The sequence below is a fragment of the Schistocerca americana genome, chromosome X (genome assembly GCF_021461395.2).
Source record: "Schistocerca americana isolate TAMUIC-IGC-003095 chromosome X, iqSchAmer2.1, whole genome shotgun sequence".
Lineage (NCBI taxonomy): Eukaryota > Metazoa > Arthropoda > Insecta > Orthoptera > Acrididae > Schistocerca > Schistocerca americana.
The window spans coordinates 978,705,489-978,849,667 of NC_060130.1; positions in this window are offsets into that span (position 1 = coordinate 978,705,489).

Below are 144,179 nucleotides of genomic sequence, written 5' to 3' on the forward strand. Positions count from 1 at the left end.
TTAGCTGTTGAGCAGTATCCAGACAAAGACAGCGAAGCTGAATCCTTTTATACTAGTTACGTAGATCAGACCGTGTGTTTCCATTTTTGTGGAGATTTGAAACATTGGAGACATTTCGGACGAACCATGGATTGAACATGCTCTGTGGTTTGCCAAGTGCTTGCATATGATCCTTGTCAATGTGATGTAATCGTTTTGATAAATAATTCAAGCCATTCCCATTCTTTTGAGCACTGCCTCGGATGAGGGTGCTTTGTAATTCGTTCTTTCATTTATATACTAGACTCTGACTGGAGTAGAGGAGAAAGAGTTGGAATTTCTGTGCGCCATTCTACATATATGATGCATATCTTTCACTTTCTAACTGAGGTTACGTCATTTTCTACAGCGTATCTGATGCCGTTTTCTAGTACTACGCTGTGATTGTCTGGAAGGAGGAGGAAGTGAGGTATAGAGCATACGATTGGTTAGTTTCCATCATCTTGCAATTTATAATACTGTGCTATGATTGATTAGAGATAAGATTGTAGCAAGTGGGAAAAGGCCTAACTTAACATGTACGTCAGAAACAATGTATTTTGACACCATTTTTACGCATCGTTGTAATATTATGCTCTGATTGGATGTGTTTTAAATTTTCCACTAGCACAATTGGGCTATTTCTCTAATCCTGGATTTTTAATTCTGCACTATGAATGGGCTAGAGGTAGGAGGAGGTGAAGAGGGTTTTAAATATCCCATGAACACAACTAGGCTATTTTCTATCAATACTCTTTGAATTGTCGAAAAGAAAAGAGGTAGAGGGTATGAAGCACACAACTGGTTTCTTTCCATTATTTTGCATTTTTAATAACGCGCCATGATTGGATGGAGATAAGGAGCAGAAGGACACTACTTGTTAATTATCCACTAACACAACTGTCTATTTCCACCGTCTTGGATTTTTATTAATACGTTATAATCAGCTGGAGATAAGCAGTATGGCACTGTGACTGGTTCGAGATAAGAGAAATGAGGGTTTTTTTTAAATTTTACACTAACTCAATTGAGCTATTTGTACTGTATTTGATTTTCGATTTTGAATACTGCAGTTTGATTAGCTGGAGACACGGCGGGGAAAGGATTGTTAATTTACAATTACTGGTTGATTGAGCGATTGACTGATTGATATTATTGATCGATGGCGTCATCAGTCCAAGGCCACCGATGACATCATGTATGACGTTGTAAGATAGCTGATATGGTGGCGAGAATTCAGCGCCGTTAAGGATTTGGCTCGGTTGAGGGTGGAAGATGTGGAAAGCGACGAAGTTCGGGCGTTGAAGGACGGCCTCACGATCACCAACATACCGATGACCAGTGACTGATGGTTTTTCCGAAGGAGGGCATGGTGAGCTCCTGGTTTGCTGCAGGCACCGTCAGATATGTGAGATATATGCAAAGGCGTATTTTCATACAGTGTGAAAAATGGCTACATTGAAATACTTCACTGAGCAATAATTCATTGGTTCATTATATCATAAATACAAACATACCAGAGTACTCACGGCACCTTGATACAGCTATTGCAATGTTAATATTGTATATATCTCAAAAACCAGCGACGATAGATGTCAACAGCAAATTAATACTATCACATCAAGCAACAAAAATTAATAACTGCCTAAAACCGCATAATACCTCATTAAACAAGGTAAAGCATGACAGACTAGGACCACAGCTATCATTCCTGATCCGAACACATTTATAACTATTTATTTATTGAGGTATTATGCAAAGTTTCAGATCATCAAATCCACCAGTAAATGAATGTAATATGGCGAGTCTCATAGTGCATTACACGTAACCACACTGTACTTGTCAAGACTGATAATTACTATTCAATTTGTTTAATGAGTAATCTCTTTGGCCTGTATTAAGATCAACTGTAATTTAAACGTCTGTACTTGTCAACACTGATAATTAATATCTAATTTATTTAATGAGTGGTCTGTTTGGCCTGTATTAATTGAACTGCAATTTAAAACGACTGAATATCCATATCACGAGATGATATCCATAAACTGGATGTGAGGCAGCACTTCATTACAACCAGCTAAGATCATTTACTTCATTTATTTCATTGATTAGAAAAGTTTTCTCATGCGAATGACCTACTTATTTGATAAATTATTTATGTGTAGACCTTTGTAAATAGTATTTAGTGTTTCGTATCACTGGATTCGTAAGATGGTGAGTCGTCACTTAAAACGTAAGTCTAATCTGTGTATTTGTCCATAATGAAGAGGTGCTCCAATTATTAGATTTTAAGTAAAACTACGCAGTTTCGGTGAGGGAACGCATATTTTCATTGAGGTGAGCAGTTTGGCACTCAGGCATTCTGACTGATTTTGGGGAGCTGGGAAGGTTTCACGATGAAGTTACGTAGAGTGATGAGACACTGTGACGATCGGCCAGACGATTTGGATGTAGGTAAAGCGCATTTCTGGACGACAAGTGGCCACAGTTACTTGAAGTTTGCTTATACTAATAAACTTTCAGAGAGGTGTTGATCTTAATGTCAGTGACTATTTTATGGACCAGTGATATTTTCTTAGCCTCTGGGGATTCTGTTACCACTCAGTTTACACAATTAGCAACGTTTGCTGCACACGAGAATTATTATTAATTTTGTAGCATGTTTAAACTATATAGGTATACCATTACTAAAGAGAGCTGGTGTTTCATCTGATTGAATAAATCAGATGATACAGCTTAAATGTTTCGTTGTCACATGCATGTCAGCGGTCACTGCATAGTACTATACAGATACCGTAAAACAGAGACATTGTTGTCTTGTATTACTTGACAAGACCGGCCAAAAAGTTAATAATAACTTTATCTCTCTCTGTGCAGGAATCACAGCCTATGTGCGAACACTAAGGGACGTAGACACTGCGACATATGGAGGTTCGATCCAGGAGACGGGCGTCGGTAGCCGACATTGTTAAGATGACAGCTCGTGTAAAGTGGGAAGTCCATCTTTGAGTCCCAGTCTGGCACGAATTTACATGTGTCAGTAAAGAATTGTACAGCTGATGTTAAATCGTAATTACAATTCGTGAATACATGTCCCCTAACTATGCAAAACACAGTTTCATAGCTTTCTTCTCACCCAGACATGTTTCAGCAGTTTTGTACTATCGTCAGTGGGCTTAATTGCTCATTTTCTCTCTGCAGAATTGTTGGTACACGTCAACATCTTGTTTGGGTTATATGAACCTTTGTACAAAATATTTGCATTTGTAAAAGGGGCAATTAGTAACTGTCTAAATTTTACACTAATTTTAATATAGTACAGAATTGAGACATATCATTGAATGGTGGAGTTATATGTTGCTCATTTAAGATATGTTTAAAGGTTTTGGTTTTATTGTAAATTTTGAAATAAACGAGATACACGCATTTGCTTACATACCTTTCATGAAGCTATTAGCTGTTTATGCTTGTAGCTTGAAATCTACTACACAATCTGCAATTTGTTGTCTGCAAAGAACAAAATGCATTTTTTCTGTTTGTTGTTAGTTTCTGCTTGCTTGACCGACGTAAACAGACTGACAACAACTGCAAGTTAGTTGATATATACAAGACTGGCTGTGTTTCAGTGTATGTTGTATCTCTTCAAAGTCTGATCTGAATTCTGTTCTTGGTTTAGTATGCTATGTTGAGTCATTGTCTCTTTAGCATATTGGCAACCCTGTTTGCATCTTTGTTGTACGTGATTTTGTGCCATTTGTTGCTTATTGTCTTCTGATTCTTTGCATGTTGCGTTGTTTCCCGATTATGCGTTGCCTGTTTTTATATACTTTCTTTTGTTTATTTTATCCACTTTCCTTGCATTGCACTCATTTTCCTCTGCTATTTGTTTTATTGTGTTCAGTTGCTCTGTGTAGTCATGGTTGTTCAGGGTGTCCTGTTCCGCCAGTTTAGAAAATACCTGAAACTGGCTGCTTCACGGGTTATGGAGCGATTGGACTGGTTATGAGTAATTGTACTTATGAATGTGGGTTTTCTGTAAATAGTGAAATCATGCTTGCTGTTTTTCTTGTGTGTGATGAGGCTTAAGAACTTGAGTTTTTCATCTACTTATGTTTGAACAGTGAGCTGTATTTATGAGAGGATTGTGTTTATGTCACCTGTGGTGTCACCGCCAGACACCACACTTGCTAGGTGGTAGTTTTAAATCGGCCGCGGTCCATTAGTACACGTCGGACCCGCGTGTCGCCACTGTGTGATCACAGACAGAGCGCCACCACAAGGCAGGTCTCGAGATACGGACTAGCACTCGCCCCAGTTGTACGGACGACGTAGCTAGCGACTACATGGACGAAGCATTGCTCATTAGCCGAGCCAATAGTTAGAATAGCCTTCAGCTAAGTCAATGGCTATGACCTAGCAAGGCGTCATTAGTAACATTGCATGTATCTATGGAGTCTCACTTATATCGTCAATAGCGATGTACCAAGGATGGATTAAAGTTAAGTATTCCAGAAGCTACGTACTTTTCTTTATAGCATTCATTACGTATCCTGTTACAGACCTATCTCTTGCCTGCGTAAACTAAATGCGTGCCTTTCGGCTACTTCCGTGGCGTGGCTGTCTTGCTACGCCACAACAGTTGGCGACGACGATTAAAACGATTTTCTTCTTTATCCTTACTTGATTTACTTGTGTCATGGCTTCGCCACACTCTCCAGATGTACTGTCCTAATTTTATCGCTTGCAGAATCAGCAGACGCAGGCATTATTGGATGCCCTTGGACACCTCGTCCAGGGTCAACGTGCACTGCAAAACGATGTGGCAGCCGCCGCTTCACCGCTACCGCAGCCACAACATGCTGTTGCACCCACGTTCCGGCAATTTGACCCAGCTAAGGAAACATGGACGGAGTGATCACGCCAGTTTGGATTTCATCTCGCCGCCTACAGAATTCAAGGTAACGAGCGGCAGCCTCATTTATTGGCGTGTGTAGGGGTGCAAACGTACCGTGTGATAGTGAAATTATTTCCCCGAATCGACGTAGCAACTCTGTCCTACGAAGAAATTTTGTCTGCTTTAGATGCCTATTTCAAGGAAACAGTTAATGTAGTTGCAAAAAGGTATACTTTCTTTCGTACAAAACGTACGGCCGGTCAAACTAATAGGGAGTGGGTTGCAACATTGCATGGCCTTACACGGGATTGTGCTTTTGAGTGTGAATGTGGACTCCCTTATTCAGATACTATGGTACGTGATGCAATAGCACAGAACGTTTCTGATGTTCGTATAAGGGAACAGATTTTGAAACTAGTTAATCCTTCCCTTCCGCAAGTGATAGACATATTAGATAGACAAGACACACTTGACTTTGCACAGGAATCATTTGAGACTTCGCCGGACGTGTGTCACATTCACCAGCCCGCCGGGCACACTGCACGTACCGGTAAACTGCCCTCACGCACGTCCACGCAGCTGCCGCCACGCTCTAAACCAGGTGTGCCGCGACAGCATACAAATGCAGTGAAATCATGCCCGTGGTGTGCTACTAGACATTCGCGTGAAAATTGCCCGTCACGCCAAGCTATTTGCTTTTTCTGTAATAAGAAAGGACATATTCAAAGTGTTTGCCAGAAAAAGCTCAGATCAGACAATCACAACCATTCCAGACCCTTTGCTTCGCGCCGGAATCGAACCAAGAATACTCAGGCTCGTGAACCTTCGCCCATGGACATTCATGTAGTTAATTCCACTTCGTCCAGTGCCACTTTCTCTAACAGTGACTGTGTTCGTCCCACAAAAAGTGTGCGTCGACGTCGCCGGAAATCACGTCAATTAGCAAGTGATGCTGTACCTGTATCAGTTCAAATTGCACGAGACAGTCGCTCTTGTCGTCAGCAGGACAATAAACTTTTTGTAGATTTGGACTTTAATGGCAAGGTCATACCATTCCAGCTCGATACCGGAGCTGCAGTTTCATTGCTCAATCAGGACACGTACAAACAACTGGGCAAACCTCCGTTGCATGCCGCAAATGTTAAGTTAAATAGTTACTCAGGTCAGAATATCCCTGTGTTAGGACAGTGCAGCCTTCTTGCAACATATAAGGGACAAACAAAACTTGTGTCATTTTACATTCTTCGTTCTTCTTCTGCAGTGAACTTGTTTGGTTTAGATTTATTTCAATTGTTTAACTTGTCTATTGTAAATCAGGTCCTATCAGTGAATCAGACTGTGCCTTCCGCCAGTGTTTCTCGTCTGTGTGAAGAATTTTCAGGCATTTTTGCACCGGGCTTAGGTTGCGCTCCGAACTATGAAGCACATTTGGAACTGAAAGTCAACGTGCAACCGAAATTTTTCAGAGCGCGCATTGTTCCTCACGCATTGCGTGATGAGGTCGCAAGAACATTGCACGATTTAGAATCACAAGGTGTGGGTGAATGTGCGCAATGCCTCTTCCATTTCAGCTCCGCTTCATTGCTTACGCCGTACAGGTGTTCCGTTCGTCTGGACGACGGACTGCGAACGCGCCTTTCGCCAGTTAAAATCGGCGTTGCTTTCAAATACTTGCCTTACGCCATTCGATCCCCTGAAACCCATTTTGTTGATGGTAGATGCATCGGATTTCGGGATCGGTGCTGTGCTTGCGCACAGAGATGGGTCGCATGATCGCCCTATTGCCTTTGCGTCCAAATTGCTTTCGTCTGCGCAAAGAAATTATTCACAGATAGAGAAAGAAGCTTTGGCTCTCGTGCTTGGTGTTACTAAGTTCCATGATTTCTTGTATGGTCGTCCTCATCGAACCTTGATGTCTTTGCTGCACCTGCCGCATCAGGTTCCTGTGCAGCGGCAGACTCCTGCTTTTGCTCCAGGCGACGTTGTATTCTATCGCAACTTTCGCCGTTCACGGCGTTGGCTCGCAGGGCGCATTCTTCGCTGCCTCGGCCGCGCGATGTATTTGGTTTTGGGGGCCTCTGGTGAGGTGTGTCGGCATCTCAATCAGCTGCGCCTCTGTCGTCGCACGGGTTCTGCCGCTCGCCGTCTGCTTTCAGCGACGGTGCCGTCCGGTCAGCGCCCTGGGGACCCATCTACTGGCTCGCCTCATCCCCAGGTGTTACCGACGATGCCTTCCATTTTGCCCCATGGCGACGCGCCGCCGCCGCCTCCGCCGCCGCCGCCTGTCCTCCGGCCGGCGCCGCTCGCAGTGGACGCTTCGCTGCAGCCGCCAAGCGCCTCCCTGGGTCACGCGCCGCAGATCGCTTCCCGTGACCAGCCGTCCTCCGCCATGGCACTCTTGCCCGCTCCGGACCACATGGCGTCTTCGCGCGTCGGGTACCCCGACGCAATTGAGGTCGATCCTTCGGCCTCTCCTGTCTCTTTACGGGCGCATACACCGCATGTTGACGTGCACCCTGGACTAGGTTTTCAGGCGTTTCCTAGATCCCCTCGGACCGAATGGCCGGGTGCGGGTGGCACAGCCTCGCCTGTTGTTAGGCTCCCCACCTCATCGCATACGTCAACATGGGGTCCTCCCCACGGCGGGCGGAAGCCTTATAACACGACCGTTCGCCGATTTGCGGGGGAGGAATGTGGTGTCACCGCCAGACACCACACTTGCTAGGTGGTAGTTTTAAATCGGCCGCGGTCCATTAGTTCATGTCGGACCCGCGTGTCGCCACTGTGTGATCGCAGACCGAGCGCCACCACAAGGCAGGTCTCGAGATACGGACTAGCATCCGCCCCAGTTGTACGGACGACGTAGCTAGCGACTACATGGACGAAGCATTGCTCATTAGCCGAGCCAATAGTTAGAACAGCCTTCAGTTAAGTCAATGGCTACGACCTAGCAAGGTGCCATTAGTAACGTTGCATGTATCTATGGAGTCTCACTTATATCGTCAATAGCGATGTACCAAGGATGGATTAAAGTTAAGTATTCCAGAAGCTACGTACTTTTCTTTATAGCATTCATTACGTATCCTGTTACAGACCTATCTCTTGCCTGCGTAAACTAAACGCGTGCCTTTCGGCTACTTCCGTGGCGTGGCTGTCTTGCTACGCCACAACATCACCATGGAGTTCTTTTATGTGAGAGTATGATTCGTCTATTAGGTACATTATATCACCTACATACCTCTATCAATATTTTATTATTTACTGCTTTGCTTTAACTGTTGGTAGAAGTTTTGATGTTCTATGTAATCGATGAATACGTCTGCTAGCAGGCGACCGACTGGGGTCACCATGTGCAGAGCTCAAACTAAAGTCACTTTATGTTTGACCTCTGGTGAAGACAGTATTACTACTCAGGGCACATTTTGGTTGAAAGCACCGATGATGGCTGTTAATCAGTTGAAATCGATTTGTAAAAGTGAATAAATAAAACATGATTTTGCAAGTGGTTGCTGCATATTTGCTAATTTTATGGTTTACGGTCCCTGCACGACTTGGGAACCACTTAGAGCCCACCATTCATAAATTTTTTCTATGTTTTTCAGAGTTTTCTGTAAGTTTCTTTGGTATACGCTTGTTGACTCACTTGTTAGTTGTGACATATTGTTGCTTGGGACGAATACTAAAGTTTTCTCAATGAGGTGGTTCTCTTTTATGAGTACAATTGAATTGTTCTTGTCATACTTTGTGATAATGGCATTTTCTTGCATTAATGTTTTGTTTAGGTTTTTTCAGTTGTATCTGTGTTTTCTTTTACGTTGGATTTGTTCACTTTGATTATATCATATATTTCTCCGTGGCTAGCTCTCTTGCTAAATAGGAATTAAATTCAGGTGCGTTCAGTCTGTCTTGTTGTGTTATGATATGTTCAGTTTCTGTTACGATTTTCTCTATAGTTTTAAGTGAAAACATCGTGTTTATGTTATGTTTGGGACCCTTTTCGAGCTGGCTACTTTTTTGTACAGATAAATTTATGTTTGTTTGATTACTCACCCTTTTGTGAAAGGTGTTTTTATTATACTGATGTTGGGATTGGTGGGCCTATGTATGATTTATCATTTTGATAAGTTTCGTTTTTTGAATTATATTTTTCTTTTCATTATGGTATTTGTGTATTTTCTAACTCGGTGCATTAATTCATCAAAACATTGTGGATACTTTATAGGATTTGCGCGTTTTATATGTGATCTGTATAATTCGATATTCATTGCTTCTTTCTTGAAAGAGATATCAGATTTCTTGTCTTACCCACATGTTGCCAACTTTACGTTTTGTCTGATGTACTACAGATGATATGTAGTTTTCAGTTATGATTATTTCGCTGGAAATTGTTTTATGGACCAAATGAACTTTGTTGGATTTGATATTAAATATTGTTTTTGAATTTCGATTCAGCTAAAATCTGTATGCAAAGTACGTACACAAATGTATGCATCCACTTTATTTCCCAATTTACTGTAAAAGCAAAATCGTTGGACATATCGTAAACGAACAACATGTAATGAATCGAAAGAGTGATATATGTCTCAACTCTGTATTGTATGCAAGCAAATGGAGAATATTTGACAGTTAAAAATGCCTCTTTTGACAAATGACAAAACCTCACATAACCCTCACAAGAGGTTAATATGTGACAACAATTTTTCAGGAAGAAAGTAAATAAATAAAACTAACGAAAATAGCCTAAAAGTGATTGAAAACGTGTGTCTTGCATCAGACGGAATCCTGTCCACTTTTGCTTGGAAAGCACAGAAATAAGAAGAATTTCCATGTCCACAAGACGATAAAGATTTCGTATATTTAATACGGCTGTAGATCGTCAGCAGTGTCTGTTGTTTCAGATGTGGATGCATGATTGAAAGACATTAAATACTGCTACACAAGCACCGTGAAACAAAGGCACTGCACTCTTGTGTTACATGCCAAGACAGACCATAACGACGAGAATCAGTCTATGTGTGAGCACTAAGGGACGGGGACCGATGGCCCTTGTAGTCTGGTCCCTTCAGTTCCACAAACCAACCAACTGAGGGACGTAGACACTGTAATACATGATGGTTGGAGGCGTGAGCGGATACCTGGAGTGTATAAGGCGACCACCAATGTTAAGTGGGCAGTCCGGATTCGTGTCCTAGTACAGAACAAATTTTCGTGTGTCATCACTAAATCGCACAGCTTATGTCCAATCGTATCTGCAATTTGCAATTACACTTCGTCTAGGACCATCATTCTAAACAGTTTCGGCATTTTGCCTGATTGAAAAAATCAGTTGATGCAGCTTAAATCTTTTATTGTCACCTGCATGTTATCAACTGGATTTCAAGCCTTTTCTTATTTTTGATTATTATTGTTACCTGATATTTCGCCTTGCAAGTCAATGCTTGGGTAGTTCGACTACAGGATCACAGGTTAACCACGATATTTTAGTAAAATCTACTACAGTGCATGAAATTAGACGGGTACTGTTCGACAGCACGACAGTAAGTGAGCCACATTTACTAAAAGGGCCATACATAGCCCAAGAGCCATACAGTAAGTATGTCGCAAATGGGGTTTTTTCGTGTCTGCGTTATTAATTCAATCCCTTTATAAATTGCAAATGAGGTTTAATAAGCATCGCTGATGTCAGTGATCCAGGTTCTGAATGCAGTGCTCTGTAGGTAGTTTCGCATGCGGGCTCCGAGCTATAGATTTTGCAGCGGAAGTGTTCATAATAGTGTGTAGCAGAAATTAGGTAGAAAACATTAGGAGCGGAGAGGAACTTCAAGACAGAAGAAGAAGAGAGAATAAAGGAGTGCTGAGCTTCAGACTTCGGCAGCCAGCAGGGGAAACACGACGTGAGTTTTCGTGGCAGCCACAACATCGAGATCTATGGTAGCAACTCAAGAGATCTTCATCGAGGGCATCGACAGTGGCTCCAGCGACGGCTGTATCTTCACCTTCGACGAGAGCAGCAAAACAGAAGAAGCCTCTATGACCTATAAGTTAAGTACTAACACCAAAAGATTAAATACGAGTGGTTTCGGATTTTTACCGTCGGAAATGGAGATTAGTGTGAATAAACAATCACTGAGTATATGTGGACGAGAATATGCTAGTGTGCCAGATTGTCCAAGAATAAAAACTGGTAGTATGTTAAGCTATAATGAGGAGGAAGAACGCTCCCAAAATTTGTGTGTGGAGATACGGAGCAAATTGGCATAACTGATTTATGGAGACCGACAGATCGTGATACGTGTTGGTTTGATACGTAAATTCGAATATATGTATAGGGTATAAGTAATTTTAAGTGCAAATTGATTGGAATAGCTTTATTTTATCCTGTATATTTTGGAAGGATTTGTATATATGTAAATGAATGTTAGTTCATACTGGTTTAACTGTAAATGTTATTTTCAGAAGTGAAAATTATTTGGGGTTACAAATTCTTGGCTGGATATCAATATCTGCATACAGCAAACTGTAAGCTGGTAAAAAGAAATCCATTGGGGAAAAACGCTGCTCAAGATCTTTATTTAAAAGTTACAAAGTTACGTGTACAATCATAATTCTTAACGGTTGTTGCTTGGTAGTCTGATGGATTCATGTAACACGAAAACCATATTTTTCTAGTTGGAGTATTGAAGGAATGTTGGAAGGATTTACATTATAAATCGAGGGTATTTCACCAATGGCTTAACTCATTAACTCAGTTTGTAATGGTACATAGTTTTGTGCGTAGCGATTCCACTGGGAAGGGCGTTCAGAGCCTGATTTTCGTTGTAGCGTATCGTTATGAGAAACTATGCCAGAGTCGTATTTCGGCAGCTTTTGATCTTCAGTCCTAACAGTAGCTGGAAACTGACACATTTGTGGAAATATTACTTCGATATGGGAGCATGGGGGATTGACGGCAACTTCTGTCATACGAACATCGACAGCAGAACATCGTTATCCTGAAGTGTAAAAGTATGAAGGTACAGTGCGACGACATGATAAAATGTTAAATTATACAAAAAACTTAAGTAGACTGAGAGAAAGTATCTTACAGCAGAAGCAAAATCTTACAGTTAAAGAGCTCAAAACGAAAATGCTAATCATTTCTAGGTTCCTTGTTTATACTGATGTTTAATAAATATTTCAGGCTTGTGTGGTTTACTTTATGCTTATTACGTGTTTATGTATTTTAGTTTGAGTTCATGTCATTTTCTGTGACGCTCATAATGCTTCATACACACCAAAAAGTTATTTCACACTTTTGGTGTGACACAAATTAGGATATGTTTAGTAAGTCAAAATTGGTGTATGCTAAATATGTCTGTTTAGCTAGACAAGTGCCACATTAAGAGATGGTATGGAAGATAACTGATACGCTCGCGAGGGTTCGGCCACGTTAAAATTTAAAATGTGAAAGATTCAGAGGTCTGCGAGTGTATACAGGGACGGAAGGGTCGTCCTTCAAGGAGAGCCTCGTGCACTCCACATTGGGACGGGCAGCGGCAAGTAAACGACCGCTCTTGTCAAAGAAGTGGGAGGCCAAGATGAGCTACTGGCTGGTAGCAAGAAAGGTCGGATTTATGAGACGTGTGCTTGGGTGACTTTTTCTACAGTATAAAAGACGGTTATATTCAAATACTTAATTTAGTAATAATTTGATGGTTCGTCTAATCACAATTACAAACATGCCAGCCTACTCGTGGCACGGATATACATCTATTAAAATATTGATACTGTATGTATCGCCAAAACTGTAGGAATCTGATATCGACAACAAATGAATATTATCACACTAAGCAACGAAAATTAATGACCGCCTGACGCCGCACTACATCTTAGTAAACAAGGTAGGAGAAGACAGTCTAGCACTACAGCCATCTTTCCTGAACGGCTTACTTTTGTATCTATTTTTTTATTGAGCCATTACCATTTTATATCTTTACACGCAAATGAGTCATATCATTAAGTCTGGCAGTCACATAGTACATCAATGCAGCAAGGCGAGTCTCGTATTTCAGTATACACTACCGTACTGTATTTGTCAAGACTGATACTAATTAAAAATAAAGGTAATTTAAAAACGGATAAGTATCCATGTGATAATATCAGTACATTGAAAGTTCGACGACGTTTCAACAGAGCAGGCCAAGACCATTTATTTCATTGATTCGAAAAGTTTTGTCACGGCCACTTGCTATAAGGGCGAATGCGCTAGCAATTTGATAAATTATTAATATGTAAAGTTTTATAAATGGTATATATTTCTTGGTATCAACAAAATCGTCAGATCGAAAGTAGTCACTTAAAACATGTGTCTAATTTGTGTATTTGTTAATAACGAAATGGACCACAATTTATTAGATTTTAAGTTAATCTCTGCCGTTACAATGGGCGAATGTGCTTTTTATTAGCGTGAGCAGTTTGGCGCTCAAACTATCTGACTGATTCTAGGGAGCTGGGAAGGATTCGTGAAGCGGAAAGTCTCTATAGCGGGTCTCTGCGGTGACCTGATGGACGATTCGGATGCAGATAAAGTGGAGTTCTGGGCAGAAACTGCCGCATATACTTTAGCTTTTGCTCATACTTATAAACTTCGGTTGTGGTATGGATCTTAGCTTCTGAGACTCTGTTTTGCGGACCAGTGATGTTTAGTTAGCATATGGGAATTCTGTTACCATTTATCTTATACATCTACATAAGGTTTACTACACTCCATACTGATTAGTAATTTTGATGCATATTTAAATGAAACTCTGTGGGACCACCATTCATAACTATTCCTGTCTTTTATCTGTTTGAATACATCTGTTGATACAGCTTAAACCTTTTGTTGTTATCTACATCAATTATATGCTCTAATTTAACCCTTTTTCATTTTTATTACTATTCTTTATATGTTACAAATTGTGCTACTTGATAATTCTCACTACGTGCCAATGCTTGGGTAATTCGACTGCACGATCACAGGGAAACTACGATATTTAAGTGAAATGTACAGCTGAGAATGACAGCAGACGTTTATGGCTAGATTCTATGAAAATAAGTGAAGCACATTTATTAATAGAACCGTCCGTACCTCGCCCGAGTGCCGCACAGCAAGTTTGTCGAAAACTTCAGGATCACGCGACAATCACGTGATCATCTTATCACCTTGAAGGACATCTCATGGCCCAAGTGCATCAATAGCTGGTAGACGTCGGGCCACGGACATAACAGAACGTCCGACAAATTTCGATATTACGCGATCCGCTCAGCCGTCCAGCTGGACACTCACAATGAGTCCGCATTGAAACTCTGTTAGATGCTGATATCACTGTCTCATATGTGGATACTGCATTTCCGAGTCCTTCACAGTGATCACTCAACATCTGACGCTGTTTGCACCCCTAACATATTCTAAAATGCCTAGTAATAGCACTAAACACAGACATCACTAATGCTCTCTTATGGCTGTTCTACCTTTCACTGAGAATTGAAACTCGTATCATTTACATGCCACCGACGGTGTGTACACATACGAAGCTATGTTGACACCCGATCGAGTCTTCTGTGTGCTCCACTCTTTTTGTCAGTTAGTGTATGTACAGTGACTCCGAAATAAAAATATATACTTTCGCAAAGCTCCTATTATCGCATCCATGCAAACAGAAGCGTGATTTTCTTGGATATATTTTGTGTCACGATGGGAGCAGCTGGAGACGATAGCGACCTTCCTGAAGTATTGGTGTCTATTAGAGCAATAGACATGCATTAGAACAAGCATCTTTGTTTTTGCAGAAGAACATTAATTTGCAGTATACGTCGGATTTACATAACATATTTCAAGTAATTATCAATGTCTCTTAACAGGGCTTTTAACAGAAATAGGTGAGGTGTTACAAATAAAGAGGCGACCCTGGCCCAGGACTTACGTTGATCAGATTTTCTTGCCAGCAGGGGATATATAAATAGACTGTACCCTTGTAGGGATTGATGTATGTGTAGTTGGCATTGTGACACCATGTAAGCACAGATAGTAAGTACTGTAAATGTTCTCTCCAAATAACTTGAACAGAACCTAAGGAAGGTGATTTCGAGTGCCGCCAATGGCAGCAGTAACGTGGCACAAGAAAAAATTTTAAACAACAGTGTACATCTAAGATGCACTACATATCTTGCTAAATGAGACAGTATCATCGATACTTTTTTTTCTTATATCTGGTAACTGGTGTACTGGATTTTGTACATTATGTAGTTCTTAGAGTTTAGGTTTGGTTAATAGCAATTTGTATGTTTAGGGCAGGTTACCATAAAGCCAAAAGCTGTACCTTGTAGTAGTATCTTGAAGTGATCAGAAGAGAATGTACTGTATTTTTTGTATTAAAGTGACGAATAGGTGTGTTTAAACATTGCTTCAAGAGTAGAGGAAACGTTGCACAAGCTGATAACTGCTCTGTGGGACATTAGAAGTAAAATAAATCCTGGTAAGGGTGAAGGAAAAAAATAACAAATAATATTATGGAGAGTAAGCCTTTAGCAATGAATGACAAATTTGTAGCAACGTTTACCTAGATAGAAGGGAGATCAAGAATTGTTTTTCATCAATTAGCCAGAGTATAATCTAATACTGTTCATGATGCAGTAAATATTCAAGCTGGTGGTGAAGCGATAGCTAATTTGGGAACTACGAAAAGGTAAATGCGGCATCAAACGGAAGTAGGTGGGATAATTCATACTCTCAGTCTCCTTCTTTCATTAATTTAAATTTTTTCTTCCATCTTTAATATTCTTTATTATTTAAGGTGTAAGACCTCAGCGGACATGCAGTCTTCGCAGGGTCAGATGACTGACTGTCACCTGATGCCAGAACTATTAGTGACATTACCTCATTTCCCTTTTTTATTGTCAATCATCGTCTTTTGCCAGTCTGAACTTTGTCTTTCGTCTTCAGTATTCTTCCTCTCCTGAAGTGTAGTGTTTAAATGATGCTACTGGGTACATATTGCGTTCAAAAGGTATGGATGTGTTGTGGGATTTTTTTAACATGAGGAATAAAATGATATGTATTGAAAAGTGACGGCAGAGTTATAGATTTTGGAATAGATCGTTTGTGCTGACATTTACCTTGGATTGTGATGATGTATGTAGTGTTCTTGCAGTATGTAACTAGAGCCTGGTGAAATTGACATACTACATAAGCAGAGTAGATGTAGCAAAGAGGTTTTAATGACGGCATTTTGGGACGTAATACTTGAGCTTATAAAAAAATGTCTCTGAGCACTATGGGACTTCACTTCTGAGGTCATCAGTCCCCTAGAACTTAGAACTACTTAAACATAACTAACCTAAGGACATCACACACATCCATGCCCGAGGCAGGATTCGAATATGCGACCGTAGCGGTCGCGCGGTTCCAGACTGTAGCGCCTAGAACCGCTCGGCCACTCCGGCCGGCCGGAGCTTATATGTGTCATATTATAATACAGATTATGTAGTGTGCTACAGCGGGTAACCACCATTTTTTCATAAATTATGCAGTTTTTGACGAAGAGAGTAATTTGTTGATGATGAAGACGTTAGGATTTCAGGAGGTAGTAGGTGGACAGCAAACATTTCTATGGGATCAACACATGTGAGAATCATAAGAATAAGATTCTCAAAGAAATCAGTGTGTATTTTGAAAATTTGTTTGTGTGTATAATATACATTTACCACAGGTGATGATTGCAGAGATGAAAATGTTTGGCATGCTATATGTTACGGTGTACATAATTTGTGGAAGAAGAGGTAACAGTTGAAGTTATATCCTAATACTATTATCTATATGAGCGATTTTGAAAATAGTTTATTTAATTTTATACAGAATATCATGTTAAGTGTAAACCAAATTATATAGACATACTAAACAAGAATTGGAATGCTCGTACTAGTAACCCACTTTTGATACAGTTCTTTGCACTTTCATGTTGGAATAATTGTTAGATCCATTTGAATTTTGGTTGCAATGAAAGAGCACTATTTAAGGAGATTCATGTCAATACCCCTTTTTCTGAGAGAAGGAAGCTGTGATTGTATATTGGTATTTACAAGAGTTAGAAAAATAAGGTACTGTAAATATTGTATAGTAATCAGTTGTAGTCTTAGATTATGTTACATTTTTATTTGTGTGTTCCAGCCACGATTAGTCTTAGGACGAACTTCCTATCAGCAAAATAATTTGGTGTTAATTTTCAGACACAAGTATCTAATACTTGGAAGATATTTTAGTGCGTGAACAGCGCCCATTTCTATCGGACACTATGTTCGTGTTGGAAAGCGCGTAAGAAGTGGAAGCGCGCCGAGGAGAGGGTGATCGAAGGAAAGCAGGGGTGGTGGGTGGTGGGTGGTGGGAGACGAATGCGTGCCCTTTGTTGGCCCGCGTCCCGACAGCCGGCACGTACTGCTATAAAGACTGCTGGATAGCCACCAAGGCGGATCATCAAGCTAATGGGCTAAACTTGTTATCTAGCTTTCCGCTAGAGCACTGTCTTCATCGACCGGCTTCAGGCCACTAACTTACGGCGACTACCCCTTTAGCCGAGTTAACCAGCCGTCTCCCCTGCTTGCTTTCATCAATTTGTGCATTAGTTTACAAGAAACAAACTGAGATGCCTATATAGTTACATTATTTCGTCCGTTTCTCTAGTCATTATTCCTCTTTCTTCGTGACTTTTCAATACGAAACGTGAAACTTAATGTAATCAGTACATTTTGTCTTCTGCATTGCATGCGTACTTGCAATTGTTACGTATCTTTTCTTAAATTATGCTCTTATGCAATATTTAGAACTCGGATCATTTAGCAGCAATGTGCGCCTCACTGAATATTGTTCTGTACCTCGAAAACAACCAACTTCAAGTGCATCCCACATTTTGTAAGTCATTCACTAACAACAATCATTAACTCCTAATTTGATTTACTTTCTTCAGTTTTTTAAACTTTAAAAAAATATCCCTTTGTATTGCCACTGACGTAATTAACTATTATGACAATCAGAATTGTAAGAGGGTTGATGAGGATGAAAACTGAAAAACACAGCATAAAAATAAGAAAAATAGAGAATGCAAACTTCAGACACGTCAGGTGATACATTTGAAAGTAAGTATTTTTTTTTCATGTTTATACTGAACTGATACGATCTGCTGCCTATTTTCAGAGAATCAACTGAAGTACACAGTAGTTAAGACGCTGGATTCGTTCTCGGGAAACATGAAACTTAGAAAATTATTCTGTCCTGCATGTTACGTTACTTCCATAAATACAGACGACTTCCTTCACTCGCTATTCCGAGAGGGCGGATATTTGCCAGTCACTTTATAGTCAAGGAGTCATCAAACCTTACTTCGACTATAGCACCACACATGAATTAATCTGCTGTTTACTATATTCCTCAGTTTCGTAAGAAGTTTTTCACATCAAACAAAATAATGCTACAAAATGTTGTGAAATCTGATCATCGGTATGTGTATTACGAATTATGGCTTTTACCCTTGCCAGTGTAGAAAAGAATATGTCTTACAAATCTACGACCTAATTACTATATAAACGTGAGTAGCGTTCCATTTATATTCAAATCAAAGGAATAGTACGTCGTTACTGTTAACAACGTATATGGCAGTTGCGCACAATTCGTCTTAACTCTGTAGCGCCTTTCCACACACTACACATATGTAGACGGCTTTCATTAGTGAATCTTTCCGTAATCTTCAATTACGAAGAAGAGAAAAGAGAAGGTTCACTACATAAAAATGTCTCCTTGCTGGACTTACGTGAGAAATCAACGCTTTCTCATTTCATATCACAACTCCCATATTCTAGAAAAAATCGATTTGGTGAGCGGATAGATACGGCATCATTTGACAATTCACTCTTTCTCCTCCACCCTCTCCTCCCAATTGCCCAGAGCTGCTTCAGGACTAATAAGCCTTCGCCAAAATAAGGCAAATGCCGTGTGGCAAAAAGACATGCCTTGGTTAGTTCGGCACATTTATCTTTGAGACTCAGGCATGCAGACAATACATAGCTTTACCTTGAAATTTAAATTGTACAACGCATGGATAGCTATGATCACATGGGGTTATTGTAAACGTAAACGTCTGTACTGTAGATACAACTGTGCGTGGTTAATTGAACAGGTACGATGTCTGGTGACATAACTTGTTCAGTTTAAAAACCTATAAGAAATTATGAATACGTTTATGCTTGCCTTTGCTGAAAACAGTGGGTTATAAAGCTACCAGAGAATATACCTAGACCTAAAGATGTCAAAAAGTATTACATGCCAGTAAGTTATTAAAAGGTATTAGAAGGAAATATTATGTAGAGTTACGTGTTCAAAATAATGTATGTAGTTAAACTCCATTCAAAGTTTCTTGATCGTTACTTTTGGAAATGAACTTGCTATTTATTTGACAAGGAAAAGAATGTGTCGAACAATAATCACACGTACTGTTGACTACTACATGCAATAATACATTTTCTTCTATTTATATTAATTGATTTTTTTTTAGTGTAGCTAAGAGCAAAACTTACATTTACTAATTCCTTCCCTGCAACAGTGTGAATTACCGTTGGTTCATCGGTATTATTAAAGTATACACGCCAGTGAAGAGCAGGGTATGGAGGTGTAACTTGCAATCCGAGACACAGCTAAGCTAAACCTCGCAAAATATATCCCAAATGAGGAAATGTATCGACGTGAGGTCTCCAGTAAGTTACAGCAGACAATATGGCAAATTTCTTGCCGTACACAAATAACTTTGAAACGTCCCCTTAGAAAAATTATACATGACAGTGCTTAAACTGACACACAATGTTTTTTAGCGCAACGCAATCTGACTTTCAAAAATCCCTACAAAAGAATGGCCCTGACTAACATTAACCTATACGTTTCACAAATCACTTACCTCACAAAAATCTTCGCTGCTCGAACTACTGCAATACAGCGAGCGCCACTACTGCCAGCTAAATAAAAGATTCAAACTACTAAAGGCACTAACTACTGATAGGCATAGTTAACAAATGAAAGATTTTGATAGAGAACAAACAACGTATTTACCTCAATAGTGTTCAAAAGTCATTATATATATATATATATATATATATATATATATATATATATATATATATATATATATATATATCAGTTCATGGCATCCAGTCTTACTAATTTACTGTCTCTGTCCAAAGCTCCGCCATCTCACTTCCCCACATCCACCACTGCTGGCGGCTCACCTCCAACTGCGTAACGCTACGCGCTGTTAACAGCCAACTGCCCAACACTACAATAGCAAATTCCGACAATGCCACCCAGTCACAGACTGCACACAGCACAGCCAGTGATTTTCATACAGAGCGCTACGTGGCGGTGGCGTTACCAATATAAGAACCTAAACAGCCTACTTACAACTTTAATGTTTATAGCTACCAACTGTGACACTACTTAAAGTGTTTAAAATATACACACGTTTCGTGAGGCGTTGAAAAGAGCCTTCGAAAATGACTTCAACAACATAACAATTGTTGAACTTGATCAAATAGGAACAATGTGGCAGTCGCGTAAATCACTGTCTCACAGGAGGAGACCAGATACTACAAAAGTAAGCATACACCTAACTCGGTAGTTTCGCATGTTTACCAGTGTGCTTGAAGTCCGTCATTCAGTGCCTAGCCATCAGACAATTTTCAGGACGCACAGACGTTATATATGAAAGCAACCGGCGACTATTATTGCAGTATCGTATTTCTCACCGAAAAATATTGTTTGCCTTGTGTCGGCTACGGTTACCTCAGAGGTTTACTGTTGCATCCTAGGAGGACATATATGTTGTTTGGCATATAATGAGCATATTTAGAAACTTCGTATGGTTGCAGAACAGTGCTTAAACAAAAATAAGGCAGCTTCTTAAAACGCTTGCGTGTATTTTGACATTTTCAGTATGACAGGAAGTTATGCGATCGATCACGTGAAAGTATACGGTTCCGGAGACGCTTTCAATTCTCAAACATCTATGATGTGTATATGTCGACTGAAGCGATGAATGAAAATTTGTACGAAAGCCGGGATTTGAATCCCGTAATTGGTACAAATTTTCATTCGTCGCTTCAGCCTGCACATATGCACTATATGATCGATTAACGGCTAAATTCCGTAAACATAAATGAACAGGACATCTAAATGTAAGAATGAGATTTTTCTTAGATAATCACGTATTAATAGTACGAGCTGGTTTTTCGGAGAAGACTCACCAGCTGTCAGGAACGCTAAGATTGTAAATCGTTTGCTTAGGCACGACGTTATACGGTAAGATCATAAACAGGGTGAAAAATCTCAGTTAAATTGAAGCTATCCAGAAACAATACGTACTGGATTGTGACACACATGATTTTTAATAACAGAAAGTAGCATGAAATATTCCCAATAAATTAATTTTATTCAGACGACTTATTCCTTGACTGCCTAATATGTCATTTAAGCATGGCATATGAGAACAGCACCTAACATGATAGCTGTTCATTGGTCATGTTGTCACACAATGTTCGTGTGTAACTGTCCTTCAATTTTTGTACCGAACTTCAGTTATCAGTTACGATCTCCCAGAATTTTGTGCCTGCCCAAGTAACAGCTGACACACTCTTTTGAGTGACTTCATATTAGAGGAATAACATTATTTATACTTCTAAATGCAGCTGTTAAAACATGGGTATTTATAGTGACGTCGGTCTTAAGATCACCATTTGGCTAACACCTTTTGCGACAGTATAAGCTTACATTGGCATAAAGCTAAAGTATTCCGACGTACAGCGTGTTCAATAGATAAGTATGTTTTAACGGTCGCTTACTATGGTCTACACTAAGTCATTTCTTAATAGATCTGAGGACCACAATCGGAAGGAAATATTTTAATCATGCTGTAAACAATTTTAACAATCATGTTATTATACCGTTTATCCTAACAGGTACATTCCCGTACACATGTTAACATTTTTATAGCTTCTTCCAACTATATTTCGTCGAATGTAAGTGTAGGCATCCGCTGTCGTTGTTACTGTCAACAAGATTTGCCAGGAGATGTGACCCCACTGTCACCGTACACAATTCACCGACGTTTCGGCCACATTCGCAAATTGTCTTTTCAGGGCGTTTTGCTTTCTGCCCAATAACGTAAACATCCTAAGGAAGGCCATTTGAAACGGTGGCCGAAACATCGGAGAAATTTATACACAGAAGAACCAAAGAATCTGGTACACCTGCCTAATATCGCGTAGGGCCCCCGCGAGCACACGAAAGTGCCGCTACACGACGTAGCATGGACTCTACTAATGTCTGAGATAGTGCTGGAAGGAATTGACACCATGAGTCCTGCAGGTCTGTCCATAAACCCTTAAGCGTACGAGGAGGTGGAGATGTCTTCTGAACAGCACGTTGCAAAGCACCCTAGATGCCTCAATAATGTTAATGTCTGGGGAGTTTGCTGAACAGTGGAAGTGTACGTGTAGGTTGTCGCATTGTCCTGCTGGAATTGTCCAAGTTAGTCGGAATGCACAATGGACATGAATGGATGTAGACAATCAGACAGTATGCTTACGTACGAGTCACCTGTAAGAGTCGTATCTAGACGTATCAGGGGCTCCATATCACTCCAGCTGCACACGTCCCACATCATTACACAGCCTCCACCAGCTTAAACAGTCCCCTGCTGACATGCTAGGTCCATGAATTCATGAGGTTGTCTCCATACCCGTGCACGTCCATCAGCTCGATACAATTTGATACGAGAGTCGTCCCACCAGCCAAAATGTTTCCAGTCATCAACAGTCCAATGTCGGTGTTCAGGGGCCCTGATGAGGCGCAAACCTTTCTGTCGTGCAGTCGTCAATGGTTCACGAGTGGACCTGCGGCTCCGAAAGCCCATATCGATGATGTTTCGTTGAATGGTTCGCACGCTGATATTTGATGATGGCCCAGCAATGAAATCTGCAGCAATTTGCGCAAGGGTTGCACTTTTGTCACGTTCAACGATTCTCTTCGCTTGTCGTTGGTCCCGTTCTTGCGGGACCCTTTTTCCGACCGCAGCGACGTCGCAGATTTGATGCTTTGTCGGTTTCCTTTGATTCACAGTACACTCGTAAATGGTCGTACGGGAACATCTCAAATTCATCGCTACCTCGGAGATACTGTGTCCCTTGGCTCGTGCGCCGACTACAACACCATGTTATAACTCACATCTTGATAACCTGTCATTGTAGCAACAGTAATTGATCTAATAACTGCGTCAGACACTTAATGTCTCATACAGGCGCTGCCGGCAGCAGCGCCGTATTCTGCCTTTTTACATACATCTGTATTTGATTACGCATGTCTATATTAATTTCTTTGGCGCTTCAGTGTATATATTTCGATGGTTAAAACAATTTTTCTCATTCCTCATGTATTACCAGAGTCTCACTAGTTTGGTTCCTTATTACAGACATCTATACTATACAGGGTGAGTCACTAACTATTGCCCCCAAAAATAACTCAGAAGCAATGAGAGGGGCTGAAAAGTTTGTGGGACAGAAGTTGCACGGGGCAGTGGGGGCCATAATATGATGTTGGTTATTTTTTGCTAGGTGGGATCGCTTCAGAGATATGAAGATCAACTTTTTTTTAATGATTTGCTATAGTTTGGTACTTATTTTCTGATAGCGGCTATCGAGACGAATCCAATGATGTGTAACAGTAAGGTCTTTGAAGGTCAACGAAGGTCACAAAGGTGGCATGAACTTCCATTTACCGAAGGTGTTCGAGGTGATGACCATTGGTATCAGTGCAGTGCTGCAATCTTCTTGTCATCGACACTTATCGAAGCACATGCTCTCACAATTCTCTCTCGCATGTCTTCAAGTGTAGTTGGAACGTCTTCATAAACAATGGCCTTTACGAATCCCCACAAGAAAAAATCTGGAGGCGTCAAGTCTGGCGAACGAACGGGCCACGACATATCTCCTACGCGTCCAATCAAACGATTTGGGAATTGTCTCTGCAGCTCATTTCTAGCCATCAGCGAAAAATGTGCCGGACACCCATCATGTTGATACCACATTCTGTTCCTTGATCCTAAAGTTATTACTTCCAATAGCAGACCTAGTGTTTCTTGCAGGAATGTGGTGTAGTTCCTACCATTAAGATTTCCTTCGATGAAATAGGGGCCTACAGTTCTGTCCTCCAGAATCCCACACCATACATTCACCGACCGCGCTTTTTGGTGTGCAACTTGCAGCAACCAACGTGGATTTTCAGTGCCCAATAATACATGTTATGCAAATTAGCATTTCCGTGGTTTGTGAATGTAGCCTCGTCAGTAAGTAAAGTCAGATCAGTAAATGTGTCATCCCTCTGAATCTGAAGTTGTCCCATCGGCAGAATTCAATGCGACACATACAATCCGTACCAGCTAATTCTTGGTGGAGACTGATATGGTAAGGATGATATTTATGGCAATGCAAAACACGAACGACACTACTCTGGCTCATGCCAGATTCCCTTGCGATTTGACGCGAACAAGCACAAGGATCTCGAACCGCAGTGGCAAGAGGACATTTTTCCGTTTCCTCGTTAGTAGCTTTCCTTTGCTGGATATGTTCCCGATATGGTAAAGATCTAGTTGTTCTCAATTTATCATACACATACTTAAATGTCTGACCCATAGGGTGAGTACCTTGAGGATATCTTTCAGCGTAGAAGTCTGTAGCTCTCACTGGATTTGGCATTCTTCGTAAATGAGGAGCATATCGACTTGTTCTTCGAAAAAATACGTCATTCACATTCGCTTGATTCGACGCTACTAGTCTTACCATTCCTATTAGTGTTGTATTGCGAAATCGTCGAAGGTGATTACATGTCAATGGCACATTAGATGCATACGCCATATTCGGCGACTATTTACTATTTGCACGATATACGAGAGAGAACTGTCAGAGCATTGTTTCGATAAGTGCTGAAGTGATAAGGAATACCGCTCAGTCCATGATAAGAAGATTGCAGCTCTGCATTGATATTAGTGGTCATCACTTTGAACACATTCTGTAAATGGGCGTTCATGCCACTTTTGTGAGCTTCGTTGACCTTCAAAGACTTTACTGTTACACATCATTGGATTAGTCTCGATAACCGCTATCAGAAAATAAGTAACAAACTTTAGCATTCCTTTTAAAAAAACGAAGTTGACCTTCATATTTCTGACGCGGCCCCACCGAGCAACAAAAAACCAACGTTATATTATGGCCCCCATTGTCCCATGTAACATCTGACTCACAAACGTTTCAACTACTATCATACTTTCGGAGTTATTGTAGGTGGCAATAGTTAGTGACTCACCCTGTATACTGTAGACGAGCTGAGCAGCGTGCAGTGACGTCTAACGGTCGGCAACGTCGGCTGGCATGTTGCGGGTTGCAAGTTCAAGTCTGACCATCAACAGTTATTTGTTATTTAGTTTTTACCATTTACGAGAGGTTCTGAAAATTTCTTTTCTCTGTGAAATGTTTGTTATTCTAGAATATTCGATGACGATATAGATAACAGCACGCTCCATCCAGGAGTTCAGTTCTATTCTGGCTGTGCATTAGTGTTTGTAATGAACGTCCTTCTAGCGTGAATTGTTGTACGTTGATGACCGTGATTTCAGATTTGATCATGAGTGTAGTAACGAGGTCATGTTGTATGGTGGAGACGCTGGGTACTTCAGAAGATCTACATCACCGTGGTTCCAGTTACGCAACGTAAAAACTATCGCCTACGTGGGCAGGAACCGGAATACAAGCACTAGATCGTCCAGAAAGTCATATATACTGACTACTAGTGAATTCAAAAACACCTACAACTCAGCTCCACATCACTCAGCGATCACTGTTTGCCGGAGACGCTGATCAAGACGCGACGAAATGACTAAAGGATCTCGACCGTGTCGCCTAACACAATAGGCGGGATGACATGGTGTATTTGGAAAATATGTACTTTTACTTGGACGGCACAGCCCAACACCAGTTCGAGGAAAACGAAGACAAGTTCGATAACTGGGCCAAATTCCAGGTCGGTTTGAAGAAAACATTTGGCAACAACCAGCAGAAAGTCCGCTTAGAGGAAGATATATTGTAGAATATGGCTGTAAGTCAAGAGGAAGCGACGCAGTCCTACATAGAGAATGTTTTGGCCCTATGCCACATTGTGAGTCTTAATAGGACAGAAGCCGGCAAAATATCACACTTGATGAAAGTGGTCGAAGAAGATATGTACTAGGCTCTTCTGGTAAACGATGTCACAATAACAGAGTAATCCATCAATTACTGCCAGAGCATCTAGGAAATGCTACAGTGAGGAGTCGACCAAAAGAAGTATGACCGATTCCCAAATGTGGTTCTATGATGGGGGGGGGGGGGGGGGGGGAGGGTGTGTAGGACCCGCACTACCTCACCTCTCTCATACGACAGGTCAAGTAGTGAGAGAAGATAAACAGCAGTTTATGCCAATCAGATCTGTCGGATCGGGCAAGCATGACAAAAACGTCGACCCCGTAAGTCAGGAGATAGTAAAAGAGTGTCGAAGACGAAGTGTGTCGATCTGTAGCACAAATCTCCACCACCAGTGGAAAGTGCCAGGAAGAATAGACTCGAGCACTCGTGCCCGCATCTCGTGGTCGTGCGGTAGCGTTCTCGCTTCCCACGCCCGGGTTCCCGGGTTCGATTCCCGGCGGGGTCAGGGATTTTCTCTGCCTCGTGATGGCTGGGTGTTGTGTGCTGTCCTTAGGTTAGTTAGGTTTAAGTAGTTCTAAGTTCTAGGGGACTGATGACCATAGATGTTAAGTCCCATAGTGCTCAGAGCCATCTCGAGCACTCGTAGTTATGTTGCACCCAGTCAAAAAAAGTACAGTGAATTCATACGTTAAGAAAAACGCCCCGAAACAGACATTCAACATACATGGATACTTTGCAAATCACGCTTCAGTGCCTGGCGGCAGGTTCATCGGACCATCTTCACAAAATTCTGTGTTATTCCAGTCTGGATCAGCGCACGGAAGAACGGAACACCTATATCTTCCTCGTCGAACTCTGATTTCCCTCACTTTATTATGATGATCGTTTCTCCCTATGTAGGTCGGCATTAACAAAATATTTTCGCATTCGGAGGAGAAAGCTGAAGATTGAAATTTCGTGAGGAGACCCCACCGCAACGAGAAACGACTTTGTTTTAATGATGTTCACCTCAAATCTTGTATAATGTTTGTGACACTCTCTCCCCTACTTCTAGATAATACAAAACGCTTTGCTCTTCTTTGAAGTCTCTCAGTGTATTCTGATAATCCTATCTGGTAAGGATCCATAACCGCGCTGCATACTCCAAAAGAGGACGGACAAGAGTAGTGTAGGCAGTCTCCATTTGGAGGACAGATGATAAAGATTCTGATGCATTTCCACGGCGAAGCTCTTTCGACGACTACTGCACCGCCAGAGGTCAGCCACTGCAACCGTTTCATTCACGCCAATCATATACAGAAGATTACAGTTTGTGGTGTCGTAATCATAGCACACACCACCAGGCAGCACCACAGGCGTCAATAGGTCGACAATGCACTCCAGAGACGGCGTATAATCCAGCGACTACTGCACCAAGAAGTCGCGTCGGCGGCGCCGTCAGAGAAGTGATATGCACCGGCGCACAGCAGAGCGGGCAGTTTCTAAGTCGGCTCGACTACCGAGAAGACCACCTATTACTTGCGTACTTCGCGCCGCATAGCCTGCTTCTAGCGAGTCCACAGCAGCCCGCCTTCAGTGAACATTCTAGTTGGACACGCACTTAGCTTCAGGGATGGTAGTTGAACTTCAGCGTCTGCTGCCGATCCGATGTGTACAAAGCTGAATAATCATTAATATATGTATGTGTTTTGTGACAAACATTATCAGTGTTTCATTCTCCTCCTCGTCCTCCTCTCATAGTGTTTCCGCCAGCGCTCTGTAGATAGTTGAGGATAGCGACGTGTACAATCACTTTTTTTGACTTTGTCAAAAGTACAATACAACACCGTCCACATATAATCTGATTTGATCCATTATAAATGGTTCTGAGAGCTTGCGACTGTGAAATCAGTACGTTTGTTTATAAATAGCTCATCTGCTACCAGTCACGATTGTCTTTACTTTATTTCTCGCACGACGCGTTTCGGGAAATGATTCCGATTTTCAAGTGCGTTTTTTGTGTTTGTTGTGCCATTTCTATGTGATGTTGTCGATGTGTGAGAGTCCGCTTCATTTCGTTGACTTTATTGCAATATATAAGAAAACACGCGATTTGTAGATGGTTGTCGATATTTTTGGGAAGTTAGTGGCGAAATTTAGAAGAATTTGTGCTTACAGTTTCTTTGTGGTCCATTTGTGCACAGTCTGACACGCACTAAACATCACAGAAAACTTGTTGTACACTTTTAAACATCGAAAACATTTTACATAAACAGAACAGCTATAAAGATGTTCCTGGGATCATGTATATCTGGTATCATAGCTGAAAATGCACATCACACAAGGTAACAAGCCAGGAATGCTCCATGTTCTACCTAATACAAACAGGCCGAAATTTAAACACTAGGTACACAGAGCACATAAAAGCCTATACGCACCACAGACACATTACATCAGCCATAGCAACACATATACATAATATAGGACACCCATTTGGAAAAATACAGCAAAATGTCAAAGTACTCCACCGACTACATAAAAGGCATAAAATGGACTTGCTAGAAGAACTGGAGATATATTCACATTACAGTAAATATGAAGATAAAATATTAAACGAAAAACTTGAAAGTGAATCAATGAATTTCTTCTGATGTTTCGATAGTATACATAAATAAAAGTAGTAACATATAGAAATAAGCACAATTGTAAAATCTCTATAAGTAAATTATGATCCAAATTATTAAGGTAAGTAACCTCTGTACAAAAGCAGATGGTTCGAAAGGTTCAAATGGCTCTGAGCACTATGGGACTTAACTTCTGAGGTCATCAGTCCCCTAGAAATTAGAACTACTTAAACCTAACTAACCTAAGGACATCACACACATCCATGCCCGAGGCAGGATTCGAACCTGAGACCGTAGCGGTCGCGCGGTTCCGGACTGTAGAGCCTAGAACCGCTCGGCTACACCGGCCGGCCTCGTTGTACGTTTGTTTGTACTTATGTCACCTAAGCCTTGGTGACTGTGCCTCACTTACTGGTAACTTAATCACTGTAACTGAGATTAGATCTGATTCCTTATGCGCATCGTCCAGATACCAATACTTCTGCAAATATACTTGAAAAAACTCTCTAAAAGTTTTACATCCACTCCTACTAAAATTGCGACCTTCAATTCGGTCTCTTCTCGTGCAATTCTGAACGCTGCTTCACCAATGTTAGTTGATAAAAGCTTTTGTAAATTTGTTATAGGTTTGATATTGCGATCTATCCATCCTATCTTTTTCTTGTCATCCCATTGTTCTGGTAGGATTCCTTCAAATTGTTGCTTGAATGCTACTGGATTGATACTGCTCCTTGAAGAGCAACTGTGTAACTTACGCAACCATAAGTACTGATCCTTAGTTGTGACATAATTCTTAGTCTTATCTTCTGATCTTTCCGGATCATACCACGATTCAGGTCTCTGTTTGATTTGTATTTCATCTGGTTTGCGTATTTGCATGCTGCCTCTAATTCTGCCTCTGGCATTTTCTCGATTCTTTTAGAAACTTCTTCAATTTCTGAGTGAAGAGTGTCTGAATTATTGTCACATGAATTCTTAGATGGATTTACATTGGAGGGTAGATCAAAGTGAACCTTCTTAATGTGGTCCTTCTGCTGTTCCAGAATTTGCTGATGAATTAGTTCACAGCTACCTTTATTTTATTTTAGATAAGTTACTAATTGTGCAACATAATTGTCTACAAATGTTATGCTTGGTTCGTGAGCTTCCATTGTTTGCTTACTCTTTAGTAGGTGTTTCGATATTGTTTGTAATACTGCCTTGTGCCTCTCTTGAAATTCCTTAACAGAAGTTGAGCTTTCTAAGCGTATCTCGTCTTCCATTTGGTTAATTTTAGTGTTGGTTACATCTATTTTTTGATCTATCTCACTTTTAATGTCTTTAATTGAATTATTAACTGTGTTAAGGACTGTTTTCTGGAATTCCTTGAGAAACCCTATCAGATCGTAACTAACAGTTACGTTTACGTACCCTGTGCTTTAATTTGATAAATCATCCTCATCGTCAATCGATGTAGTATCTGACCATGCAGTATGATGAATTTGAATGGGACCAACTGGTTCAGATCCCTGATCCAAATGTATTTAAACAATGTGTACCTAATTAGTGATATATGGCATCTCAGATTCTGCTTGTGCTTCTAAAATATTTTGTGTTGACGAAGCATGGTCATTTATTTCTAACACATTTGCATTTGACGTTAATGTAACGTGCTGTATTACAGGGCTATCGTCATGAATTTCTGATGTATTCATTGTTGACAATTCTTCCAGTGCGTTTAACGAAATCTCAGCTTCATTCTTTCTCGAAATTTCATACTCAGGATTTATTCCACTGCAACAGTAACTTGTTACTAATATTTTATTAGCACAACGTGGTCCAGCAGCGTACTGCCATCATCAGATGCCCTTACAGTTACTTTTACTTTGTAATTAGAATGAAGTGATCTTAGTTTCCGTTGGTGTGTGTGTCAATGAAGTTAGGTGTCGAAAACAAAAAACGCTTATTCAGGAAGATAAATTTGTTATAGTGTGTACATTAAGTGATAGGCATGATTAACTCATTCTATTAATGTTTTTACTTACATTTTTGTTCGTAATTTCGATGTCTGGCACACAAGTACATAGCAAATTAACACTTTTACAATCATTTGTTTCCATCAAATCAAAGAGTCATTAAAAGCTAAGATAGTTTCTATTGTGAAAACAGTACTATGTAGTGAAGGGAAAACATTTACATGCAGAGGTACATATGTCATGGCAGATATTTGGTGAATATCTGGTAAAGACTTTTTTTAGTGAAATAGGCATTCAACATTGAGGATTTTTTATAGAAGTTAATATTATTACTTTGGACTTTATCATTAAGTAATGTGTCTCCTTGTACCATGCCATGGATGAATATTTACAATTATTCATATAAGTCCCTTGTCCATTTTATGTAACATATAAAGACCACGGAAAGCGCGGCCTCTGCTTTTTATGTGCTTGGGTATTCCTGATTTATTATAGTTGTTAGTGTAATAGGCATTTATATGTTCGTTGTATCTTTTTTGGAAGTCTCTCCCGGTTTGACCTACAGGAGTAAACTGTCAGTATTTGTTAAGCTATGTATCAGAAAAGAATTATTTTGGTTCACTTATTCACTGTCACAGTCTATATCCATCTAATTTATACATCACCTCTAGGAACGCCCCCGTTGGGTTTCCAAGACTTGTATCAGTCCGTTTGTACTAGAGCAATCGTTGAAGATGTGCAGATCTGTGACATCTCGCGGTTGTTGGTCAGAAATCCACTAACTTGCTTCTTTCAGATGATGTCCCCCTCGCCGTAGTGGAAGCGCTGATCGTGGACTCGCCGATTTTTGATACGTAGGTATAGCTGCAATGGTGAAATGTGAAGGGAATTCTCTGCTGCGGTTTAGTCAGTGGTGTCATCAAATATCCTCCACTTTGCACTTCATTACACAATTATATCAAGTGTGCAACTGTAGGAAGATTATCAAGAATGCACCTGTATGAAGCACATAACGCTCTCACACTCACAGATCGCAAACATGCAATATGAGCAGTAGACTAGATCAGTGAAAACAGTTTTCGATAGGTTCACTAAGGAGGCTAATGATGATGATTCTAAGTTTAATTAGAACTTACATGATTAATACAATGAGCAGGAGCTAGCATCGACAAACATACGCTCACGGTGTCCCCCTCCCAAAAACTGCAACACCAGGCCTCAGTGACACGAGGTTGGGATCTGCTGCCTAGTGTTTCGGCCAGTGAAGGCCGTGGACATTTTTCTGACGATATATATTGCTGCCTATCTCTACCAATGGTTTTCTCTTGCGCGGCTGACACCAAGCCACGTCACCGAGGTGCCACACTGTAAGTGCCACATCAGTCGAAGTTATCTTCCTTCTCGGCCTTTACAATAGGTTGGCAACATATTACACAACATCATGAAATGTTGAGTAGCCATTATTTGACACAAATTTTACAGTGGAAAAGTGAATCTGTAACTGAAGTTCATAATTTCATGAAAGAGATTGATGTTGAGCTCCAGAAGTCATCGTCCTTTATGCTGATCTTCATTTTACCGATGTTGTCTGAAAACATTGTGGCATTCCTTATCCGCCCTAACGTTAGTCGCTATGCACCTCACCCAACGCACTGACTTGAGTGTAAACGCCTCATTCACCCCACCATTGATTGTAATGATCAGGATGAGCGTGGAAGATGTGTTGACCTGCTCATGAACCAGTTATTCAACGTGATCACACCATCTAGGTGTGTCAATGGCTACCATCACCCAATCCCATTTAGTTTGGTGCCCTAGTTTTGCAGAAGAGAAGTAAAACCAGGAAATTAAAATCACTCAATCAATGTATCTTGCACTACCGGAACTAATCTCACTTGTAAACTGTAACAATCGCACTTAGTACTGAGGACAGAAAGCTGTATGAAACCAGATGGCAATACAAATGAACCTCTACATTTCAATTGGAATGTATGTCGCAAAGATAAGTTGATCGCTGGTGGTGGAGGCGTGTTCATAGCCACAAAATATACGATAATTTCTGGTGAAATTAGTTCAGATTCCAAGTGCGAAATAACTTGAGTGAAGCCAGCAGTTCAAGTTGGATCAAACATGTTCATCGGATGGAAGCTACAGATTGGGACACTCTAGTGATTAGAGTAGGTTGTAGAGACAGTGAATAATGTGAAAGTGTTTTAAGTGCCTCATCCGAAAATTACACTGAGCAGTTAAACAGAGAACCGACTCTTATGTATACTGGTGAGACACAAACCCGAACCTTTCAACTCAGCATAAAACAGGGAATCAGCGATATAAGGCCCTTACAGTATTACTAAATTCGGATGTAAATAGGAATACAAAAGAAAGTGGGAAGACATTTCTGCAACAGCACAAGGAAACAGATTTCAGATTACGTGAGCAGTTAGAACAAAATTTCGTCTCAAGCACTAACAGCGTTGTGTATAAATGGCCAAAGATCAAGAGCACTGTGCAACGCTCCTAAGTCCAGTATGTGTCGAGCAAAGTTGTGAGAGATGGAAAGGACACGCAGTTATTCGACAGTCATGTACAAAAGCTGCTGCAAATGCAGAGAGAGTTTCGTGGCAAATATAAACAGAGTCAAAGCATCAGCGCCAAAAAAAACCAAACGAAGCAAAAATTAGCTAAGGAGAGCCATGAGTGAAGCGTTCAACAAATTCCAAAGTGAAATACTGTCTACCGAAATAAAGAAAAGCCTAAGAATTTTCAGCCTTATCTTAAATTAGTAAACGGATATCCACTAGCCGTCCAGACGCTCTGTGATCAAAATGGCACTGAAACGGAGGACGACACAGAAAAGGACGAAATAAACTCTATGACAAAAAAGAATATCGATGCACCACGAAAGAATTATCTGAATAGAATGGAATACAGAAGATATGATGTACATGTACAGACAAACAAAGGATCAGCATTTCAGAAAAAATGGATGATTTATTCAAGAGAAAGAGCTTGACAAGTGGAGCAAGTCAATAACGCGTTGATCCACCTCTGACAAGCAATTATTCAAGTTGCATTGGCTGAGAGAGTTTTTGGATGTCCTCTTGAGGGATGAAGTGCCAAATTCGGTCGCATTGGCGCATTAGATGGTCAAACTCCTGTGATGGTTGAAGGGCGCTGTCCACAATACTTCGAACGTTCTTAACTGGGAAGTGATCCCGAGACCTTGTTGGCAGAGTTTGGGTTTGGCAAACACGGAGACAAGCAAGAGGAACTCTCGCCGTGTGCGAGCGGGCACTATCTTGCTGAAATGTAAGCCCAGGATGGTTTGCCACGGAGGGCAAGAAAATACGTGGTACAATATCGTCGACATACTGCTTTGATTAAGGGCACCGCGGATGACAACCAAAGGGCCCGTGCTATGAAAAGAAATGGCATCTTAGACCATCACTCTTGGTTGTCGGCCATATGACGGGCAACAATCAGATTGGTAACCCATCGCTGTCCAGGGCGTCTCCAAACAGGTCTCTGGTGGTTGTCGAGGATCACGCCGAAGCAGGATTCATCACTGAAGACAATTCTACTCGAGTCAGTGAGATTCCAGGCCAAAGAGAATGGCCAATTGGGAACGTTTGGAGCATTATGGATATGACCTTCCAACCATATTAGAATTTTAACGATCTCATTCACCAGCTGGACAGAATTTGGCTCGATATCCCTCAGAAAGACCTGCAGCAACTCTGCCACAGTCAAGCCCAATAACTGCTTGCGAAGATCCAGGGGTGGAAAACGCGTTATTGACTCGATCAATTTGTGAAGCTTTTTCTCTTGAACAAATAATCCTACTTTTTTGAAATAGTAATCATTTGTTTGTCTGTACATGTATATCGCATCTACCGATTTCCGTACCTTTTGAATAATTCCTTTGTGGTGCGTCGTTTTCTTCTGTCTTGCAGTGTATTAAACGTCTTTTCCCAAAACTGTTTAACAGAGGAAAATCGGACTGTAATATATCCTTTAAATCGTGGCACAAAAGACAAAATGGCTAATATCGAAATCAGTGACCAGTGCCCATCGGATAGAAAAGCAACTGAAAAATCTCAACGTAGAGAAGGCCACTGTACCTGACGGGATACATATAGGATCTCTTATACAGCTTGCGAAAGAACTAACATCTTAACATCTCTTCTGCCAGAAGTTTACGATAGACCTCTGAAGGAGCTGAGCATTGCTGATTATTGGAAATAAGCACAGATCATTTCCATTTTGAAGATAGATCATTGAACAAACGAACGGAGCTATACTCCTACACTATGTGATTAAAAGTAACCGGACATTATGCTGCCACCTACTTCCAGGTACTCCATATCAGGTACCTCAGTAGTCAGTAGACATCATGAAAGAACAGAATGGGCGCTCCACGGAACTCACGGACTTCGAATGTAGTCAGGTGATTGGGTGTCACTTGTGTCATACGTCTGTACGCGAGATTTACACACTCCTAAACATCCCTGTTTCCGATGTGGTAGTGAAGTGGAAACGTGAAGGGACACGTACAGCACGAAAGCGTACAGGCCGACCTCGTCTGTTGACTGACAGAGACCGCCGACAGTTGAAGAGGGTCGTCATGTGTAGTAGGCAGACGTCTATCCAGACCATCACACAGGAATTCCAAAAAGCATCAGGATCCACTGCAAGTAGAACGACAGTTACGCGGAAGGTGAGAAAACTTGGATGTCATGGTCGAGCGACTGCTCATAAGACACACGTCACGCCGGTAAATCGCAAACGGCGCCTCGCTTGGTGTAAGGAGCGTAGACATTGGACGACTGAACAGTGGGAAAACGTTGTGTGGAGTGACGAATCATGGTACACAATATGGCGATCCGATGGCAGGTTGTGGGTATGGCGAATGCCCGGTGAACGTCATCTGCCAGCGTACGTAGTGCGAACGGTAAAATTCGGAGTCGGTGGTGTTATGGTGTGGTCGTGTTTTTCATGGAGGGGGGTTGCACCCCTTGTTGTTTTGTGTGGCACTATCACAGCACAGGCCTACATCGACGTCTTAAGCACCGCTTAGCTTCCCATTGCTCAACAACACTTCGGGGATGGCGATTGCATCTTTCAACACGATCGAACACCTGTTCATAATGCACGGCTTGTGGCAGAGTGGTTACACAACAATAACATCCATATAATGGACTGGCTTGCACAGAGTCCTGACCTGATTCCTATAGAACACCTGTGGGATGTTTTGGAACGCCGACTTCGTGGCAGGCCTCACCGACCGACAGCGATACCTCTCCTCAGTGCAGTACTCCGTGAAGAATGGGCTGACATTCCCCACGAAACCTTCTAGTACGTGATTGAACGTATACCTGCGAGAGTGGAAGCCATCATCAAGGCTAAGGGTGGACGAACACCATATTGAATTCCAGCATTACCGATGGAGGGTGCCACGAACTTGTAAGTCATTTTCAGCCAGGTGTCCGGATACTTTTGATCACATAGTGTATATCTCCGATGTCGGTCGGTTGTAGAATTGTGGAACTTAATTTGTGCTCGTTGATTATGACATTTCTGGAGACAGAAAATCTCCTGTGCAGGAATCCACATGGGTTCCGAAAACAACGCTCCTTTGAAACCCATCTCTCTCTCTTCCCCCATGGTATCCAGGACGTGGATACCGGTGCCCAGCTATACGCTGTGCTCCTTGACTTCCGTAAAACATTCGACTCAGTGACGTACTGCCACCTAGTGAACAAAATACGAGCGTTATCAACTATTTGCTTGGACTCAAGTGTTTCTGACAAACGCCGTATGTCAGTGTGAATGGAGAGAAATCTTCACACTTAAAACTTACTTCGGAAATATCTCAAAGGCTTGTTATAGATCCACTACGTTTCACTATTTATACAAATGAGATAGTACATAACAGGAAATGCCATCACGTTTTTCGTGGATGATACTGTTCTATATAGAAATCATTGTAGCGAAATGACGGAAGACCTACGAAATGTCGAAGCTTGGTGTAGGGAGTGGCAATTGACACTCACTGTAAACAAATGTAACGAATTGCGTGTATGAAGACAGAAAGACCCATTGCTGTACTATAGCATGATTGAAGAACAATCATTGTAAGTAGTTACTTCCATACAATATTTAGGAGTATGCGTACGGAGCCATTTAAAGTGGAACGATCACATAAAACTGATCGCAAAAAAGGCGGGTGCCAGACTGAGATTCGTTGCAAGAATCCTCAGGAAATGTAGTCCGCCAGCAAAGGAGGTAACTTACGAAACCCTAATTCGACCAGTACTTCAATATTGCTCGTCTGTATGGGATCCGTACCAGATAGGACTGATAGAGGGAAAAGAAAAGTTCACAGAGGAGCAGCACGTTTCGTTACAAGTTCATTACGTACATACGTAAGCGTCACAGAGATGATTAACCAACTCCAGTGACAGATGCTGCAAGAGAGGCGCTTTGCATGACATTGTGGTTTACTGTTGAAGTTCTGAGAGCTCACATTATTATAAGGATCAACAAATATGTTGCTTCCTAGCACGTGTATCTCCCGAAAAGACCATGATGATACAACTAGAGAGATTCGAGCTCACAAGGAACCACACTGGCAACCCTTCATCCCATGAGCCACTCCCGACGGGACTAGGAAAACGGGGAAGTGACGGTGGTACACAAAGTACCCTCCTCTACACACCGCAAGGTGATGACGGAGTTTAGATGTAGATAGATGCAGATGCAAAGGACGCGATTAAGGCCACGCAGCTTCCGAGTTTCGTAAAACCTTTTGCCTCAGCATTGAAGCAACAAATATAGAAGACTAGTGTTGACACTCGGATATTGACAGCTGAGCAAGACTCATCAACCTCAAGCTGCAGATGCAATTGCAGCTCTGTATCGTTATTTCTGTAACCAAGTCCTCCTACCACTGAAATAATGGTGTCTGCAGAACCCAATGTCCGAAAGGACAACATACCCTGTTTGCAGTGTAAGAGCACCAAAATAACGTTTTTGTTATAACGTCGTTACCACCATCCCTAATTTTCTGAGTGGAGCGGAAAACCGCCGGACAAAACGATCAGGTCCGAAGCCATCAGATCATGCGGGTTTCATCCTGTCTCTGTCTAAAGAACCAGACGATGAACGTACCATCGATGGTACAAACGTCTATGTGTGCCTGGGGGAATTGGAGAATCCCTCAAAGTAACAACGCTCCCCCCCCCCACCCCCCCCCCCCCCCCGCTTAAATCAACGCTCATTGTTAAGATAAGGGTAAACAAAGAAGGACTACATCAATATCAATTACCTCATGCTAGACCAGTGTGCAAATGTCTTGAGCAGACTCATTTTAAATTATCTGAAGCCCCTGAGCTACGTGGCCACATTCTTCACGGAAAGGACGACCTTAGTGGAGAGAGAGCTAAAGGAAGAGTGTCTAAATTTGTAAGTAACGCCTACAACTCCTTGCTTCTCTCCATCACAGCTGGCCTACAAGCAGTCGCTGTATCACTGCATGTGCGTCATAGGTTGACCTACAATTTGTATTCAGCTGAACCCACTGCGTCGTCTATGACATATAAGGATATTATACATTTTGGTATGAATCCACGATGCTGTTGTACTCGATTAAATTTTATATCACAATAGGCCTATTTCGGCGTGATAGCCATCTTCAGATTATATCTGCTGATCTTGATATCCATATTACGTCGATGTCTCAGTTGCTGTAACACTACGTTACACGTTTGCTCCTTAGATGTTGGTGGGGCTATTGTATGTGTTAAACTTTCGCTGGAGCAGTTATTTGTGAAGTTTTAGAATTATGAAAGTTCATTTCATAATGACGATACTTGACAGCTGTATTGACAGTGGAGTCAGTGATGTTGACCGACGTTCACTGTACCAGCCCACACGTGAGGTAGTAGACAAAGACGCTCTCAGTGAGCTTCTTACCGAGCTCCACCACTCCTTTCTTTTCGGTAGTGATTTTAATGCACACAGTGGGCACTGAGAATCTGAAACCACCTTCCCAACGGGCAGAGCAACTGAGAGCCTCTCATGTCCTCATGTGTGTGTTGAATACGGAGCAGAGCAAGCACTTCAGCATGCAACAGGGTCGTCCACTGCTGTCGAATGCTCGGTATGCTCTCCGGCCCTCGCACACACTACGGAGAGGGACGCGGTCGATGGCTTGCAACAGACAAGATGCTTCATACCCAACGTGCTGTGTTTCAATGTCTTGACAGCGTCCAGGAATGTGTGGCTCATACTACTCAAATGATTCACCACGCCTCTGAAGCATCGATTCCGCAGTCTTCAGACCAGATGGAAAGGGCAGCCTATCCCTTTGTGGAGCGACGAACGCCACTCTGCAATCATGACCACATGAGCGGATCTTCGTAGTTCCAAGTGCCGGCCTACTGCAGAGAACCTAGAGCATCCTTTCGGGTAATGAGGACGAAACATCGCCGATCTATTAGAGACAGCAAAATGTGATCGTGGTAACAGTTCCTGACGATCATAAATCGTTTCACTAGAAGTACAGTCGTTTGGAAGGCCATAGCGAGATTCTCTGGGAGAGGAGGGAGATGCCCAGCGGCTACTGTGACTAGGAATGGAAGTCTCCAAACAAAACTGCGAGACACTGCACAGACTTGGTGGCCTAATTACCTCCAGTGCCAGTTAGGATTCAGCTTTCCGACGCTACAGAGTGCCTGGTGAGGAGGACAGTTAGAACTTCAGTTCCACCACTGATAAAGGATATGACTGCCCCTTCTCCATGTGGGAGTTGGATGTATATTATCTGCATCTCGTGAAACGTCATCTGGCCGCGATAGGGTACATTTTAGTGCGTTGTAGCACCTGACAGAGCGGAGAAAAGATATCCTTATCTTCCTCTTTAGCCTCACTTGGTCGTCAGCACACTTTCCCGACACGTGGTGGGAGGAAATTTCAATTATACTTTTAAAATTTGAGAACGATGGCAAATATGGAAATAGTTATCGTTACTTTACCCCCAATGGCTGTGAGGGAAAGACCTGAGAGTAGATGGTCAACTGCCGCCTTGTCTGGATTTTAGAATCCAGGCAGCTCCTTAGTAACTGTAAGTAGGCTGTATAGGTTTTTTTATTGGTAACGCCACGTAGCGCTCTGTATGAAAATCACTGGCTGTGCTGTGTGCAGTCTGTCGGTAGTTTGCATTGTTGTTGGCTATTGTAGTGTTGGGCAGTTGGCCGTTAACAGCGCGTAGCGTTGCGCATTTGGAGGTGAGCCGGCAGCAGTGGTGGATGTGGGGAGAGAGATGGCGGAATTTTGAGAACGAATGATCTGGACGTGTCTCATTAAGAAAGAGTAAATTTGTAAGACTGGATGTAATGAACTGATATATATAATATGACTTTTGAACAATATTAAGGTAAATACATTGTTTGTTCTCTATCAAAACCTTTCATTTGCTAACTGTGCCTATCAGTAGTTAGTGCTTTCAGTAGTTTGAATCTTTTATTTAGTTAGCAGTAGTGGCGCTCGCTGTTTTGCAGTAGTTCGGGTAACGAAGATTTTTGTGACGTAAGTGATTTGTGAAACGTATAGGTTAATGTTAGTCAGGGCCATTCTTTTGTAGGGATTTTTGAAAGTCAGATCGCGTTGCGCTAAAAATATTGTGTGTCCGTTTAAGCACAGTCATGTATAATTGTTCAAAGGGGACGTTTCATATGTCGATCCTTAGCCGAGGATACCTCACTGGAATCTTCTGATTTTTTCTTGTAGTTTGTGTAATTAGTGTAGCTTTTGTTTATTGCTAGCGGGTAATTGTAGAGAGAATCTCCTTTGTAGTTGCAGTCTTTTATTTTTGTACAGTAAAACAGTTGTGGCATGCATGTAGATTTGCACCAAGGATTTCGCAGCTGCGCTTGCGATTAACTATTATTTTCAGTCCTATGTTAGTGTGTTTTCTTATTTTTTCTCTTCAAATTGTGCTTTTCTGTGTTATCGTGTGAAATATTGTGACAATTACGGCGTGTGAAAAAGTAATACTAGGCTCCAAAGTAAATTGAGAAATGACAGTGAAGACGAAAGCAGTGTGTTGGCGCCACCGTGTAATGAATTAACTAATGTTCAACATAGTAATTTGGTAATTGTGCATAGGGAAATGGAGCGGACGGCAAACAATGGTGTAGACAGTGAAACAATTAGTGAACAGGGAAGCATTATCGATCGATCGGTCGACAACAGCGCGCCTCAGGAATCGGGAATGACGGGACACAATCTTGCAAATACTGCAGATTCAGGTTTTGGGTCCTCACCGTTTTCTCAAATAAGTCAAGACACATTTTCTGCTTGTCAAAATGTGAATGCTGCCGGTGCAGCTTCACTGACGAAAAGCACTGAGGAACATGTTTCAGACACCAGTGCATTGTTATTACAGTCAATGCAACAAATGGGACAAAGGCTACAAAAGTTAGACACAATGGAACAAAATCTTCAAAAGTTAGACACAATGGAACAACATCAGAGTCAAACACAGAAACAGTTAGACGCAATGGAACAAAAGCTTCAAAAGTTAGACTCAGTGGAACATACGCTTGAACAAACACGTGAAGATTTAACTACTGAGTTACATAAAATCTAATCTAAATGTCAGAAAGTCTGTAATGACGTAAAAACACAAAATTGTGAGCATTTAGAACCTATTTTTTTGCGGCACGAAAATACATTACAGCATCACGAAGCAACCATAAAGGAACTGCAAAGTATTGTTCATCAAAATTACGAGACCTTGCAAGCTAAGATTGACTCAGTTGCATCTACCGATTCGGTTACGCAACTTGCAAAAACTCAGGATAACTTAAAGGACACAGTAGATACGATTTCAACACAAATGGACACTCTGAAACTTGCTTCAGAAAAACACACTGAGGAAATAAGTACACTATCGGAGAAAGTAGCCGAACTTTCGGATCAGTTCACTAACTTATCTGCAAAGGTAGATGACGATCTGAATGACACAAGACCTGTAGCCATCACTGACACAGAAGAGTATGAACAAATTAAGAAATTCAAACAAAATCAGAATCAAATTAATACGCAACACAAAAGAGAAATCCGGGAAGTACAAGATCAGTTGGCACAAGTAATACAAAAATTACAAATTTCAGAGGACACTCGCGCTCCAACATGGGAAGAGGGACTTAGAAATACAGAAAAGCCGCAAAATAATAACACAGGGCATTTCGGAAATTATGAAAGAAATTGGCAAGGTGCACCAAATTTTGAGATGGAACCGACGACACTACCTAACAATGGCTGATATGCTACTCGCCCACGATGATTTTGACTATTAGCTGTTCATTACTACACGTAAATTCAGAACATTTAAGAATTCTGGCAACGACATTTACTTATGTCATAACTCCTGTAACACTGATGTATATGTTTATTTCTATTCTATTGTAAAGCCTGTATTACTACATATGTTATCTGTATTATTATGTTTTTAATGATATTTTCTGTATCTCTGTAATTGTATTCTCATGTTATAAAATTGTAATTGACACCAGTTTATCATATTAAGTAACTTGTAAGCATTCATTTCACTGCACACATTTCTGTTGGTCATAGTATATGCACAATATGTGGAAAAAAAGAGGACTGTTAGTGTATGCACGTGTATTAATAATTCAGCAAGGGACTGGATAACAGCATTGCTGCTTCTAAGGACATTTCAAAAAAAATTTTTGTGAGTGCACAAGTGGTGGTTCATGGACTTGCTATATTCTCCACAAGACTCTTCAATGGTGATTGTGCACCTGCACAATCACAGCAGATGGCTGCTACCCATCTCTAGAAGGACTGCAGTGGGTCTGCACCTCTGGTGGCCCACCAATACCGTTGGTTGGTTGGTTGGTTGGTTTGGGGAAGACCAGACAGCTTGGTCATCGGTCTCATCGGATTAGGGAAGGATGGGGAAGGAAGTCGGCCGTGCCCTTTCAGAGGAACCATCCCGGCATTTGCCTGGAGTGATTTAGGGAAATCACGGAAAACCTAAATCAGGATGGCCGGACGCGGGATTGAACCGTCGTCCTTCCGAATGCGAGTCCAGTGTCTAACCACTGCGCCACCTCGCTCGGTACCAATACCGTAATCTCTACCAGGACTACAGTTGGTCTGCTCTGTGATGCCCTACCTACCAATATTCTTCAAAACTTCGAATGACTCTGCTGTGAGTTTGCTCTGTTGTGGCCCATTACCTGTCTGCATGTCAAGAGTCAACATTGTCTTTCCGTTGGAAGGACAACACTACTTCTTCAAGACTGCATGGAAATCCACTGCTTCCGTGTGCATTTTCTTTTACTGCTCAGACTTTGAGAAAAACACTGCTATGTTACTGTGATGAACGATCAGGACTGTCTTTATGGACTGTGAGAAAATTTTAGCTTTTGACCAACATTGTATCAATAAGTGTGTGCATTTGATTTCTTTGTTACTGTAATTGTGAAAAAATGTTTAACAAATATGTATTGGCCAGCGCCCAAAACAATTTGTAAAGTAGGCTGTATAGGTTTTTTTTATTGGTAACTCCACGTAGCGCTCTGTGTGAAAATCACTGGCTGTGCTGTGTGCAGTCTGTGGCTAGTTTGCATTGTTGTTGGCTATTGTAATGTTGGGCAGTTGGCTGTTAGCAGCGCGTAGCGTTGCGCGGTTGAAGGTGAGCCGGAAGCAGTGATGGATGTGGGGAGAGAGATGGCGGAATTTTGAGAGCGGTCGATCTGGACGTGTCTCATTAAGAAAGAGTAAATTTGTAAGACTGGATGTCATGAACTGCAACACCCACTCGTCAGTTGCAACTGGCTATCTTATGGTTGAAGGAACTTGCGAAGAAGATGGATTTTAATTTCTCCACCGAGAAGTGTGCATTATTTTTAACCGTTTAAGGTAAATACATTGTTTGTCCTCTATCAAAACCTTCCATTTGCTAACTGTGCCCATCAGCAGTTAGTGCCTTCAGTAGTTTGTATCTTTTATTTAGCTGGCAGTAGTGGCTCGCAGTATTGCAGTAGTTCGAGTAACGAAGATTTTTGTGACGTAAGTGATTTGTGAAACGTATAGGTTAATGTTAGTCAGGGCCATTATTTTGTAGGGATTTTTGAAAGTTAGATTGCGTTGCGCTAAAAATATTGTGTGTCGGTTTAAGCACAGCCATGTATAATTGTTCAAAGGGGAGGGGACGTTTCATAACTTCCACTGTGGGCTTAGGAGGTATCACTCCAACTTTGCACGATGACCCTCCTGGAAGCAAATATTCAGCAGCTTTTCCTGTGCATGCATTAACTACTAGGTATATTTTTTGACATCACCAAGGCCTACGACAGTACTTGGATGCATGTTATACTCGGGAAGCTTCATGAATCCGGTTTTCGAGGATGTATTCCCAATTTTATACAGCCCTTTCTCTCACAATACTACACTCCTGGAAATGGAAAAAAGAACACATTGACACCGGTGTGTCAGACCCACCATACTTGCTCCGGACACTGCGAGAGGGCTGTACAAGCAATGATCACACGCACGGCACAGCGGACACACCAGGAACCGCGGTGTTGGCCGTCGAATGGCGCTAGCTGCGCAGCATTTGTGCACCGCCGCCGTCAGTGTCAGCCAGTTTGCCGTGGCATACGGAGCTCCATCGCAGTCTTTAACACTGGTAGCATGCCGCGATAGCGTGGACGTGAACCGTATGTGCAGTTGACGGACTTTGAGCGAGGGCGTATAGTGGGCATGCGGGAGGCCGGGTGGACGTACCGCCGAATTGCACAACACGTGGGGCGTGAGGTCTCCACAGTACATCGATGTTGTCGCCAGTGGTCGGCGGAAGGTGCACGTGCCCGTCGACCTGGGACCGGACCGCAGCGACGCACGGATGCACGCCAAGACCGAAAGGATCCTACGCAGTGCCGTAGGGGACCGCACCGCCACTTCCCAGCAAATTAGGGACACTGTTGCTCCTGGGGTATCGGCGAGGACCATTCGCAACCGTCTCCATGAAGCTGGGCTACGGTCCCGCACACCGTTAGGCCGTCTTCCGCTCACGCCCCAACATCGTGCAGCCCGCCTCCAGTGGTGTCGCGACAGGCGTGAATGGAGGGACGAATGGAGACGTGTCGTCTTCAGCGATGAGAGTCGCTTCTGCCTTGGTGCCAATGATGGTCGTATGCGTGTTTGGCGCCGTGCAGGTGAGCGCCACAATCAGGACTGCATACGACCGAGGCACACAGGGCCAACACCCGGCATCATGGTGTGGGGAGCGATCTCCTACACTGGCCGTACACCACTGGTGATCGTCGAGGGGACACTGAATAGTGCACGGTACATCCAAACCGTCATCGAACCCATCGTTCTACCATTCCTAGACCGGCAAGGGAATTTGCAGTTCCAACAGGACAATGCACGTCCGCATGTATCCCGTGCCACCCAACGTGCTCTAGAAGGTGTAAGTCAACTACCCTGGCCAGCAAGATCTCCGGATCTGTCCCCCATTGAGCATGTTTGGGACTGGATGAAGCGTCGTCTCACGCGGTCTGCACGTCCAGCACGAACGCTGGTCCTACTGAGGCGCCAGGTGGAAATGGCATGGCAAGCCGTTCCTCAGGACTACATCCAGCATCTCTACGATCGTCTCCATGGGAGAATAGCAGCCTGCATTGCTGCGAAAGGTGGATATACACTGTACTAGTGCCGACATTGTGCATGCTCTGTTGCCTGTGTCTATGTGCTTGTGGTTCTGTCAGTGTGATCATGTGATGTATCTGACCCCAGGAATGTGTCAATAAAGTTTCCCCTTCCTGGGACAATGAATTCACGGTGTTCTTATTTCAATTTCCAGGAGTGTATATTAGATATCGAGTATGTGACGCCCTCTGTGACTGTGTTCAGCAGCAGGTTGGTGTCCATCAAAGAACGTTTTTAAGCGTCATTGTCTTGGCCATAGCTATTAACAGTATTATGTCAGCTGTTAAACGACCTGTTCAGTGTCCTTTCTCTGTTGACAACTTCTCTGTCTTTTTTCCTCCTCCAGCCTTGCAACACCCACTCGTCAGTTGCAACTGGCTATCTTATGGTTGAAGGAATTTGCGAAGAAGATGGATTTTAATTTTTCCACCGCGAAGTGTGCATTATTTTTAACCGTCAACGTTATGCTTACAACTTTCCTGAGTTGCAGATGGAGCAGCTGTTATTCATTTTCAAGACACTGTCATATTTATGGGCCTCCCATTTGACTCTCAACTTAGATGGCTGCCACATCTTAGTAATCTGAAATAATCGTCCCTAGGAGCACTCCATATTTTTAAATGTCTTAGTCACAATTCATGGGAAGCAGACCGAACAAGTCTGCTCCAGTTCTACAGAGTGTTCGTGTGATCTCGGCCAGATTTTGGGTCCGCAGTGTATGGGTTCGTACGACCTCCTTATTTAAAAATTTAGGACGTGGTGCACTATGAAGGACTCTGATTGGCCACTAGGTCATTTACAACCTCCCCTATATGAAGCGTTTTGGCTGAGGCTAGTGAGCTGCTGCTCCATATCAAGCAACGACTCTTGTTGTTGCAACAGGCCTACAAAACACTGCCTGCGCCGAACACACACGCACATGGTACGGTTTCTCGGCCGACAAGAGAAAGGCTTTTCCACAATCGACAACGAGTGACGGGGCCGTATTGGATTTTCGTGAGTTGTTGTCTTTTTAAGAATGGTGTGGCTGGTTTTACTGTTTTAAACTAAGGCTGGAGCAGATCTCCACCTTGTATGCCACAGAACTACAAAGTTGTTTCATATTTGATGCATTATAAGAAAGATTGCACTCCACATTTTAAGTTTCAATATCTGTGTTTTCTGATTTCACATACAGATCACATATGTAATGTTGTGTACACTTATGACCCCACACATGGGAACTTCTTTGGTTGTTTAGAAGTATGTCCCATTCGTGTATTCAAGATTCGTCTTTCTTGCGAATACAGTGTATTAACAGCAGAGCTCCACGCCATCCTGAAGGCATTCAAGCAGTGAGGCATCTTTGGGACAAACTGTTTGTCCTCTGGCCCACTTTCCTTGCAGCCCTACAATCACTGCAGTACATGCAACCAAGAGAGAAAATGGTCCAGCTAGTACTTGACCAACTGCGTATCCTACAGTAGCTGGGAGGCAGGTATCAGTCTCCTGGCTGACACTAATGTTTAGTAAGATCTGTGTGTGGGGAAAAGAGACACGGAAAAACCACAAGAAAGAAGAGGAAGGCAACATATAGGGATGCTGAGCTCCAGACTCTGGCAAAGTACCGGCGTTGGTAGTGAGACATGTGTGCATTTACAGGTCTACCATTACAGACGGAGAGTAACGAGAATAAATATCCAACTTACACATGTAAATCAGAAAACGTTAGTAGGCAAGGTAGACAAAAATCAGGAAGGTGAGATAATATTTCGCCGCACGGGATTAGCCGAGCGGTCTCGGTTGGTCCCGGCGGAGGTTCGAGTCCTCCCTCGTGCATGGGTGTGTGTGTTTGTCCTTAGAATAATTTAGGTTAAGTTGTGTGTAAGCTTAGGGACTGATGACCTTATCAGCTAAGTCCCATAAGATTTTACACACATTTGAACATTTTTTGGGTAACTCCTGCCACCATAGATGTGAAATATATCAGAGACTATAATTCAGGAAGTAATAAGATCTTTGAGCATTGAGGAAGTATTTTCTCGTTGTTTTTTTTATAACGTATACCGACTTTCATGTTGTTGTACGAATGAAATGACAGTGTTCTCTTGCTATTAATAAAGCAAGTGTGTCAGTGATTGGTGTATCTGAGTAATGTTCAAAATGCTTCCTATACTGAGACCCTAAACATTTGTACAGACTGCAGATCAAATCTACAAGGTACCGTTTTTAACAGCACGACAGTGCTCGAAGTTATTTGAGCTGTCATAACTTTTCTTGTGGTTTACCCTCTGCCACGAACTTAAACGTCATGTACAGAGTATCCATGTAGATGTAGATGTTACTACCAGATTATTTTCATCTATACATTCTACAGACTACATTAGTGAGAGATCCTTTATTCTTGTAAAAATTCCTATTTGCCCTTTATTTAACAGATAATGAGTTACTCGTTTTGCTGAACATCCAGCACACTACCAGCTAATCAGAGAATAGGATCGTGACCGTCAGTTAACTAAAGATTCTAGGTCCACACCAAACTATAGTGTCATGTGCAAAAAAATAGTTGCCCTTATTATTCGTATACACCAATCAGTACTCTCTAGTGATGTGAACTACCTGCCACAATTTACAGTATGCTTCGACTGATAATAAAGAAACCGTGACTGCAAGAATCAGGTATGTTACATACGCCCTTTCGTGGGTGCCATATCTAATTTGACCTGTTATTGTGTCCTCGCAACTGATGTCACATCTGAGGTATGTGTTATCTAGCAAGGTTATATGCTGCCTCTATTATTACTTAAGCTGCTGCCCGTCAATGACACTAATTTACTATTTCTCCAACAACTTACGGGTGAAACGATACAGCAGTCTATTTTATTACATCTTGCATGCACATTTCTTCACGGTCTTTTGGCGGTGCCATGTTGCTCTCTTATTGCCACTTAACGATCAATGTCTGCTTCATTGTCCTGTAACTCGTTGTTGGTCTTAGATGAGATACATGAATAACTTTGGTTGATAAGAGGCTATGTACTGTGCAGATTATATAGTACTATTTGTAATTAACAGTATCATTCTGCATCGCATTGTCTGTTGACGGCAGTTCAGTATGCAAAATAATTCATAGAATACATATAAACGTTAGCATTGCACTGCTAAAACGACGTATGGGATTCTTTCTCTGACTTATCTTGCACACATATTATAGACCCAATCATCTGAAGCTGAATATTTCAATTACATTGCATCTGACTCTGAGGTAGGCCACCCCTAAGCGTCCGCTATCTGTGGAGGCCCCCAGCTCTACTAACTCTTTGAATTGCACTCCCTACAACTTCTTAACAACCTTTCATGAGTGTTTATGTTACACCGTGATATCTATTTATTACTGAAAACTTTTATGTATTATCGATTTATTTTGTATTGTCATGTCTTTTTATTATTATTGAGACTTCCCCTGAGTCTTAGTATCCTAACGATAAGCTGCTTTTAATATATTATTATTCATTTAGATACCTGTTCGAAGATTTCGGTGACTGCACCGGTATGACCAGCGCATGATTCTCTCAACATACTTTCACACGCCAGCCACCCGTCACTTTACCAGTTACAGTGTCCGCCAGTCCGCTGTCCAGCAAGATACCAGTTTCGGCAAGTCCTCCTATATGTGGTTTTTAAGTGGCTCGCCGCTTGCACTGAAGGCGACATACCGAAACGCAAAGGCTTTTAATAACAACGGTAGGACAAGAAAGTGCTGGGTGTGACGGAAAGCTCATAACTGCCCTCTATATGGGAAAAGATGTAATATTGCATTATTCCATTTGTATGGAGACAGACTCAGAGAGTAGCACACAGTTCCACTTTCTCCTGCGGTGACTTCAAGAATAAGAAAGATATCTATAACTACCTCCAATATACACTACTGAGCCGGCCGGAGTGGCCGTGCGGTTCTAGGCGCTACAGTCTGGAGCCGAGCGACCGCTACGGTCGCAGGTTCGAGTCTTGCGTCGGGCATGGATGTGTGTGATGTCTTTAGGTTAGTTAGGTTTAATTAGTTCAAAGTTTTAGGCGACTGATGACCTCAGAAATTAAGTCTCATAGTGCTCAGAGCCATTTGAACCATTTTTTGCACTACTGAAATCATCTTCCCAAATTCTTGAGAAATTAAACGACATGAGCAACAACAACATCCTTAGTAAATCGCAATTTGAACTTCAAGAGAGTTACTCAGTTGAGATTGCCATCTCATGATCAAACTTTAATTTTACGTACATTACATATCAAAACTGCATTAAGACACAAGGGAATTAAAGACAATACTGACTGGCATCAATGGGCAAAGTTGAAAATTTGTCCCAAACAGGGCTTTGAAACCGGGTGTCCTGCTTATTAAGCAGACGATTTGACCACTATGCCATCCGGACTCAGTAGTGACTGCAATTGCACGGGCTATCATAGCACGCCTCCTATCAGACCCAAATTCTCAACTTTTCCTAGGCGCGCAGTCCGGAACCGTGCGACTGCTACGGTCGCAGGTTCGAATCCCGCCTCGGGCATGGATGTGTGTGATGTCCTTAGGTTAGTTAGGTTTAAGTAGTTCTAAGTTCTAGGGGACTGATGACCACAGCAGTTGAGTCCCATAGTGCTCAGAGCCATTTGAACCATTCAACTTTTCCACACACTCTTGCTTTAGTGCCAATTGTCGAGTATCCTCATTTCTCTCGGCATTTCGCCAATTCCCGTAAGAGTTCGAGCTCGGTGTGCATCTAAACTGAAGGGATCATTGTCCATCCTCGTCTTAATTATATATGGTTAGTGCCTGTTCTTTTGGACACCTTTCTGGTTCAGCACAAATGTTCAACTTTCCCACTGATGTAAATCATTGCCCACTGGCAACTAATGTCTTTAATTCCTTTGTGTCTTGATTCGTAGTGGCTGCAGGATCCAAATGGTGTTTGTTCTTGCCACATATATAAATTCGCATCAGGTGATCTTTTCTGTGGCCTGTCTAAATCACTATACTGTGTAAGCCATAATATTCTCCTCGATAAACAAAGTTTCTGTAGAGTTAATGGTAAAGCCAAACAACGTTTAATGTCATACATAAGTAAAAGATGCAGGACGTTATTCAGAAGTATTTAACCAAAATAGCCCGGGGATGATTCCACAGACTGGGAAAAACCTTTTGTGGGGTTTAAGAAGACTGAGTCATAGTGCTCAGAGCCATTTGAACCATTCAACTTTTCCACACACTCTTGCTTTAGTGCCAATTGTCGAGTATCCTCATTTCTCTCGGCATTTCGCCAATTCCCGTAAGAGTTCGAGCTCGGTGTGCATCTAAACTGAAGGGATCATTGTCCATCCTCGTCTTAATTATATATGGTTAGTGCCTGTTCTTTTGGACACCTTTCTGGTTCAGCACAAATGTTCAACTTTCCCACTGATGTAAATCATTGCCCACTGGCAACTAATGTCTTTAATTCCTTTGTGTCTTGATTCGTAGTGGCTGCAGGATCCAAATGGTGTTTGTTCTTGCCACATATATAAATTCGCATCAGGTGATCTTTTCTGTGGCCTGTCTAAATCACTATACTGTGTAAGCCATAATATTCTCCTCGATAAACAAAGTTTCTGTAGAGTTAATGGTAAAGCCAAACAACGTTTAATGTCATACATAAGTAAAAGATGCAGGACGTTATTCAGAAGTATTTAACCAAAATAGCCCGGGGATGATTCCACAGACTGGGAAAAACCTTTTGTGGGGTTTAAGAAGACTGAGTCTTAATAATACCGTTGTTTTTCATATGTTTAACCGATCTTCCGTCTATTTTATAAGTAGAATTAATTCTTTTAGCAGATGGCACCATTATTGTAACGTGTAACAGCCTAGACCATAGCCAGTGCTCACTGCCATAGGTAGATTGCCAAGTCGCGAGCAGTAACCATTGCTGGACATCGACATGCCTACTCAGCAGCCTTGCAGCGGTAGAACTTTCCATACCAAACTTCCACAAGTCAACAGCCTGGGACATTGCCCAACCTTCAGGAAGTTTTTGCAGTTGGTCCCACTACCACACAGCCACATCTGCACTTTAGCCACAGGCCTCTGAGGCAGAAACGCGGCTTCTTACACATGGTCAGTGCTAGAGAGCTGCAGTTAAACTCTTGGAGCGAGCTCATCTTCCATCCGGACAGCTAGGGAATGTTGCTGCACCTAGTCTGTGTCAAACACAACCCTGGAGTCTGCACTGTGACGGTGACGTAATTATTAAAATCTTTACTGCGCCGCGAATCACCGACCTCCACCTAATCACCCAGGCCCCTTGGTAGACAACACTCCGCCATTGTCTACAATAGCTCACTCGCCACTGCCTCTTGGTCTGAGACTTTTCAGGACGACCACCCAGCTCCACGCCCCTGTGTGATCGCTGCCGCTAGACGCAGCGAACCCAGCTACAGTTGATGGTACATCTCCCTGGTCAGCATTGTTTGCTGTCGCTCCACTAGGACACCACTGGTTACAACGAGAAAGGCCTTCGATGTCCCGCTGCTAGACCCTGGCTCTGAGGTGGAGGCCCTGACCGTCCCCGCCAACGCAAAATTCAGTGTGTCAGCAAAGACAGTTTCAGCACACCGTCCTCCAGTCAGCGTGCATATGCTGCAGGCTGTTTGATACGCACACCTCACCTTCCATAGCGAGAGGAAGTATTACGAGACCAAGTCAAGCTGCGTCAGAGACGGGAGTACACCAAAATACACCGGTGTCCTAAATTAAAGCAACAAATCGCTATTTCCCCGTCCTGTGGCTAATTCACGATATAAGCATGCAAACTGTCAATAGATGTCCGTACGATCGCGTTCTACTCCGAAGATGGCATTCCGGTCAACGGACAACCACACCAACAATGCCGTCAGAGTACCTACCAAACGCGATAATGTTTGCCGTGTAGTTCAACATCCACAGCCGTTGTGCACACAGCTATAGACGGTACAGTATGGGACAGAGAACACGCCTATCAGGCTCTCTGCGATGGATTACCATAGGAAGAATGGAAGTAGGACAATTGCAAATTGATGTGGCCCGTTAGCTTTATGTAAATCGTTCTGTTGTTTCTCGGATGTGGTGCCAGTTTATAGAAACCCAAACTTTATTCCGAAGACCAGGGCAGGGCGGACGACGTACGACATCAGAAAGAGAGAACCGTTATTTGGCTGTTAGGGCACGACGGTACCGCCTTAGTACTGCATGGCAGCTGGTTTCTGACTTCCCAGCATTCACTGGACTTGTTGTATCGAGGTAAACGGTGTACGGAAGGGACAGAAAGGCTTTTACTGTCGGAGACGTGCTGTACGCCTGACGCGTCTTCACAAATTGAGTCGTTCACAAGCCACCTGAACGATCGAAGAGTGAGACAATGTTCTCTTCACAGATGAGTTCGATTTCGTCTGGAGAGTGATTCTCGACGGATTCGTTTCCGTAGGGCACGTGGAACACGATTTCGGGACCCAAACATTGTGTAAAGAGACCGATATCGAATAAGATAGCTAATGGCGTGAGCAGGGATTATGTTGACCACTCGAACACATCGTCATAAAATTGTATGGACCCATCGGCAAGGTTCAATTGCTGGCAGGTGTCGTGACGAGATCTTGGGACGTAATGAGCGGTTACTGCGTGGTGCTGTGGGCCCAGGCTTCTTATTAATGGACGATAATGCTCAGCTTCATTGAGCACGGGTGGTTGAAGTTTTCTTGGAAACGAATGATACTGCACGCATGACGTGACCTGCTAGTTCTCCCGATTTGAATGTCATAGAGCTCATCTGGAGTGCACTTGGGAGACGGGTTGCACCACATCACCATCCACCAACCACACTCCAAGACTTGCGAGGAGCTCTGGGGGAAGAATGGGTCTTATTGCCTCAACGGGATATTGATGACATCATTCATAGTATGCCGTAACGTTGTCAGGCCTATTTTGCTGCCAGAGTTGGTCAAACTCCCTGCTGAGCACATGAACCAGCTGTGCGCAAATCCGTTAATTCGGAAAAAACGAAGAAAATTTTTATTGCCCGTTATGCATACTGCAGTTGTTTACGATCTGTATTCTTCACATTGTTTTTAGTTTACCATCAGCCGTTTACACTGTTTTACTGCAAAATAAACGAAACCTTGCACAGTTTCCGTTTGTTGCTTTAATTCTGGACGCTAGTATAATCGTCAAAACAGGACGGAATAGTGAAGAACTGTCATCTTCACTTAGATTGTTTCTATCCTGCGGACCTTCGTATGTCATTAAAATCTGAAATAACTCCTGTCGCCCTCACCATAATCTGAACCGAGGCTACATCAGATGACAGTCGAGTGACTCCTGAGGAACACCAGGATGGCTCCCACCTGTCAGTAGTGGTCATTGCAAAACCAACCCCTACATTCTGGGGCCGAAGGTGGGATGGCATGGAGCCCAAGATGAAGGTATGCTTCAGTCCGATGACAGAAGTGGATGAAAGGGTGCAGCCAACTGCAGGTGGTGGCACATGTCGTTACCAACGACGCGTGTCGCTTTGGATCGGAGCAGATTCTGTCTGGTTTCGGGAGGATAGCGAAAATGGTAAGGACTGCCAGTCTTGCTTCCCAGATTAAGGCGGAGCTCACCATCTGCAGCATTGTCGATAGAATCGAACGTGGTCCTTTGGTGCAGAGCCGAGTGGATAGTCTGAATCAGAGGATCAGACGGTTCTGTGACCGTGTATGTTGCAGATTCCTTTCCTTGCGCCATCGGGTGGTAGGTTTCCGGGTTTCGCTTAATAGGCCAGGAATCCACTACACACAGGAGGCGGCTACACGGGCAGTGTGGGCTGTGTGGAAAGGACTGGGCGGTTTTTTTAGGTTAGAGGGTCTCAGGGAACCACAGAAGGGACGTCCGCCTAAAAGTGAGCAAGTAAACAAGGTAAGGTAGTTGTAGAAACGATTGCTATTGTAGTTGTAAATTGTCGTACCTCTGTTGGGAAAGAACCAGAGCTCCAAGCCCTAATAGAAAGCACTGATGCTCAAATAGTTGTAGGTACAGAGAGCTGGTTAAAGTCGGAAATAAGTTCGGCCGAATTTTTTTCAAACGATCTGACAGTGTTCACAAAGGATAGATTAAATACAGTTGGTGATGGAGTATTTATTGTTGTCGGAGGTAGTTTGCCTTGCAGCGAAATTGAAAAAGATACTTCGTGTGAAATAGTATGAGTAAGGGTTATACCTGACAATCGGACTAAACTATTAATTGGATCGCCGGCCGGAGTGGCCGAGCGGTTCTAGGCGCTACAGTCTGGAACCGCGCGACCGCTACGGTCGCAGGTTCGAATCCTGCCTCGGGCATGGATGTGTGTGATGTCCTTAGGTTAGTTAGGTTTAAGTAGTTCTGAGTTCTAGGGGACTGATGACCTCCGAAGTTAAGTCCCATAGTGCTCAGAGCCATTTTATTAATTGGATCGATTTACCGACCCCTGACCCAGAAGACGTAGTTGCTGAACAGTTCAAAGAAAACTTGAGTCTCATTTTAAATAAGTACCCCGCTCATACAATTATAGTCGGTGATAACTTTAATCTACCCTCGATATGCTGGAAAAACTACACGTTTCAAGCCGGCGGCAGGTATAATACGTCGTCCGAAATTGTACTGAATGCTTTCTCAGAAAATTATTATGAACAATTAGTTCATGAGCCCACTCGAAGCGAAAATGGTTGCGAAAGCATACTTGACCTTTTAGCAACAAATAATCCTGGACAAATAGTGAGTATTGTGACGAATACAGGGATTAGCGACCACAAGGCAGTTGCTTCTAGGCTGAATACCGTAACACCTACAACCATCAAAAACAAACGCAAAGTATATCTATTTAAAAAAGCTGGTGTAAATGCTCTTAACGCCTTTTTAAGAGACAGTCTTCACTCCTTCCGATGTGATCATGTAAGTGTAGAAAAGTTGTGGAATATTTTCAATGAGATAGTATCGACAGCAATTGAGAGACATATACCACATAAATTAATAATTCTGATCCCTCATGGTACGCAAAAACTGGTCAGATCGTCGTTGCAGGAGCAACGGAAAAAGCATGCCAATTTTAAGAGAACGCAAAATCCCCAAGATTGGTAAAGTTTTACAGAAGTTCGAAATACGGCGCGTACTTCAATGCGAGATGCTTTTAATAATTTCCACAACGAAATTCTTGCTCGAAATCTGGCAGAAAATCAAAAGAGATTCTGGTCATACATAAAGCACTCCAGCGGCAAGACGCAATCAATACCTTCACTCCGCGATAACAACGGTGAAGTCGCTGATGACAGTGCCACTAAAGCAGAGTTATTAAACACGGCTTTCCGAAACTCCTTCACCAAAGAAGACGAAGTAAATATTCCTGAATTCCAATCAAGAACAACTGCCAAGATGAGAAACATAGAAGTAGATATCCTTGGAGTAACGAAGCAGCTTAAATCACGTAATAAAGGCAAGGCCTCCGGTCCAGATTGTATACCAGTCAGGTTCCTCTCAGGGTATGCGGAGACAATAGCTCCATATCTAGCAATTACGTACAACCACTCGCTCACAGAAAGATCCGTACCTAAAGACTGGAAAATTGCTCAAGTCACACCAATACCCAAAAAGGGAAGCAGGGGTAATCCGCTGAATTACAAGCCTATATCACTAACGTCGATTTGCAGTAGGATTTTGGCACATATACTGTTTTCGAACATTATGAAGTACCTCGAAGAAAACGATTCATTGTCACATAGTCAGCTCGGTTTCAGAAAATATCGTTCTTGTGAAACACAACTATCTCTTTATACTCATCAAGTAATAAGTGCTATCGGCAGGGGATATCAAATTGATTCCATATTTTTTAGATTTCCAGAAGGCCTTCGACACCGTTCCTCACAAGCGTCTTCTAACCAAACTGCGTGCCTACGGAGTATCGCCTCAGTTGTGTGAATGGATTCGTGATTTCCTGTCAGAAAGGTCACAGTTCGTAGTAGTAAACGGAACGTCATCGAGTAAAACAGAAGTAATATCCGGCGTTCCACAAGGAAGTGCTATAGGCCCTCTATTGATCCTGATCTACAGGGTTATTACAAATGATTGAAGCGATTTCACAGCTCTACAATAACTTTATTATTTGAGATATTTTCACAATGCTTTGCACACACATACAAAAACTCAAAAAGTTTTTTCAGGCATTCACGAATGTTCGATATGTGCCCCTTTAGTGATTCGGCAGACATCAAGCCGATAATCAAGTTCCTCCCACACTCGGCGCAGCATGTCCCCATCAATGAGTTCGAAAGCATCGTTGATGCGAGCTCGCAGTTCTGGCACGTTTCTAGGTAGAGGAGGTTTAAACACTGAATCTTTCACATAACCCCACAGAAAGAAATCGCATGGGGTTAATTCGGGAGAGCGTGGAGGCCATGACATGAATTGCTGATCATGATCTCCACCACGACCGATCCATTCGTTTTCCAATCTCCTGTTTAAGAAATGCCGAACATCATGATGGAAGTGCGGTGGAGCTCCATCCTGTTGAAAGATGAAGTCGGCGCTGTCGGTCCCCAGTTGTGGCATGAGCCAATTTTCCAGCATGTCCAGATACACGTGTCCTGTAATGTTTTTTTCGCAGAAGAAAAAGGGGCCGTAAACTTTAAACCGTGAGATTGCACAAAACACGTTAACTTTTGGTGAATTGCGAATTTTCTCTACGAATGCGTGACGATTCTCTACCGCCCAGATTCGCACATTGTGTCTGTTCACTTCACCATTAAGAAAAATTGTTGCTTTATCACTGAAAACAAGTTTCGCACTGAACGCATCCTCGTCCATGAGCTGTTGCAACCGCGCCGAAAATTCAAAGCGTTTGACTTTGTCATCGGGTGTCAGGGCTTGTAGCATTTGTAAACGGTAAGCTTCTGCTTTAGCCTTTTCCGTAAGATTTTCCAAACCGTCGGCTGTGGTACGTTTAGCTCCCTGCTTGCTTTATTCGTCGACTTCCGCGGGCTGCGCGTGAAACTTGCCCGCACGCGTTCAACCGTTTCTTCGCTCACTGCAGGCCGACCCGTTGATTTCCCCTTACAGAGGCATCCAGAAGCTTTAAACTGCGCATACCATCGCCGAACGGAGTTAGCAGTTGGTGGATCTTTGTTGAACTTCGTCCTGAAGTGTCGTTGCACTGTTATGACTGACTGATGTGAGTGCATTTCAAGCACGACATACGCTTTCTCGGCTCCTGTCGCCATTTTGTCCCACTGCGCTCTCGAGCGCTCTGGCGGCAGAAACCTGAAGTGGGGCTTCAGCCGAACAAAACTTAATGAGTTTTTCTACGTATCTGTAGTGTGTAGTGACCATATGTCAATGAATGGAGCTACAGTGAATTTATGAAATCGCTTCAATCATTTGTAATAGCCCTTTTTATTAACGACATAGGAGACTATCTGAGTAGCTGTCTTACAAGGGGAGGCCGCCAATTGTGAAATTCAAATTCGATTCATACTGCGTATAATAAAAGCTCATGGCCAGAGGTGTAATGTGGCAAAGCACCAAGATGCACTTCTCAGCCGTTGTCGAGAAAATCGACAGTTAAAAGAAACCGCTGCGGTGAAATATTCTCTACGACTAAGAATTTTTTACAGCGTCGTGGCACAGCGGTAAGCGCTCGGGTTCGTAACCCGAAAGTCGCCGGATCGAATCTCGCGCCATGCAATTTTTTTTATTATTAGTTTTTTGTAATTCATATATATATATATATATATATATATATATATATATATATAAACTATTAATGAATTGCTTATGCATCTTGGTGAAGGCGGATCGCTCTCCAATTGTACCGCCTCCATTTTTCCGTTTGTTTAACAGGGTGTACCAAAGCTCTCACGCCCGCACTGATTATATATACATATATTATTTCCCGGCAATCAGTTGCAACAATTACGCATATAATAAGTTGTTGAATGTCGTTTGTCGTGGAAAAACTGGCGACTTTGAACATCATTATGTTTTCCGCAAACAAAGTTGTATTTCACAAATGTTATTAATTGTCTTCATAAGGTTAACCACGTATAGTTAACGGAAGACGTAGAAACGATATTCCGAAACAAATACGTATAGCGTAAGTCAAACGTTCGAAGTAGAATAGAGACCCCACGAACACAAATTTGCTGTGGCAGGGATGAAATATAAACTCCGTTACTCGCTCGTTACACTTGAAGGACAGATGTTGAATGGGCCGAAACGAGCCGCCGCATAACAGCGTAGTTGCCTGCTGACTTCGAAAGAAGGTAGATGCGGTCCCTAGCGCAACTTTTAAATCGTCGAAAATCAGTGCGGACGTGAGAGCTTTGGTACACCCTGTTAAACAAACGGAAAAATGGAGGCGGTACAATTGGAGAGCGATCCGCCTTCACCAACATGCATAAGCAATTCATTAATGTTTGAATTACAAAAACCTAATAATAAAAAAAATGCATGGCGCGAGATTCGATCTGGCGACCTTCGGATTACGAACCAGAGCGCTTACCGCTGCGCCACGACGCTGCAGAAAATCATTAGTCGTAGAGAGTATTTCACCGCAACTGTTTCTTTTAACTATCGATTTTCTCGACAACGGCTGAGAAGTGCATCTTGGTGCTTTGCCACATTACACCTCTGGCCATGAGCTTTCGTTATGCTCAGTATGAATCGAATCTGAATTTCGCAATTGGCGGCCTCCCCTTGTTAGATTATTTGCAGATGACGCTGTCATTTACCGTCTTGTAAAGTCATCAGATGATCAAAACGACTTGCACAATGATTTAGATAAGAAATCTGTATGGTGCGAAAAGTGGCAGTTGACCTTGAATAAGTAAAAGTGTGAAGTTATTCACATGAGTACTAAAAGAAATCAGCTACATTTTGATTACGCGATAAGTCACACAAATCTGAAGGCTGTAAATTCAACTAAATACTTAGGGATTACAATTGTAAATAACCTAAATTGGGACGATCACACGGATAATATTGTGGGTAGAGCAAACCAAAGACTGCGATTCATTGGCAGAACACTTAGAAAGTGCAACAGGTCTATTAAAGAGACTGCTTACACCACGCTTGTCCACCCTATTCTGGAGTATTGCTGTGCGGTGTGGGGTCCGCATCAGGTGGGACTGACGGATGACATCGAAATAGTACAAGGAAGGGCAGCTCGTTTTGTACTATCGCGTAATAGGGGAGATAGTGTCACAGAGATGATACGTTAATTGGAGTGGTAATCATTAAAACAAAGGCGGCTTTCGTTGCGACTTGATCTTCTCATGAAATTTAAATCACCAGTTTCCTCCTCCGATTGAGAAAACATTCTATTGGCACCCACCTACATAGGAAGAAATGATCACCAGGATAATATAAGAGAAAAATTTAAGTGCTCGTTTTGCCCACGTGCCAGGCACTTTATTGTGAATAGCAGAGTAATCACGTAGATGTAGATGTAGATGTAGAAAGACAGAATGCTCAAAAATCATCTCGGAAAGCAGCAATATCTGTAAGTAGCGGCCCAGGCTGTTACTCATGCGATTCCCAACATCCCAAAGTTTGACCTCCCTTTACTTTTCCCGTGATTTCTTACTTATCCTGTAAATACCATCGTAGTGTTCAGTAAGGGAGCGAGACACGAACCGCTAACTCCGGTAACTTGCAATCAACGTAATTTACCTTGGTATGTAGCTCCGTTCAGCAAGTCGTAAGACGTAAATTTTTGGATACGCCACCAAAAACGACATTACGCCAGTTAGTCCCACAAATGCGTCTGTATCGCGCATAGGAAGCCTTGGGCACCCCAAAAACTTTGGTAATTTTGAAGGGCCGGCCAGAATAAACATAAAGTTCTTCTTTGGATAGCATAAATGTTTTAGGATGATTACGAACAACAGGCGTAACATGTACATCAGTAACTGAAGATAGGTATCACGTAGGATTTGGGGCCATGGCTACTATGTAAGATATATTAGAAGATGTAATCTGGGAAAATGTGCCCCTCAGGGTAAATAGTTGAAGGGTATTACTAAGTTCAATAAGATAAAGTTAGGTCGCGATACAGCGCCTGTGAATGAGAATAAGAATAAGAAGTCCAAATGGTATTTTTGGTCTGGTTTTACTGTCTCACTTCATGCGACATTGTGTCGTAACAGGAAAAGTGTTGGTATACCACAAGTATGCGAGATGTGCTATTGGCTGTGACGTCGTCAATTAAACCACTCCAGCTTCTTCGAGAAGCAATGTTCATGATAGTGGTAGATCGACCAAGCGATTGAAATTGGACAGTGGAAAAATGTTAGAAAGATGTGTTGAAGTAAAGGAATTAAAGGTTTCTTTTTATACAGCGTGTCCCACTTAAAATGATCGATATTCAAGGATATAATACGAAGGTTCATTTGAAGCAGAAAACTTGGTATGGACGTATGCCCTATTGAGAATAGTTTTTGAGACAGAACACATTTTATGTACATCGTAATTTATTTCCTGTATTACCCGCTATAGGAAAATGACTTTTAAAGCGGAAATTTACGTGCGCATCCAAATGCCTCTAAGCACTATGGGACTTAACATCTGAGGTCATCAGTCCCCTAGACTCAGAACTACTAAAACCTAACTAACCTAAGGACATCAAACACATCCATGCCCAAGGCAGGATTCAAACCTGCTACCGTAGCAGCAGCTCGGTTCCGGACTGAAGAACCTACAACGTCTCGGCCACAGCGGCCGGCTCTTGCGCATTCGATAGAGCGGTCCTCAATTACTCTACTGGGATATTTGTTTATCGGTATGTATTAGCAGGGACAGAAAAACACGAAGAATAATGTGCTGTGGCATAGCGGTAGTTTTCAGCGCGGGCTAGGGCAGTGCCATCGCTGCTGGAGTACTGGTTACTCTTCATATTTTACTGTCCCTGCTAATAGATATCAACAAAACAAATATCGCCTTTGACTAATTGGGACCGCTAATACATCTGACACATGGAATTCCCTCCCCCCATGAACCATGGACCTTGCCGTTGGTGGGGAGGCTTGCGTGCCTCAACGATACAGATAGCCATACCGTAGGTGCAACCACAACGGACGGGTATCTGTTGAGAGGCCAGACAAACGTGTGGTTCCTGAAGAGGGGCAGCAGCCTTTTCAGTAGTTGCAGGGGCAACAGTCTGGATGACTGACTGATTTGGCCTTGTAACATTAACCAAAACAGCCTTGCTGTTGTGGTACTGCGAACGGCTGAAAGCAAGGGGAAACTACAGCTGTAATTCTTCCCAAGGGCATGCAGCTTTACAGTATGATTAAATGATGATGGCGTCCTCTTGGGTAAAATATTCCGGAGGTAAAATAGTCCCCCATTCGGATCTCCGAGAGGGGACTACTCAAGAGGACGTCGTTATCAGGAGAAAGAAAACTGGCATTCTGCGGATCGGAGCGTGGAATGTCAGATCCCTTAATCGGGCAGGTAGGTTAGAAAATTTAAAAAGGGAAATGGATAGGTTGAAGTTAGATGTAGTGGGAATTAGTGAAGTTCGGTGGCAGGAGGAACAAGAATTCTGGTCAGGTGACTACAGGGTTATAAACACAAAATCAAATAGGGGTAATGCAGGAGTAGGTTTAATAATCAATAGGAAAATAGGAATGCGGGTAAGCTACTACAAACAGCATAGTGAACGCATTATTGTGGTTGGTTGGTTTTGGGGAAGGAGACCAGACAGCGTGGTCATCGGTCTCATCGGATTAGGGAAGGATGGGGAAGGAAGTCGGCCGTGCCCTTCCAGAGGAACCATCCCGGCATTTGCCTGGAGTGATTTAGGGAAATCACGGAAAACCTAAATCAGGATGGCCGGACGCGGGATTGAACCGTCGTCCTCCCGAATGCGAGTCCAGTGTCTAACCACTGCGCCACCTCGCTCGGTGCATTATTGTGGCCAAGATAGATACGAAGCCCACACCTACTACAGTAGTACAAGTTTATATGCCAACTAGCTCTGCAGATGACGAAGAAATTGAAGAAATGTATGATGAGATAAAAGAAATTATTCAGGTAGTGATGGGAGACGAAAATTTAATAGTCATGGGTGACTGGAATTCGACAGTAGGAAAAGGGAGAGAAGGAAACGTAGTAGGTGAATATGGATTGGGGATAAGAAATGAAAGAGGAAGACGTCTGTTAGAATTTTGCACAGAGCATAACTTAATCATAGCTAACACTTGGTTCAAGAATCATAAAAGAAGGTTGTATACATGGAAGAATCCTGGAGATACTAGAAGGTATCAGATAGATTATATAATGGTAAGACAGAGATTTAGGAATCAGGTCTTAAATTGTAGGACATTTCCAGGGGCAGATGTGGACTCTGACCACAATCTATTGGTTATGAACTGTAGATTAAAACTGAAGAAAATGCAAAAAGGTGGGAATTGAAGAAGACGGGACCTGGATAAACCGACTAAACCAGAGGTTGTACAGAGTTTCAGGAACAGCATAAGGGAACAATTGAGAGGAATGGGGGAAAGAAATACAGTAGAAGAACAATGGGTAGCTCTGAGGGATGAAGTAGTGAAGGCAGCAGAGGATCAAGTAGGTAAAAAGACGAGTGCTAGTAGAAATACTTGGGTAACAGAAGAAATATTGAATTTAATTGATGAAAGGAGAAAACATAAAAATGCAGTAAATGAAGCAGGCAAAAAGGAATACAAACGACTCAAAAATGATATCGACAGGAAGTGCAAAATGGCTAAGCAGGCATGGCTAGAGGACAAATGTAAGGATGTAGAGGCTTATTTCACTAGGGGTAAGATAGATACAGCCTATAGGAAAATTAAAGAGACCTTTGGAGAAAGTAGAACCACTTGCATGAATATCAAGAGCTCAGATGGAACCCCAGTTCTAAGCAAAGAAGGGAAAGCAGAAAGGTGGAAGGAGTATATAGAGGGTCTATACAAGGGCGATGTACTTGAGGACAATATTCTGGAAATGGAAGAGTATGTAGATGAAGATGAAATGGGAGATATGATACTACGTGAAGAGTTTGACAGAGCACTGAAAGACCTGAGTCGAAACAAGGCCCCGGGAGTAGACAACATTCCACTGGAACTACTGACGGCCTTGGGAGAGCCAGTCCTGACAAAACTCTACCATCTGGTGAGCAAGATTCATGAGACAGGCGAAATACCCTCAGACTTCAAGAAGAATATAATAATTCCAATCCCAAAGAAAGCAGGTATTGACAGATGTGAAAATTACAGAACTATCAGTTTAATAAGTCACAGCTGCAAAATACTAACGCGAATTCTTTACAGACGAATGGAAAAACTGGTAGAAGCCGACCTCGGCGAAAATCAGTTTGGAATCCGTAGAAATATTGGAGCACGTGAGGCAATACTGACCCTACGACTTATCTTAGAAAATAGATTAAGGAAAGGCAAACCTACACTTGTAGCATTTGTAGACTTAGAGAAAGAATTTGACAATGTTGAGTGGAATAGTCTCTTTCAAATTCTAAAGGTGGCAAGGGTAAAATACCAGGAGCGAAAGGCTATTTACAATTTGTACAGAAACCAGATGACAGTTTTAAGAGTCAAGGGGCATGAAAGGGAAGCAGCGGTTGGGAAGGGAGTGAGACAGGGTTGTAGTCTATCCCCGATGTTATTCAATCTGTATATTGAGCAAGCAGTAAAGGAAACAAAAGAAAAATTCGGAGTAGGTATTATAATCCATGGAGAAGAAATAAAAACTTTGAGGTTCGCCGATGACTTTGTAATACCGTCAGAGACAGCAAAGGACTTGGAAGAGCAGTTGAACGGAATGGACAGTGTCTTGAAAGGAGGATATAAGATGAACATCAACAAAAGCAAAATGAGGATAATGGAATGTAGTCGAATTAAGTCGGGTGATGCTGAGGGAATTAGATTAGGAAATGAGACACTTAAAGTAGTAAAGTAGTTTTGCTATTTGGGGAGCAAAATAACTGATGATGGTCGAAGTAGAGAGGATATAAAATGTAGACTGGCAATGGCTAGGAAAGCGTTTCTGAAGAAGAGAAATTTGTTAACATCGAGTATAGATTTAAGTGTCAGGAAGTCGTTTCTGAAAGTATTTGTATGGAGTGTAGCCATGTATGGAAGTGAAACAAGGACGATAAATAGTTTGGACAAGAAGAGAATAGAAGCTTTCGAAATGTGGTGCTACAGAAGAATGCTGAAGATTAAATGGGTAGATCACATAACTAATGAGGAGGTATTGAATAGGATTGCGTAGAAGAGAAGTTTGTGGCACAACTTGACTAGAAGAAGGGATCGGTTGGCAGGACATGTCCTGAGTCATCAAGGGATGACAAATTTAGGATTGGAGGGCAGCGTGGAGGATAAAAATCGTAGAGGGGGACCAAGAGATGAATACACTAAGCAGATTCAGAAGGATGTAGGTTGCAGTAGGTACTGGGAGATAAAGGAGATTGCACAGGATAGATTAGTATGGAGAGCTGCATCAAACCAGTCTCAGGACTGAAGACCACAACAACAACACATGGAATTCTGCTTCAAAAATCTTTTTTTAATAGTACGGAATATAGATAACAATGTATAATAAATGTGTTCTGTCACGGAAACTATTCGGAATATGGTATATTTCACGATGAAACTTTGGTTCATGTGATCGTTTGTTTTACATGCCTGAATATTGACCATTCCTTTTGGGACATAGTGCATACAGCAAATGTGGGGTTGGTATGGCACTTGTGGCTGGGAAAGAATAAAGGAGAGCTATAGAATTATGGGACAGCACAAGTATGGCTGGCATACCACTTGTAGCTGGGAACATTATGGCTGATGTAACGATTGTAGCTGGGTAAGCGGTGTCGGAGGCTTATGAAGCGGAGCCATTAGATACTGCTCTCAGAGTGAGAAGAATTAATAAATAATTGGAAAAGAGTGAATAACGTAATAGGTTATGGAAATTTGATTGAATTTTCTCAGTTTTAGAGAACTGGAGGGCGATCTGCATTAACTGTAAAAACCATTCAAACGCCAAGATCGACAGTCATTGCTGTCATCTTCAGGTCTGTAACATCTTTTTGTTGTATAACATGTTCATGTAATGCTGAGTTTTTTCCACTTGACTTCTTATGCGTGAAGTTCAGCGTGAAATGAACATGATTTACAATAAGAAACCTGAAGATGAGAGCAATAGCTGTTCAAAACCGGTCATCTTAAATCAATTTTTTTGTGCGAACTTGTCTTTTGAATGGTTTTTAATAAGGAAATCTGGGTCAAAAAATGGCTCTGAGCACTATGGGACTTAACTACAGTGGTCATCAGTCCCCTAGAACTTAGAACTACTTAAACCTAACTAACCTAAGGACATCACACACATCCATGCCAGAGGCAGGATTCGAACCTGCGACCGTAGTGGTCGCGCGGTTCCAGACTGTGGTGCCTAGAACCGTTCGGGCACTCCGGCCGGCTACATCTGGGTCAGATCCTAAGTTACAATGTATTGAGAACGTGACCAAAGCAAGGTTACCATAGATTACTCACTGTCATAGACACATTTTTCTGCATTACTGAGGTGTAAGAATACAGTACAAAAGGACAGTACACAAATCCCAAATTTCATGCCCAAACCAATATGACAGTTCAAATACCATCACGTCACATAAGTCACTTTTGTTCCTCGTAGGTAAAGGAATGGCTTAGCCCATTGTATGTTTATTCTACTTGAAGCTGTTAACGATAATAAGTTATTAGCGTAAACTTGTAGAAGATAATACGGGGAGGGGTAGATAACGTCGAAACAGATCGTAGTGCTAGGATGCCTGCCTGATCGCTCCCTCCCATATAGTGGACCGAAACTTTTCTCACCAACGAAGAAGTTACTTACCAAAGATAGAACCAGTCATGAAGCAAAAACACAGTGTGTATACCAAATGCTAATGAAACAACAAAATTGACTCGACATCGCATAAAGAGACGAGTGTCACTCTGAGTGACGAAGAAGGACACAAGGTGTAAATACTTGTAAATGAATCAGGTCTTATGTTGCAGCTAGCTTACAGCAGGAATCGGGAGTGCCAGATTTTCTTAGTGGGAAGGAGGAGTAATGGCGTAGACCACAGACGGTGCTCGGTGTCATAGACACAGCACGAGGATCCAAGCATTAGCCGCCGCCAGACATGGCGCCACCTTGCCAGCAGCAATACGTTTCCACACCGAACTTGCAGAAGTCAACAGCCCAGCAGATTAAACAATCTTCAGGAAGATACTGCGGTTCGATCCACTTCTACACAGCACCAGCTGGGCTTCAGTCAGTGGCCTCTATAAGCGACAATCTCGCGTGGCTCAGAAATCCGTCTTATTCCACGCGATCAGCAACAGAAAGCTGCATTTAAACCACCGGAGCAAGCATTTCATCAATCCGGAGACCTTGTAACATTTTCCTGCAAACAAGAAAGCTGTATATTTTCTAGAATCTTTGTGTAATGGGATCTGCCAATATCCAGCAGTAAGGTCTAAACTGGTTAGATATTTTACATTTTGGAACTTTTGTAATAAATCATCTAAATTTTCTGGCCTGTCTACTTCTCTCCTGACAATTTTATTTAATGTCCGTGCATCAATGACTACTCTTACACCTCCATCCTTTTTATTGACTATAATAAGTGGACTATTGTATTCACTATTGCTTCTTTCTATTACCCCCCATTCCAACATTTTATCAACCTCAGCTTGTACTGCTTCTTTCTTAGCTATAGGTATTGGATATGGTCTGACAAAGAATGGTTCATGTTCCAGGATATCCATACGGAATTCAAAGTTATTTACGACACCTGGTTTATCAGAGAACACTTTCTTATTATTATTCAAGATATTAAATAAATCATCTTTCTGTTCACATGATATTTTTTGGATAACATCAACAATTTCCCTAAAACTGTCAGTTTATTGATCATCCTGCAATAAACCTCTCACATGGTATATTTCATATAGTTGGGACAAACCATCATTTTCAGATTCTATTTTTAGCAAAATGGGTTCTACATTCACAGCTTGGACCTGATTGTCACCTTCAAATTTAATTTCTATTGTTTTGGTTTCTCTATTAATCTTAACAGTTCCACTACCACAATCTAAAATTACTTTTTCCTTGTCTAGCCAATCAATACCTAGAATCATTTCAGCACTTAGTTCAGGGACCACTAAAAAATCATGTTCAAATATTTGGCTTCCTATTTCAAAGTCCATCAATACTTGTTTTTGAATGGGCTTGCTGGACTTACCAGTAGCTCCTATAATTTTTACCCCACTCACAGACATTATTACTACTCCTGGTTTACATGAAATATGACCAAAGAAATATTCTGATATGGCACTGATTTGGGATCCTGTGTCTAAAAGTACTTGCAGTTCAGTGTTACAAACATTTACAGGTATTATAGTTTGTTTAATAATTCTCTGTTCCTTTTCCTCCTGTTCTTCCCATAACAAATCCTGCTCAACCATAATGTCTTTCCAGGAAATATTACCTACTGATTTCAGTTGTTTATCGGGTGGCTTTTTGGGTTTGTGGACCTCTACATCTTTACAGATCTTTAACAGTTCACGTTCTACTATATTTATTTCTGGACATTCTTTAGGTTTTTGTAAATCTATTTCTGTCATTACATTAAGTAAAGCCTGCCCTAATATAGTGTCATCCGGCGGCTCTTTCGGTTTTGTTTCAGTTACGCATTCCGGATTTTGTTTCGAAAAGATGTCGTTAATTTTTTCGTAACCTCTTTCTGTAAAAGTGTATTCACTTTCGTTTATACCTGAAAATTCATCTTCACTAGAGTCATCACTACTCTCTTCCTCAGCACCAGATTCACTTAAGTACGCGACTTTTGAACAATAGGGAAAGTTAGTATATTCATTTTCGTCTGTATTTGCGTACCTTTCATCATCTGAACTATCACTGATTTCATTTTCGTCATCAGATTCGAGCAGGAAAGCAACCTTTAAACAGTGGAGCAGTTCAACTTCGTTTTTCGACTCATTTCCTACACAATGCACATCGTTTGGACAGTCAGACACTTCTGTTATATCACTTTGAACGATTTCAGCCTTAACTTCATATTTAGTATAATCGTCATGTACTTCGATAACTTTCATTTCATTTTCCCCTTTGTTATCATTCTCAGGTAATCGTGCGAAATACTTACTAGACCCTTCTACATTAGAATCATAAAACACTTTTCCATCAACAACAATTTTATCTGCACTGTTTATAATGCAATGTTCACTAACGTCCTCCTTTACATCATTTTCACCTATTTTTAATTGTGCACACGTATTTTGCGTGGCATACTCTATCTCCCTTTCCTCTTTATTCATCATAACTTCCCCCACATCTACGTTTTTTACCTCATACACATAATTAACAGTGCCAATATTTCTTTTTCACTCGCGTTTTCTATTTCCCTTTCATTCTTTAATGAATTCTTTTCGCACGATTTCAACATTGAGTTATCCTTATTACATGATATATTAACTTTATTTTCATTTCTACATTCATCTACTACCGAAACCGGCCATCGGAAGTGTCCGATCCCGCCTCTTCTGTTTCTCTCTACGGCAGCCATCTTGTTCTGACGTCTGCCATTTGTGTCTGCTGCCAAGTGCAATGTACGCTGCTCCGGCAACCGCTGGCCCGAGCACGAACGGTCACGTGACTCCGCACTGGGAACGCCACTATGTATCACTCCGCGCCCGTCTGCTATAGGTGCGCCCTTAACCTTCCTGCCCCGTAGTTTACTTCTTTCCTTCTCGAATCTAATATTTGACATCTTTTCTTTGGGCCCAAAACCGGTTTCCGCGTGAATCCGGCCCGTAACACACGCGGTTTTCAGTTTTCCATTTCTTCTCAATTTTGGAAATTCCGCGTCATGTATCCTTTACCGCGCGTAGTGTAATTTCCCCTGCCTCTCGCCCGACCTCTTTGAATCGTGTTTACACGATATCTATCGTTTTCAGGGCGTTCGTTTTGGTCATTGCTTTCGCGCGAATTATTGTTGTTATGATGGGGACGGTACTCGCGATTTCTTCGCCAGTGATCTTCATCCTCTACTCTTTCCAGAAACGCAGAAAAACTTCTGTGTGTACTCCCAACATATCGTTTAGAATCCTCAGGCAGTTTCTGGCAGAGAACCCAAACGATCTCAGCTTCAGTCCTTCTAGCCTTCAAATGTATCAGTTTTCTGTACCATGACTCGCAGAATTCTTTCATGGTTTGCCTACCTCTGACATCATACAGTCTGGCCATTAGAAATTCACGCCACAACTGGTCTTGTTTTTGTTCTGACCAGTATTCGTCAATAAATTTTTGTTTGACGGTCTCAAAAGACATCTGGTTATTATCCTGATTCAACCCCCATCTTTTAGCTTCTCCCGTTAGTGCACTAATTACGACATTAATTTTTTCCTGGACAGATAAATATTCAGGAAAATTCCTTTCGCAATTCTTTATAAAATCAAGGGGGTGCCAACCGTTATGTCTCTTTGCAGGGTCGAATTTTTCCTCGCCCTCTAATATTTTACTGAAAGGGATCCTTTCTGTAAATTGTGTAGGTCCTGTTTGTATTTTTCTTTCCAAGTCATACATTTTGCCTTGGATTTGTGAAGTGTTATGGTCACACTTCTTTTCGCAATTAACAATCTGTTTAGTTAGTTCCCTACTTTTTTCTGTTACAGATTGTTTAATCTGTGCAAATTCTGCGTTACATTCTGTTTGTATTTCGGATTTAATACCGAATACCTTTTCATCCACTTTAGTACAGACTAAGGGTTCTATTTGATCTTGAATTTTAATTACTTCAGTGTCAAATCTTTCGTTAATGTCATCAACTTGTCCCTGTATGTTGGCAATATTGCCATTGATGACAGTAATTTCGCTTTTAAGGTTTTTAATTTCATTACTCACAATGTCTACTTTTACATCAACTTTCTCAATCTGTTTACTAATATCACTACCCTGTGTTGTAATTAACTGCCCCTGTGCTGCAATTAGCTGTCTTTGTTCTACATTTTTTGCCCCAGTGCTGCGATTTGTGCATTAATATTATCACTGTGTGCTGTAATTTGTGCCTTAATATTGTCATTTTGCGCTGCAAATTGCGCAGACAGTATTCTCAGTAAATCAGTCAGATCTGGTGTCTTTTCTCTTTTGGCTTCTACCACATTTTCGGGTTCGAGTCCTACTTCCCTCTCAGTTTTTGGTGATTCAAACATATCCCGCGATTCATTAACATAACCACTGTCTTCCACATCACCACTCATACTGTCTTGCTTAGTGCGCGCGACACACATGGCTTCGATCTGATTATTGACGTCTGCGTGATAACGTACACTCTTTGACATAAAACTTGACCGGCAGCCGGCCGCTTCAGAGGCTAAGTCCGCGCCGATCGCGACATGGGACAAAAAAACTGGCCAACTCGCTAATTCTCTAAGTCCGGTTATCTGCACAATCTGGCAACACTGTAGACTGCGTCACTTCCTGGAGGAAAACTTGTCCCATGATAGAGAAACTCTAGGCTGATTACGCCTGTGGTCTAGCGGTAGCGTGCGTTGTTTCTGTTCATAATGTCAGTGGATCGAGAGCAGCTGGCATAAAATACTTTTATAGCCTCTTCTGTCTGAATGCTGAAGACGTGAATGTAATGGTAGCGCAGATTCAATCTATTTCGCTTTGTGACACACCGATATCAAAATTTTATCCAGTAACGATTTTGCGGCAGATTTCCTGCAGACTGTCCTCCTCTGGACGCCGTATGCGGCAAAGCTCCGGGATCCATTTGCTGGCTACTGGCAGCGGCCGTGGCGACAGCAGCGGCACTGCACTCCCCCGTTCTTTATCGAAAGCGCCTGCTACCGCTCATCGCTTTTGATGATTTAAAACGCTTTATTATTAAATGTTGCTCCACAGAAAATTTCTACAATTTCCATTCACGCTCAAAAGCAACGGAGACAGGCGCCCTGATTAGTAGGCGGGTATTATATTACATTAATCGGCAAGAGCTGAGTATGGCCCGAAATTAATTTTATAGACTGGGACGAAATTAAACCACCTCACTACATTCGATGAATTTATAAATGCTTCATACCTCGTTTCTTTTCCTTTCAAACTCAATTATTTGTGCAACTTTTGGTCAATGTTTGGATGTTTTCGTCAAGCCAGAGTGAGCGTCTGTGGTGTAAAGTGTATTACAGTTCTTGTTTCATTCCTTATGGTAAGTCTATGCGATAAACTGTGTGAATACCTTGCAATGCATGCTCTGTAGCAGTGCAGGAACACTGCACATTTGGAGTTCCATGTATGGGTTCATGAAGTATTTATTGTTGATCGGAAGTGATAGTTAAGGTCATCAGATTTAAACCAGAAAAATTTGTCGTTTTGAAGGTTTCAGAGAACGGAAAGGAATTGCTAACGCCGGTGTTAGAAAACGTCTACAGTTAAATGCTATTGCAAAAATTTAGAAGAAGGGAACTACATTAATGAACATGTGCACTTCATAAACAACCTTCTGACATGTTAGACCTATATGACGAACAAAGCTCAAATTTATATCGTTGACAGTCGGTTTGAATCTTTTCAGGGTCTATTTTACAGTGAAGCACCTTGGAATTCGCAAAGCAGAAATCCATGATATTAACTTAATTTACTAAGTCGAAATCGGACGAAGATTGATGTTTAAAGGCATTCTTCAGATTTCGCATAAGAAATTTTTACTAGCAGTTTGCAACTCCATTAATTAAAATGGAAAATAAAAGGTTGTACTCAGCGGCTTCTACCGTGATTCGAACTGTTATGTCTTATAGTACAAGCACTGCAACGCACAAGGGAACCTCTGAGCTAACGACAGACTGGCGGCCAGAGGCGGAATATAGTCACTGCGATGTTGCCTGAGCCTCAAAACGCAACCTTAAACACACGAACAGAGGAGGTGGAGATTACTGTTTTAACGTCCCGTCGACAACGATGTCATTAGAGACGGAGCACAAGCTCGGATTAGGGAAGGATGGGGAAGGAAATCGGCTGTGCCCTTCCTATGGAACCATCCCGGCATTTGCCTGAAGCGATTTAGGGAAATCATTGAAAACCTAAATCAGGATGGCCGGGCGCGGGATTGCACCGTCGTCCTCCCGAATGCACACACAAACAGGTGTTACTTATGTGAAGAACGCCATTCTTGGAGTCCAGAAATTAAATATACTTTCCAATTGTGTCATCTTGCAGTGGATTATATCGTACGAGTCTTCGATGTGGAAAACGAATGTCAAGTGAATTTAGCAAGGTAACGCCGACCTACACCCGGGAGTAAATGCACTATCAGAGTGTTGACAAATACTTGCTACGACGCTGCCATTTCTAGGCTCTCTGACGAGGCAGCTCTTCAGCGAAATGCTTGCCGTGATTCTCCGATACGGTTCTTCAGAGTGGAGACGCGCGCGCACGTTTGGTTTTTATGCGGCGTTCTCCCCTGATGGTTTCTGACGTCGCCTTCTGGGCTAGGTATACATATGAGACATTCAATTATCATTAATCCAGAATGATACAAGTTTCAGCTTCCGGTGTGGAAGAAGGCTGTTGACGCCGACATTATATCATTTCAACGTAGGGAAAGCAAAACGGATCATTCAATTTTTCTCATTCAACATAAAGCATGTGAGATAATTTTCCGTAACGTTCATAATCATCTAAAAATACAAACGAAGTAAAAATACACCGGAAGCTTATTCGAATTGAATATAACGCTTTGCACCTCGATGTCGAATTTGTCCACTTGCAATCTTTTGCAGCATACACATAGAATGTCATGATTACCACGAGAATGAAGAAATATGTTGGTAAGGATGGAAGCAAGAAGAGACGCAGTCAACAAATATTCTATTCCTCATGGCATTCATTTCATTTGACACGTAAGAAGAGGTAAAGCGGGAATTTACTTTCGTTAACACGAAAGATAAGCCGCACATATTGATAACGAGGAAGTCTGCGTCTTCATACGTTTCCTCCTTGAAATCTGTATGCTCTATTATATACTAAGTAGCCCGATCATTGTTTCAGTAATGTTACCCTCTTGTTTGACCCCGTAACGATGAACAAATTCCAAATGCATGTCTCCCTTCCTGGGTTGTTTTTTGTGTTTTATTGCTTGGAATTCCTGAAGCAGACCACTGTGCCTTCCCCCCTCGTGGGTTAGGTCTCAAAACTAAACCGCTTTGTATCCAATGGCATAATTTATTCAGACAGCATCAGCATAAGACTATCAAACAAAGCCTTCCATTTACAGTTGCAGCACTCTAACCAGCACTGACCAAAGTGTAATCCACGGTCATGGTCCTAAATTACCAGCTGTCTGCTACTGTGGCAAAGTCCGTACTACACTGTCGATTCCGCAGCACCATTTTATCTGGCAACACTGTGTAGTTGCACAGTTGTGCTACCAGGTATGTCCTCACACTGTCAACTTTATGTATCTCACTTCTCCTGTAGCGTAGATCACGAGGAGCCGAAGTAAATGAGTGTATTCTGCATGACGTAACATTCAGTATTCCCTTCTTTCATAGCCACTCTTCATGTGCATCGATACCAAATAGGAATGCGAAAACTCTTGCGAGTGAGAGAATGACAATAACAATCGTAACAAGAACAAGCAAATAATGAATGATGTTTATTCCAACGCAGAACGAGAATGGCTTTAAATATAAAAATCTGTATCTATATCTATATCCATATCTATTGATCTTTGAGTTGGCACAATGCAAATATATTCTTAGCATTTAGTTACTGAATTTAGTTCTGGATGTTTGCAGAGAAAAGGAAAAGTCGGTACTTCTCGCTAGTGTAATATAATGTGAACCAGCAACTACCCTTTCCTTAGAACACGACTCAAGCAGGTCCTCAAGTAGGTAGCAAGGCACTGCTGCGTTCTGTTCCCTGACATTGCTCTGATGACGGTTAATGCAGATAGTTCCGATTATGAAATACAAAACGTATTGCAGGTTAGTTCCTAGGATAGTAACATTAAATTTGCGTTGTAGACGGCACATGAACGTGACGACTATCCATATTACTCATCAATATAAAAAGACAATATTTAGGGAATTTAGCAGGATTACTCAAAATGAATTCTGAAATTGGGTGACTGACTGCACAGATGCTAAACGTCGTCAAGAGTATACGATGTCCTAATCGCATTAGGAATATGAAGATCGTCTTCGACAGCTCGCAACTTTCACATTGCTATCTCCACCCTACTCCAGACAGCCCTCGGTGGAGTTGCACGACGTTGCCGATGTTATGGAAGGCCTTCAAACGACAACAGACCACATATTGAAAAATACAAGCGAATTCTCTTGCAGCGTAAGCTTATTGTAACTAATCTAAAAATTATTGGAGAGGAACATTGTCCTATTCAAAAAAAGTAAAATGTTACACACTGTTGACGTCAAACGGACATTATCTATGTCCTGTCTTGTGTCCTACTCATCTATAATATCAAGTGTACTATGAAAATGATTATATATAATGGATGATAGGGTAATGCATTGATACCAGATGGTGGGGGCCGGCCGGTGTGGCCGTGCGGTTCTAGGCGCTTCAGTCTGGAACCGCGTGACCGCTACGGTCGCAGGTTCGAATCCTGCCTCGGGCATGGATGTGAGTGATGTCCTTAGGTTAGTTAGGTTTAAGTAGTTCTAAGTTCTAGGGGACTGATGACCTTAGAAGTTAAGTCCCATAGTGCTCAGAGCCATTTTAACCATTTGAACTATTTAACACAAAATGACATTAAAAATTAAAGTTATTCACGAGCAGCTAGTTGAGAATATGTATGAACATTAAATGACACGACGAACTGAAATAATATGACGAAGAGTTCAGCGCTCACTGGGAATAGAGCCCCACACATATCGTTGTTGACTACACACAAAGAGACGTCAGCTACCGAATTTTGCTTCACCAGCTGCTCAGAATAGCATCTTGAACTTACAGTCATCTCGCAAATAGTTCTGTGTCTCACTGGGAGTTAAAAACGTCAGATATCGTTAGTGTTGACAACGAATGAAAATACATTAAAAATCAAAATTATTATCCACCAGCAGATAGGTGTTCTCATGATAGAGCTTGATAATACATAATTAAATCTTTAGTGCCGGGCCAGGATTCGATCCCATTCACGCGTAATATGTGAAGGTGTTGAGGAATCTGCAGTTTTGAACAAACAACAAATTGTAGCCGAGCTGCATTGCCACGAAGGGATCAAATTCCGCGTTAAGGGCGGTCTGAGTTGCATTCCCAGTTTAGAACCAATTTTATCGACATACAGAAGCTCAAATAAAAGATGGAATAAGTGTCCTATGACCATACATAGCGTTTGTGTCGTCACTTGAAATAAATAACTAGTATAAGAAAGGTTACTGGTGATAGAGTTTCTACATGTCGCCACTCCAGACTTTATTGTGGTTCAACCTACCGCCTACTTGGTAAAGAAGGAATATCATCTTTAATGTGAATTTTCAGACCACGCAGCCATTATATCTCCTCACTTGGTGTAGCCAGGAGAGAATGGAATCTGCCTCTCCCTATCTAAAATCATTGACGGAAGTGGGAATCGAACCCAGACCATAGGTATAACAACCTACCATCCGTCCAACAGACCACGAAATCCTCTTCTCTGCGAGTCATTTTTCTATCGTAACGCAGTTGCGCCACGCTGGATGAGAATTCTGACACACAGGCTCCCTGTAGTAATTTGCAGCATGTTCAGTAAATTCATTTACTTGGTTGACCGAATCACTATGAACTAGCTGCCTCGGCTACCCAGTGCATACATTCGACTATTTTGTAATCACAGAAATAAAATCACGTAACTGCCACCTACACACAACTGCCAACAGTGTAGGATGCAGAAGTTTAAATAGGAAGTGTTCCTTTCCACTTGAGCTATTCTATTGCGCTATCTGTTACTAGAAAACGTCGTTCAGTCCAAAAGAAAAGCTGTAACTGTTTGTCTCTCAGAAGTCAAGACCTGGCCATATGCATAATCTCACAGTGCTGTGGAATCCAAAAGTTCTGAAGGAATAGTTACCGAGCTCTGGAGCTGCTGTAGCTACGTGTCAGCTTGTAGCATAGATGAGATGTCGCGAGTTCGAATACATTCAGTGCTACATTTTTTAAAACGCAATTCTGCTCTCTGCTGAAGGTATCAATCTAATGGAACTTTGAACATAATTCCCTTCACTTCTCAACCCAAAGTAGTCGCATGTGGAAAAAGGGCTAACTACTGTGACATTTTGTTCTATTCAGGTTTAATAGACAGCAGGCAGCAGATGCATCTCGAAGATGTGCAGGGAGAGCGCATCGTGCCATAATATGTCAGAAAAGTATTTTCTATATTAGCCGTCGTGTGGTAGTGATATTTTATTCTTCTTCAAACTTTGTTTGACAGCTTTAACTCAGAACAAGTTTTCTACATGCATGTAATCAATAAACTGCATGTGCATTGTCAGACTGTCATAGGTAACATCTGAGAATTCGCATATATCGTTGATGATTAATTTCTCTCTCATGTTTACTATTGTTTTAACAACACTAAAGGAAACCTTACGAAAATTGTGCACTGTATTATAAGAAATGAAATAAAACTAACCATGGTAACCTTACGACGAAAGTATCTGTAAACAAGCATGCCTCTATCGACACGAATTAGTAAAATACTACTCACTTAGATTTTGATTGGGTCTGTGTTTAATTGGTATGCTGTGTCATACTCAAGAGGTATGCAAATGTGGCATTTCATAAATATAGTTACGTATTCCTAGAAACCCAAAATTCGCTTGTCAGCAGCGGAAAGAGGCCTTACCTGTTGTGCAGCATTGTAAGTTTTTCAACATTGCACTATGAGCTGAAAGCATTTTCTTGCGATTTCCTTATTGATGTTTGATCTGACTGCTTGTAGCTCGTTCACAGAAGGGATAAAAACGTGACAGTCAGTGAGACTGGAACTGCGAACCGTAACAGACGCTTTTTCACAGCTCAGCACGTTACCACAGAGCTGGCGAGGAGGTATGGGTCTCAGCTTCCTATTACGAGGGCAATAGAACTAGAACTCGTAAACCGCTATTTGAATGTCGAGATTAGTTGCGGTTTCCACCTGCAACGACTTTCCTGGGCTGGAAACCGTAAATTTTCAATCTTTTGTTACCCTGCAAGCGATAATAACTCGGATTATTCAATGGAAATGACAGGTAAAATCAAGAGAACTTTGAGGCTTAATTCCGTGCACACCAGGAAGTAACTCGTCGATCACAGAGTTGCCAAACATACGTTGCCTTGTTGCCAAATCTCAGTTACAGTACTAGCAGGAAGAAGACGAACCCATGTGATCCTACAGCGGTCTGGGAAGTGACCATAGCTGGTGTTTCCAAGTCACGGCTGCTACGGCCTGGAATACGTAATGCGTCTAATTCGCTTTCTGTAACTAGGTTTAGGGACTGGAGCGTAGTTACTAATAATACTCAGAACTGACTGCAAACTGAGCATCATAAATCAGTAACTCTCATTGTTGTTTTTATATTTCTTTCGTAAGTGTACTCAAAACTAAGAAAGTCATTCACAGGCGTTTTCGTGCCTCGCCGATAGTCGAGCACAACATACAAATAAAAATAAAAAAGAATGTGTCTGTGTGTGTGTGTGTGTGTGTGTGTTTGTGAGAGAGAGAGAGAGAGAGAGAGAGAGAGAGAGAGAAATAAAAAGCAATGAGAGAGAGTGTAAAAAATTGTTGTAAAGAAATTGAATCATGGTATTTAAAGAAATCTTTCATTAAAATGACACGTTCCGTATCATTACGAAATGTCGTATTCATGATCTATGGAACAAGAGTTAATCTAATGTAATCTAATCTAATCTAATCACATCATATTGATGATTAGCCATGAAGAGTCATGAATTACCGAAATTTTGGCCAATACCAGTAACCAAATCTAAACTTGAAAATAAGAGACGACAGTTTTTGTAATAAACCGTGACTCCTATCAAGACCCTTTCGTCCCTGTTATCGAACCACGAATGATGTCTGATATACCTCCATTCTGAAGTAACAAAGTGTTCATGCATTTAAAGATGAAGTGCATGATGTGAAGTTCTGTGACGGAGATACGAACCCAACACGTAATCCGATTGTTAACTAAGAAAAATCAAATGTTACGTATCGGTTTTTCTTACGAGCCGCTAGGTGTCTGAATCTAAAATAAGGATACAAACTTAGGTGCCTAAGCGACAATCGAACTGCACACCTACCGTGCATCCACAAATATAGCTTAAGTTTCAGTTGCTTACTCATGAACAGTAAGATGTGTGCGTGTTTGACCAGAAATAACGACACCTGTTGCCATTGTTGGAAACACATGAACAGACATTGAAATTGCGCGTTAATTTTCACTAGCAGGTGGGTGTGCACTTGATAAAGCTAGAAATGAAATTATGAATATTTTTGTACTGGATCAGGTTTCAGACCCACATACTTACCTTTGGAGGAGACCTAGAGAAGATTGCAGTCTTGGGAAAAGGAACGAAATGACTGAACTATACTGTTCCGAGAGATTCAGATCCTCGAAAGAGGAGATACGAATTCGAATCACAGTCCAGCACCAAATTTTTAAACGTCTCTAGTTCAATCAAGTACAAGTAAAATAAGAGCCCTGTGCCTTTAAATGGCTATCGGTTCATCAAATAAAATAAAATTTTCTAATGTAAGTAAGCTTACTGGCGACTGTATTTCTGTTTACCATGACTTCCGCTGTGTCATTTCCCAACGTAAACCGGCTCTGCCCAGTTGGTAATGAAGGAACGTGATGTTTAATGCGGATTCTGGATTATAACGTCTTTCTCTTGAGGTTACCAGAGGTAAAATAAATCTGTTTGTGCCTCTTAAAAGTAAATGCCTGAACCCACACATTGCACCTGTGATAGCTCGTTCCACCATACCATTGTGGCCACATTACCCAGCCCCAAGAGTGTGCTGTAACGGATGATGTGCTTAGCTTACAAAATTAGTCACGGTGGAAAAAATGCGAGTCTATTAAATGGTCGAGTAGAAGCAAGCTTCTGACGCAGAGATTATGCTATTCTCATGTCATCAGGATGTAAAGACTCTTCTAGGCATCATAGGCTGGATGTGAAGCCATTTTGATTTTTCACAAATTCAGCAAATTTCTTAGTTCGAGAAAATCCACTGGGAAGTGTGAAGTTGCCGGATAATTCGATTATTACTGTTTTTATTACTATCATTTTATTCATACCGCTGCTGTAACACAAGTGCTTGAACATCATTTAATGCCTTTTGGTCACTATAGATGTAGTTTCCCATGAACAGGTTCTTTCCCTGTCTACGGAATCCTTTTCATGTTAATATCAAACACCAGCAATTACTCGTAGATTACTTTAAAACTAAAATAATTGACGAAGACGTTACTTGGTAACAAAAACGCTCTGCCTTTCTTCACTTACTTTCGCCTAGAAATGGCTATCGAGTACTGACAAACCAAAAGGCAAGAGATCTTACTGACTTCCGATATACGTTGCTGTCAGTTCTTCCACATGATTTTGGTCGACATCAAGTGAGGAGATATAATGGCTGCGTGGTCTGAAAATTCACATTAAAGATGATATTCCTTCTTTACCAAGTAGGCGGTAGGTTGAACCACAATAAAGTCTGGAGTGGCGACATGTAGAAACTCTATCACCAGTAACCTTTCTTATACTAGTTATTTATTTCAAGTGACGACACAAACGCTATGTATGGTCACAGGACACTTATTCCATCTTTTATTTGAGCTTCTGTATGTCGATAAAATTGGTTCTAAACTGGGAATGCAACTCAGACCGCCCTTAACGCGGAATTTGATCCCTTCGTGGCAATACAGCTCGGCTACAATTTGTTGTTTGTTCAAAACTGCAGATTCCTCAACACCTTCACATATTACGCGTGAATGGGATCGAATCCTGGCCCGGCACTAAAGATTTAATTATGTATTATCAAGCTCTATCATGAGAACACCTATCTGCTGGTGGATAATAATTTTGATTTTTAATGTATTTTCATTCGTTGTCAACACTAACGATATCTGACGTTTTTAACTCCCAGTGAGACACAGAACTATTTGCGAGATGACTGTAAGTTCAAGATGCTATTCTGAGCAGCTGGTGAAGCAAAATTCGGTAGCTGACGTCTCTTTGTGTGTAGTCAACAACGATATGTGTGGGGCTCTATTCCCAGTGAGCTCTGAACTCTTCGTCATATTATTTCAGTTCGTCGTGTCATTTAATGTTCATACATATTCTCAACTAGCTGCTCGTGAATAACTTTAATTTTTAATGTCATTTTGTGTTAAATAGTTCAAATGGTTAAAATGGCTCTGAGCACTATGGGACTTAACTTCTAAGGTCATCAGTCCCCTAGAACTTAGAACTACTTAAACCTAACTAACCTAAGGACATCACTCACATCCATGCCCGAGGCAGGATTCGAACCTGCGACCGTAGCGGTCACGCGGTTCCAGACTGAAGCGCCTAGAACCGCACGGCCACACCGGCCGGCCCCCACCATCTGGTATCAATGCATTACCCTATCATCCATTATATATAATCATTTTCATAGTACACTTGATATTATAGATGAGTAGGACACAAGACAGGACATAGATAATGTCCGTTTGACGTCAACAGTGTGTAACATTTTACTTTTTTTGAATAGGACAATGTTCCTCTCCAATAATTTTTAGATTAGTTACAATAAGCTTACGCTGCAAGAGAATTCGCTTGTATTTTTCAATATGTGGTCTGTTGTCGTTTGAAGGCCTTCCATAACATCGGCAACGTCGTGCAACTCCACCGAGGGCTGTCTGGAGTAGGGTGGAGATAGCAATGTGAAAGTTGCGAGCTGTCGAAGACGATCTTCATATTCCTAATGCGATTAGGACATCGTATACTCTTGACGACGTTTAGCATCTGTGCAGTCAGTCACCCAATTTCAGAATTCATTTTGAGTAATCCTGCTAAATTCCCTAAATATTGTCTTTTTATATTGATGAGTAATATGGATAGTCGTCACGTTCATGTGCCGTCTACAACGCAAATTTAATGTTACTATCCTAGGAACTAACCTGCAATACGTTTTGTATTTCATAATCGGAACTATCTGCATTAACCGTCATCAGAGCAATGTCAGGGAACAGAATGCAGCAGTGCCTTGCTACCTACTTGAGGACCTGCTTGAGTCGTGTTCTAAGGAAAGGGTAGTTGCTGGTTCACATTATATTACACTAGCGAGAAGTACCGACTTTTCCTTTTCTCTGCAAACATCCAGAACTAAATTCAGTAACTAAATGCTAAGAATATATTTGCATTGTGCCAACTCAAAGATCAATAGATATGGATATAGATATAGATACAGATTTTTATATTTAAAGCCATTCTCGTTCTGCGTTGGAATAAACATCATTCATTATTTGCTTGTTCTTGTTACGATTGTTATTGTCATTCTCTCACTCGCAAGAGTTTTCGCATTCCTATTTGGTATCGATGCACATGAAGAGTGGCTATGAAAGAAGGGAATACTGAATGTTACGTCATGCAGAATACACTCATTTACTTCGGCTCCTCGTGATCTACGCTACAGGAGAAGTGAGATACATAAAGTTGACAGTGTGAGGACAGATCTGGTAGCACAACTGTGCAACTACACAGTGTTACCAGATAAAATGGTGCTGCGGAATCGACAGTGTAGTACGGACTTTGCCACAGTAGCAGACAGCTGGTAATTTAGGACCATGACCGTGGATTACACTTTGGTCAGTGCTGGTTAGAGTGCTGCAACTGTAAATGGAAGGCTTTGTTTGATAATCTTATGCTGATGCTGTCTGAATAAATTATGCCATTGGATACAAAGCGGTTTAGTTTTGAGACCTAACCCACGAGGGGGGAAGGCACAGTGGTCTGCTTCAGGAATTCCAAGCAATAAAACACAAAAAACAACCCAGGAAGGGAGACATGCATTTGGAATCTGTTCATCGTTACGGGGTCAAACAAGAGGGTAACATTACTGAAACAATGATCGGGCTTCTTAGTATATAATAGAGCATACAGATTTCAAGGAGGAAACGTATGAAGACGCAGACTTCCTCGTTATCGATATGTGCGGCTTATCTTTCGTGTTAACGAAAGTAAATTCCCGCTTTACCTCTTCTTACGTGTCAAATGAAATGAATGCCATGAGGAATAGAATATTTGTTGACTGCGTCTCTTCTTGCTTCCATCCTTACCAACATATTTCTTCATTCTCGTGGTAATCATGACATTCTATGTGTATGCTGCAAAAGATTGCAAGTGGACAAATTCGACATCGAGGTGCAAAGCGTTATATTCAATTCGAATAAGCTTCCGGTGTATTTTTACTTCGTTTGTATTTTTAGATGATTATGAACGTTACGGAAAATTATCTCACATGCTTTATGTTGAATGAGAAACATTGAATGATCCGTTTTGCTTTCCCTACGTTGAAATGATATAATGTCGGCGTCAACAGCCTTCTTCCACACCGGAAGCTGAAACTTGTATCATTCTGGATTAATGATAATTGAATGTCTCATATGTATACATAGCCCAGAGGGCGACGTCAGAAACCATCAGGGGAGAACGCCGCATAAAAACCAAACGTGCGCGCGCGTCTCCACTCTGAAGAACCGTATCGGAGAATCACGGCAAGCATTTCGCTGAAGAGCTGCCTCGTCAGAGAGCCTAGAAATGGCAGCGTCGTAGCAAGTATTTGTCAACACTCTGATAGTGCATTTACTCCCGGGTGTAGGTCGGCGTTACCTCGCTAAATTCACTTGACATTCGTTTTCCACACCGAAGACTCGTACGATATAATCCACTGCAAGATGACACAATTAGAAAGTAAATTTAATTTCTGGACTCCAAGAATGGCGTTCTTCACATAAGTAACACCTGTTTGTGTGTGCATTCGGGAGGACGACGGTGCAATCCCGCGCCCGGCCATCCTGATTTAGGTTTTCAATGATTTCCCTACATCGCTTCAGGCAAATGCCGGGATGGTTCCATAGGAAGGGCACGGCCGATTTCCTTCCCCATCCTTCCCTAATCCGAGCTTGTGCTCCGTCTCTAATGACATCGTTGTCGACGGGACGTTAAAACAGTAATCTCCACCTCCTCTGTTCGTGTGTTTAAGGTTGCGTTTTGAGGCTCAGGCAACATCGCAGTGACTATATTCCGCCTCTGGCCGCCAGTGTGTCGCTAGCTCAGAGGTTCCCTTGTGCGTTGCAGTGCTTGTACTATAAGACATAACAGTTCGAATCGCGGTAGAAGCCGCTGAGTACAACCTTTTATTTTCCATTTTAATTAATGGAGTTGCAAACTGCTAGTAAAAATTTCTTATGCGAAATCTGAAGAATGCCTTTAAACATCAATCTTCGTCCGATTTCGACTTAGTAAATTAAGTTAATATCATGGATTTCTGCTTTGCGAATTCCAAGGTGCTTCACTGTAAAATAGACCCTGAAAAGATTCAAACCGACTGTCAACGATATAAATTTGAGCTTTGTTCGTCATATAGGTCTAACATGTCAGAAGGTTGTTTATGAAGTGCACATGTTCATTAATGTAGTTCCCTTCTTCTAAATTTTTGCAATAGCATTTAACTGTAGACGTTTTCTAACACCGGCGTTAGCAATTCCTTTCCGTTCTCTGAAACCTTCAAAACGACAAATTTTTCTGGTTTAAATCTGATGACCTTAACTATCACTTCCGATCAACAATAAATACTTCATGAACCCATACATGGAACTCCAAATGTGCAGTGTTCCTGCACTGCTACAGAGCATGCATTGCAAGGTATTCACACAGTTTATCGCATAGACTTACCATAAGGAATGAAACAAGAACTGTAATACACTTTACACCACAGACGCTCACTCTGGCTTGACGAAAACATCCAAACATTGACCAAAAGTTGCACAAATAATTGAGTTTGAAAGGAAAAGAAACGAGGTATGAAGCATTTATAAATTCATCGAATGTAGTGAGGTGGTTTAATTTCGTCCCAGTCTATAAAATTAATTTCGGGCCATACTCAGCTCTTGCCGATTAATGTAATATAATACCCGCCTACTAATCAGGGCGCCTGTCTCCGTTGCTTTTGAGCGTGAATGGAAATTGTAGAAATTTTCTGTGGAGCAACATTTAATAATAAAGCGTTTTAAATCATCAAAAGCGATGAGCGGTAGCAGGCGCTTTCGATAAAGAACGGGGGAGTGCAGTGCCGCTGCTGTCGCCACGGCCGCTGCCAGTAGCCAGCAAATGGATCCCGGAGCTTTGCCGCATACGGCGTCCAGAGGAGGACAGTCTGCAGGAAATCTGCCGCAAAATCGTTACTGGATAAAATTTTGATATCGGTGTGTCACAAAGCGAAATAGATTGAATCTGCGCTACCATTACATTCACGTCTTCAGCATTCAGACAGAAGAGGCTATAAAAATATTTTATGCCAGCTGCTCTCGATCCACTGACATTATGAACAGAAACAACGCACGCTACCGCTAGACCACAGGCGCAATCAGCCTAGAGTTTCTCTATCATGGGACAAGTTTTCCTCCAGGAAGTGCCGCAGTCTACAGTGTTGCCAGATTGTGCAGATAACCGGACTTAGAGAATTAGCGAGTTGGCCAGTTTTTTTGTCCCATGTCGCGATCGGCGCGGACTTAGCCTCTGAAGCGGCCGGCCGCCGGTCAAGTTTTATGTCAAAGAGTGTACATAATTTTACTCGCGCGTAATGCCATCTGTTGGTGTGCTGCCTGAACTGCTCTCGGTTACATTCTGTTCTCGCGTGTCTAGGTTTATTTCTAATTTCCTGTCCATTTTAGCTATTATTAAGTACTAATACCTTTTATTCTTTATTTAATCTGAACTTTCACTACTAGTTCTGTCAAATAATGTACAGGTTCGTGCCGCTGGACGTTTTATGTTCACACTATGTTTGTAAAATGCTCACTACTTATAATTTTTTCCGTCTGTAGATGCAAACTGAACAACGTCCTGTCACGCGGCGCCACGTATAACGCTCCCTCGTCTGCTACTGCTCTACCCTAACCTCAAAACTGGAGGCAGTTTGCAAAACAGAATTATTTTGTAATAGCAGTTATGGTATAAAGCAACAGAGCAGTGTTACCCTCTGAGAGGAATTTTGTTATGTTGACCGTGTGGTTCCTAACGGAGGTGGCTTATCGGAAATGAAAGTCAAAATCACGTAAAAATTGGAATATTAACAAACAAAATTTTGCCTAGCTATATTGTTTACAGAATAAGGGAAACGGTCGCCAGCCTAATTAGGCAAGAGAAAGAATAACGTTCTCGTTTATGAAAGTAGGTAAAGTAACTATAACGGACAAACACAACCTAGACTAGGTCACACGCGAGTGCAATGAACTCTGACACACATATGCTTTAAGATTGAAGCTAACAACTGGGGCAGCACCAAAAACTATTTGCAAAATTATAACACGTACAGAAAAACACTATCACTTTCAAGACTTACACAAACTGAGTGGTCTTTACACTGTTAATATGCACACAAAAGAGACAAACACTTAGTAATCATGAACATATAATTTCCTACTATGCAGTTTTCCACTTTTACTACCATGAGACACAATGTTAACAAAATTGCAAGAAACTGACTCACCTTTTAGAATTTACTACAGATATCAAGGTGATCATAGCTAAGCAAAACTTTAGAAACCTCAGTCTTAAGAACTTTTAATTTTGCAGTTGGTGACAGCACTTTAATAAGCAGTTTTAATAAGAAAATTATTTTCGGCAAACAACATTTACTTTAACTCATTCTATTGCCACATTAACTTTAAATTTCCTTTTACTAAGTTCAAGAGGTTTTAATTAGCATAACATTGGTCATAAAAGTTCTTTCAGTAGGGACACTCGGTGATTACTTTAGTTCAAACGGAAAGGAACCTGAGAGGTGTTATGATGAGGAGAAAAGTCAAGGTTGGTACATAAATTCAGATATAAATTACCTTATATTTGCGCACAATAAAACCTCCATTAAGCTGATCCTTCACTGTACATCATTATAGTATTATGTTACAGTGATTGTGCAACGTGGTGGCAACTGCATGTTGGTAGTTGGATTCGCAGACTGAATTGCTGGACTCTGTTATTTCTTGGTGGTGACGACAGATACAAATTCCAGAATAGTTCCAGCTAATTATCCATCCACCCGAGGCCTTGGAAAGAAGCAGGAAAAGCCTCTCTCGGAATCAGCACAATATGCACACTTTGCATAGCAGTGTACAGTTTGGTAGCTCATCCCCGACCGGTGGCTCGTCCCCGACTGGTAGTTCGCCTCCGACTGACTATCAGTTCCACCTTTTCCACCTAGGCCAACCACAATTTGCGCGCGCTACACAGTTCCGTTCCCGAGGGGAACCACACTACCTCTTACATACAGAATAACTAAGAGCCCTAAGTGAGGATCAGCAGTTTACATAATAGCAACCAAATGTATTAAATAAAACAGAACATTTTCACATATTGACACTTCTACAAAAATTATTCACACAAAATTACAATCATATACAGTAAGTTTTGTTCCCTCCAAATGGGACAAAGAATTTAAATTACAGATACATTACTTTGCATAGAATAAAATCACGACATCAAAGGTTTGCCAAAGAAAAGAGTACACAATTTTATGTTATCGATTCAAACACATTTACAGAAGATCAACAATGTGACATTAAATAAAGCAAAAGCAAAAAAAAAAAAAAAAATCCATACAGAATAAGAGCTGTGGTGTTACAACCTGGGCAATGTTGCTGTGTCCTGCCTGTGTTGGACGCAGCCCTGAAGTCTATGTCGTGAATATAACTCAACTGCTACCACACTCACCAGGCCGCCAATCGCTGTCAGCTAACTGATCGCCCATGACTGTTGGCAAGCAATACTCCACCCCCAGCTCCCCCAGCTCCACTCGCCGACGAACCTGTCTTGATCTGAGATACTAACAGATGACCACTCAGCTTTGTTCCACTGGGGAACTGAATGCTGTCAAACACAGCGCCACAGCCAGCACTCCAGTGTTCACATTCCTGGGCGGCACTGCTTTCTGCCACAGCTACAGTGTAAGATGCCATCCTTGCCTCGGCGAGGGCCACCGGCTCTGAGACGGATGACGTGACCGTCTCTACCGATGCAGCATCCAGCGTGTCAGCGGCGTGAAACTCAGCGCGCCACCTCCGGGGCAGCGTGCGTATGCTGCAGGCATTTTGCTACACCTACTTCGCCTGCCGCACTGACATGAAATATTACGAGACAACGTCAAGCTGCGCCAGAGATGGGGGTGCACCGAAACAATTGTCCAAATCTAATGGAGTATTAACGACTTGTTATCTTCGCTCAGACGGTTTCTCTCCAGCCGCCTTCCGACGCTGCTACATTTTGTAGTCATTCCGATCCTCTTCGTCATAATCCGATACCTCCGATACCTAAGATGCCACAGATGGGACTCAAGCACTTACTGATAGACACCAAGACGTTTCCCACCAGCCGGAAGCGGTCATTGCATCGTTCACCCGCTACAGATCCATCCAAACAGAATGAGTAGTAAATAATGTTCTTTGGGGCATTATTGAGTAGTTTCCTGCAAATGGCCTCAATCTCAATTTGAAAACGATACAACATATTCTGTTCTGGACATATAGAGGTACTACACTGACAATAACTGTAACACACAGTGAGGAAATAATAATTATTGTGGATACTTCAAAAAACATAAAATTGCATAGATCAGCCAAATTTTCACTTCGAATCATTGTAAATCTTGTGGAAACAACGTTCAGGAAGTTAATGTCTTTTGTTGATTTTCATTCATTTGTATCGTTGCAAGATGGTAGGCCATTTGACCCTTCCACGCTGGTTGCAAGGGCCAACTCACCTGCACATATTTCATATCTCCATATTAGCAGCTACTCGATTCATTCCTTGATATGAACAAGAGGGGAACATCCTCACACTAACTCGCCAGTCGCGTGCACTCTGTAATCGGTTGCTACGTACCGAGAGAAGTAATATTTCATGGGACGGAATGGAGTGAGTCTTAAGCGTTCCTGTGTTTGCGTAAGGTGCTTCCGGGCGGCCGCGTCGCAGACGCGGAGGTCACCTGCTGCTAGGTGATGGGGCTGACGAGGGACAACGTTAGTCTTAGGTCTTTGGGTTCAACTGCCGGTGGCATCTCAGTATTCAGAGTACGGGGCAGTGAACTCTCGCAGTCGTCACGACGGTAGAAAGCTGCTTTGCGGCGAAGGGCTCGCGCCGTGAACAAAAAGGCCACGGCTTGGCGCCACAAACTGTGAGCCTTTTCAATAACTATTCGCGGAAACGGCCACCCAACTCCGGGCGAACTGCCGATGTGGCACTGCACGCACACAACGCTACTAACAGGTTCCGTTAGCGACTGAAACGCTGAGACGCTTGGAGAGTAAATTCCAAACTGTGGCTGGGATTGGCTAGATAATAGTGAGGTCGGCTAAAGATTCCCGCCTTCGGAAGAACTGCATTGAAGGTCATTGAATGGCAGGAAAATTAACAGAGTATGGTAATAGAAAGCTTGGAGTACAAGTTAAAATGCTAGGATTAGTGCTTCAGTTTCAACGGCCACGCTTCATGAGAGTCTTGCCGGACAGTCGGTAGTTGCAGAGTTTTCCGATAGACGTTTGCTTGTCTGGTCATCCCGGCAAAACTCACAATTTTCGGGGACGCGCATCGAGCGGTTTCCTGGAGCTCAGGCGACTTCATCTCGCAGCCACCGTCAGCGAAGCGCCCATGTGTAGTATTTGGTCGTTAATATACGTAGCTCCCAAATTAATAGCTCTGGATTCTTACGTGTTGCATTCAACATACTACGTCATCTCGGTAGATAGTACCGGCGTATAGTATCCAATTTACGATAGCTTTAATCAATTAGTTATTTAATTTGCATCTTTCTGCTCCCTCATTCGCACTAGAGGAGTCTCGGTGAGTTTTGTGCAGTATCGACAGGTATAGGCATTTGTTGACTGCTCATTCACTTATTCTCTGTCTGCAGATTAATTTGTCCTTTTGTCATGGTAATCGTTACGCTGATAAAATTTTTCTCTGAACGAACATACGTTTCAAGACAATAAATGTAATAGTGTGATGGTAGGGTTGCATTTATCAATTCGTCAGATAGTCCTACATTAATTCCTGCCATTAATTCCTGCCAATCTCTATTAGGAGGGGATATGTTTTTTATTAACCAATGTATTACGTTGCTATGTGAAGTTAGCCTCCCATGGTGCTCTCGTAACACTGTCAAACTAAGATAGCAGATTGTGTTGCACTAACTACTATGGAATCTCTTAAGTGTAATTTGCATCAGAGCATCACATTTCCATCATTTGCATTCCGCATGGGTCCTCACTGAGACGAACCTGTGGCTAGTTTCCATCATGTGAAATAATGCTACGTGGTAAATCGTATGAAAGAAAGGAAGTTTCCGTTGTTCAAAAACGTGCTATAAGAATAATAAACGGTGCTCACACGTGATCATCTTATGTATATCTGTTTCAAGAGCCAGGCATTATGACTACTCTCTCACAGTATACTCGTACGTATTCCCTAAAGATGTATATCGTAGATTGCCTACTACAGTTCTAAATGCACATTGAGGTACATAACGATAATACCATAAGAAAAAATCACCCTCTTTACTCCACTTTAAGGCAGACCTTCGAAAAATAAGGTGTACACAGTGCTACTATAAAAAAAAATTTATCATTTACACAGTGACATAAAATGTTTGGTTGATAGTAAAGTTAAATTTAAAAATGAAGTAAAACGTTTGTCCCTTCCAAATTCTTATGTTCCCTAGAAGAATTTATGTTTATTTAATGCCTGGCAGATCTTTTTAAGAATTACTAAGTGGCATTTGCATACATACATACATACATATGCTAAATGGTAATGCCTTGTCGATGCAACCACACTCTTTTGTCATTGTCTGTACGTTCTGTGCGACGTAATCTTATCCTCTTCTCGATGCCTTCCAAATAGGCCGTTCTCTTCTTTCTTTCCCATCACTTTCTCTTCAAGAATATTATTGACTGAGATGTTCTGCCTGATGACATGTTGAATAAATTTTATTTTTCCCTTTTCCATTTTCTTTATCAATCGCCTCTCTACGTTGACTTCCCTCATGACTACCAGGTTGGTTTTCTTTTCTTTCCAGCTCATTATTGTCATTCTACGCCATATCCACTTTTCAACAGCTTCAACTCGTTCCTTTCCAGTTTACCCAGACTCTAACTTTCACTTCCATAGACCAGAGTACTCCTTACAAATGATTTTGCAAAAGGTTTTCTGCCATCTATATTCATATTTTTCCTCATTAAAAGTCTGTTCTTAGTCATAAATTCCTCCTTTGCCAATGCTATCCTGCTCTTCACTTCCAATAAACATCTATTACCCTTGGTGGTCACATTACCGAGATAACAAAATTGTTTCACCTACGAAACTCTGACGTCATCAATTTTTATGTTTGTTTTAATTCATCACATATTCTTCTGCAGTACCATAATTTTTTATTTATATTTGCTCACTTTTAATTTCGACAGTTTAAGAAGGTGTGATAGGACTTGCAGTATTCTATTCATTTCTTTTTCAGAGTGTGCAGTTATCACAATATCATTAGCAAATCTAATACATCGTATCTTTTCACCTTTGACTGTTATTCCCTTTGTGTTCTCCTTCATGATCTGAATAGCTTCCTCAATGAAAAAATTAAATAAATATGCGGGTAGGGGACATCCTTGTCAAGCTCATTTTCGAATTTTCGCCTTTTCCTGTACGTTATTGATGCTTAGTTTCGTGTTTTGGTTCTGATACAATTGTTTACTCATTCTTCTACTCTTCAACTAAGGTCATTTTTTTTCATAGTTCTAAGGAGTAGCTATATGTTCACATTATCAAAGGCTTTTTCTAAGGCAATGGAGGCAAGGTAATATCTTCTATTCATATCCATCCTTCTCTCCAATAGCATGCAAAAGGCCAAAATTATTCATCTTGTTCCCCTGCCTTTTCTAAGCCCTTAGCGGGCCTGGTCGAACATACTTACGTACTTTTCAATTTATCCTGCTTTTATCCATATTAATGAGTATTTTGGAGGCGTGTGGCATTATTTATAGTGTTCTGTAATTGGTGCAGTCAACTAACTGCCTTTCCAATTTAAGTATGATAATGATTCTGCAGCGTGTGAAGACTCCTGTATGATTTCTCTTCTCTAGCAGTCGTTTATTTCTCTGAATAACTGGTCTTTCATGCCGTTACCCACATTTTTCAGCATTTCAGCAACAGTGTCATACACACCAGTTTATTTTCCTTCTTTGTGACTCCAAAAGGCGTGTTCAAATTCATTTCTCGGATGGTAGAGCACTTGCCCGCAAAAGGCAAAGGTCCCGAGTTCGAGTCTCGGTCCGGCACACAGTTTTCATCTGCCAGGAAGTTTCATATCAGCGCGCACTCCGCTGCAGAGGAAAATCTCATTCTGGAATCATTTCTCATTTTTGGAGGACCTAGCATTTCTCTTTTACCCTCACTGATGTCTGCAATTACGTTACTTTCATTCTTAAAGTTCTTATCATCGTACAGTTCTGTTTATTCTTTCCAACGAGAACATATCTCAGCACAGTCTGTCAGTAACAGTGGCTGCTCGTGAGTGTACATTCTGGGTGTTCACAACGTTTTAGACTCAGATAAATTTGAGAGTGTGAAATTAACAGCATCTGTAGTATAAAAGTTATGCTTATGAGCAAGCTTATACAACTACAGCCACTGCCAATGATGATAATAAACACTGGTAGCAGTTACTTCTGTAAAATATCTGGGAGTATGCGTACGGAACGATTTGAAGTGGAATGATCATATAAAATTAATTGTTGGTAAGGCGGGTACCAGGTTGAGATTCATTGGGAGAGTGCTTAGAAAATGTAGTCCATCAACAAAGGAGGTGGCTTACAAAACACTCGTTCGACCTATACTTGAGTATTGCTCATCAGTGTGGGATCCGTACCAGGTCGGGTTGACGGAGGAGATAGAAAAGATCCAAAGAAGAGCGGCGCGTTTCGTCACCGGGTTATTTGGTAACCGTGATAGCGTTACGGAGATGTTTAATAAACTCAAGTGGCAGACTCTGCAAGAGAGGTGCTCTGCATCACGGTGTAGCTTGCTGTCCAGGTTTCGAGAGGGCGCGTTTCTGGATGAGGTATCGAATATATTGCTTCCCCCTACTTATACCTCCCGAGGAGATCACGAATGTAAAATTAGAGAGATTAGAGCGCGCACGGAGGCTTTCAGACAGTCGTTCTTCCCGCGAACCATACGCGACTGGAACAGGAAAGGGAGGTAATGACAGTGGCACGTAAAGTGCCCTCCGCCACACACCGTTGGGTGGCTTGCGGAGTATCAATGTAGATGTAGATGTAGATGTAATAATAATAATAATTTTCATATTTTATGTGACGGAGGAAAGAACTGTTCTTGTGGATTTTTGTTGTTGGTACATAATTAAGTGCGGTTTAGGGCAATAAAGAAATAATGTGTGAGGTTTCCCAACTCTCGGTTTCGCATTTTTGCGTAAGTGGGAGTTTTCGTGCTTTCCCATTTCTTCTGACAAATGTACAAGCAGATGTATTAGTTCACGAATTTACTTCCGGGCTGAAAATCAGATATTCTTACGCTGCACCCACACAACAACTTGCGCTAACTGTACATTTCCTTGTTAAATGTTCGCTTGTAGTCGCGTTTATTTGATTTCGTCACCCTCTCAATCAAAGGATATGTTCTCGGATACCCTAGTTCCTTTGCGGCTAACTTTTCCTGGTAATTTTCTCTTCTATTCCTAGAATGAGATTTTCATTCTGCAGCGGGGTACGTGCTGATATTAATCTTCCTGGCATATTAAAGCTGTGTGCCGGGCCGAGACTCGACGTCGGCATCTTTGTCTTTCAAAAATGGTTCAAATAGCTCTGAGCACTATGGGACTTAACATCTGAGGTCATCAGTCCCCTAGACTTAGAACAACTTAAACCTAACTAACCTAAGGACATCGCATACATCCATGCCCGAGACAGGATTCGAACCTGCGACTGTAGCAGCAGCGCGGTTCCGGACTGGAGCGCCTAGAACCACTCGGCCACAACGGCCGGCATCTTTGTCTTTCCCGGCCAAGTTCTCTACCCAAGCGTGACTCACGACCTGACCTCACAACTTTACTTTTCGGTTAGCATTTAAAATAGCCTCAACGTAGTTCGTGTGATATTGCACACGAAAGCCGATTCCCGTACAGTAAAAAACAAATTCCAACCACAAACTACCGTTTGTGGAAGTGAATAAACTCAAGTATTAATCTATACCAACATGGTCACTACAACATAAATGAGGCGCTAAGATCCATAAGGGCCTATAGTACACCGCCATCGATCCCACATTTTAGTGAACATCAGAGAAACCAGTGAATTTTCATATATACAATGCAGGCCTACAGCACAGATAAACCTCACCATAAAATCAACAGGAGCATGAATAAGTCTCACAGTCGACGGTGATGTGCTTGAGGCCCTTATGACTCTCTGCACCTCAAATCTATTACTATATGATGAAATTTATGATTTAATATACTATAACTCGTTCAGAAACCAACAAAATAAGTTTATTGTCAGTACAACTTTAACGTATACTGACGTCTAATATAATTGTACTATACAGTGGATAAATTAGCATATCCGAAGAATGTGCTCTCATCTAGCAGGATTTACGCCGAGCGAACGGGGATAAGAATCTGCCGCAGTGTGCTACAATATGGTGGCACTGACGTAAACTTCTGGTTGAGCGGCAAGGGATAGCTGTGCACAATGTGATCTGTGCACGTTGTCTATCAAGTCCGTATGTATTTGGCCCGTGAGTTGCACATGTGCAAAAGCTGCTAAAAATGTGCACAACCGAAGGTGTGCTCGCGACCCTGAAGCCAAGTTCTAAGGAGTGTAGAAGAGTAGTAGCGCGGTATATGTAAGTGCCGAATCTTTCATATTTCTACGTTTATGTTACATTGAACAGCATTCAAAGGAAAATAATCAATAAATCGCCAAGGTGTGAAAAGTTCGGGTCTTGATGTGCTCTCGTGCTCTGACACAGCAGCTGCCACTGATCACTAATATTGCCTTTATTTTTAATCACTACTGATTTCGTTCTAGGTTTGCAATGAACAGCTAAGATTTCTTATAAGCGTGATCTTGGTTTTCTTTTTCCTCATTTTTTTATGTCCTCAGCAATGCTTTCGCTCCATTGCTCTTTTCTTCTCTGCATTTGGTTGTGATATAATTTTAGTTCTTTTGTAGTGATCTACATTTTTTAACTTTCTGATCTTATTCCTTTCCTGAATTCGGTTTAGTATTTTATTTGTCATCCAAGATTTTCTGGGATCCTTTTTCCTCTTTCGTAAAACGTCTTTTGTTGTTCCACTTATCCCCATATTGATATTCCGTTGTATTTGTTCATCAGTTCTGATAGCTATTTTATTGGTTCTTTCTTAAGTAACCACCTTTACTGCGTCTTCTTTCAATCCTTCTGCTCTCTCTTTCTTTTTGACGGATCTCCTGATTCTCTTACATCCAATGTAACACTTTGCTGACACAGGTCTATGGTCACTATCTAGGTCTGGACTTGGATAGCATGGGAATGATTTTAACTGATTCCTGTACCTTTCCTTTGTTAGTATCAAATGTAACTGAAATCATCTATTGCATTGTGTCTCCCACGTGTACCTTCTATTGAGAGGAACTTCAACATGCCGCGCGAGGTAGCCGCGTGGTCTTGGGCGCCTTGCATGATTTGCATGGCTTCCCCTGTCGGAGGTTTGAATCCTCCCTCAGACATGGGTGCGTGTGTTGTCCTCAGCGTAAGTTAGTTTAAGTTAGATTAAGCAGAAAACTGCGATACCCCTTCACCCAGAAAAATGGCGCCAAGTTCTAATTCCAACAGGATAATGCATCACACCTCGGTTATCTCTACTAAGCAAAGACATGGCTAACGTAAGTCACCCGACCGCCTCTTCCTCCTACGAACTGGCACCAAGTGTGAATTCCAATACGATAATGGATCACACCCCAGTTATCTCTACTGTTGTTGCTGTGGTCTTCAGTCCGGAGACTGGTTTGATGCAGCTCTCCATGCTACTCTATCCTGTGCAAGCTTCTTCATCTCCCAGTACCTACTGCAACCTACATCTTTCTGAATCTGTGTACTGTATTCATCTCTTGGTCTCCCTCTGCGATTTTTACCCTCCACGCTGCCCTCCAATACTTAATTGGCGATCCCCTCATGCATCAGAATATGCCCCACCAACCGATCCCTTCTTCTAGTCAAATTGTGCCACAAATCTCTCTTCTCTCCAATTATATTCAATACTTCCTCAATAGTTATGTGATTTACCCATCCAGTCTTCAGCATTCTTCTGTAGCACCACATTTCGAAAGCTTCTAATCTCTTCTTGTCTAAACTATTTATCGTCCATGTTTCTCTTCCATACATGGATACACTCCATACAAATACTATCAGAAACGAGTTCCTGACACTTACATCTATACTCGATTTTAACTAATTTCTCTTCTCCAGAAATGCTTTCATTGCCATTGCCAGTCTACATTTTATATCCTCTCTACTTCGACCATCATCAGTTATTATGCTCCCCAAATAGCAATACACATTTACTACTTTAAGCGTCTCATTTCCTAATCTAATTCCCGCATCATCGCCCGATTTAATTCGACTACATTCCATTATTCTCGTTTTGCTTTTGTTGATGTTCATTTTAAATCTTCTTTTCAAGACTATGTCCATTCCGTTCAGCTGCTGTTCCAGGTCCTTTGCTGTCTCTGACAGTATTACAATGTCATCGGCGAACCCCAAAGTTTTTGTTTCTTCTCCATGGATTTTAATTCCTGCTCCGAATTTTTCTTTTGTTTCATTTACTAATGCTCAATATACAGAACGAATAACATCAGGGAGAGGCTACAACCCTGTCTCAATCCCTTCCCAACCATTGCTTCCCTTTCATGTCCCTCGACTCTGATAACTGCCATCTGGTTTCTGTACAAATTGCAAATAGCCTTTCGCTTCATGTATTTTACCACTGCCACCTTCAGAAGTGGAAAGAGAGTATTCCAGTCAACATTGTCAAAACCTTTCTCTAAGTCTACAAATGCTAGAATCGTAGGTTTACCTTTCCTTAATCTATTTTTTAAGATAAGTCGTAGAGACAGTATTGCCTCACGTGTTCCAAAATTTCTAAGGAATCCAAACTGATCTTCCCCGAGGTCGGCTTCTACCAGTTTTTCCATTCGTCTGTAAAGAATTCGTGTTAGTTTTTTGCAGCAGTGGCTTATTAAACTGATAGTTCGGCAATTTACACAGCTGTCAACACCTGCTTTCTTTGGGATTGGAATTACTATATTCATCTTGAAGTCTGAGGGTATTTCGCCTCTCTCATACATCGTCTTCACCAGATGGTAGCGTTTTGTCACTACTGGCTCTACCAAGGCTGTCAGTAGTTCTAATGGAATGTTGTCTACTCCCAGAGCCTTGTTCCGACTTAGGTCTTTCAGTGCTCTGTCGAATTCTTCACGCAATATCGTATCTCCCATTTCATCTTCATCTAGATTCTCTTCCATTTCTATAACATTGTCCTTAAGAACATCGCCTTTGTATACACCCTCTATATACTCCTTCCACCTTTCTGCTTTCCCTTCTTTGCTTAGAACTGGGTTTCCATCTGAGCTCTTGATATTCACGCAAGTGGTTCTCTTTTCTCCAAAGGTCTCTTTAATTTTCCTGTGGGCAGTAGCTATCTTACCCCTAGTGAGATAAACCTCTACATCCTTACATTTCTCCTCTAGCCATCCCTGCTTAGCCATTTTGCACTTCCTGTCGATCTCATTTTTGAGACCATTGTATTCCTTTTTGCCTGGTTCATTTACTGCATTTTTATATTTCATCAATTAAATTCCATATCTCTTCTGTTACCCAAGGATTTCTATTAGCCCTGGTCTTTTTACCTACTTGATCCTCTGCCACCTTCACTATTTCGTCTCTCAAAGATACCCATTGTTCTTCTACTGTATTTCTTTGCGCTATTCTTGTCAATCGTTTCCTAATGCACTCCCTGGAGCTCTCTACAACCTCTGGTTCTTTCAGTTTATCCAGGTTCCATCTCCTCAAATTCCCACCTTTTTGCAGTTTCTTCAGTTTTAATCTACAGTTCATAACCAATAGATTGTCGTCAGAGCGCATATCTGCCCCTGGAAAAGTCTTACAATTTAAAACTTGGTTCCTGAATCTCTGTCTTACCATTATATAATCTATCTGAAACCTTTTAGTATCTCGAGGCTTCTTCCATGTATACAACCTTTTTTTATGATTCTTGGACCAAGTGTTAGCTATGATTAAGTTTTGCTCTGTGCTAAATTCTACCAGACGGCTTTCTCTTTCATTTCTTCCCCCCAATCCACATTCACCTACTATGTTTCCTTCTCTTCCTTTTCGTACTATCGAATTCCAGTCACCTATGACTATTAAATTTTCGTCTCCCTTCACTATCTGAATAATTTTTTTATCCCATCATACATTTCATCAATCTCTTCGTCATCTGTGGAGCTAGTTGGCATATGAACTTGTACTACTGTGGTAGGCATGGGCTTCGTACCTATCTTGGCCACAATAATGCGTTCACTGCGCTGTTTGTAGTAGCTTACCCGCATTCCTATTTTCCTATTCATTATTAAACCTACTCCTGCATTACCCCTATTTGAGTTTGTATTTATAACCCTGTATTCACCTGACCGGAAGTCTTGTTCCTCCTCCCACCGAACTTCACTAAATTCCACTATATCTAACTTTAACTTATCCATTTCCCTTTTTAAATTTTCTAACCTACCTGCCCGATTAAGGGATCTGACATTCCACTCTCCAATCCGTAGAACGCCAGTTTTCTTTCTCCTGATAACAACGTCCTCCTGAGTAGTCCCCGCCCGGAGATCCAAATGGGGGACTATCTTACCTCAGGAATATTTTACCCAAGAGGACACCATCATCGTTTAACCATATAGTAAAGCTGCATGTCCTCGGGAAAAATTATGGCTGTAGTTTCCCCTTGGTTTCAGCCGTTTACAGTACCAGCTCAGCAATGCCGTTTTGGTTAGTGTTACAAGGCCAGATCAGTCAATCATCCAGACTGTTGCCCCTCAACTACTGAAAAGGCTGCTGCCCCTCTTCAGGAACCACACGTTTGTCTAGCCTCTTAACAGATACCCCTCCGTTGTGGTTGCACCTACGGTACGGCTATCTGTATCGCTGAGGCACGCAAGCCCCTCCACAAGCGGCAAGGTCCGTGGTTGATGGGGGGTTATCTCTACTAAGTAAAGAAAATGGCGGGAAGGTATCTCACTTGGGCTACCTCCACCCGACCGCCGCTTCATCCTACAAACTGGCGCCAAGTTTGAATTTTGGTGGGTAGATAGGTCACTTGGGGTTTCGCTGCTGGCGCAAAAGGAAGCACATTTGTACTAACCCGACCTCCTCTTAAGGATTCGTGGGAAAACAGGACTTGTCATTATTATTTAACCAATTTCAAGCAGATGTGTTCGCCACTGTGTCTGGACTCCGACTGGCTTAGTTCAGATCGCCACTAGCAGATGGCGTTCTCATGTTGTCAGGTGATGACGCAAGTACCGTTATCCAAGATGGTGGCACCCAGTGTGTCTGCCAAGAGGTCCAGAACTCAGCTGGTTTACTTCATATCGCCACCATCAGAGGGCGATACCGTGACGTCGGGTCATGACGCAAGTACCGTTATTCAAGATGGCCATATACAGTGTGTGTCAACCACCTGCTGTGCCTCTAGTTCATATCGCCGCCACCAGAGGGTGCTCTCGTGACGTCAGCTGATGACGTTCTGAGGTGGGGGAAATGGCGGGAGACAATAGGAGCCCTTAATCGAGTCACGTGTTTGAATTCAGCCAATATGATTGAAGTATCTGATGACGTCATTGTAGGAGATACAGGTAAAGCTCAACAGCTCTGGGGCCTCAGTTTTGTACAGTCAGTCAGTGGAAGAAGAAGAAGAAGAACCATGAAGCAGCAACAGCAGTCGAACTCCAGCACAGCCATACAGAACCCAGATTAAACGCAAAAGTATCACACATCTCATTATTCTTTCCCTTGTTAGCCTTATTACTGTTACTATTTTTCAAAGTTATCACCTATTGGCGAATATCTAATGCTTACTCTTCTTTGTTAATCAGTGTCGAGCGCCCTCATGCCTAGCTCTGCTGACACGTCAGGACCTGCATCAGCCTCACCCGCCATCTCATCGACACCTACAGCAACAGCTTCCACCGCGTATGAACCAGTAGTGGCCACGTGGGATCCTGTATCGCAGATAGCCCACTTGTTGTAGCAAGACAAGGAGTTGCTGCTCTCTGTCCCACTCATCGGCTTGTGTGATGCGGATACACGACCTGCACACGACACATCGATCGCTGCCGCTGGCGGTGTTAAACAATAAGATGGAGGTCAGTACCGGGCGCCAACATATGACTCATCCCAGCACAACATTCCTGTGATAGCGCATCCACAGAGTGTAGATACTATAGATAAAAAGAAGACGTCGAGTGCAGCCACGCTTTTCACCTCCACATACAATTTAACTCCAGTGGATCCAAACGTGTGAACATTGCTATAGAGGCCCATCATGTCTGTGGGATGCATGCTAGAATGGAGATTGAAAATGCATCCAAGTGTGTTAGAGTGCCAATTTCTGAGTTCAACTGGGATGAAATATGTGGTGCAAAAAAATGGCTCTGAGCACTATGGGACTCAACTGCTGAGGTCATTAGTCCCCTAGAACTTAGAACTAGTTAAACCTAACTAACCTAAGGACATCACAAACATCCATGCCCGAGGCAGGATTCGAACCTGCGACCGTAGCGGTCTTGCGGTTCCAGACTGCAGCGCCTTTAACCGCACGGCTACTTCGGCCGGCAATATGTGGTGCAGAGCGCTACATCAATCAGCAGATGACCACCGAATATTATCCAACTCATTCTCCCCCAGACATTCGTCTTACTGATGCGACACTTTCTACCATAATGGTTTATGATGACTGCGCATTATATGTGAAATCAGGTGACAATTACATTTATCTAAGACATCCGTCAGTTATGAAGTCATACGACCTATACTCTCCCATACTTCTGGCGCTGGAGAGACTGAATCTTTGGTTGCCTAGCATAGAGTCTGCATACAATGATATGGTAAACTCCCTACGTGGGAACACTATACATATTGACGATCTTAAGCAACAACTATGTTCGCACATGACAATTAAACCTAAAGACAAGCAGATGAAAGGCGTGTGTCAAAAACCAGAGTACCGTGAGTCACCTATTGTCTTAAGTGAGATACGCTCTGAATTTATTGCCCACCAAAAAGCATTATTTGGTAAACTTTGTACAGGTGCGAAAAAGATACATACAAATTGTAATGATAGTCCTGAAATACTACACCCAATGTATGATTTTTAAATAAACAGTTTAAGTCTAATCTCAAACCGTGTTTGTCTTTCATTTCGTTCCACTTTCTCATTATAATCAAAGCATCACAATTATTTTTTTCAATGCTATACGAGTTACTGAGATGATGATCATGTTACTAATGGCTCTGAGCACTATGGGACTCAACTGCTGTGGTCATAAGTCCCCTAGAACTTAGAACTACTTAAACCTAACTAACCTAAGGACATCACACACATCCATGCCCGAGGCAGGATTCGAACCTGCTACCGTAGCGGTCGTGCGGTTCCAGACTGTAGCGCCTTTAACCGCTCGGCCATGATCATGTTACTCTTCATGAGTAAAATATATAGCTGTTTCCTCTGTGTAGTCAATATAGCTCAATCGATTAAGTGATCGAACAATACTGGCTACAAACATACTATTATTATATAAGCCAACTACATCTCTGTACCTGGCGCATTTAGTATCATGGCGGGCTGGGTGAAGCACGCTCACCCCAAGGACTTTGTTGTCGGTGACTGGTCCTGTGAAGATTCAAGTGAAGACCTGAAGAAGAAGAACAAGAAGAACGGAATTCTCCTTCCCGATAATATACGAGCAATTATTGCATTCTCCAAAACACTATTTCAACGCAAGTATCAGCTATTGCAAGAGATATTGCGCTGTTTAGACGGTATTACATACACGACATTCAATGAAAGCGGTGATATCCCTCCACCTGAAAAAGCAAAGCCAAACACAGTCTTCATATTTGACGATGTTGCCGTGGAAAACCAAGACCAAATTCGAAAATATTTCGGTTTCGGTCTTCATATAGGTGCCGATGAATTTTATCTAAGTCAAACATATTCCAAAATTCCCCAACCGCTTGTTAGGGATAATGCAAACCTTATTATAGCCTTCAAACAAGACAACCTTAATTTAAAACACATTTGCCAAGCTCATGTCGGAACGGACATGTCGTTCAGTGATTTTGTAAAGATATGTGTAGATTGCTGGAATCATTCACAGTATGGGTTCCTCGTTATTGACAAAGCAAGAAAACGGAGTGATGATAGGTACAGGCGAAATTTTCAAGAGTTTTTGCACGTATAACACTGTAGGAGAGGTTAGTACGTCAGTCTACGCTATACCATGGACAAATTCGCACGTATGTCCACCTCTCAACCCGAGAGGATGGCTGTACACAGACAGAACATTCGCTTGTACTTGGATGCGAAAATTCAAGCTATGCCGCATAAAGTTGCAGGTATGTGCAGGGAACTAGAGACATATTACCAGACTCTTCTGAGAATGGTGACTGCGTTAAATGAGACAGTTAATCAAGTCAGTAAGAAAGTAACCGATTTAACTGAAAATGTCGATGCTATTCAGGGGAAAACAGATGTAGACTTCCTTCTTGTTGAGGAGGGTGATCAGGATCAAAGTAAGAGGAGGAAGAAAATAACTGGATATATAAAGCCTCACGCCGCAGAGATGTCTCATTAGAATACACCGAGATGTCGACGAAGCAGAAAGTGATTCAGGCACGCAAAGCAGTTCCTGAGAAATTATGGCTGCTGAGATTAGGGCATATGGATCGGCAGCAAACACTAAGAGAGAACTTTAAGACGGTTACTGAATCTCTCCGACCGAGGCAGGATTAGAACCTGCGACCGTAGCAGTCGCGCGGTTCCAGACTGCGCGCCTAGAACCGCTAGACCACCGCGGCCGGCTGTTAGTTTATAACTAATGCAGAGGTACTACTGCTACAAACTAATTACACTATCTTACACGGTAAATACTATCACTAGTGAAGTTCCGCCCCAAAAAGAAAAGACTTTTAAGTAAAGGCGGACGTATTTCTTTGAAGTGGGTGGCTCCAAACATTTTCCACTAGCAAAACCAATTGAACATATATTTCTTTGAAGTAAGTCGCTCTAAACATTTTCCACTACCATAAGCGAGTGAACATATATTTCTTTGAAGTAAGTGGCTCTAAACATTTTGCACTACCACAAGCAAGTGAACATAAAAATAAACAATGTAACTGGGTGGAACTCACATGCTTAAAACTAGTTCTGACTGGATGGCAAGCGGTAGGTGAAACTTACAAACTAAAATCTATTCTAAAACCACTCACACACAAGCACATATCAAGTGCGGAAAACTTTGTTTTTTCTGAATATATCAAGTAGTAATAAGGATGAAAAAATTTTTATATAATAGAGACATTTTTCTAAATAATTTTTGATTGAAATTATTTTTTTTCGTTTTTATAACTTTATTTTTTTCTTTGGCAAGATAATTAATATATATTTACACAGACATACACCTAACACAGGCTCTCACACTCATTCACACACTCCGACACAGACGGAAGTAGTCAGACTGATACATACCACACAACACACTCATCCAATATTTACACTATGATAAAAGAGCCACACTATTTGATGCATAACCCCCCATCAAGGCATTCACACTCATTCTCTCACTATCAGTCAACCAGAGGTTTCCATCCCATCCTCACAAATGACTCTTTTATCGTCATGAAGAGACAATATGACTTTAGACTGCAGCAGAGTGTACACCTCGTGACATCGTGATGAAATGCTAGTTTCCTGAATCATGTGTGGATGAGTGCCTTGTACTCTGCGACCATACAGACACTGCAAATAGTCTTCAAAGATAAAAGCACGAGATGCCGCGCGTCTAACACCCTTTGCCCGCCTCTGAGTGCCCCCGTCTATTGTACGATATGCATACATTTAGGATCTCAATTCCACAAACTCTACAATCGGTAAACCATAAGACCCGTCTTTCATGAGACCAATAACCTTCTTGTTCTGAGAAACAATATCGTAAGGACTATTGGCCCCATACGAAGACGCGTAGAATTCTTTACCGTTGCACCTAATTACTTCATATGGATCACAGTTCTTGATCCAGTAGATAAAGCTGTCTGTATCCATGTAAAGTAACTTTGGTTCTACGAAATGAGGTTTCGCAAACTCATAGTGGAATCGGGTCATGTAGAATTTGGCGATATCCAGTATGCACATCCCCAGACAGATAGGCTTCATAAGCTCTACTGCAGTCTTCGACATCTCCAAAGCAACAAAGTTTTCATTGAAGATCGTGGCACCCTTAAAATTTAGCCTGGCTATACACTTTCTCACGCCATAACTCCCTTCCCATTCGGTTCTAATCAAATTAGTGCTCTCATTTCGTACATTCTACATAGATCTCCAGAAAATGAAATTATTCATTAATTTATAAAAGTCTTTTTTTAAAATCATTCCTCGCGACCGATCTTTTCGGTATTTAGTTCAATATACTCCTTCAACTAGGGGGATTGCTTGAACGAGATTGCCCGTGTGATTGTAATATGCTTCAGCCCTAATCTGAGGCACTGCTAGAGGTTACGATAATGAATAATGTACCTCTGTTTATCTCCAACAGTAGCCAACAGTTTAGGGATGGTGCTTCCTCGCGGAATTTGTTGCTCTGCACATAACAGCAAATCGCTTGTCTCTCCATGCAAATTATTAGGATATGCGATGTCTGCCTCAAGCACATACCCTACATCAGAATTGGGCGCAAGACCCATTATTTCTCCACCTAATCCCTTCAATTCGTTTTCAGGCACCCATCGAAATGAATCAACCGGCAGTGGCTGCATAATGCCGTGTCCATATAAGTTCACATGTAAGCACAAAATGTAACTAGAATCACATTGACAAAGTCCCCTACGGATCCCTCGCTAAAAAAATAGAAGCATTGCAGCATCAGTCAAAACTTCAATTCTACGCCCCGTTTTTTTTTTAGCATAGCGTCCCAGCACAACTCAGGTGCCATGTGATAAAAGGCGGGGTCCGGAGAGTACGAGGTCATACATACACTCCAAAACTTTTCGCAAGTAAACGCACGTCCATGTCCATGTATAACCTTTCATATTCCCCAAATTGGGGATGTTGAATTCCCGCCAAACATTCACGGCATGCTCATAATCTTCTGTAGTTATGGCATAGCCTGTAAGAGTACCGGTAAATGCAGATATGTCAGGAAGCCTGTATTTTTTTTTTTATTATTTTGCCTCACTATCAACATACTCGTCTGGGAAAACCCCTTTCCTAGTCGCAAGTTAGAACTCTTCCTCATCAGGAAATGCAGATCGAGGGGTATGCATTTCATTCCAAGGTAGAGTTTCAGCCAGTTTCTGGAGTGAAGTCTGCATAAAGGGTAAAGAGTCAAGGAAGTGTAATGTAATTTCTGGCGTCATTCGTTTTGAGAAATAAATGTGCTTCTAAACAGTTCCAGGGAGGACACTGACTTGATCTTTTTTCATACAGAAATTAGCCAAGTGCTCAACGAGAAAATGAGCGTCATACCCGCTCAAATCATGAAAAAAGACGGGTATGTGTCTAGGTAATTTATAATTCAAATTGTATGCTTTGTGAGTTGCACCGCGGAACTTACCCGTAAGACGACAGTGGTCTCTATGAGGAGTTTTCGCTTTTCTGTCTAAGGCTAGCCCACAAATATGACAATTAACCGCCTTTTCATACATTTCATCATCTTCCTTTGAATTGGTCGTGGGAATGTTGGTGCTGTAGAGCCTATCAACTTCCCATGGGAGTTTCTCAAGCTCAGTGAGGAGCTAAACTGTGGGACCGTCCCCTACGTAAGACTGGGAGCGGTTAAGTTTAGAATGATATCCTCATACAACTTGGAACGCTGCCACATAAGGTACGTGTTTCTGTGTGAAGTTTGTGTGTGAGGCTAAGGGATTCCCTTCACAGCGAGTAATAGGAGCCAGCAGGCAATTGAAGTCGGTGTACACTACAAAAGGACAACGCTGCTGGTGGTGAGCATTTTCAAATTTAATGAAGTTATTTTCCTCGGTACGCATAATCACACGTACCGCGTCCTTGGAAGCACAATCTAATATATGTATCGCTAATAACTCTTCAGATACAAAATAATTCAAACACTTTAAACGAATATGCTTTTTATAGCAATTATTTGTTGGGAGGAAAGGAGTCAGGATATGTCTTTGATCGAGACATAGTGATAATTATCGCCTTCAGAGAAGAGTAGCATGTTTACATGCAGCTCTTGCTTACCTGCAAATTTTGAGAAATGGAGGTTGCCGACTACAGTCCGTTGTCTTGATCATCTGACTTGTCCTTCTTCTTCTTATCCAGGTTATAAACCTGAACCGATATTCCGATATTCTGAGCCTCAAACTTATGTATGTCCTGGAGCCTTACAGGGAACTCTATACCATCGAAGTTAAACTGTCTTCTAACATCATTGACTTTGTCATTGCTCGGACACTCAGGATGATATTTGTAATTGTAACTTCTCTCAAAAGCCAGGACTGACCATGCAAAACAAGTTTGATCGTTTGTACTTTGGACATTAATGCATACCCACTTGTTCTCAATATCTATAGGGAGTTTAGTATAACTGGACCCTCCATATATTAGATCATAGACATGTATATGGATGTCGAGGTTGGTATACAGCTGAGCGCTTTAGCGGGCCCACATACTTCCATCTCGGAAAATTGGGCCAAAACAGTGCTCAAGGTGGATTCTCGATACCACTCAGCCATGGATGTGCTCCGAGAAATAACGCCATTATCACCCCATATATAGTGCAGAGTTGTGGTCTCTGCGTCACCTTGATGTTTAGGGGGATGACTCAATTCGCAGCAAAATACTACACTGCACTTAATGGCGTTAAATCTCGGGTACTCTAGGACTTTGAGTAGCTTGGTCTCCAAGACCGGGAGGCACGCCTCTAGAAACATGACAGGGTCGCGGTACCTCCCTCCTGGATTCTCAATGCTAGTGAAAGAGATGCGCCCCTCAAGAGCCCTACCAACTGAAGAGTATTCTAGGGGGTCATTACGCCATTATTCTGATCCAATTCACTATCAATAGAACGGGGGAGACCACTACCGCTAACCACAGGATAATCACTATTACTATAAGTACTACAACTAGGGGTCCAGCCAGTCGAAAATGGGGCTGGCGATGGCACGTCATCTGCAGGGAGGGTTATGTGAACGGGCACACCAACCTTGCGTTGGCGGCGGAGGACAGCTAGTTGAGGAGGAGGCGGAGGTGGTGATTGCCGTCTGGAGCAACCGGGCTGCGGCGGCGTCCCCCGGTGTGCGATGCTCCCATAACCGGCCAGTGGGGTGAGAGTCGGTTGCACCTGCTGCTCTTCCTCTACTGCCGAATGTGTCGCCTATGGGCGCCAGAGGGTCTGGAGTGGTGGGGGAGTGACACTGTGGCTGCCGCCTTTTGCGCAGCTCTGAGTGGGGGCTGCACACCGTGTGATATACCTGTACCATAAATAAGAAAAATATAAGTTTAACGATGTAGATTTAAAAGAGCAATAAATAATAAGACTAAATTATGGTAATTGTTTGCTGTAATGATAATGTTCAAAACTATTCACCTTCTCTGCTCTGACTCCATGGTTTGAGGAACTCATTGTCACATTCAGTGAGGTCTACCACCCACTCAGGCAGATCGTGCTCCTCCTCTAAAAGCTCCATAATTTGACAGCTCTCTGCAGTGGCCACCATTTCACCCCTGATTCGCATCCCATCTTCGGTGCACCCCTCCCTATGCATGGAATAATCATCATCTAGAAGGAAAAAAAAAGAATATGTCTGAGAAAGCTCAATCTAGACACTTAGAAAACGATTATATATATTATGGGAAATTATTTCATCTATGAACTAGGTTTTTACTAGAAATGTACTTACATTCGAGCTGTGCTTGAGCCTTCTCCAACTCCAGCTGCTGATCAAGGTCTTCCAGCATTTGGGGGATGTAATCTAGAAAGATGGAGAAGACCGAGTACAATATCGATTATGGAAAAAAATCTCTGTAGAACAAGCGCAATCCCTTTAAAGCGTGCAGCATTCAGCGGCCCAACATAGATAAGACAGAGACAGGGAACATATAAACACACAAACACAAACAATCTGTTAAAAGACCTAGCAATCTGTGTAGAGACTGTTCCAAAACAGATATAACATAGAGACACAAAACACATAGACACACAAACACATACAATCCGTTAAAAGGCCTAGCAATCTGTATAGAGAGCGGTCCTAAAGAGACGTAACATACAGACAAAGAACACATAGACACATAAAAACACATACAGTCCGTTAAGAGACCTAGCAATCTGTATAGAGAGCGGACCAAAAAGACATGACATACACACACAGAACATTTGGACACACAAACACATATAATCTGTTAAAGGACCTAGCAATCTGTATAGATAGTGGTCCAAAACACATATAACATAGAGACGCAGAACACATAGACACATAAACAAATACAGTCCATTAAAAGACCTAGCAATTTGTATAGACAGCGGTCCAAAACATACATAACAGAGAGACAGAGAACGCATAGACACAGAAAAATAGATACAATCCGTTAAAAGACATAGCAATCTGTATAGAGAGCGGTCAAAAACAGGTATAGCATACAAACACAGAGCACATAGACACATAAACACACATACAGTCCGTTTAAAGAACTAGCAATCTGAGTCAGCCAGAGTGGCTGAGCTGTTCTAGGCGCTACAGTCTGGAACCGTACGACCGCTACGGTTGGAGGTTCGAATCCTGCCTCGGTCATGGATATGTGTGATGTCCTTAGGTTAGTTAGGTTTAAGTAGTTTTAAGTTCTAGGGGCCTGATGACCTCGGAAGTTAAGTCCCATAGTGCTCAGAGCCATTTGAACCATTTTTTTTAACCTAGCAATCTGTATAGAGAGCGGTCTAAAAGTAGATATAACATATAGACACAGAACACATAGACACACAAACCAATACAATCCGTTGAAAGATCTAGCACTCTGTATAGAGAGAGGTCCAAAACAGATATAACATAGAGACAAAGAGCACACAGACACACAAAAACACATACAGTCCGTTTAAAGACCTAGCAATCTGTATAGAGCGGTCTAAAACATATGTAACATACAGACACAGAACACATAGACACACAAACACATGCAATCCGTTAAAAGACCTAGCAATTTGTATAGAGAGTGGTCTGAAACAGATATTACATAGAGACACTGAATTAAAGGATGCAGATATTGGAACACTGAAAACGTACTTACCAGGTAAATGAACTGCCTCTACATGACATCGGTTGCTGCCCTTGTCAGTGGCACTGTCACTGCTGTTGGTGCTGCCTGTAGGCTTCATATTGAAACGAAGTAGACTGACGCCGACACACACACGTACTGAACCAAGTATAGGAGCAGAGTGAGGGTTGTCGTTTGGTTTATATAGGTTCTATGACGTAGAGTCACAAGACTATGCAGTAGCCAATAGGGGAGCAGTATTCTAGGGGTTGGGGGTGCTGTGTCATGAAGGAACACTTCGTCCTTAGTGGGAAAATGTGAAAGTTTTGATTTGTTCATAGAATGTTGAAGTGGTACATTCAGTTATTGAATATAATTAAAATTGAAATGGAATTAATTAGTTAGGTAATTCATACGTTAGATTCATGATGTGGGTGTTACTATAGTTACGATATTTACAGAAGACTATCTCTGACGCAAGTATGAAGGTGCAGGTTGGAGGCTGTGACGGAAGCAGTCGCTTGCTCGCGGGCCGCTGACACGACGCGTATGCCATTATGAATGAGCGAGAGAGAGAGAGAGAGCAGATGATCTTGGGTCAGGTAATGGGACCAAGCAGTGGGCGTGTGTCCTAGAGCACATGGTGAAGAAAATGTGTGCAGGCATCTTGAAAAACAGTATTTGCGTCCTCACCCGATGTCATGGTAGCGCCCTCTGGTGGCGACGATACAAACTAAACCAGTTGGGCTCTGGACCTCTTGGTGGGCACACTGGGTGCCGCCATCTAGGATAGTGGTACTCGCGTCATCACATGACGACATGAGAGTGCCCTCTGCTAGTGGCGATCTGAAGACATTTGCTTGAAATTGGTTAAATAATAAAGACAAGTCCTTTTTCCCACAAATCCTTAGGAAGAGGTCAGGTTAGTACAAGTGTTCTTTCTTTCTTGCCAGCAGCGAAACCCCAAGTGACCTATCTTCCTACCAAAATTCAAACTTGGCGCCAGTTTGTAGGATGAAGCGGGGGTCGGGTGACTTAAGTTAGTGGGGGTAGCCCAAGTGAGATACCTTCCCACCATTTTCTTTGCTTACTAGAGATAACTAGGGTGTGATGCATTATCCTATTGGAATTCACACTTGGCGTCTGTTCGTATGAGGAAGTGGGTGTCGGGTGACTTAGGTAGCCCAAGTGACCTTTCTTCACGTCATTTTGTTTGCTTAGTAGAGATAACCGAGGTGTGGTGCATTCTCCTATTGGAATTTGGACTTGGCTTCATTTTTCTGGGGGAGCAGGGCGTCGCAGTTTCGCGCCAAAAGCACCCATATTGAATGACGTCATTGCAGCCATCTTAAATAACGTAATGCGCTGTTGTCAAGTCTACACGATGCCATCTTGGATGACGTCATCGCCACAATCTTGGATACATGTGGCAACAATGCACAGCGGAATGATACATACGTTGTCCCAATACTACCACCACCAACTTCAACATCTGTACAGAAAATAAAAAGCATAAAACACACTTGTAAATATTCAGAATATAGCCATAGTTGCACTTGAATGTGTAATGTGAATGTAAAATGACTCATTACACATTAGTACGATTAATGTATAAATTATTTGTGCAACAGAAAACAAACTAAATATTGTTAGCTTTATTTTTGGGTCTTGACTTAGACCTGGAATGCATGTGATTATGTATTGCCGTTTGAGAATATTCTTGAGTTCTTTGCCGCAGTTGCAATGTCAGCTCTCTACTACGTTTTCGATCATCGAATCAGTGTCAATCCCGATTCCAACAAGATAAGCGGTTGACGGTAATCATTTATCTAGTTTGCTTAGGCTATGTCACAAAATCGTCAGCATGTATCAACGTACACCACATCTAATCAGTCAAGGTCACCTCTTTTTGCGGGTTTGACCATCCAGGACGGTGTTCCAGAGTTCATGTTAACCTCTGCGCCGTGTGACATGTAATGAGCAGAGAATGGTGTTTGTGGAAATGTGTTTTGTACCCCGTGCGTGGAGGCATTTTTCATGGTATAACTGCCGTTACAATTAACCAGACCGGAAAGTTAATACCGCCACCCGCCTAAAACGTGCCATTTTGTCAAGATGGGTGGACTACGTCGTGTAATTTTTCACATATTCGTAACGTACCATCGTCATTTTCTAGCGTGAACCGCAGCTCGTCCGACCTAAGGATCTTTCTCGATGCTTCAGTTCATACTAATATCTGCTGCATATGGCAAGCAGTGCAGAAATGAATTGTTGAGTGATTTGCAGCTATGTGGCTGTTCAAATCCTGTATTGGGGATGTTTTTGCTCACTAAGGTTGCTATCACATTGAGTTCTTTTCACATACCGAGGCAGTCACGACACACCTTTGACACATTGTGCGTGGAAATCCGAATGCATGTACAGCTGGCCTAGGGTGCATCGAGCACGTAGTATCTGGCAACTATCTCATTATCTGGTATCAGTGTCACGTGAAGCACCGAATTAGACCATTCACCGTAGTAGTCTCTCTACAAAGCATGAGATATTTCTAATTCAGCTGCGAATCATATCAATGTCAGTTTAAGCGATAGTGTGGGAGCATCCGTATAGTCCTAGCGTATAATATAAAAACAGGACACCCATATCGTCACTCGACAATAAAATTATTCATTCACGCACTTGAGTCATCACGCTTTCATTCTGTGGAGAGCACTTAGGGCACAAAAGAAAATGCACCTAAATACGTGACAGAATGTTTTCCGCAACAGTATTAGTCCTTTTTTCTGGTCTGCACTCTCTAAATGCTATTAGTGGTAGCTGAGGAGCTGTACGCGGCTAAAGCTGATACTCCGGAACTGATCAGTCGGCTTCACGTTTTCCTGTACAGGGAGCTACTAAGGGCTTCCAGAAACGGCCTCATCTGGGTGCAACAGCCGGGTCTTATGGAAACAACTCGTTAAAGGCGGCCGCGTCCTTTGTAGGGGAGGGCCGTGGTCGCTTGAGAGGCAGGTCGCGTGCTGCCCCCCTCCCCATCCCCCATCCCCACCCCCACAGTGGTAATTATCGTGCAACGCCTCGCAGCCTCCTGCCAAAGCCACAAACGCCCGCAAAGGGACTCTCCGCTATTTACCACAACCCAAGCCGAGTCTGCAGGATTCAAGTTGTCGGAATATTCTAAAATGGACGTTCGTCGTAGGCGTGAATTGTGAAAACGGGGCACCTCTGCTAAAACATGCTAATTGGTTCTTACGGAGCCCATGAATTCACCACAGAGCCTTTTCTGATTATGACTAGTTCTTTAAAGAGTTGTTAACGTTCGTGTGCCGGAATGCTAGCTGACAAACTCCTTCCGTAAATCATCTGCAATTAACGTTTCAATGAGATAACGATTCTGATTAACAATGGTTGCCGATTAAAGAGGCTCAAGACAGAGGGCAGGCAAGTCCATCATAAATGATAAATGGCCTGCGGCAATCTAACTACATGCACAAGTATTCCCAAAATCCCACCTCTGGACTCAGAAATGTACCCCTCCACGAGACAACACATCGATTTTAAACTAGTCCTTTGAAACTTCTTCGGGTAATCTCCATAAGGACAAAACAGCCTAGGAAGTCACAGCTGTGTAACTTACGATGTAACACTTACTATAACGTTTGTTATATCTTCATACAGTTTACCTAGTGACGATAAGATTTTAGTCCTGTCACAAGGAAGCCAAATATAACACTTACTGTCCTACAGATAGTACTGTAGCGTGAAAACCTAAATATAACACTATACTGCGCCGCTTGTTACACTGGCACAACGTCTATTATCAAATATAGTATTACGTAGCAGTAAATGTTGCCCTCTGGGAGGATATAAGCAAATTGACGTGAGTTACCTAATGGATTAGGACTATCGAACCTGAATTTAATATATCAATAGATACCAGAAAGCTTAATATTGAAATTTGAAAAATTGCTTAAGTAACCAAGTTTACTTAAATTAAATAAAATACGGACGCCAGCCTAATTAGGCATAGTAATATGAAACATTACTTTTAAGAAACTGTATTGAATTTTGGTAAAGGAAAACTACCATTACTTCTTTCCCAGAGAAGTACAATGAACTCTACTATAACCAGACAAGTGGTACAGTGATGGTAGCAACTATAAATAGTATATGCAAGTTCTCACAGAAACCGTTAACGGCTTATTTCTTCTCAATAGTGATTACTTTGTTATATATGAATTATGTGATCACCAAAAGTTATGAAAGTCGGTACTAAACCAGAAATTGGACATGGACTTAGTCCTATTTCAACAGTTACTTTCCAAAGAGTACAAATATAATTGAAAGTCACTTTCAATAGGATTTTTACACTCATTAAGAATTAATATTGCTTCTATTTTTAACGAGAAGGGCAATTACATTAAATTTATCTTTCATAGGTAAAGGCTTAGGTTGGGGCCCTCAAACTGTGTTTCCAAATTTTACTACACAAAGCACACAAAACTATAGAATTTCTTCAAAATGCAATTAGTAAACTCATTGTTCAAGAATGTTTTCTCATATTAAGCAACACAAAAGTCAGGACCCTTAAACTGACCATTACCATAAGGCAAACCAAACACACTTTTCTGAGACAAATTGTGAAATACAAAGTTGGTATTATTGTTTCACTAATTGTACTCACCTTGCAGGACTTTTAAAACAGTTAATGTCAGCGCTCTTTTATAAAGGTCCTTAAGTATGACTTTAAATGCAATTTACTCTTACTAACCACAAAATAACGTGCTTCCTTTTGTCATTAGCACAACCAGTAATTTTCACTGACAGAATTAAATGCAGTTAATCTTCGAAGCACAAATACTTTGAATTAAAACAAATCAGACACTATGGAGGTTTTTATAAATGTAACACTAACTATCTCCCTTGATTTCAAGGAAACCTATATTATTTCTATATATTGTGTTGCATTCAAAATCAGCAACACCAACCATAAGTTATTTTCAATCGTTTTTCACATACAGGGTACTCGGATGTTAGTAATTATGTAGAATGGATCCTAAGAGGTATGATGAGAGGAACCAATTCTAGGATCAGACTCACAGTTTAACGTAATTTGCCTTATTATTGCAAATTATACAACACTTAAATGTACTGGTCCATACTTTGACATAAATCTGACCTCTTAGATTTGCTGAAGTGATGGCGCAGTATTGGTGTCGAGTACATTGTGGCTACCTGGTCTTTCCTCTGGATGTAATTTGCTCTATTACTTTCTTCTTAGCGACGAAATTACCAAATTTAGAGCCTTTTTCAATAATACAGCACCATTTTAGAGCCGTACACACATCCGAGGCCTTTCCCATATTAATTTAGGTGCTGGATGCTACCCTCGGCACTTGTGCTGTTCACTCACTTGCGGCTCAGACCAGCCTTATCCAGTAGTTGGCTGTCGACTGACTGTGTTCTTTCACTTGGCGCCCAGACTGAGCGCCACATCCATCTTTTAACCCGCGCCAACCACTTTTTGGCGTGCGCCAACACACTTCCGTTACAAATGGGAAGTACTGTTGCTTTCCATTTTATACAGTGCAAGTCCCTAGATATGAACCAGCTTGTACATAGTTGCAAATAAACATCTTTTAAAAACTTTAATATTTAAATACATTAAGATATCAACACAAAAGCCACATATTTATACTACATTTTCCTCCAATTAATACAAAGAATTTAAATGGTAAAGAGAAAACATTTTACGCAACTTTCCATGTCATTACAATAGGTCAAAGACATTACACAATAAAAAAATACATACTTGACATGAAACAGAGTTAATCAGTACAAAATATTTACAGAATTAATTGTGGTGTTAGAAAGAGTCACACCAAAAAGAAAACACTTCAAGTTTCCGGAGAAAAAAATGCCAATTGTTAACTTCGATTAGAGCTGACCAAGTCTCTCTCACAAAATACTATCTTCAGCTAAGACAAGGCTCCACGATCTGATGCAAGGCCTCTGCCTGTCAATCTTAAATTTCATGTACATTCAGCAATTCACAACACTAACCTAAAAACCTGCAACATATCTAATCATAACTCAGCACCCGCCCACTGACATATGTTTGCAATTTATTCTAAGCTTTTAGTACTGGCAGAATAACTAACTCCGGACCTGAAATGTGCAAACGTCCCCTCGGACCCAGTGAGCCCACGATATGCCTCATATAAACATGATAACTGCATTCGGCTTCCACAATTCTATAAAGTGATTAAACGTTCAGTTATTGCAGTCAAATAGACTCTGATCAAAATATAAGATTTGGCGTACGCCATTCCCTACAGAAACCCTCTAACCCTTGGAAAAATCTATTAAACGCGGATCGAGTAAGAAAATGACGAAATTTACTAAATCCGGTAGAACAGTTAGGTGCACTGTATACAATGGCTCTTTCAGGTATTTGCGCACCAGCGTAATTACTTGTCCTCTTTACGTGTAGGTCTACGCGTCATGCTGAAAGCATCTGAAATATCAGTTATACGACCTTTTGCTATCGGTCTAAGCTTCGCGGCGAGGGTAAATTTAATGTGACAGCCGTCAAACACGCAGGTCTCGTCGTATGTAAAGATTGCTACAAGAGCAAACATAATCAATGTCTTCTCTGTGGGATAACAACGGAAATACTATCGATGACAGTGCTGCTAACGCAGAGTTACTAAATACAACCTTCCGAAATTCCTTCACCAAAGGAGACAGAGTACATATTTCAGAATTCGAACTAAGAACAACTGCCGACATAGGTACCTTAAAAATTGACATCCTCGGAGAAGTAAGGCAATTTAAATCACTTATTGTACTTAATGAAAACCAGTTTCCCGGTCCAGATTCTAAATCCAGAAGGTTCCTTTCAAAGTACGCTTATGATATTGCTCCATATTTAACAATCATATACAGGGTGACTTTTTCCACCTTCTACAAATTCAAGGGATTAATCGATGAGACCATACGAAAAAAAATATTTAATGTACTTGTGTAAGGAAATGCGTGGTTTCCTAACTAGAGACCATATATTCAATCATATTTTGACACGGAGAGTGCGGTCTACTACGTGCAGTTCCATCCAGCCACAGTTACAACATTCATGGTTTCCTCCTAGAGGCTGGTATTGTTCCACACACGTCGATCTCTAGCGCTCTCTCCTGCCATAGTAATTGATAATATTGTGTCCGACTCACTTCAGAGAAGGTGGTAATGTCCCTCGTACGTCATTCCATACCGCCCTCTCCTGTCATAGTAATTGATAATGTTGTGTCTGACTCACTTCCCAGAAGGTGGTACTGTTGTTCGCACGTCAACCCTAGCGCACTCTCCAGCAATAGTAATTGATAATGTTGTGTCCGACTCATTTCTCAGAAGGTGGTAACGTTCCCGGTCCGTCATGCACTAGAGCCCTCTCGGGTTATAGTAATCGATAATGTTGTGTCCGACTCGCTTGTCAGAAGGTGGTACTGTTCCTCGTGCGTCATGCTCTAGCGCCCTTTCCTACCATAGTAAATGATAATGTTGTGTCTGACTTATTCTCTGAAAGTGGTGCTGTTCCTCATACGTCATGCCCTAGCGCCCACTCCTGCCGTAGTCATTGTTAATGTTGTCTCCGACTCACTTCTCAGGAGGTGGTACTATTCCTCATATATCATGCCCTAGTGCCGTCTCTAGCCATACTAATTGATAATGTTCTGTCCGACCCACTTCTCAGAAGCTGGTACTGTTCCTCGTATAATGTGCCCTACTGCCTTCACCTGCCATAGGATTTGATGGTGTTGTGTCCGATTCACTTCTCAGAGGATGGTACTGCTCCTCTTACGTCATGCAATAACGCACTCTCCAGCCATAGTAATTGATAATATTGACTCCGACTCACTTCTCAGAATGTAGTACTGTAGCTCGTACGCCCTCTCCTGCCATAGTAATGTTGTGTCTGACTCACTCCTAAGAAGGTTGCAGTGTTCCGCGTATGTCATGCCCTAGCGCCCTTTCCTGTCATAGTAACTAATAATGTTGTGTCCGACTCAAATCTCAGAAGGTGGTACTGATTCTTATACGTCATGCCTTAGCGCCCTCTCCTGCCATAGTAATTGATAATGTTGTGTCCGACTCACTTCTCAGAAAATGGTACTGTTAATTGTAAATCATGCCCTAGCACAATCTCTCCTGACATAGTAATTGATAATGTGTCTGACTCACTTCTCAGAAGGTGGTACAGTTCCTCGTACATCATGCCCTAGAGCCCTCTACTGAAATAGTAATTGATAATGTTCGGTCCGAGTCACTTCTCAGAAAGTGGTACTGTTACTTGTACATCATACCCTAGCGCCATTCCTGCTACAGTAATTGTTAATTTTGTGTCGCACTCACTTCTCAGAAAGTGGTAGTATAGCTCGTACGCAATACAGTAGCGCCCTCTCCTGCCATAATAATTGTTCAGATATTGTGCAACTCACTTTTCAAAAGGTTGAACTGGTCCTCGTACTTCATGCACTAGATCCCTCTCCTGCCATTGTAACTGATAATGATGTGTCTGTTTCATTACTCAGATGGTGGTACTGTTCCACGTATGTCATGCCCTACTGCCCTCTCCAGCCATAGTAATTGATAACGTTATGTCCCACTTACTTCTCAGAATGTGGCACTGTTCCTAGATCGAAAAACACTAGCGCCCTCTCCTGCCATAGTAATTGATAATGACGTGTCCGACTCACATTTCAGAAGGATGTACTGTTTTTCGTACGTCATGCCCTAGCGCCCTCTCCTGCCATAGTAATTGATAATGTTATGTCCCACTTACTTCTCAGAAGGTGGCACTATCCTAGATCAAAAGCCACTAGGGCCCTCTCCTGCCATAGTAATTGATAATGATGTGTTTGACTCACTTTTCAGAATGAGGTACTGTTCCTCGTACGTCATGCCCTAAGGCCCGCTCCTTCCATAGTTGTTAATAATGAGGTGTCCGACTCAATTATCAGAAGGTAGTACTGCTCGTCGTATGTCATGCCCTACTGCCGTCTTCTGTCTAAGTAATTGCTAGTGTTCTGTCCGATTCACTTTTTAGAAGGTGGTATTGCTCCTCTCCCGTCTTGCACTAATGCCCTCTCCAGCCATAGTAATTGATAATGTTGTACTGACTCACTTCTCACAATGTAGTACTGTTCCTCGTACGTCATGCACTGGCGCCCTTTCTTGCCATTGTAATTGATAATGTTATGTCCGACTCACTTCTCAGAATGTTGTACTGTTCCTCATACATCAATCCCTAGCGCCCTCTCCTGCCATTGTAATTGATAATGTTGTCTCCTACTCACTTCCCAGAATGTGGTACTGTTCCCCGTATGTCATGCGCTAGCGCCCTCTCTTGGCACAGTAATTAATAATGATGTCTCTGGCTCACTTGACAGAACGTGATGCTGTTCTTCGTACGTTATGCACTTGCGAAATCACCTGCCCTAGTAATTGCAAATGTTGTGTCCGACTCATTTCTTAGCGGGTGGTACTGACAATCGTACGACATGATCCAGCGCCATCTATTGCCACAGTAATTGATAATGTTGTGTCACAATCACTTCTCAGAAAGTGGTACTGCTCCTCATACGCCATGCCCTAACATCGTCACCAGCCACAGTAGTTATTAATGTTGTACCCGACTCACTTATCAGAACGTGTTACTGTTCCTCGTAATTCATGCCCTAGCACCCTCTCTTGCCACAGTAATTCATAACATTGTGTCCAACTCACTTCTCAGAAAGTGTACTGTTACTGGTACGTCGTGCACTAAGCCCTCTACTGCCATAGTATTTGATAATGTTCTGTCCAACTCACTTCGAAGAAAGTGGTACATTCCTCCTACGTCATTCCCTAGCGCCGACTTCTGCCATCAGAATGGTTAAAGTATTATTCAACTCAATTCTCAGAAGGTTGTACTGTTCCTCTTTCATCATGACCTAGCACCTTCCCCCACCATAGTTATTAATAATATTGCGTCCGACACTTCTCAGAAGGTGGTACTGTTCCTCGTATGTCATGCCCTAATTAGCTCTTCTGCCACAGTATTTGATAGAGTTGTGTACGACTCACTTCTCAGAAGGTGGTACTGCGTACTCGTACATAATGCCATGGCGGTCTTCCTCAAATAGTAATTGCTGCTGTTGTGTCCGAATCACTGCTTAGAAGGTCGTACTGTCATTCATACTTTATGCACTAGGCCAAACTCGTGCCATAGTAGCTGATAATGTTGTGTCCTCCTCACTTCTCAGATGGTAGTACTGTTTCTCGTACGTCATTTATTCCCAATGACCTCTCCTGCCATAGTAATTGATTGTGTTGTGTCTCACTCACTTCACAGAAGCTGGAACTGTTCCTCGTACACAGTGCCCAAAAGCCTTCTCCTGCCATAGTAATTCAGATTGCTGTGTCCAACTCACTTCCCAGAAGGTGGTACTATACCTCGTATATCGTGCCATAGCGCCAAGTCCTGCCATAGTAATTGAGATGTTGTGTCTAGCTCACTTCTCAGAAGGTGGTACAGCTCCTAGTACGTCATGCTCTAGCACCTTCTCTTGCCATAGGAATTGATAATGTGGTGTCAGACTCACTTAACAGAAGGTGGTACTGTTCGTCGTACATCATGCCCTAGAGCCCTCTCCTGCGATAGTAAATGTTAATGTATTGTTCAACTCACTTCTCAGAAGGTGTACTGTCCCTTGTACATCATGTCCTAGCGCAAACTCCTGACATAGTAATTGATAATGTTGTGTCCGACTCACTTATCAGGAGGTGGTACTGTTACTCATACTTCATGCCCTAGCGCCCTCTCCTGCCATAGTAATTGATAACGTTGTGTCCGCCCCACTTCTCAGAAGATGGTACTGTTCCTCATACGTCATGTCTGGCCCCCTCTCCAGCCGTAGTAATTGATAATGTTGTTTCAAACTCTCTTCCCAGAAGGTAGTACTATTCCTCGTTCGTCATGCCCTAGCAACCTCTCCTGCCATAGTAATTGATAATGTTGTGTCCGACTCACTGCTCAGAAATTGGTTCTGTTCCTCGTACGTCATGCCCCATCGCCTTCTTCTGCCTAATAATTGTTAATGTATTGTCCGATCACTTCTCATAAGGTGGTACTGTTCCTCGTTCATCATGCCTTACCGCCCTCTCCTGCCATAGTAATAGATAACGTTGTGTCTGATTCACTTCTCAGAAGGTGGTACTGTTCCTCGTACGTCATGCCTTAGCGCCCTCCCTTGCCATAGTAATTGATAATGTTGTGTCCGACTCACTTCTCACAAGATGGTACTGTTCCTCGTACGTCATGCCCTAGCACCCTCTCCTGCCATAATAATTGATAATATTGTGTCCGTCTCACTTAACAGAAGGTGGTTCAAAAATGGCTCTGAGCACTATGGGACTCAACTGCTGTGGTCATAAGTCCCCTAGAACTTAGAACTACTTAAACCTAACTAACCTAAGGACATCACACACATCCATGCCCGAGGCAGGATTCGAACCTGCGACCGTAGCGGTCATGCGGTTCCAGACTGTAGCGCCTTTAACCGCTCGGCCACTCCGGCCGGCAGAAGGTGGTACTGTGCCTTGTACGTCATGCCCTACTGCCCTCTCCTACCAAGTAAGTGTTAATGTATTGTTCAACTCACTTCTCAGAATGTAATACCGTTCCTCGTTCGTCATGCCCTAGCACCCTCTCCTGCCACAGTAATTGATAATGTTGTGTCCGACCCACTTCTCAGAAGGTGTTGCTGCTCCTCGTACGTCTTACCCTGGCGCTCTCTCCCGCCACAGTAATTGATAACGTTTTGTCCGTCTAACTTGTCTTGCTGACTCACCTTGTAGTGGATGTGAAACAGCGTTACACACCGGATGTCAATATACTGGATCTTTACCCTTGGCATCTCAAAAGTATCATTTATGCAGACCCACTCCAGTTGTTGAGACACTGGAGCAGCGTTTTCATACTGCCTCTGACACTGTTCTACTGCAGCCTGGCCGTTGCGAACGTGTAGGACAGAACATGTTACTTCGCATACACGCATGCGTTGTGACACATGGAAACCTTCTTCTCTAGCATGGAAACCATGCATATCTGGACATAAATGTTTTTGTTCCATATCCTCTCATCGATCAGTCGGTCGTTATAGTTTGTACACGGTAGAAAAAATCACCCTGTACAACCGCTAGCTCGCCGCAAGATCAGTTACCAAAGACTGGAAAGTGGCACAGGTCACACAGATATTCAACTAAGTCAATAGGAGTAATCCGCTAAATTACATGCCCATATCATTAACGGCGACATGCAGCAGGATTTTCGAACGTTTATTGTGTTCAAACATTATAAACTACCTCGAACACAACAGTAGTATTGGAACAGGGCCGGTACCATTCCAAAATACCGTCACCAACCCCCCCCCCCCCCTCCCGCCTACGTATACGCGCTAGACATGAAATGTTTTCATAACACCGTCACCTTTCCAAAGCATCGTTAGTCGACAAGGTCGCACGCAATGTATCCGGCATGTGTTGACTCTCTAGTCTTTATTACCGGCGCGGGGTTGTGACATAGAGAGAGAGAGAGTTAGCGCCATCTCTCTCTACGCACGCAATGTATCCGGTGGGGTGGTGGAAATGGCTGTATCCAATACGATCCCTTAATTGAGTCACATGTTCGACTTCTACCAATAGGATTCAACTATCCTATGACCTCATTGTAGGACATATATAGGTTAAGTTCCGGGACCTCAGTCTTGGTCACTCAGTCAGCGGAAGACTAAGAAGAACAATCATGAAGCACCAGTCAACCTCCAGTGCAGTCACTCAGAACAGGATTAAACGGAAAAGTAAGTATCATATTTCACATTATTCTATCTCGTTCATTATCCTTATTATTCAATGTTTTCACTTATTCGCTAATATCTAATCATTCATCTTCTTTTTTCAACAGAGTCAAACGCAACCATGCTTAGCTCCGCAGACGCGTCCGAACCTGCATCATCATTAGCTTCGTTAACCATCTCATCCGGACCTACACCAGCGACAGCCGACTCATTTGATCCAGTAGCGACCACGTGGGATCCTGTAGCTTACATGTTGGAGCAGGACAAGGAGTTGCTGCTCTCCGTCCCACTCAGCAACTTGTGTGATGAAGGCGCTCGATCTGCTCACCACACAACTAATTCAACCACTGGTGGTGTTAAAGATCAACTAAATGGTGGTCAGTACTGGATGCCTACATATAACTCATCACAATCGAACACTCCCGTGATAGTGCAACCACCGAGTTTAGATACTGTAAATAAAAAGAATACGTCTAGTGCGGCTACGCTATTCACCACGACATATAATTTAACCTCCAGTGGTTCCAAACGTGTGAACATTGCTATAGACGTCCATCATGTCTGGGGGATCCAAGCTATAATGGTGATTGAAAATATTTCCAGAAGTGTTAAAGTCCCGATTTCCGAGTACGACTGGGCCGGGATCTGTCATGCAGGGCGCTACATCAATCAACAAATGACCACCGAATATGATCCAACTCATCCCCCACCAGAAATTCGTCTTGCCGATGTCACACTTTCCATTACTACTGTATATGATGACTGCGCCTTATGCATTAAATCAGGTGTCGACAGCGTCTATCTAAGGCATCCGTCAGTTATCAAATTATTCAATCTAGACTCCTCTATACGGTTTGTTCTCGAGAGACTGAATCGTTGAGTTCCTAGCATAGAGGCAGCATATAGTGATGTTAAAAACTCTCTACGTGTTAATAATATACATATTGACGATTTTGAGCAGCATCTTCGTTCGCATATGGCCATTAAAACTACAGACATCCAATTGAAATGCGTGTGTCAAAAACCAGAGTACTCAGAGTCACCTATCGGATTGCGTGAGATACGTGCAGAATTTATTGCCAACCAAAGAGAATTATTTGGTATATATTGTACAGGTTCTAAGAAGAAACGTGCAGATTATGATAACACCTCAGAAATAGTACATCCAATGTATGATTTTTAAATAAATAATTTATATTTAATCTTATCTCCTGTTTCTCTTTTATTTCAGACCACCACTCCTATTATAATCAAATTGATCCAATAATTTTTTAATTCTACTCAAATTATGACCATCTTACTCTTCATACATGTGTTCCTCGTGTAGGCAGTGTAGCTCAATCGCTTAATTGATCGAACTATACTGGCTACACACAAATATTATTATTATCCTCTCAGTTATATTTTCTATATATGTCAAGTACTTGTTTGTACATGGCTCATTTACTATCATGGCTGGCTGGGTGAAGCACCCTCACCACAAGGACTTTGTTGTCGGTGACTGGTCAAGTGAAGATTCAAGTGAAAAGCAGAAGAAGAAGAAGAACAAGAAAAATGGAATTCTCCTTCCCGATAATATAAGAGCAATTATTGTAGGCCCATCCAACTGCGGCAAGACTAATGTCCTCATGACTCTGCTAACTCATGTGCAAGGTGTCCGATTTGAACATGTCTGTCTATTCTCAAAAACACTCTTTCAACCCAAGTATCAGCTATTGCATGAGATATTTCGACGTGTAGATGGCGTTACATACACAACATTCAGTGAAAGCTCTGATATCCCCCCACCTGAAGAAACAAAACCAAACACAGTATTCATATTTGACGATGTTGCAGTAGAAAACCAAGACCAAATTCGCAAATATTTCTCTTTCGGTCGCCATATGGGTGCTGACGTATTTTATCTAAGTCAAACATATTCCAGAATCCCCAAACAACTTGTTAGGGATAACGCAAATCTCATTATAGCCTTCAAGCAAGACAATCTTAATTTAAGACACATTTACCAAGCACATGTGGGGCCGGATATGTCGTTCAATGATTTCTTAAAGATATGTGCAGACTGTTGGAACCATTCACAGTATGGGTGTCTCGTTATTGATAAAACAAGAAAACTGTATGATGGTAGATACAGACGAAACTTTCAAGAATTTTTGCATATATAACAAGGTAATAGACGTTAGCACATCAGTCTACGTCATACCATGGACAAATTCGCGCGTATGTCCACCTCTCAACCTGAGATGATTGGTGTACACAGACAGAACATTCGCTTGTACATGGATGCGAAAATTCAAGCTATGGCTCTTAAAGTTGCAAGTATGCGCAGGGAACTAGAGACCTATTACCAAACCCTTCTGAGAATGGTGAATCAGTTAAATTAGCTAGTTAATCAAGTCAGTAAGAAAGTAACCGACTTAACTGAAAAGGTCGATCATATTCAGAGAAAAATAGATGTAGACCTGATTGTTGTCGATAAGGGCGATCGTGATCATACTAAGAAGCTGAAGAAAATGAATGCATATATAAAGCCTCATGTCGCAGAGACGTCTGATTAGTATACGTTGAGCTGTCGACGACCAAACAGAAAGTCATTCAAGCCCGTAAAGCAGTCCGAGAGAAATTACGGTTGCTTAGGTTAGGGTATATTGATCGTCAGCAAACACTAAGAGAGACCTTTAAGCCCGTTACTGAGTCTCTCCGACAGCTCTCACCAAAAACGACCCAAAACGACAGTCAAGCCATTGATGAATTCATTATTAGTCACGCACCAGGCCAGATAGATAGAACATTCGGCGTTAGCCCGGGAAGACCATACATGTTGGGCACGCATCCCATAACTGTAACAGAAGACAAAATACAAATAGCTGATAGACAGTTTGACCGAACACCAGGCTTAATGAATCTTATTTTCCTAAGACCAACTAAAAAACCTATAAATTATTCAGTTAGTGATAAGGACACGTACCGTCAAATACTACACATGACTGGTGTACACAAGATCACCAAAAGCCTAAACAACAGGAAGTATAAAACCATTATAAAACCAATACTTGAAGACCAAAACAACAACAACGGTGCCAGCAGCGGAGATGGTATTGACATTGGTCTTAAGACAGTGAACAATCGAGTCCCTCAGTATATATATTATGACGACCCCAACGAACTAATAGATCGACTACGTCTGCTCATGGCATCAGCTGCTGCAGGTAATACAGCTCATTCGAATGAAGTTATCTCCATAATCTCTGAGCTTCGAGAGAGAGGTATCATCGAATAAGTATGGAGACCGTAGTTCGAGAACTACACAAACCAGCACGCAAAACATACCCTCGCAGGCATGTCATGATTAAAGGGATGGATGACTTGTGGCAAGCTGATCTTGTAGATATGCGACAATATTCACATGAGAATAATGACTTCAAATACATTTTAATTGTTATTGATACATACTCCAAATTTGCATGGGCAGTACCAGTCAAGACAAAAACCGGACCAAATGTCGCTGATGCTTTTGAACGCTTGCTACAGATAGGAACCAATCGATGCCCGGACAATCTCCAAACCGATCATGGTGGTGAGTTCTACAATAGGTACTTCAAGACAGTGATGCAGCGGTATGGCATACATCACTACTCGACATTCACTCACCTGAAGGCAAGTATCGTAGAGCGCTTGAACAGAACAATAAAAGGCAGAATGTGGATGCGGTTTAACCTTCGTGGCTCATACAAATGGACAGATATCCTCCCAGAAATAATTGCTCAATATAATAGAACCAAACATAGCACAATAAAAATGCGGCCAATTGATGTTCGTGATAACACAGTCATGGATACGGTATACTTTCACATTAAGATACTGGATCCACGCAAACAGAAATTTAATGTAGGTGATTTGGTGCGTATCTCAAAACACAAGACCGCATTTGAGAAATCATACCTACCGAACTGGTCAACTGAGATATTTACAGTTTCAAATGTGCAGCGAACGAATCCTAGAACTTATTTATTGAAAGACAGTAAAGGTGAAGAAATTGCAGGCTCCTTCTACACTGAGGAGATGCAGAAGAGCTCACAACCAGATCTTTTTCTCGTGGAGAGAGTCATAAGACGACTTGGAAATAAAGCCCTAGTCAAATGACTTGGTTTTCCTGCTGCACAAAACAGTTGGATTGATGCCAGGGATTTGCTATATAATGAACATTCATCGTCCACAACCACCACAGTAGCCAGACATGCGCGATCGAGGGCACATTAGAGGAGGCGGTGGTGTTCTGGACAAACTACCTTTGGAATTACACATCCCGGGGTATAACTACTGCGGACCTGGGACAAAGCTTCAGAAACGCTTGGCGTGAGGTGATAAGGGAGTGAATCTGCTTGACGAAGCGTGCATGGAACACGACATTGCATACGAAGCAAATAAAGATCTACCAAGTCGTCACATTGCAGATAGGATTTTAGCTGATAAAGCTAAGGCGATACGGAAAAGAAAAGATATTGGTATAGGTCAACGCATCGCGGCATTCGCAGTTGATAAAACCATGCGCGGAAAAATCAAGTTAGGATTAGGAGTGATGAATTTCAAGCGCGTTATGAACGCTGCACGTCGCGCACTAAACATGAAGAACAAGAAGGGTTGTTTGAAGAAATGTATCCTGACAGCGATGTATGCAGCTAAAAACGCAATGAAGGACAAAGAATCACCAACGAGAAGATCCGTTAAAGCACCTCGCATTCTACCAATACCCAAGACATTCGGCGGTTTTATTCCTTTTCTCATCCCAGCCCTCTCCGCGCTCTCAGCGGTAGGTTCGCTCGCCGGTGGGGCTGCAGCTATCGCTCGAACAGTCAAGAATGCGCAAAACTCGCAAACCCAGTTAGAAGAGGCGAGAAGACATAACCGCATGATGGAAGCAGCAGTCATTGGAAAAGGCCTATACTTGAAACCGTACAAGAAGGGTCTTGGTCTATTCATAAATAAAAAAAAGCCCAATAGTGGTCCTACCAGATCGACCACTCACAAATACAGACCTTCTTAAGTTTGTTAGACATAAATTCAAGATACCAAGATTCCGTGGTCTGTTTATGAGGGATACATTACCTAAGACTATGTGGAAAACTGGTGAATGCGGTATTGTGAATTTAGATGTTGTCGGAGGTCCTGGCACCCACTGGGTGGCGTACGTTATGGAAGACGCTGGGGTAGTCTACGATTTCGACTCCTTTGGTGACCTGCAACCACCCGAAGAATTACAGCAATACTTCACTCACAGAAGACATGTGCTATACAATTGTCAACGGTATCAGGACTTTAATACATACCTCTGCGGGCATCTTTGCATCATCTTTCTCTTGACGTTCACAAAGAAGAAGAATAAGAACAAGAACTAACGTATATAAGCAGGATGTTTAAACCTTCATTCATCAGTTGACGTTCAGATGCAATGTCGTACACTTTGACGTTGAAAGGACGGTCATCTGTATTGCGTGCAAATTACTTCCCACCAATTGATTTGAGTGCAGGTCAATGGAGTGTTGCATTGATTGGACTGGAGACGTACAACAGCATCTCGAATATCACCAACACTAACAATAAACTGCATCTCGATATTAATGGTGAAAAAGATATTCTTGAAATAGAATCTGGTGCATACGATATTGACGATTTAAACGAACTCTTAAAACAGTCTGGAAAAAATGTATTGAACTACGTGCAAACATCAGTACACTTAAATCTGAAATAAGGACTCTAAATGCAACGATTGACTTTAGCCAGAAACATTCAATAGGACCCCTGCTTGGATTCACAAAAGGGCAGATTTTGAAGAAAGATCCAACTAAATTTTACAAGTCCAATCAGTCTGTGGATATACTCCCAGTCAGCACAATACGTGTCGAGTGTAACATTGCTACGAATTCCTATCTCAACGATACTCTCATTCACACTATTTACGGATTCTTCCCCTCAGTTGCAGCGGGGTATAAGATTGTTGAGACACCTGCCAATGCTATATACCTTCCAGTGACTGCTCAGACATTGGGCTATTTGGAGCTGCGTATTGTGGATCAGAATAATAAACTTGTCGACTTTCGCGGTGAGGAAATCATTATACGATTACATCTAAAACAAGATGGGCTTGCGGTATAAAACAAGTGCACGCAATACACAGCGCGCCACTTCGCTACTGAACAGCAAACTGATAACACCTGTGAACTACGAATTTCTTAAATCAGTTCGTCTCAAACCCTGCAATGACGTCATCACTCAATATAACCAATCCAGTAGAGTATGACGACAGAATTATACGTCAAGAATACTTCTCTCATAAATCTTACGCTTCAACGACGTTTAACAAGAATGATGAAATCAGGATTGTCATACAGCACCAGGACACACTCACTCTTCCGTGCAAGAGTTTCATATATCTCGAAGGGTCATTCAAGAAAACTGATGGCACCGATACAGTGGGGTCAAAGCTGACACGCAACGCATTGGCATTCCTCTTCCAAGAGATTCGCTATGAACTGAATGGTTCTGAGATTGATCGTACACGCAATGTTGGTCTAACATCGACCCTTAAAACATACGTCTCGGCATCACCGGCAGATCTGCACAGTTTAGAAAATGCTGGATGGTTCATAGACGATGCGGAGGGTAGAACACCCCAGGAGTACAAGCGATTTACTGCATGCATACCTCTAAAAATACGTATGGGATATTTTGAGGATATGAGACAGATTATTATGAACGCTAAACAGGAACTTATTCTCGTGCGGAGTGCGACAGACAATAACTCGTACATTCAAGGAGCTCAAGAAGAGAATAGGATCACAATCAACAAATTAATATGGAAAATGCCTCACGTCAGTGTATCCGACGAGGAACGATTGAAGCTTTTGAAAGTGTTGAATTCAGGTACATTTCTGTCACTGACCTTCCGCTCATGGGAGATCTTTGAGTATACAGTGTTACCGACCGCGAGCAGACAAACATGGGCTATTAAGACCTCCAGTCATATCGAGACACCCAGATTCATTATACTTGCGTTTCAGACTGATAGAAGAGCAAATACATCACACGATTCTACCGTGTTCGATAACTGCAAGTTAACTAACACCAAAGTCTACCTCAATTCAGAATTCTACCCATGTGACAATCTACATCTGCAATGGAATGAAAATGTATACAGCCTCGCGTATGACATGTATGCAAGGTTTCGTCCTTCTTACTATGAAATTGCTGAAGGAGAGGGAGGGGGGTGTCTACTGAGTCCTCGTAAGTTCAAAGAGCTTTCACCGATCATTGTAATAGACTGCTCTAAACAGAATGAGATAATTAAGTCTGGACCTATAGACGTTCGAATTGAATTTGAATCATCGACAAATTTCCCAGAACACACCGCTGCATATGCATTAGTCCTACACGACAGAATAATCAATTACTCTCCGCTCACAGGTGTTGTGCAACGAGCTGTATAAATGAAAATATGCTGTCCTGTGCATTGATCATTTGACGATGGCAACTCAGCCTGTGAAGATCATTGCAGATGTTCAAGGATTCCATGATGGAGAGCGAAGACAGTTCGTATTTAAACAAGTTGCTTTTGTGGCCTACACACAAGACGCAGGAATAATTGAAACCTTCTCCGCAAATATTCGATCACCAAGACCGTTCACGCAAGTGAAATCTTGTAAAACACGGACCAGCGCATTGTGGTTAACTATTTTTTATCCTGGAATTCACTGGGATGATCCCGGCATACCCTATAAAGATGTGGTGATCGCACTTAAATTATTCGATCACAAGGACACCATCGTTTACGTGTAGGGAAAGGACAAAACCTCCTGGATGCGTCAAATATTTAAATTTGCATCTATTCAAGACCTTGAATGGTACGGATGTCCATCCATCCATCGACTGAAGAACGATTACCAAAAAAGTGCTTTTGTATCTGCATATGAGAATGTAAAATTACTTTTCACTTTTATTAGAAATAAATAATAATTTATAAGATTGAGTGTTTTTTCTTTCTATGACATCCAACGTCCCTAGTATTGTAAGTTTATTCTTTTTATATTGTATATGAAGGGAACTGTCCGAGAGAGACACATACCCCGGCCTTTGACGTGGAATGAGCCTACTGTCATAGTTAGGCGCGGATGCCGATCTCGCGGTCTCCGTCGAAATCGACAGACACGCGCAGCCGCTGACGCTTGGTAGGGGGTTGCACCAGTTGCCGGCCTCGCGGCCGCTGTGGAAAGCTATGCGTCAGATTACGATCTCTAAAGTATCTGTTGACGTACGACTGTAAGAGATAGCGCTGCAGTGGGCTGTGTGTGTTCGTGACAACTAGCAGAAGTCCGGCACTTGTGATTAAAAGCAGGAAGCCTTATAACTTTATGCAGTGCGATGTGGCTGTATGTACGTATTCTGCATACACACATAAATAAATTTATAATATTTTTAATAAAAAGAATAATCATTATTAGGGTATCAACTAATAACAACATTTTTTTAGAAGGAAATAACTGAGTTTATTATTGAATTCAGAATTTAACATTTTTCACATTATATGTAAATATGAGTTTACAGATATAAGATTGGTTTTTAACCAAAAATCTGAAATTCCACATCTTTTTAGATAATTAAGAAATATATATAAGCATTCTCTTCAGATAAATTATATATATAATTTTAAAGCTAATGCAGAGGTACTACCCTATCTTACAAAGTAAATAATATCGCTAATGAAGTTCCACCGGAAAAACAAAGCACTTTTAATCAATACCAAACCTATTTGCTTCAAGTCAATGGCTCTAAACATTTTCGAAAAGAACAACAACAAATTGAAGATATATTTTTTCCAAGTAAGTCGATTTAAAGATTTTCAACTACAAAAACAAGGTGAACATATATATTTTTCTTTAAAGTGGACGTCTAGAAACATTTTCCGCTAGAACAAGCAATTGAACATATAGAAAGAATTTAATTAGTGGAACTCATACACTTACAAACTAGTTCTGACTGGGTGGCTAGCGGTAGGTGAAACTTACAAACTAAAATCTAAGCTCTATAATGACTAGAAGTGATGGATATATTAAGTGAGAAAATTTTATTATTTTTTTTTTGTTCATACAGAAGTTAATTGGCTAAATTTATAGCCTTTTCATATATATATTAATAATGGTCAGCAATATGTAGATATAAAGACTATTTTATTTATTATGATTTTCTTTGAAAAAATAATGATTATATTTGCATACACACACACACTTAACACAACTTCGCGCTCATTCGCACACTCCGACATGCATGGAAGCACGCAAACTGATACACGCAACAAAACACTCTCATCAACTATTTACACTATGATAAAAGAGCCATACTATTTCCACGCATAGCCCACATTCATAACATTCACACGCTCATTCCCTCTCTATCACTCAACCAGAGTCCCCCACCCCTACTTTCGTTTCAAGTAAATAGTGTGAGTATGGGAGGGTTCCCACCCCATCCTCACAAATGACTCTTTTATCGTCATGAGGAGACAGTCCGACTTTAGACTGCAGCACAGTGTACACCTCGTGAGCTCGTGATCGAATGCTAGTTTGTTGAACCATGTGTGGATGAGCGCCTTCAACGCCACGACCGTACAGGCACTGCAAATAGTCCTCGACCGTAAGCGCACGAGACGCGATCCGTCTAACACCCTTTGCCCGCCTCAGAGTGCTCCCGTCTACTGTGCGATATGCATACATTTTCGATCTCAGTCCCACAAACTCTACAATTGGTAAACCATTCGACTCGTCTTTCATGAGACCGATAACCTTCTTGTTCTGTGGAACAATACCATAAGGATTATTGATCTCATAAGAAGAGGTGTCGAATTCTTTACCATTGCACCTAATTACTTCATATGGATCACAGTTCTTGATCCAGTAGATAAAGCTGTCTGTATCCATATAAAGTAATTTTGGATCTATGAAATGAGGTTTCGCAAACTCATAGTGGAATCGGCACATGTAGAATTTGGAGATATCGAGTATACACATCCCCAAATAGATGGGTTTCATAAACTCTACTGCAGTCTTCGACATCTCCACAGCAACAAAGTTTTCATTGAAGATGGTGGCACGCTTAAAATTTGGCCTGGCTATACATTTTCTCACGCCGTAACCCCCTTCCCATGCGGTTCTAATAACAATATCGCGTTCATTTCTTACATTTTGCATAGTTTTCCCGAAAATGGAATTATTCATTAATTTATAAAAATCTTTTTCAAAATCATTACTCGCGACCGCCCTCTTTTCGGTGTTTAGTTCAATATACTCCTTCAACCAGGGGGATTGCTTGAAGGAGATTGCCCGGGTGATTTTAATGAGCTCCATTCCTAATCTGAGACACTGCTGGAGGTTACGATAATGAATAATATACCTCTGCTTATCCCCAACAGTGGCCATCAGTTTAGGGATGGTGCTTCCTCGTGGAATTTGTTGCTCTGGACATAACGGCAAGTCGCTTGTCTCTCCATGCAAATTATTAGGGTACGCGATGTCTGCCTCAAGCACATACCCTACATCAGAATCGGCCGCAAGACCCATTATCTGTCCACCTAATCCCTTCAATTCGTCTTCAGGCACCCATTGGAACCCGGCAACCGGCAGCGGTTGCTTCATAGCATGCCCATATAAATTGTTAACATCTAAGTACAAAATGTAACTAGAATCAAGGGATGCGTTGTACTCGACACCCATCCGCGGATTATTTGCCTTGGCGTGTCTGTGAACACATTGACAAAGTCCGCCGCGGATCCCTCGCCCAAAAAATAGAAGCATTGAAGCATCAGTCAAAAGTTCAATGTTGCAATCCGTTTTTTTGAGCATAGCGTCCCAGGACAACCCAGGTGCCGTGTAATAAAAGGCAGGGTCCAGAGAGTACGTGGTCATACATACACTCCGGAACTTTTCGAAAACATCTGCAAGCAAACGAACGTCCGTGTCCATGTATAACCTTGCATATTCTCCCAAATTGGGGATGTTGAATTCCTGCCAGACATTAACGGCATGCTCATTATCTGTGATAGTTATGGTATCGCCAGTGAGAGTACTGGTAAAAGAAGTTATGTCGGGAAGCCTGGTTTCATTGAGTTTTGCCATACTATCAAGATACTCGTACGGGAAAACTCCTTTCCTCGTCGCAAGTTGAAACTTTTCCTCATCGGTAAATGCAGATCAAGTGATATGCATATCATTCCGAGGTAAAGTCTCAACCAGTTTCTGGAGCGAAGTTTGCATAAATCGTAGAGAGTCAAGGAAGCGGAGCGTAATTTTCGGCGTCATTCGTTTTGAAAAAGAAATGTACTTTTCAACACTTTCAGGCAGGATATTGACCTGATCCTTCTTCATACCGAACTTAGCCAAGTGCTCAACGAGAAAATGAGCGTCATACCCGCTCAGATTATGAAAAAAGACGGGTATGTGTGTAGGTAACTGATACTTCAAGTTGCATGCATTGTGGGCTGCACCGCGGAACTTACCCGTAAGATGACAATGGTCTCTACGAGGAGTCTCCGCTTTTCTATCTAAGACCAGCCCGCAAATATGACAATTAACAGCCTTTTCATACAAGTCATAATTTTCCTTTGATTTGGTCATGGGAATATTGATGCTGTAGAGCTTGTGAACTTGCCAAGAAAGTTTTTCAAGCTCTGTGAGAAGCCAAACCGCCGGGTCGTTCCCTACATAAGACTGATAGCTATTAAGTTTACAATCATATGCGCATACAACTTGGAACGCAGCCGCATAAGGTACGTGTTTTTGTGTGAAGGTTGTGTGTGAGGCTAAGGGATTCCCTTCACAACGAGTAATAGGAGCCAGCAAGCATTCAAAATCGGCGTACACAACAAAAGGACAACGCTGCTGGTGGTGAGCATTTTTAAATTTAATGAAGTTATTTTCCTCAGTGGGCATAACAACACGTACCGGGTCCTTGCATGCACAATCTAATAGATGTGTCGCTAATAACTCTTGAGATGAAAAATAATTCAAACACCTTATACAAATATGTCGTTTATGATCATTTTTACTTAACTGGGAGGAAATGAGTCGGGACATGTCTTTGATACAGACGTAGTGATAATTATCACGTTCGGAGAAGAGCAGCATGTTGACATGCAACTCTCATTCACCTGCAAATTTTGAGAAATGGAGGGGGCCCACTACTGTATGCTTGTTCTGCTCATCTGACTTGCTTTTCTTCTCCAGGCCATAAACGTGGACCGATATTGCGGTATTCTGAGCCTCAAACTTAGGTATGTCCTGGATTCTTAAAGGGAGCTCTATTCCGTCAAAGTTATACTGTCTCTTAATATCTTTGACTTTGTAACTGCTGGGACGCTCGGGATGATGTTTGTAATTGTAATTTCTCTCGCAAGCCAGGACTGACCATGCAAAACACGCATTATCATAGTTATTTTGAACATTAATGCACGCCTGCTTTTTCTCAATATCTATAGGGAGTTTAATATAACTGGACCCTCCATTCATTGGATCATAGACATGTATATGGATGTCGAGGTGTGGTATACTGCTGAGCGCTTTAGCTGATCCACGTACTTCCATCTCGGAAAATCGGGCCATAATAGCGCTCAAGGTGGATTCTCGATACCACTCAGCAATCGATGTGCTCCGAGAAATAACGCCATTGTCACCCCATATATAATGCAGAGTAGCCGTCTCCGCGTCACCTTGATGTTTAGGGGGGTGACTCAGTTCACAGCATAACACAGCACTGCATTTAAAGGCGTTAAATTCCGGATCTTCTAAGAGTTTGAGGAGCTCGGTCTCCAAGACGGGGAGGCATGCCTCCAAAAACCTTACATGATCGCGATACCTCCCGCCTGGATTCTCAATTCTGGTGAAAGAGATTCGCCCCTCAAACGCTCTAGCAACTGCTGCGTATTCTAAGGGAGTCATTACGCCGTTATTCTGATCGACTTCGTTATCGATAGGACGGGTGAGAGAACTACCGCTAGCCATAAGGAAATTACTATTATTACTGTTGCTACAACTAGTAGTCCACCCGATAGATGAATGGGCTGGTGATGGGTGATCGTAATCATCATCATCATTTGCGGGGAGAGGTATACGTCTCGGAACGCATACCTTGCGTGGGCGGCGGCGGTGAGCTGCTGCTTCTAGAGGAGCAGGGGGTGACAGCCGGTTTGAAGGGCCAGGCTGTGGCGATGGCGGACGGGCTGCGCAGCCAAACGGTTGCGACAGCGCTGGAGGAGGAGCTGGTGCGTGTTCTGCATCCGCCTCCCGCGAAGCCCTTATAGGGGCTACGCAAGGCGCGGCGTGTCTTTGCGGTTCGGTGCGCCCGAGTCCCGCCCCCGCAACCACCGCTCTAGGAACATGGCCTACGCCGTGTGATATACCTGTAAGGTAAATAAGGAAAAAAATTAATTTAGTGATTTATATTTAAAAAAAATGGTTCAAATGGCTCTGAGCACTATGGGACTCAACTGCTGAGGACATTAGTCCCCTAGAACTTAGAACTAGTTAAACCTAACTAACCTAAGGACATCACACACATCCATGCCCGAGGCAGGATTCGAACCTGCGACCGTAGCGGTCTCGCGGTTCCAGACTGCAGCGCCAGAACCGCGCGGCCACTTCGGCCGGCTTATATTTAAAAGAGCGATAAATAATAACAATAAGAGTAGATAATGGTGGTTATGTGAAGGAATGTTAATGTTCCAAATTATTCACCTTCTCCGCTCTGACTCCATGGTTTGAGCAACTCATTGCCAAAATCAAGTAGATCCTCAAACCACTCAGGTAGGTTGATCTCCTCCTCAAACGGGTCACGCAGGTTGGTCTCCTCCTCCTCTAAAGACTGAGTGTCCTGTGCGGCGGGCGCCGTTTGAACGCTACCGTCGCCTCCTTGAACGTTTTGGGTGGTTGAACCGAATTCTGAATTAGGCGCATCTACAAAGAAAAGACCGGCTTATGAGGACTAAATGTATACAATCAGGAAAGGGGTATATATTAGATGAAATTATTTAAGTTTAAGAAGTATGATTCTATTATAAATGTACTTACATTCGAGCTGCGCTTGAGCCCTTTCCATTTCGATCTGGTTGTCTAGATCAACCAAGATTTGCTGGAAGAAATCTAGAAAGATGGAGAAGACTGAATATAATATCGCATATGGAAAGGGAAGTGTGCTTTCAGTTAAGTGATAGAGAAATAAGCGGACCAGCAAATTTAAAAAAAAAGGAACGAAATGAAATATTTACAAAGAGCACTGCACAACGAATATAACAGATACACAACACGTGGAAGCTCTATCTTTATAGCGGATACGGTAAATTAATTATAACACATACAACATGTGGAAAGTCATTCTTTACATTGAGATGTCCAAAACGGTTATAAGACTTAACACATACACAAACATAGAATCCGTTAAAAGACTTAGTAAACTTTACAGAGAGAGATCGAAAACGGGTATAACACGTAACATACAACACGTGGATGAACAATATTTATAGAGAGCAGTACAAAACAAATGTAACAGTTAAAATAAAAGATTCAGACACCCAAGTTAGAGGTAAAAAAAAAGGCGTGGATAAGCAATTTTTATAGAGAGAGAGATTCAAAAGGGTAAAAAACGTAAGCCGGAACACAAACAGAACAAGTGGAGAAGCGATCTTTATAGAGAGCATTATAAAAGATATGTAGCACTCATACACAGAGTTAAAGGGTGTAGATATCAGAATTCTGAAAATGTACTTACCAGGGAATGGAACTTCGTCCACATGAGCACGTTTGCTGCTGCTGCTGCTGTCACTGGCGGTTCGTGATCGTTTTATTTTTACACGTTTAATTACGAAGACGTGACAAGTATTGGATGAATGAAGTATACGAGCAGTGTGAGAGTGAGGTAGGTCGGGCATTGATTTATATAGGTCCTGCCTAGCGCGTGTATGTATGCGCGGGGTTGCGACATAGAGAGAGATGGCGCTAACTCTCTCTCTATGTCACAACCCTGCGCCGGTAATAAAGACTAGAGAGTCAACACATGCCGGATACATTGCGTGCGTAGAGAGAGATGGCGCTAACTCTCTCTCTCTATGTCACAACCCCGCGCCGGTAATAAAGACTAGAGAGTCAACACATGCCGGATACATTGCGTGCGACCTTGTCGACTAACGATGCTTTGGAAAGGTGACGGTGTTATGAAAACATTTCATGTCTAGCGCGTATACGTAGGCGGGAGGGAGGGGGGGGGGGGTTGGTGACGGTATTTTGGAATGGTACCGGCCCTGTTCCAATACTAACAGTCTGTTGACACATAGTCAACACGGTTTTAGAAAACAACGAAATGTTGATTGCTATCGACAAAGAATTTTAAATTTACTCCGTATTTCTAGATTTCGAGAAGGCTTTTGACATCGTACCTCACAAACGGCTTGTAATGAAATTTCGTGCTGATGGAATATTGTCTCAGTTATGCGACTAGAGTCCTGATTTCCTGTCAGAGTTGTCACAGTTCTTAGGACTGACGGAAAGTCTTCGAGTAAAACTTAAGTGATTTCTGACGTTCTCCAAAGTAGTGGTTTAGGCACTCTTTTATTCCTTATCTGTGTAAACGATTTAGGAGGGAATCTGAACAGCCGTCTTAGGTTATTTACAGATGATTCTTTCGTTTGTCGTCTGTCGTAGTTTGTCTTTCGTCATCAGAAGAACAAAACAAATTGGAAAACGATTTAGATAAAGTATCTATATGGTGCAAATAGTGGCAGTTGACCCTAAAATTGACTGACGTCATCCACAGAGTGCTAAAACGAATCCGTTAAACTTCAGTTCCACGATAAGTCAGTCAAAACCAAAGGCTGCAAATTCAACTGAATTCCTGGGAATATTAATTACGAACAACTTAAACTGGAAAGAACACACAGAAAATGTTGAGGGGAAGACGAACCAAAGACTTTGTTTTATTCGCAGAACAATTAGAAGTTGCAACAGATCTACTAAAGAGACCTCCTACACTACGCTGCTCCGTCCTCTTTTGAAGTACTGCTGCGCGGTGTGGGATCCTTACCAGATAGGATTAAAACAGTACATCGAGAAAGTTCAAAGAATTGCAGCACGTTTTGTATTATCGAGAAGTACGGAAGAGAGTGTCAGGAACATGATTCAGGATTTGAGGTGGACGTCATTTAAACAAAGGCGTTTCTCGTTGCTGTGGGGTCTCCTCACAAAATTTCAGTCACCAACTTTCTCCTTCTAATGAGAAAATATTTTTTGACGTCGGACTACATAGGGGGAAACGATCATCATAATAAAAGAAGGGAAATCAAAGCTCGCACAGACGCGCGGGATTTGCCGAGCGGTGTAAGGCGCTGCAGTCATGGACTGTGCGGCTGGTCCCGGCTGAGGTTCGAGTCCTCCCTCGGGCATGGTCGTGTGTGTTTGTCCTTAGGATAATTTAGGTTAACTAGTGTGTAAGCTTAGGGACTGATGATCTTATAAGCTAAGTCCCATAAGATTTCACACACATTTGAACATTTGAAAGCTCGCACAGAAAGAGAGCCTATAGGTGTCTGTTGTTTCCGCGCACTGTTCGAGAGTGGAATCATGGAGAATTATTGTGAAGGTGGTTCGATGAACTCCCTGCCCTGCACTTAAGTGTGATTTGCAGAGTATCGATGTAGATCTAGATTTTATGTCTGTTATGTTTACATCGTGCTCAGTCTCATGTTACTACACTTTCAAAAGAAATAACTTGGTTGGTGATGACAACAGGGATAAGTGAACGGACGTATAGTCTAATCTCACCGTGTTTATGGGATCAGCAACAGGATTGTACGTGATTTATAAAATTTTGTTACTAGGTTGAGTCACTTGAGTCACATTCTCCACATCTGTACAAACGAGTTCGTGTGCGGGGGCGGGCGGGGGGAGGGGGGCCGAGGGGGGAGGGTAGGAGGGAAATAGTCGGATATCAGTTCAGTTAGGTTATTTCTAACAAAACCTCGCATAACTAAGCGGTCTATAATCTCACGAAGTACACCACTGAGAACCGATTTGTAAAGTAGCAGCAAATGTCACCTCAGCTCGCAATCACATTTAAACGTCTCTTAACTTCTATGCGATTCACTACCGCAACTGATCCGCCGCCCAAGTTACTGTTTAACACGTGTTGGCTACCAGACGAAACTCATCCGCCACTTCCGCAAAACCGAGCCACCGATCGTTGCTGCCACACAACTACACACCACCAAGTTACGACACAAACTCACCCCGCCCCCTCCCGTGCTAACTGCGCGTCTGACTTCTTATTCTTCTATAGACGCCTCTCCCTCGCTCGTGACGTCACAGATCGAAGTCAGAAAGTATCTCACAAGTAAAATGTAACCTATTTCTACTATTCATATTCCATTAATATTATTCATGGCGTCTCCTGCGTGCTGACGAAACATAAACTTTCAACGATTTTTGGCACCCGAGACATTTGCCGTTCAATATTGTTCTTAAACAGCGTAGTTCATTATTGTTTTTACACATTTTAACATTAATATTACATGATTATTCAGTTTTTTCTTGATTCCTTCTTCTATTTATTCTTCCAAATTCTTGATTTTGTTCCTGTTTCCTTTGTTCCGTCCGTATCTCTCCAGTTTTCTTCATTTCTTTACCTCAGATTTCGTGTTCATAATTTTGTTTTTGATTTTGTCTCTTTCATTTATAATTTCACTACTCATTGCTGCTAGTTTTAGGCGTTCTTCTATTCCTTGAACCCAGTTGGGTTTCCTGATTGCGCTGTTTACTACATCAAACATTCCCTTTGCGAGTCTGTTGTTGTTCATTCTGTCAATTTGTCTGGAGAATGTCAGTAGGCATTTTCTGATGATGTCTGTGAGTCTGTCTGTGTGTTTGTATAATACTTTTATTGGTCTCTCCATCCATCTGCCATCTCTGTGTAGAGCTCCAAAAATTTTTCTGAGGATTTCACGTTCTATTTTATCTGCCTCTGTGATGCCTGAGGCTCCTATTGTGGCCGTTTTTGGGGCATAGAGTGCTTTTGGTAGTTTGGCTGCATTGTAGGGTCTCAGTTTGTCCTGTGTTGGAATGTTTCTTCTATTGTTGTGCGTCCATTTCAGTTCGTACGCTTTCTGAAATATTTCTGTTCGTTCTACGTTGGATGCCTCGTTTGATCCTCCTGTTTGTACATATATTCCCCTAAATACTTGAATTTTTCCGCTCTGTTAAAGCTTCCATATTTTGTTTTCATGGCTTGTGGGCTGTTGTTCCTTTTTTCCATGTACTGTGTTTTCTCATATGATATCTGTAGACCCGTTTTGGCAGAGACTTCATGTAAGTATTCCGGTGTTTCTTGTCTGTTATTGCTGAGTACTGCCAGGTAATCTGCAAATGCCAGGCATTTTATCATTGTCTTGCTTGCACGTGTTTTTCCTAATTGAGTCAATTTACATTTCCTTCTCGTTGGCTGATAATTTTGTCCAAGACCGAGCATCTCCTTACCTCACACCTACATGTATCTCAAACATCTGTGAGACGTCTCACATAACTTTTATTTTGAATGTGGTATCCGTGATTGCTGTATGAGTGCCTTGATTTTTCTCTCTGTTCGTTATTCTTCTAGTATCTCAAAGAGAGTCTGCCTATTTCATAGGCTCTCTTAAGGTTCATATTGCATAATTTATATACAGGGCGCTCACAAATTATCTAAACAGCTTGTTGGGATGTTGCAGGGTAGGCTGTGGTGGGAAATTATTATTAATTAAAAACTCCAAGTTAATTAGCACTCATGTTAGCCAAACAGACAGTTGCACGCCCAAATTCAACCGGCCCGCCAGATATATTTTGTGTCAGATATTCTCACAGCGTAGATGACAGCGCAAGAGACTGCTCAGCCACTGGCTCTGGTACGATCCTTACTACCGTCCTATATCTAATTTTTGTATGTCTTTTGTTCGGTTGTAGGAAACCAAACGAAGAACACGTTTGGCGACACCACCTCTGACGGGTCGCTTGAATTTACGCAAGTACTGGCGATTGCCCAACTGCAGTGATAGTTAACTCGGAAACAGCGCAACGTACCGAACTTTTTTCTTAACAGTTACTTCTCAGCACAAGCTTCATTGCAACACCCTTACGAGTTTTCCCGACGGTTTCCAATACCTTGTATAGTACAACACAAATTTTTGTAAATGTCATGATATCAATAGGATGAAGCCAAATTCGTCACGGTGTAAATTGAGAATCCACCCATATCTCTGGTACATTTGCGTGTGCTACATTTAAGGTCAGGAACTAACCCGATACCCGTCACGTATCAATAAAAGCTCCCACTCCAAGTTCATCCACACATCTTGGGCAATTACGTGAAATACAAATGGTGGGATAATGAAGGTCACCCATCCAGCTCGCGCGTTGTAGCCCGAAAGCGAAGGTCGCACTCCCCTTTCCTCCATCTACATCTACATCTACAACCATACTCCGCAAGCCATCTGACGGTGTGTGGCGAAGGGTGCTTTGAGTACCTCTATCGGTTCTCCCTTCTATTCTAGTCTCCTATTGTTCGTGGAAAGAAAGATTGTCGGTATGCCTCTGTGTGGGTTCTAATCTCTCTGATTTTATCCCCATGGTCTCCTCGCGAGATATACGTAGGAGGGAGCAATATACTGCTTGACTCCTCGGTGAAGGTATGTTCTCGAAACTTGAACAAAAGCCCGTACCGAGCTACTGAGCGTCTCTCCTGCAAAGTCTTCCACTGGAGTTTATCTATCATCTCCGTAACGCTTTCGCGATTACTAAATGATCCTGTAACGAAGCGCGCTGCTCTCCGTTGGATCTTCTCTATCTCTTCTATCAACCCAATCTGGTACGGATCCCACACTGGCGAGCAATACTCAAGCAGTGTGCGAGCAAGTGTACTGTAACCTACTTCCTTTGTTTACGGATTGCATTTCCTTAGGATTCCTCCAATGAATCTCAGTCTGGCATCCGCTTTACCGACGATCAACTTTATATGATCATTCCATTTTAAATCACCCCTAATGCCTACTCTCAGACAATTTATGGAATTAACTGCTTCCTGTTGCTCACATGCTATATTGTAGATAAATGATAAAGGATCTTTCTTTCTATGTATTCGCAGCACATTACACTTGTCTACATTGAGATTCAATTGCCACTCCCTGCACCATGCGTCAATTCGCTGCAGATCCTCCTGCATTTCAGTACAATTTTCCATTGTTACAACCTCTCGATATACCACAGCATCATCCGCAAAAAGCCTCACTGAACTTCCGATTTTATCCACAGGATCATCTATGTATATTGTGAATAGCGACGGTCCTGCGACACTCCCCTGCAGTACACATGAAATCACTCTTACTTCTGAAGACTTCTCTCTATTGAGAATGGCATGCAGCGTCCTATTATATAGTAACTCTTCAATGCAATCACACAATTGGTCTGATAGTCCATATGCTCGTACTTTGTTCATTAAACGACTGTGGGGAACTGCATCGAACGCCTTGCGGAAGTCAAGAAACACGGCATCTACCTGGGAACCCGTGTCTGTGGCCCTCTGAGTCTCGTGGACTCTCCTTCCATTCCGCCTCCCTTTTTTCCAGATCAGTAGGAATCAAGTTCTCCCATTCCCCACGCACAAGTTCAACTGTGTGAGCCTTGTCACTTGTACTCTGTGCACTTATGTGAATGGATCAGCGTCGGTAGTTTCTTTGTAAATAGTATGAGTACCTGGTTTGTTAACAATACTTTTCTTAGCTAACAATGTTTTTTCTAATACATTTTTGTTAGCGCTTCTTCTACAAAGAGATACTCTGAATAGAAAATTTACATACATATATACACAGCGGTAGTTTTTTATACTACAAGCGACAGTCAAATGAAAACGAGATCGATGGAAAAAATTAACTAAATTGTTCATTTCAAAAGTAATCACCATAACTGTTAATAGATTTATCCCGCTGTGGAACAAGACAGTAAATAACTTCGTGGAGGAAGTTTACGGTTGCCTGCAAAACCATAATTGTACTAGGCATGCACCTCTTCGTCCAAAGCAAATCAACAGTAAAGGTTTTTTTTTAAGTTACTGCTACCAGTCAAAAACTTTGTCAACTATTGTATTACTTATTTATTTAGCGACATGTTTCGATGGAATTCCTCATCTTCAGGCTAAATGGCATTACAAAAACCACTTTTTAATGTTTTTGTAGGCCTGAAGTACTCTAACTACTTGTCTTGTTGGTATGAAAATATTTGAAGCCATTTTGACTACTTTTCGACCATGACTGTTTCAAGAAATATGTAAATGTTTTTTTAATTTACCGCTACCAATCACGAGCTTTGCCAGCTATTGTATTACTTATTTATTTAGCGACATGTTTCGAGGGAATACCTCATCTTCAGGCTAAATGGCATTACAAAAACAACTTTTATACCAACAAGCCAAGTTGTTCGAGTATTTCAGGCATACAAAAACATTAAAATTCCAATCCACTGCAGCAGCATAGTTTCCAGTGAGCGAGCTCCGCCACCACGGCACACGTCGCGTCTGCCCGAGACGGAGGTCCCGTCTGGAATAATTTTAATAGCGCGACTAGTACCAGTGTTCAAGGCTGGGGTAGCTGCCGAGAGCTGCTAGAGGACACCTGGAGAAACAGCTATTAAGAACGCAGCCCACCCATCGGCCGTAGCAATAGAGAAGCTTTGCTTCTCGCAGACCACCAGGGAACAAGCATCAGTCCTCCATCCAACTCTTCTGAGATGCTTCCACACATACTATTGTGATTAAATAACTAA